The sequence below is a fragment of the Danio aesculapii genome, chromosome 22 (assembly GCF_903798145.1).
Source record: "Danio aesculapii chromosome 22, fDanAes4.1, whole genome shotgun sequence".
Taxonomy (NCBI): Eukaryota; Metazoa; Chordata; class Actinopteri; order Cypriniformes; family Danionidae; genus Danio; species Danio aesculapii.
In genome coordinates this window covers 25,986,134-26,108,029 of record NC_079456.1, presented here as the reverse complement: position 1 = coordinate 26,108,029, position 121,896 = coordinate 25,986,134, and the positions used below count along the sequence as shown (strand labels likewise).

The 121,896-nt window shown below is 36.8% G+C and overlaps 6 protein-coding genes across 7 annotated transcripts in view; 2 read left to right on the top strand and 4 right to left on the bottom strand.

Annotated features, from left to right (window-relative positions):
- Positions 1-356: 356 nt before the first annotated feature.
- On the bottom strand, positions 357-20,250 carry b3galt11 (beta-1,3-galactosyltransferase 11). 2 transcript variants are annotated; one of them, XM_056447853.1, is made up of 3 exons: positions 20,043-20,250; positions 8,691-8,814; positions 357-1,960 (listed from the first exon to the last, which is right to left on the bottom strand). In XM_056447853.1, the coding sequence occupies exons 2-3, from the start codon at positions 8,771-8,773 to the stop codon at positions 922-924; spliced, it is 1,122 nt and encodes a 373-aa protein (XP_056303828.1). In that variant the 5' UTR covers positions 8,774-8,814; positions 20,043-20,250; the 3' UTR covers positions 357-921. The 2 variants fall into 2 exon arrangements, with proteins under 2 accessions (XP_056303828.1, XP_056303829.1); XM_056447854.1 differs by having other exon boundaries at positions 20,102-20,250.
- Positions 20,251-27,971: 7,721 nt separating this feature from the next.
- Positions 27,972-28,901, bottom strand: LOC130215757 (beta-1,3-galactosyltransferase 2). The gene has a single exon (XM_056447605.1). It carries the CDS (start codon positions 28,899-28,901, stop codon positions 27,972-27,974), a length of 930 nt encoding a protein of 309 aa, XP_056303580.1.
- An 8,992-nt stretch (positions 28,902-37,893) lies between these two features.
- On the bottom strand, positions 37,894-43,077 carry b3galt10.1 (beta-1,3-galactosyltransferase 10, tandem duplicate 1). The gene is made up of 2 exons (XM_056448156.1): positions 43,016-43,077; positions 37,894-39,124 (listed from the first exon to the last, which is right to left on the bottom strand). The coding sequence occupies exons 1-2, from the start codon at positions 43,048-43,050 to the stop codon at positions 38,020-38,022; spliced, it is 1,140 nt and encodes a 379-aa protein (XP_056304131.1). The 5' UTR covers positions 43,051-43,077; the 3' UTR covers positions 37,894-38,019.
- Positions 43,078-43,377: 300 nt separating this feature from the next.
- On the bottom strand, positions 43,378-76,664 carry glis2a (GLIS family zinc finger 2a). Its single transcript, XM_056447586.1, has 7 exons — positions 76,237-76,664; positions 63,359-63,511; positions 58,207-58,346; positions 57,618-57,788; positions 50,575-50,708; positions 50,178-50,296; positions 43,378-48,137 (listed from the first exon to the last, which is right to left on the bottom strand). The coding sequence occupies exons 2-7, from the start codon at positions 63,492-63,494 to the stop codon at positions 47,497-47,499; spliced, it is 1,341 nt and encodes a 446-aa protein (XP_056303561.1). The 5' UTR covers positions 63,495-63,511; positions 76,237-76,664; the 3' UTR covers positions 43,378-47,496.
- Positions 76,665-80,575: 3,911 nt separating this feature from the next.
- On the top strand, positions 80,576-108,511 carry LOC130215431 (sarcalumenin-like). The gene is made up of 7 exons (XM_056447234.1): positions 80,576-80,659; positions 97,500-98,714; positions 101,347-101,445; positions 101,899-101,994; positions 102,376-102,492; positions 103,233-103,466; positions 104,730-108,511. Exons 1-7 carry the CDS (start codon positions 80,602-80,604, stop codon positions 105,554-105,556), a joined length of 2,646 nt encoding a protein of 881 aa, XP_056303209.1. The 5' UTR covers positions 80,576-80,601; the 3' UTR covers positions 105,557-108,511.
- Positions 108,512-114,417: 5,906 nt separating this feature from the next.
- The window catches only part of adcy9 (adenylate cyclase 9), a 67,114-nt gene continuing 59,635 nt past the window's right edge, over positions 114,418-121,896 (top strand). The window contains exon 1 of the mRNA XM_056448333.1: positions 114,418-117,888. Coding sequence (XP_056304308.1) covers positions 116,130-117,888 — 1,759 coding nt within the window. The 5' untranslated portion in view covers positions 114,418-116,129. The remainder of the gene's footprint in view (positions 117,889-121,896) is intronic.

Here is a 121,896-nt window from a genome sequence, read left to right as displayed (position 1 = left end):
AATCAGCAGTTTCTGAAATATTCATACCAGCCCGTCTGACATCAACAACCATGCCACATTCAAAGTCACTTAAGTCAAAGTCACCTTCTTCCCCATTCTGATGCTCAGTTTAAACTGCAGCAGATCGTCTTGACCCTGTCTACAGGCCATGTGATTGGCTAATTAGAAATTTGCTTTAACAAGCAGCTGGACAGGTGAACCTAATAAAAGTGACTGGTGAGTGTAGATCTACACCAGCAATCTACCACTACCCTCCTACCTGATTTTTAAGCTCAATCTTTCCCACAAATTGAAATATTGTAGAAATAAAGGCCACCAAACTTGTAGTAAGTACAACTGCAGTACAAACAGTTTTCAATTTATTTTAGGGCTTTACAATAGATCAACATACTACAAATTCAGAGTACAATCCACAAAAAAAACACAAATTTTTATTACAAAGTGACACTTTTAAATAATCTATCGATGTTTAAATTAATATTTGACATTTTTATGTGAATATTTACAATAATACATGGGTCTCAAACTGGATTCCTGGAGGGCCGCAGCTCTGCACAGTTTTGCTCCTACCCTAATCAAACACAGCTGATCCAACTAGTTAAGCAGGTGTGAGTTGGAGCTATGCAGAGCTGCGGTTTATATATTTATTTTAAGTGATATTTAAACAAATATTTAAATGTACATCTTTACTTTTTTACTTCATAAAAATTGACACACTACAAAAAAAAATTGACAAACTTACAATATTTTCTTCATATTTCTCTATCGCAAATGACAAAATACACTTATTTCCTCGTGCAGGGGAACCACAATTAATACTTGTCATGATAAAGCAAACAGTTTCTTTCACATGCACACACAAGCACAAAGACACACAACATCATATTGCATTATAGCCTATTATTTAGTACGATTCCTAGCTTAGCACGGCCTGCTGGTTGAATGAATGTCCGTCCAAAAAGCGGTCATCTGATTTGTGTTGTCAGTCAGTGCTGCTATGAGTCGAGAAAAGTAACAGCGATTGTATTGCGGTGGCTTGACCACAAACTGATCCATGTTTGGTGGTTTGACAGGGGCGATACCTAATTGCTCCAAACACATTCCCAGATACGCATCTTCTATATATAGGGGCTTAATATTCTTCGATTCCAGGAGAAACTTTTGAGGCAGGTCCAAAGAAATGATGTAACACATGCCCAGAGGATATGGAGGATATGCGTATTTAGGGTAAACATCGTGGGGGAGGAAAAACTTGTTGGATGGATCTCGGATGACAGGACTAGCGTACCACACTAACCCGGTCATGTAGTTTCTCTGCCCTGAGTTCAGACTCACAAGCATATTGATTAGGTTGTTCACATTGAGGAGCACATCGGCGTCCACTTTTACTGCGTAAGACGCCTGTTGACAATCCCTGCTGAGCCACTCCATCATCATCATGGTTTTAATGGTCAGGTTCCTGTAGCTGTCCTGGAAGTTGCTCTGCAGAAGGTCTTTATATTGCTTGCTCTCATTACGGAGTTGCTCCTGCAATGCTTCCTCAACATCTGCACTATGTAAGCCCAAAATAAACAGAACAAGCACCTCTTTGCCCTCAACAACTTTTTCTCTGGCCCATGTGTTCCTGATGCCATTGCGTGCATTAAAGTCCTGTGGTGGCACCGGGACAATAATCACCACGTAGGGTTTTCGCTCTTCACATATGCCCGGCTGGTCAATGATGAACTTGTAATTTCGAGGGTAAGCAACATGGTACAACCCAGGATCTTCTTCAGTGTTTGGGGAGTCTGCATGTGGTCTTTTTGCTGTGGGATACCTTTGTGCTTCTCTCTGCATTGAAGCATGATGCCAGGGTTTTGTCATAGGGTTATGACCGAGGTAGATCATTAAAGCAATTCCTGGAACCAGGAAACAAACCAGCAGCCACTTCTTCCAGGACATCTGACAAAACGAGACACTGCTGGAAGGAATTGAAAAGAGCCTAGTTCAATGACTAGTAAGATTCAATGATAGACATCTGAGGGAACTCTTTTTAACACACAGTTAAAACACATGAATGCACTACTGGTATTCACTTTAAAAATCTTTAATGATTAAAAAAGGCCTTGGAGCGAGGTTGGTATAAAGAACAAGTTAATGAATCAAGCATATTAAATCAAGCTTGAAGGGATTAAAAAAAACTGATGAAATTTGAAGGACCATGCAGGAGCCTCATTTACAAAATGATGTGTTTAAACAGTCCTAAAAGTGAACGCAAGTACAATAAATATTCATTTATCAATGATTATGGTACATATAATCATTTAAAGTGGTCTAATACAAAGGTTCCTACAACTTTTCAGTCTGCGACCCCCAAAATAACAATGCCAGTGACTAGTGATGCCCAATATTCCCTGAGGTGGTTATAGATATATAATCCATGCACATTGCAGTGCACACATACCAATAGGCCCAAGTATATTGATCATTTAATTTTGGAGAACGCACTCGGAGACCATCCTCCTTGTTCAGTTGTGGCCTGTATTTAGTTTTAATGTACATGAGTGCCGTAAAGGTGTCAGAAGGTTTAACCTGATGCCATAAAGTCAATGTGCTGCCTCTGACGCTACTGCTGTGTCATTAATATAAGGTATATACGTTTATACGTATAAAAAAAAAATTCAAAAGGCTGATGTTTATTATTATCACGTTAACAATGTTACTATTAACTACCATTTTGTTCTTCAGTAGGTTATGGATAAAATATGGTTATTCTAATAGTTTAATAAAATAAATTAGATTTATGGAAGTTGCCAAGCGACCACCCCCCCATTGTCCCGTGACCCCCACTTTGGGATCCACTGGTCTAATTAAGTTAACATAAGTTAAAGCTAAATATGCTTATTTAGAGTTTACTTACAGCTGTGCACATTGTTCTATTAAGTTTGTTTATTATAGATCGCAACTTTTGCACAGAAAGTAGGGTTGCAAAATGAATAGAGTTTGGTACCTTTCGGTGCTGAAATTTTAAAAACAACCATTTCCCGCTAACATTTCAGCATGTACTTAATGCCATGTAGTCTCAACGGAGCTCAAATGTTAGTGGGAAAGGCGCAAATAGACATCCTGCGACACGAATGATGCGATTTGTGCGAATGAAGCGACGCGAGTTGAGCGTTTTGCGCATTTGACGCTAGAGTTGGAAAATCGGCGGACATTCACACAGTGTTAACCAATCAGGAGCTTTCTCTTGTAGGGGCGTGCTTATGATGTAGTGCCTGTTGTTAGTGTCCTGAGGGAAAATCCTCTTGCCGACACCGCACAACAGTTCATCAAACTGGGCTCGGCTCAGTCTGAAGCACCGCTGAATACTTTCATCATCCAGGAATCCACTTGTTAAGTGTGATGTCACACAATGTGGCTTCCGAGTCCAGACGCTCCTTATACAGTCCATGAAACTGTATAAACCTAATATCAGATGGCCAAAAAGTGATTCATTTTTTATAAATTGTTAAGATTTTGGTATTTGTGATGCAGCAAGCTCAGAGATTAATGTGTACACCATGATTTCCTATAAAATTCACTTTAATGTGTGATATGACTAAAAAGTGGTCATAAGCGAATATTTTCTCAATTCAAATGAGTTGCGGCTTGGACCCGGAAATCATATTCCATACGTCACCGATACGTCACGACTGAACGAGCGAATAGTTTCTGGAGGAATTGATGAACTCGCAGAGCTGGGTGCACCTCTGAATGGATCTAGTGGACTCAGACACGGCACCAAATGAATATATGCCGTTTTTCAGCCTTTCTTAAGCACATTAATGCAGCTAATCTCTTAATAAAATCCATGTTAGCCATTTAGCAACGAAGCTAGAGTCACTGGGCAGACAGAAGCCCTGCCCATGATGCAAATCTGCATCTATTGTGAAGTGAATTTGATACACGAATGAAGCGAGTAAACTCAAAATGTTCACGCATCTATTTCCGCTCGAATAGCGTGATTTATCTGCGGGTGCCGCATCTGTTGTGAGCGCAGCATTAGAATAGGAGTGCACTGAACTTTTTACGAATGGGTATCAGCAACTTTATTAACTTTTTACATTGGCATCAAGTCTCTCCTTAGCGCAGTAATTACCGGAGTAAACTAAAATTAAATAACTACCTCTACTATTAAGAAATGAAGTTCGTCTGCTCACTTTGCCATATATAAGAAAATGCTTAATTCACTTTTTAATTAATGAAGTCTTCTTAAAAGTCATTTCTTCTTGTATTGGCAGATCATTTCCACATATTTTGGGATTGTAATATTATACACACCTATTGGCAAGATTTAACATGGAAGTACTGACATTTTTCTTTAGACAACAATCCTATAAAACTTTCTGCATACTGGGGTAAATGGTTGAGAAGAAATGTATTGTTTTAATTTCATTGTGGTGCTTTTACTTTATATATGTTTGGAGCCTGTTGATCTCTGACATGTAACCCTTAACAAAAATCTATACAGCAACATTTTATCAACGCTAAATACGAATGTAAATAAGCTTGTATTTGGTGACCTTTGACACTTATGTTTCCATGTTCCATTTAAAATGTATGTTCATGTATGTATTTTTTTTTTTTTTTTTAAATCGCTGTTTTGTTCTAAACTGTTTTGAAAAAAAAAATGAAAAAAAAACCCCCGACATTTTAAATGGAACGTGGCAACATAATTCATTTCTGCTTAACTCCTATTTTCTTAATTTCTAACTTGGGACACAAGTTAAAAAATAGCTTATATTATGACAAACTTGGATCATTAGATGTCTGTATTTCAGAAAATACTATGGCTGTCAACAGCCCTTGCCCACCAAAGTTTTAATTCCGTTTCCTGTCATTCCTGTCTAACTAGATGTTTAACTAGTATTTCAGCCTTTCCTGTAAGTAAATTTTCATTTTACAGTAAATGACATTAAATGAACACATCTCACATGCTTTACATTTAAAAGCTCAACAGGAACAGAGCTGCTCCTTTAACAACAGGACAATAAAGTGATACACTTAAATTGCATCTGTAATGAATCATTTTATTTCTAATAAGATGATTAATTTGAGACGATGTTTAGATTTGGACTTAACTTTTCAGAATTTTTTTGTGAAACTGGTCCTAAATTAAAGATTTTTTAAAAGTATGTCAACTGCTCTGAGAAGGGACAATGGTGTTTAATTCACGATCAAGCTAAATTTCATCAGTTAACCTGTTGAATCAGTTCACAAACTGCACTATAAATGGTCAATTAATTTGTGAATTGGACTGACAAGTCAACAATTCACTGATTCTAATGATCTTCTCAAACTTAATCTACAGTAAATGATTAAATGATTCAAATGATCTGTTTAGAGTGAATCTCCAGTAAATGATTCACTAGTTCAATTGAGCTTTTCAGAGTGAATCTTCAGTAAAAAATTCACTGATTTATACAATCTATTCTGAGTGAATCTCAAGTGAATGATTAACTGATTCAAATGATATCTTCATAGTAAATCTCCAGTAAACGATTCACTGATTCAAAGGATATTCTCAAAGTGAATCTGCAGTAAACAATTCACTGATTCAAACGATCAGTTCAGTGTGAATCTCCAGTAAACAATTCACTGATTCATATGATCTGTACAGACTAAATCTCCAGTGATTGATTAATTGATTCAAATGATCTCTTCAGACTGAATCTCTAGTAAATGATTCGCTGAATCAAATTATGTTCAGAGTGAATCTCCAGTAAATGATTTACTTATTAAAATGATCTCTTCACAGTGAATCTCCAGTAAACGGTTCACTAATTCAAATGATCTTTTCAGAGTGAATCTCCTGAAAATGATTCACTGATTGAAATGATCTGTTCAAAGCATGTCTTCAGTAAACAATTCACAGATCAGCGTGTGAATGTGGTTTCACATGTTTTCACATGAATACCATGAGTTTAAATTTCCTGCTAAATAAACATTCATCATAAATCATCATAAATACTTTCACTTTCATTATGCAAGTATACTAAAAAGCAAGTACTTTTGTATTTTGATTAAATGAATAATGAAAAAAGGATTTTATACTTCTACTTGAGTAAGATTTCATTAGAGAAACTGTACTTATACTGAACTGCCTTATTTCTGTACTTTGTCCACCAGTGCGTTTGTGTGTGTGTGTGTGTGTAAACAAAATGGGGGAGATGTTTGATTTCCTGCATTAAAATAGGCACTATGGTGATATAAAATTAAGGAAATAATAATAATGTAATAACTTTTATTTCAACTCAACCTGAAAATGTCAAGGAAAAGAAAAGGAAAAACCTTATGAACTGTGATGAATCTCTATTTTATAATACAATTTAATCATTTAGCCAAATTATATGAATATGTTGATCATTACTTTAATAACTGTCTTTTATCCACCATTAATTAATGAATATACACATATTTGCATTTACACACCAACAAACAATAACAATCGGTTTAATTTCACTCTGCATTACTCCCTTGTAACCATCAGATGTCCCCAGTGTGCTAATACAGCATCTGACCAGTGAATCCAGCTCGTGTAACTAGCACTGCATAACTGAGGTACTTTTATTTTTATACTTCAATTTGCTAGGCTAGCTTGCAAACCTTCCATTATCATCATTTCCCATGGTATTGTTTCCAAGATAGTCATTGGCTAAGTTTCCATCCACCTATTTTTAGCGCATTTTGGATATGCGCATAAAAAAAAACGGTTGATGAAACGCCAAGATGCACATCAATTTTGAAAATGCGCATTAAAAACGTACGCGCATAACGGAGTAAGAAACTTTTTATTCGATAGGAAAAAATGTGCATAAACTGGGATGGAAACACTTTTACTGAACAAATTCCAGTAGGAGCATTAAAAAAGGTCATGTGGTTTTGTTATAAGCGATCATGTGATGATAAAAACGTGTGCAAATAGATAAACCAGCAGGCTGAGCACATTGTAAAACATCTGAAACGTTGTTTTGGTCATTCTAAAACACCTTAATCCTTTCAGCATTAGTGTTATTATATTATTAATTACATCCAGAATCAAGAGCATCTGTGCTCCGCGTCTCACGCCTTCAAACGCCACCATGCGTTCATTGCATGTCAGGATTGCCTTCTGAGATGCAAGTCATTTATTAAATAAAGAAAAGATTCACGCAGCTTCTCCTACTGCAGCAAATTCCGTTTTTACTGTTGATATTTGGCGTCAGTTAATCAGCAAGTGACGATTTTGTTTGCTTTGACTCCCAAATATATTATGAGGTCGCATAGATTAAAGTTCGGGCGCATATGCTACCAAAATGGTCACAATTTCGAGCCCTGGTGTGTTGACGTCGTGGATCTGTTGCCAAGCTACCACACCACCTCATATAATATCGCTCTTACTCTCAACATATAAATAAATCGAAGCAAATATTAGAATAAAGGCCTGCACTTAACACAAATTGAAAAATTATCTAAAAAAATTGTGCTCGAAAATGTAATACCTCGTCAGATGCTGTTTATTACTTTTTAATACCCTTAATTTTGGCTAATTTCATTTACTACCTTTAACAACCCAGCGGTTTATACAGCTGTTGTCTGTACTCTGCTGCTGTTTTACATTCAGAACCATGTTTAGAATGCTGTTTTGTTCTCATTATCTTGATAGTTATCATGCTTGGTGTGAATGGGCCTTTACACGATTACAGATTTATTCACAGATAAACTACCAAGAAAAATCTCCTTTGACCAACATCATCATATCGCTCAGCCCCTATTTGCTCGTTGCCTCTCACTTGTTTTCCGTGAAATACACCATCATCATCATCAGGTGTTGTTTAACAACGTCACCTGGGGTTCAATGCCCATAAGAGTACCACAGTATGAAAAAAGTGGGTGGTCTGCCTTGTTTTTTTCCAGTTATGTTTGAATATCAGTACACTCAGAGTCCTCACCCCCAAATCCAGTCCTGTAAAGAACAATGGGGGAAAATGTGACAGAGCTATAGTAGCAGAATGAAGCTGGTGGAGTAAATGTTTATGAGCGACACCAGTCTCAAGTCCCAGAGAGGAGCTCCACTGGGAGAAAAGCAGGAGAAACAATAGAGGGCATGCAATGATGTTGCTTTCCCACATCAAGAGTGTAAAAACATTCCAGGAAGAGGCTGGATGTAATAGAAGCTACTGCGAAAAATGACTGCCAATTATCAGCTTAAATAAAACTTGAACATCCAACTAGAGTAACCCATAATGATAGTAACTAAAGGTGTAAAAAGGTTGTTAGTTGTTTGTGCATTTATTTGTATGTAACATTTAAACGCAACTGGATGTGAATGTTTGAGGAAAATAAAATGTACATTTATAAAATATAAAACACTTTTCAAAACGAACGAATGAATAATGGCTAAATTAAATACTTTCAAGACTGCAACTTGCTTACGATGCAGTAATTTATGTTTCTGTCTATATTCCCATAATGGCGTGTACTATTGCGCTCCTATAAATTACTGTATTATCAATTCTTAATATTTAGTTGCTTTTCACCCACCCTGTGCGGTTGCAACCGGTTGAAAACGTAGCCCTATTTACATTTCTGGAGATCGCAAATTATATATCCAGAAGTACGTATGGCAGCATTTCATCTTTAAAACAAGCATTACGAGGCGGTATGACGCCGTTCGTTTTTGCGCTTACCAGCTGTCCGCTTGCCTCCGTATGGACTGCTTTCCAGCTGTTATCAGTTTGTCCAGTAGCTCGCCATGTTTGTCGGTGGACATGAGATGCACAGAGGAGTTGACCACGATGACAGGATTCGAGTCTGGTGAAGAACAGTTCCAGAAAGCAGGTAAGAAAAACAGAAGCCAAAAAATAAAATAAACAAGTGAATAACAGGGTGAAAATGTGGTAAAATCTGAAAATGTGGTAAAAATCAGGGGGATTTCTTTTTCTGGATTGCATTTGAAAACACTGTCCGTTGGGTTTAAGGAAGGAGGCGGGCACTTGTCAATCGGTGCTTTAGAAAACACTACTGGTTGGGCTTAGAGAAAGAGGAGGGTGGGTCAGTCAATCAGTCAGTCGACAGCGACTTCTGGTGGATTTACGCAACAAAAAATGCAAAAAATAAAAATACATACCTCCTGGGACGTATTTTGCACCCTCCAGAATTGTATATAGAAGTACGTTTTCAGATGAGCCTAGGTCAGAGCAATTCTAAGCAAATGTCAACTTTGCCATAAAAAATAACGTTTTCACCAAAACAATGAAACCCTTTCCAAGTTGTTTTGTGTAGACTTGTATTTTAAAGTACTGCAAAAATACTCCAAAATGTCTCTGTCAATGGTAAATCAAATATAATTGTTTGAAAACAAAGTCACACAAGTGCCAATATCACACCTGTCACATCCATAACGAAACTTTTCCCTCATAAATGCAAAAACTTAAAATAAAATGAATGATTTTTGTTCTATAGTGAGCCAACTCTTATCCTTTTGGTCGGCATCAGCGGTGGACTGGGACAGCATTTTCACCCGGGAAAAGTTATTATAGCCCAGGCTGCACAAGGTGTGATCGGTAAGTGAATAATTGGGGGTGGGGTTGGATGGCAATCGGTAAGTAAAGAGGGGGAGGATGAGGTTGTGATTGGCAAGTTAAGAGCGGGGAGGTGGTGGACTTAGGCGGCAGGCCAGAGTTACGGTGGCAGGACATATTGACCTTCAGGCCACCGGGAAATGTTCTGGTGCTCCCTACGGCCAGTCCGCCCCTGACGGTTGTGCAGTATAATTCACTGAATTTCAACAAAATATGTTGTACACAGCAAACTTGCATACTTTTCACATCCATAACACGTGTTTATTTTCCTCATTTAAATTATAAAATGTTTACAGATTGATATTTTTCTGATCTCTTAACTTTGTGAAAAATATAAACAGATGTTTCAATATAATGTTAACATATACATTCTCTGTGAATTTATGCTTTAAGTTTTTAATGCAAGTCTCACATAGATAACGCTTGCTCATATCTCATTTTATACAACAGTTCTGTCTGGTTCTTGAATCTGGGTGCGATATTCTGCAAATAACAGCACTTGTAGAGCCTCTTAACCATTCACCCGTGTGTATTACTCTGCCCATATACAGCGACAATCAGAGGACACTCTACAGTTGAAAAATATTGCTGCTGTTGGACAACATAATGTACTTTTAAGAAAGTGACGGTTGACGTTCCGCCACAAGATGGCGACAGAGACAGCATATTAAGTCCTTACGGGAGAAAAACAGCAAACTACAGCTGAACAAATGATCATAAATCAGGTAAGTGACATTCTTTAATCTCTCACTTTTGTATGTTATTAATCTTTCACTTTTAATCTTTCAATTTAATCTCTCACTTTTGTATGTTGTAGTGCTGTGTTTAGACCACAGAAACTGGTAGTGTTTGCTTTGCTTTGGCTTTTTCTGGGTTAATTATTGTGATCTCTCGGTTGCAACAGAGAAATACTGGGAAATCTCTGTAGACTGATGGCATTTCATGCCGTTCAGCCCTATAATCTTAAAAATGTTATCAAAAATCACCTGTTTTGTCATCAATTTAGACATTACGCTAGAGAATCAATTAAATACTAGCTCTAAAGTAACGTTTGTGAAGTAGCAACGGCTTCTGCTGTTCTGATGTCAGCTGCAGATGTAAAGAAATGGCGGAAGAAAGTAGTTCCTCTTAAAATACAATTTTAGATTCTCCGTGTTTGACTATCTTTTTTTTTTATTTACACGATTATGCCGTTGAACTGTTGTATAAACGCAATATCACACTCGTAGAAGTGCATTATGGCTGTATACTGGCACTGGTGGGACACTAAGGCGCGCGGACTGCAGCCTCGAGTCAACGCACGCCTCCCACCAGTGCCGATATACAGCCGATATATTGTGTGATATTGCTCATATATGTAAGCTTCTTTATACAAGGCCCCAGGCATACATGATTATTGCATGCATGTGGTATAAATTTTTATTGAATAAATTTTTTTGCACATCTAGAATATATTTTAGTATGACCATTTTGCTGCATATGAATGTTTAGTCACCCAATGTTTTAACAGCAACATTTTAATAAGTCCTTTTTACAGTTATCAGCGATGTAGACTTTATGATTTAAACAATCTACTTGCCATGTTGTGTCTGTATGAGTGGAATTTTTAAACAGCTTGTCTATCTAATCTATCTATCTATCTATCTATCTATCTATCTATCTATCTATCTATCTATCTATCTATCTATCTATCTATCTATCTATCTATCTATCTATCTATCTATCTATCTATCTATCTATCTATCTATCTACTGTATCTATGTTTTGTGAAGCACTACCGGTGATAAAACGGGTGTAACTTAAGACTATATGTCCCGCATATACTGTATAATGATGAATATTGTTTTACAAAGGTTGACTGACAAAACATCGCAATTACACAGAATATGAGACGCTTGCGTGTATAACAAGGACTAATTCTTGTTGAATCATTTGGTGCAGTCAATCACGCCATATCTCCTCAGATTTCATGCATTAAAAATCAACTATATTTTATATTAGCGCAGTACAATTTGATGATATATATATTGTCTGGACAAATTACTATCATATTGTATCATTTAAAAAGTCTATTGTTTCATACAGTGCTCTGTCGTTAACTTTGTGCTGTCACATAATACAATGCTTGCATACTTTTTCATAATTTATATAAAAGCAATATTATACACCATTATGGGATGCAGACAAACACATAGATAACAGCATCGTGAGTAAGCTGCAATCTTGAAAGTAAACTGTTGACATTTTGCTTGTTTATTTTATTTCATTTTCACATTTTATGTTTATATAGAAATAAGAGTGTTTTATATTTTATTAACTTACTTTATATTTTTACTAAAACATTTGGCCTAAAGTTCTAAATAAAGTGAGAAATATGAGCACATGAGTACATATTGTTTATAGTATAAGTATTCACCTTATTGGATTTACTGAAATGGTGCTATATTGTGATATATGTTATCAGGATATGAAATGACTTATGAAAATGAGAATTTTGTCATATCGCCCAGTCCTATTTTATATCTTATTTGCATATGTTGTTTTAAACAATGTTACTGAGCATAAAATGAAACACAGAGAATAACAAAATAAATGCCACATTATGTCGTAAATGTGAAATGAAAGTGTTTTTGTGTGTGTGTGTGTGTGTGTAACCCAAAGGGTCTTGGGAGTAACATGTTGAGCCCATGAAAGACTGTGTTCATTCGATGCAGCTCAGTGGTCACACAATAACGTCTCAATGCTCAGTTGGATAAACAACATTCAAAAATTCACATGTCCGAGTTAAACAAACTGAACTTTTGCATGTACATAAATGGTCTAAATTAAAGAAAGTCTGATTCCACACCGAATGCTCCAGTCTTTAGTACTATAAAAAAAGAAACAATTTCTCAAACTTCAGGTCATGAGTACTATTACTAACAGCCAAATAAAACTTGACTACTTTACTGGCTCACATATACATTTTATTGCATTGGAAAACTTTAAATCTGCCTAAAGCATCACATTGGCATCAAGATCTGACGGTGAGTCTATACTTGGAAAAAATGCAATATTCAATTAGAGGTTCTAGCAAACTCTTCTATGTTTGGCAACCCTTATTATCATATTTCTCTGCTATAAATGTACCTCCCGGGAAATAATGTGACTTATCTTGTATGTAACTGTAATTTCACTGAAACTTATGCTTTGTCTACGCTAGCCTATCGTTGTAAGATAGCACAGCACTATCCCGTTATTGTAACACCCATTATTGTTGTCTATTTATTTACTATTTTATTTATTTAAAAAAAAAATTCTTGTGTCCTTACTATTTTTATTATTATTACTGTCAATATTTATATTAGGTAGTGTATTTAGGGTTTGTTAAAGTGGGTTTAAAAAAAAAAACTATTTCTGCATAAACAATGACATCTGTATTGATTGACAATATTGATTGACAGGCGCGTCATCATATCCTCAGTTTGTTAATTCACGTCCGCCATTTTCAGCGTGAGTCGAAGCGATATCACTAAAGGAAAACGCTAGCTCTATTTTTAGATGCAAGGCTCATTGGGCTCAACACAAGATCAATATTCTCCACATTATCGCCGTAATCGGAATTATTGGTTGTATCTTTAAGTAGGTTTGCAAACATGTGTACTTCTCATGGAGTCTACCTTATACTTCAGCCGTTTGCATTTCTCGCGATCCCAGAAGCTCCCTGTGATCTTAACTAGCATGCGTTTTAGAATTCTAAACATAGGTTTCTATCAGGGTACACTCAAGTCGACGGCTGGGCACCGCAGACCACTGCAGACTTGAATTGCCGTTGTGTGTACCCTGATAGAAACCTATGTTTAGAATTCAAAAATGCGTGGCGCGACGATTCGGGACACTTCATGTTTCTGCCGTGCCACAGAGAGTGTCTGGTGTGCCGTGTCGCGGCTTTGAGCAGCGCATCCGGTGCCTCAGTCAAGGTTAATTCAGTGTGCGTGTGTGCTTGGTTGTTAGTTTCTGTGTACAAGCTCGGCACTTGAAACTAGCACACAGTTGGCTGTAAAACTGTGCAAAGACACAAATGATTTTGTACTCTCTGCTTGGTCTGTGTCCGAGTCGTATATGTACGACTGAATGCTGATCCTCTCACTTCTGCTCCTTCTCTGTCTGCCTGTCAGACTCTGTTGCAAACGCAGAGTGGGTGAGCTCATGGCCCCGCCCCTTGTTACGTTGGCGGGAAGCCGAAACTAGTCTACATGTGAAGCAACACACCCATAAATCAGCGAACTGTGGACACGCCCCCAACATGACACTTTTTAACACATTATAATAAAAAAAATCTGAATTGTGTTTTAAACTGAACCTAAACTGGCACACTCAGAAGAACCATAATATTAATATTAAATCATAAAAAAAGAGGTAAATTATATGCCCTTTAAATATTTTGTAACAAACATATTTGCTTGCATTTTGCAATAAAGTCGACTTTCAAGAAATAATCTGTTAGTGGGGTAAGTAAAATCATCTTACTTCAAACCCAAAACAGCTTATTCTTTCTGAAAAAAGACAAAAAATTTTATTTATTTAGAAAATATTTCTTGACTTAAGATTCTTTAGATATCTGGACTAGAAACTAAAAAATATGGTTAGTTTTTGCAGTGTTCAGTTGAACGCAAAACAAGATATTGTGAAGAATGTTGGAAAAAGCCTCTGTTTACATCCATAGTAGGAACAAAAGATAGTATGGAGTCAATGTCTGTTTTTTCCCCCACCATATTTCCATATATCTTTCTTTATGTTCAATAGAAGAAAGAAACTCAGGTTTGGAACAGGTTGAAGAGAAGTACATAGACAGAATTTTTATTTTGAGACGAACCATCCCTTAAAAGTACAAATGAAATCAAAACTAACCATATGATTTTTGTTAGCTTGCGTTGCTAGTCTTGTGGTGAACAATTTATCTGTGTCATTAAGAAAAAAAAGTTTGTCCTTGTAATCTAAAATTAAAATCTGAAAATGCCCACCCTGCTTGTTTTCAGTTAAATTCTTAGATTATGCCTGTCTGAGGTATTGGGCGTGGCTAAAATACATATCCACACCCCTCCAGCTGTCAGTTTTGACAACAAACAGAAATGGTGAGGAGGAGGAGGAGGTGTCTGTTAGGTCGTAATAACTCTCCTAAAACCCTTTTCCCATCTTTCTGAATGAAATGCCTACTTTACTACATCCAATCAGCCTGCAGCAGAAAAAACAAGCCACGCCCATGGTTTTCTCATTTAAATTTTCGTTTCTCTAGGAACTGTGTCACAATCCAAAAAAGTTGTAAGAAACGGTCGCAGCTTCCAGTTCATGTGGACTTTAAGGACTCTTTTTACAAAAGGGTATGTGATTGAATTAAAACATCAGTCATTCCAACCATACCATTGTTCCTCCTAAACTCCAACAAACTAAGGCCGGATAACTTGGTGAAACACCAGAGCAACCTGTTCTACCAGAAACATGAGCCGCTATAACACATAATGACAGACTCAAATCCTATAATGTGTATTTGATTAGCAGACGTTTACCCTGAAGGGACAGAATGACATAAAAATCCACTCTCCTGGAGTGGTTCCAGATATATACTGTACAAGTTTTTGTTTTTAAACGTTTTGAGACATTTTGAAAACAAACATTAAACAAAAATACTATGGAAGTCAATGGTTTCCGGTGTCCAACATTCTCTAAAATATCTTCTCTTGTGTTAAACAGAAAAAATAAACAAGTGGAAAGAAAATGAGGAAAGTTTTCACCTAATAAAGTGACTGCTGAGTGTATGTTGCAACGTGAATGCAATTTTACCAGATGACTTAAACAGCTTTAATAGGAAAAAATTCATTGTTTTGGATTGATTGGGGGTGATTTTGTAGGCAAGTGAGTCTCAAATAATATAGAACAAATAAATTACAAGCATAGATAATACAATATAGAAAAGATAAAGTGAATTATAGTTTTTACAGTATTCAGGTACAGATATTGAATAATCAACACTGCATAGTCTTCAATGTATATAATGTAATCTTTATTAAAGTTTTAAACATTATAATTCCTTGTGACAGGTGGACAGGAGTTCGGGTGGTTCAAAAGACCAGAATTAATCCCATACACAAGCTCATTTATCCTATTTTGACTGCTTAGCCATTATAAATAGTGAAAGTAACCCATTATATGCTTTCAGACCAAGCGGAATCTGACATAAGTGAAGTCATCTTTCACTACTGACCTTCTGTATTGTTGTTAAAAAATGGGTTAGCCTTAAATGGGTTAGTTCACTCAAAAATGAAAATGTATTCACTATTTAGTCACCCTTCACTTGTTTCAAATGTTTAGGAGTTATTAAAATATCTTCTTTTTTATGTTGAACACAAAAAGATACTCAAATGTTTGAAACAAGTGAAGGGAGAAACGAAATCAGCGAGTAAAGTTCAATTTTTAGGTGAACTGTGACTTTAAACATGCATGCAGATGATAAACCTTTACTCCATGATGATTAAACTCTGCATTGATTATAATCAACAATATTCCCAACTCAATGCATATTCTGCAGATGCGCACATTGAGAGATTGATCCTGTATTGTGCAGCCCTAAATTCCATAGTATTTGTTTTTCCTAATATCAAAGTCAGTTGTTACAGGTTTTTAGCTTTCTTCGAAATATATTCTTTAGTGTTCAACAGAAGAAACTCAAAGGTTTAGAACCACTAAAGGTGATTAAATGGTGAGCAAACTATCATTTTTGGGTGACTGTCCCTTTAAAAGCATTTGTTTTGTACTTTTAGATTGACACAATTCACCTGAGCTGTTCTCTAAGCAAGCCCTAAGAGATGGCGGTCAATGCAGGATGTGTTCCGTCATGATTAGCTTGGCAGTATGTCAAAAGCAACAATAGGTGCAAAGAAACACCACTATAAAGAACGACTTTCGGGTGTCTGTTACATCTGGTTTAGCTGGTAAAATGCTGACGTTTAACATGAGACTCAGACCCTTGTCATGTTACCGCATTTTCTACGAAACTCAACAGGTTGACACCTGCCTGGTGTCAACCAGAAAATGTACTACTGTATGGAGATTATGGCTGAAAGTGAATGGCTCTTACTAAAAAAAACAAATGTATGATTATTATATGATGTATGATCACAACTTGAGGGATTCCTGATTTTAATTTTAATGCAGATCTAAATATACAGTGTTATTACACTGATTTAGAGTCTTGCCTATTTCCTGGTGCTGACCTATTGTCTGTGTTTTGACTGTGTTTGATCATGCCTGTAGCCAGGGAGAGTTTGGGTGGTTCAAAAGACCAGAATTTGTCTTATAAATGAGATCATTTGTCCTCTTTTGACTGCTTAGCCATTATAAATAGTGAAAATAACCCATTAAACGCTTTAAGACGAAGCATAATCTGACATTAGTGAAGTCATCTTTCACTACTGACCTACTGTTTTGTTGTAAAATAGAGAAAACGATTTACAAGGAACTTTTATTATAAATCTTGGACCTTATTCTTGAAAGAAAATGACCAAATTTTAATAGTTTAGGCTACTGTTGTGATCCATGAATTTTCAAATGTACATTTTACAAGACAGGCTATAAAAATCATTAAGCTCTACATTATTATTAGTATGTTTTGTTCAATATTTAAATGACTGAATTCTGACTGAGGAAAGTTGAATGTGCAGCTCATAAATCACACAATAGGCTATAGTTTTTAATTTAAACCTTGGACAGATTTCAATTTTTTCCCCCAATGATGTAATAAATTTGTATTTAAAAAAAAAAAGTATTACGAAATTTCTTCAAATCTTTAGATGGTCATGATTCGCATTCATTAACTAATAGCTTTGTATAGTTTTATTTTATATTCTTCAGGTGATACAAAACACAGACGTTTCGGCACAATGCCTTCCTCGGTGTGTGACACAATCCTCTCACTCCACCCACAGTCCATCACATTACATCATTAGTTAGACAGCCACTCAATAGTTTAAAACTTCTCATTTTCATGTCAGTATACCATAATTAACCACACAAGACATATTTACCTTCACCTTCAAAAACATTTTTTCACAGAAAAATAGCATTTCAATTACCATCATTCATGTCTACATCAATGCAATGAAATTCCGATAGTCCAAAAAAATTATATAAAATACATTTTTATTACATTATTTGTATCATTATATGATCAAAATCTATGATTCACAATATTCAAATTTCTCATTTAGTACTCTTGGTATGAGTTTATCCTTGTAATTAATGAATCCAGAATGCTTCTCTTTGTAATAATCTTTTAATCAGATAACCTCCTCTATGCGACTCAAATACTTCTTCAATTCCTATGCATTCTAGTACTTTAATGTCATGTCCAGAATCTATAAAATTTCTTGCTACAGCCTAAGTTTTATCTTGTTGTAGTATACTTGATTTATGTTCACTAACTCGGAACTTCAACTGATATGAGGACTTCCCTATGTATATCTTTTAGCACGGACATTTAATATATGGACCACATTGCGAGTAGAGCAGGTGATACAGGTTTTTAGTTTTATCTGTTGCTGGATTCAAAAACTCTTTACACTTCACCAAATTCTGACATGTGGCACAATTTCTGCATGGAAAACAATTTTGTATGTAAGTGGATTTCTTATTTCTTACTATATCGAAGTTAATCATCATCTGTTTAGGAAATATTTTTAGTACATCAAAAAGTGTGGTTATGAGGACCATACGACAAGCTAATCCAGCTAAAAAAAGTGCTTAAAATGTCACTAAATGCAGTATTTAAGCCTCATAATTCAACAGAAAATGAAATGAATAACTGTAAAAAATTCCACTACTTGAGAAAAAAGAACCACCCCTTTCACCATGCTGGTTGTGGGCATGATGATGTATTGTCATGATTAATATCTATGTTAGTAGTACTGCTTTATTTTGAATTACGAAGTTTGCAAATGAGCCACAGGTAACTAACTAAACGAATAATTAATCATGGCAAACAGCTAAAACAACTTGTGTATTTACTTGTATTATAATAGAAGTGTTTCTGCTGACACTATTTTTAGCTGAATTAGCTTGTCGACATCTGTTAAAGTTTTAAATTAAAAACTGAAGCATATTGCCAATTATTAGACAAATAACAAACTGGACAGCACATTAAACGTTCCTCAGTCAGAATTTGGCAATTTGAATAATAAAAATGTAAACATAATAATATTAAAAAGCTTGACGATTTTTCAAGCCACTCTTGTAAAAAAAATAAATAAATAAATACATTTGATTGAAAATTCATGGACAACAGAAATAGCTTAATTACTATTCAAAATCATTTTAATATCGGCCGCTTTTGGTGCTTCTCACTATTTTAAGTTACTTGTAAAATGTTTTCTCTATTTAATAACAATACAGTAGAGAAAGATGACTTCCCTTACATCAGATTGTATGTTTCTTGCACAGCTGGATGTCGGACTCATGAAAAATAATAGCTTTGTGACACCGCCCCCCCCAAAAAATACCTGTAAGTTGCTCTCACAGAATCAAAACAAGACACAAAGTGGTGTGGAATCATGTGAATTAACTTTAGAGGTAGTGTTACATTAAAATAAAAATAAGACCCGTTTAAAATTGGTTTAAAAGCAACTAAAGACACAATAGGGTGCATTTTAGACTTATTTTAAGGCCTAACATTTCAAATGTGAAATTTAAAAAGATAGTTCACCCAAAAATGAAAGCTGTCATGATTTACTCACCATTTACTTGTTTCAAACCTTGTTACTTGTTTGTGTCCTTCCTCAATGCTGAAAGCCTGTAACCATTGACCTCCATAGTATTTGTTTTTCCTATGGAGGTCATTTACATGTGTTCAGTTTTCCTCAAAATATCTTTAGCGTTCAACAGAAGACATAAACTCATACTTAATGTTTGAAACCACTTATGGGTGAGCAAGTAAACATTTTCATCTTTGGGTGAAATAAGATTTTTACTATTTTTAAGATGCTCCTGAACATTAAATTATAACACATAGTTCGCAGTACGCTATCAATCAGAGTAAGGAGTTGTTTGTTGTTCTGATAAAATAGCTGGAAGCAAAACAATTCATTGAATAGCTTAAAACGAATGTTAGCCTATTATATTTCCAAATTACCTAAGGTGAGATCAAATTTACATTTGGCTACATGAGCCTCCTCAAACAGACTAACAGGAACTAGACACTTCCTTTTTTTTTGTGATGTTAAGCTATTTTTTAAAGTAAATTTTCTCAAAAAACCTTTAGTACAATTGTCATTAAATAAATAAGGCGTCATTTTTTATTAAATTAACATTCCCGCGAGTAGCTTAATTGGCGACCCGACAACCTAAAACAAACCGTCGGTTTATTTTTTTCACACATAAATTGTCAAGTAGGGCAAGGTTTTAAGTAAAAAAAAAAAAAATCACACTCACGAAATGAGAAGAGAAAAAACACATCCGATAACACCAGACGGGTTACAGCAGCAGTTCACCTGGCAATCAGCAGTGTGTTTGTGGTCTGAAGTTTGAGTGTGTTTCACGATCCTGCAGTTTCCACAAGCAAGTCCAGCAACACAAACGTTCAAGAAACGTCCAAGAAAGTTCTCCAGTCGATGTTTTAGCAACAAACAGGACCCTCCATCTGTAAAACAACAGGTGTCTCCTCCGCCCTCAGCCACACCCACATATACGCCTGAATAGTACTGTTTATTTTACTATATTGTTTTTAAGCAGGACACATTTAGTTGTACATATGACTGTAATATTTGACATCCTTCTCTTGCTGTCTAAAATCTTTAAGTTAAGAGTAAAACTGAACTCATTTTATTTGTATACTGTGGTAGTTAATTAATAATATCATACACTCTACAACAGAAAGAGTTAATTTAACCCAATTTGGGAAAATACGAAGCAACCCAACGGGTGAGTTTAATTTTTTTTTTTATTCAAATTCAATCCAGTTGTTTAGTTGGTCTGTGTTTTTATAGTGAAAACAATAAAAGCACAGAGATTAGTTTCAGAATAGTCTGGATGTGTTGTCAGACAGAAAACAAACAAAATACAGCCTAATATATATTGACTTGTATCTGTAAATATGTACTTTTGATAAGGTTATCAGCAATGGTCTTTGTTTGTTTAGCAGTGCTTTGCTGCCGTCTAGCGTCTCCAGAGCAGCGACAATCAAGTGTACAGTATTGCATGACTCCAGTTTTTCAAAAAGATTAATCTGGATCAAACTGGTCCAGATTTGGAAATCCCATATTTTGCTATCCAGGGCCCAGTTATTAAAAAGTAATCCAGTGGGATTTTGGCTCACTGATTGAATCAATTTTTGGAAATGTTTTTTGTTGTTGTTGTTGTTGCTGTTGTCAAAAGTGACACAGGGATATTGAAAAATGATCAGACCATGTGATCCAATCTTGCATTTGATTCAGATCAGTCTTGCCCTTTGGGTTATTCAAAACTATGAGCTCAGATTGGGATCTATTTGATCCAAAAAACAGGATTTTCCTGAGCCCATCAGAAGGGTGGATTCAGTTGTGATTTTTCTTAACCAAATAAAATTTAAAAAGTTTTATTTTTTAAGTAAATGATCACAAACTTAATGGTTACTGATTATATAGCCTATAAATTGCTTCATATTTGAAGCATATATGAAGCATGTCATGAGATATGGTAAACAACTACAAAACAATATCAAAGCAGTATTGTATTAGAACAGGTGACGCAGTAGGTATCGCTGTCACCTTACAGCAAGAAGGTCGCTGGCTCGAGCCCCGTCTGGGTCAGTCGGCATTTCTGTGTGGGGTTTGCATGTTCTCCCCATGTTGGCGTGGGTTACTTTCCTCCCCCACAAGTCCAAAGACCAATTTGATCAAGTTATTTTTTTTTAACTGGGCCTAGGATTAACTAATAGTGTAGCCTACTGGTTTAGCAAAGAACAACAGGTAGGCAAAATACCCCAATAGTATCTGGATGCACTTAGCGATGCAATGTCGGACACAATGCACTCAATGGAGTGAGTGACGTCACTGTGAGGGTTAGGGGCGGGGTTAGGTGAGCCCATTCAAAAACATTGCATGCAGCACAGATTGCACTGCACCAGGTCTGCATCCAGACCCCTCTCCAAATACCAGGAGACACAAACCGCCATTGTTTGTTTGAATGGTTATGGACCCTTTTCACAAGCCTGTTATGACGCGTTTAACGGTCATCAGAATCTTAAATCCTTGAAAGTTTTTAATATTTATAATATTTTTCTTAGATGTATGAACATTTCTATGTGTTTATGTATGTATTATATCATCTTTGTGTCAAATTACAAAAAACGAATTACTACTTGTGCAACAGGTTTCTAATGCAGTGTCTATAGGGACAGGACAGTAAATTTGACATTATTCTCTCCTTTGGCTGCCGTTTTCAACTTCTTTCCCTTTTCTGAAGTCTTGATAACACCAGCATGGAGTTTTTCTTTTATTTTAACAAATAAGATTTAAAAAATATATAGATTTGTTGTACTCTCCCATTCACTGTGCTCTAAGTTTTCCTAACTATGACGACTTCTGCAACTGAGAAACCCGAAAGTGTGAAAAGGGTCTATAACCAGAAACACTGAAATCAACAAACATTTGACAGTTTTTAGTTTGTTCTAATACAATACAGCTTTGATATTGTTTTGTTGTTGTTGTTGTTGTTTACCATATCTCATTAGCTGAGACATGCTTCATATAGGCTTCAAATATGAAGGAATTTATAGGCTATTTTATCAGTAACCATTAAGTTTGTGATCACTTAAAAATGAAACTTTTTTTATTTTATTATGAATATTTGGTTCAAAAAATAACAACTGAATCCACCCTTCAAATAGGATCAGGATAATCCTGTTTTTTTGTTTTAGTTTTTTTTGGATCAAATAGATCCCAATTTGAGCTCAATGTTTTGAATAACCTAAAGGCAGTGGTGGAAAGAGTTCTGCAAAAATCATACTTAATTACAAGTACCATTACTTGCCCAAAAATTTAGTGCAAGTAGAGTAAAAGTATCTGTTGTAAATATTACTCAAAGTATGAGTAAAAAGTAGCCCTTTTAAAAGTACTCATGAGTAGTGAGTTAAGCCGACATCTTGACCAATGCCATATTGACGTCAAATTCTGACATTTATTTGTCCGGTATGGCAACCAAAATCCAACGTCTGATAGACGTCATAGTGGTAACGTCCACACAACATCAGGCTGTAACATCATTAGACGTTGATATTTGGTTGATTTTAGGTTGGACATTGACATCGGCCTGACGAGATTTTCATTTCCAAACAAAATGCAACATCCCCACAACTTTGGGTACAACGTCAATCTGATGTCATGTTGACATCTTGTGCCTGCTGGGTGTTTAGGTCAATTTCGTTCATCATACAATAAACATCCTTCATCTTCTCATTAGTGACATGCATCTAAACAGTCTCTGGGTCATTGTGTGTGATGATTTTGAACATCTTCTTGGACACTTTTAATGCTTCCAAACAGTTTGCTGCAGTAAATCGCCCATGTCTTGATGTTGTTCAGTATGATGCGATTTACCTTCTATGTGTGATTTGGTCAGGAATCACAGGACTGATTTTTCTAATCAGTAGACAAGAAAAAAATAAAGTGGTGACTGCAGTTTGAAGGAAACTAGTGGAGTAAAAGTACAGATACAGCACTAAAATGTACTCAAGGGAAAATAAAAGTACACATTTTTAAAGCTACTCAGTAAATTACAATTTCTGAGAAAAACTACTCAATTACAGTAGTTTAAGTATTTGTAATTTGTTACTTTACACCACTGCCCAAAGGGCAGGTTTGCTCTAAATCAAATGTAAGATTGGATTACATGGTCTGATCTTTTTTTCAATACCTCTCTGTCAGTTTTGAAAAACCCATTTCCAAGATTTGATCCAATCCGTGATCCAAAATCCCACTGAATTTTTATTTGAAAAACTGGGCCTCCAGAGGACATGTTTGTCGTGCTAAATATAAAATAATATTTTCACTATGTTTCTGGTCTGTTTATATCAGTGTTATGTCTTTATTTGTTTTGCACCGTCTGTGAATCACGCAGGTGTAGCCACGAGGTTTAATACCTTTACTGAATACAATTGCTGATGAAGTCACACAGTTAATACATAATAGAGAGTCATACATAATACATGACAGTCTCAAACTCAGTTCCTGGAAGCCTGCGACAGCTTCCCACAGTATAGCTCCAACTGTCACCAGCTTGGAAGTGTCTAGTGAACAAAGGTTTTAACCTTGATTAGCTGGATCAAGTGTGTTTAATTAGGGTTGGAGCAGATCTGCATAGATTAGGGGTGCCCAAATGTTTTCTTATGAACCAAACTTGATTGAGGCTAGTGGGCTGAAGGTAAATATAGTTGCCATGGGTCATTTCCTAATTTATTTAAAAATATATAAAAACAAATGACTAAACATTGCTTTATATTAACTAATACAGTATTTTTTTACATTTTATAATGAACTTATTACAGTAAAAATAAAATGATCTAATTGATAACTGAATTACACTAGTTTTTGCCTTGATTTGCTCACAGATAGAGTCTGCATAGTCCTCGATCTGTTGAGTGACAGTATTTACATTTTTAAAATTCAGATTAATATACAACATTTAATTGAAACATTTAATTTCAGTTTGCTTTTTTGTAGCTCAGCAATACACAAACAAAACAGGTTACATCAAATTAGAAATGATGATCTCTTTTAAAGGCATTTGCCCCAACCGTCTCCATCCTTCTCCCACTCTTCGATGGGATGGTGGACCAAATCAAAGATTACAGTGGGCCAACTTTGGCCCGTGGGCCCTATTTTGGGCATCTCTGGCATCGAGGTAATGGTGTATTCTTAGAATATGTAGTCCTAAATATGGCAGGCATTTATTTCTGGCATTTATTTTTTTTATAAATCACAGAGTTTATTCCATTTACATGCAATTATTTTTATATCTGATTCACATTTTTTGGAATCTATCTATTGTCTGTCTACCTATACACATTATTTACAATTCTAACAAGTATCACATTTAGTGTCAAATATAAGGACATTAATCTGGATCTGACAGGATCTGAAAATCAAAGTGTATTGTTTTAATAGTCGATACATAAAATTCTAATTTCCTTCATTCATTCATTTTCCTTCAGCTTGGTCCCTTATTTATCAGGGGTTGTCACAGCAGAATGAACCGCCAACTATTCTGGCACATGTTTTATGCAGTGTATGCCCTTCCAGCCGTAACCCAGTACTTACACACACTCACTACAGCCAATTTACTTCATCCTATTCACTTACACAGCATGTCTTTGGGCTGTGAGGGAAACCGGAGCACCCAGAGGAAACCCACAACAACAAGGGGAGAACATGCAAACGCTACACAGAAACGCCAACTGGTCCGGGTAAAATTCGAATAAGCAACCATCTTGCTGTGAGGTGACATTGATAACCACTGCACCACCGTGCCACCAAATTTCTAATTTCTATAAAAAAAAAATTGAACTTGTACACTGCTTGAGCGTAATAAACCATGTTATTAAATCAATAGCTTTTACTTTTTTAGCATTTTAGTATAAATATAAAAATGTCCACTTAGTAATTTTTCAAAAAAAGTAAACAAATAACATCTCTATTGCTAATAATAATAATGATAATAATAAACACTAAACAATTGTGCTAAACGATTCCTAATCAAATAAATATTTGCATTCGATTTTTTTGACTCTGAATTCAGTTTATTTATTTGAGAAATTTACATTTAAAGCATTGAAACATTTGATAAAGTTTGATATATTTATCTGTCAAACACTTTTATGCAGTTTTAAAAGGCCAGCTTTCATTTACGTAACAGCTGTTAAAGGCACAGTTCACCCAAAAATGAAAATTCTGTCTTAGTTTGCTCATCCTCGACGTGTTCCAAACCCGTTTGAGTTTCTCTCTTTAATAATTCGTTTCTTTTTTCTTCGGCTCAGTCCCTACATCAGTGTGTCGCCACAGTGGAATGAACCGCCAACTATTCCGGCATATGTTTTACATAGCAGTTGCCTCTCCAGCCGCAACCTAGTACTGGGAAACACCCCTACACTTTCACATTCACACTCATACACTACGGCCAATTTAGTTTATTCAATTCACCTATAGCGCATGTTTTTGGACTGCAGGGGAAACCGAGCATCTGGAGGTTATTTTAGATAATTTAATTATTTTAGATAATTTAAGATTTCCAAAATTCTTCAGAATAGGGCTGCACAAAATATTGTTTCAGCATTGATATTGCAATTTGTGTGTCCGCAATAGTCACATCGCAGGATGTGCAATGTTGAGTTGAGGATTATAGTTGATCAACAATTGAGAATACATGAGATTCGTGGAGTCATTGCAAAGTGTAATCATAACAGAATGAAACTTGATAATTTGCATGTGTTTTAGTAAGTGTAGAGTATTTGGGCACAATAACATAAAACATTTGTGACTTTTTAATAAGTAATCATTTTTATTATTATTTATTATTTTTTTAGGGGTTTTCACCTTTATTGACAGGACAGTGGAGAGTAACAGACAGGAGAGTATGGGGAGCAGAGAGAGGGGAAGGATCGGCAAATGACCTCGAGCCGGAAATCGAACTCAGGTCGCTGCAAGCACCTAGGTGCTTTATGTCGACGCACCAACCACTAGGCTATTGGCTCAGACATAATTTTAATTATTAAAACAATGAAGACTATACAGTGTTATTTTATTTGTTATTTCTATATCTGAACACAGTTTGACTCTCGTAAATCATGAAGCACTGTTTATTTTACTTTTTTCTTAGATTTATTGTAAATATTCTTGCTTGCAATTAGTTTTTTTGTTGTTGTTGTTTATATTCATGATTTACACCCTTACAAAATCAACCCAACCTAATTCTAAATTGATGATTTTTTTTCTCCCACAAATAGAGCTATTCAAGCCATCTGGTGAAACTGTGTTCATGTCGCAACATATTCATTCATTCATTTTCCTTTGGCTTAACCTCTATTTCAGAGGTGACCATAGCGGAATGAACCGCCAACTATTCCAGCATGTTTTACGCAGCGGATGCCCTTCCAGCTGCAACTTAGTCCTGGGAAACACCCATACACACTTATTCACACACTCATATGGACAATTTACCTTACCCAATTCACCCATAGCGCATGTCTTTGGACTGTGGGGGAAACAGGAGCACCCGGAGGAAACCCACGCGAACACGGAGAGAACATGTAAACTCCACACAGAGATGCCATCTGACCCAGTCGGGACTCAAACCAGCGTCTTTCTTGCTGTGAGGCGACAGTGCTAGCCACTGAACCACCGTATAATAATGGTGAATATAATAAATAAGGGACTAAGCCGAAGAAAATAAATGAATGTAAAAACAGCCATAGTCATTGACTTCCAACAGTCATTGACTTCCATTGTGGATTTTGTTCCTACTATAGATTTTGAAGCCTGCTGCCCTCCAACGTTCTTCAGAATATCTTGCTTTGTGTTCAACAACAAAAAAGAAACTTATAAAACTTTAGAAGCACTGAGTAAAAGATGAAGACACACACACACACACATAAATATATATATATAGAGAGAGAGCGAGAGAGAGAGAGACAGAGAGAGACAGAGAGTATATTTCATATTTAGACATTTTCACAAATTTTCATACATTAAACTATCAGTTAAATAGAGGGTTATAATGTAAAGGAAGCAATATTTTACACTTCCACTTTATAGAAACAGTGTTGCATTCAGGATGCAAATTTATCAAACAATTATTTTAAACTGTCAGGTAATGCAAATATGTTGTTTTGATATAAGAAATAAAATTCACAGTTCCTGTTCCTACACTGAAGAAATGGTGTATGAACTGAATTTGGGAGTGCATTAAAAAAAGAAACAGCACGTAATACATTCAACTTAACATTTAAACTTAGAATTAGAGAGAAAGCAATAGTATTTTCTTGTTAAACATACAACATTTGCTCCAGTTTCAATTTTGTTGGGGTGTATTTTGGAGGGGTGACACGGTGGCTCAGTGGTTAGCACTGTCACCTCACAGCAGGAAGGCCGCTGGTTCGAGTCCCAGCTGGGCCAGTTGGCATTTCTGTAAGAGCTTGCATGTTTTTCCTGTTCGTGTGGGTTTCCTCCGTGTGCTTCAGAGTATGGGTGTTTTCCAGTACTGGGTTGCAGCCGGAAGGGCATCCACTGCGTAAAACATATGCTGGAATACTTGGCAGTTCATTTAGCTGTGGCAGCCTCTGAAAAAGAGACTAAGCCAAAGGAAAATGAATGAATGAATGTATTTTGTTGTTCAACAGAGTTTGTTGGGTGATTGAACGTCCATCCAATAGGAAATCAGCTGAGTCGGGCTCTGTGTGAGTATTGCTATTAGTCCAGAATAATAAAAGCGATTCAAATGTTCAGGTGGATTGATTAAAAACTGCCCAATATTTAGTTTCTTAGGCCTAATTCCCAAACGCCTCAAGCACATGCCAATATATGCGTCCTCAATAAAAATAGGCCTCACAAACCTCGAGATGTGTAGGATCTTCTCAGGCAAGTCCATAGAAAAGATATAACACATGCCCTGAGGATACGGAGGATATCTGGATCTGGGATACACGTCATGAGGGATGTAAAACTTGCTGGATGGATCTCTCATGACATTGTTTACAGACAATACTAGACCAGTAATGTAGTTATGTTCTAGTGTGTCCAGACTCACAAGCATATACAATAGGTTTTTCACGTTGAGGAGCACATCGGCGTCCACTTTTGCGGCGTATGAAGCCTGTGGACACTTTCTGCTGAGCCACTCCATCATCACCAACGTTTTAACCGTCAGGTTCCTGTAGGTGTCTTGAAAGCTGCTCTGCAGAAGATCTCCATGTTGCTGGCTTTCATTCTGGAGTTGCTCCTGTAAAGTTTCATTGCCACTTCGTGAGCCCAGAAGAAATAAAATCAGCGCGGTTTTATCTCGGACGAGCCCCTCATTTCCCCACGTTGTCCTGATGGCATTGCGTGCCTCGATGTTCTCCGGGGCCACCGGGACCATAATCACCACAAAGGGCTTCTGTTGCTCGCACTTCTCTGGCAAGTCGAGGATAAATTTGTAGTTTTGAGGGAGAACAACATTGAGCTTCAGCCATTTCTGTCTTTCGAGGGTTCTTGCGGTGAAAAACAGCAATAAGATATTAAGCACGATGAAGAGACTAACCAGTAACCAAGTCTTACAGTACATCAGAACGAGGCTGAAATGAGAAAGAAATTGTGTTTCTGTAAATATGATTTATTTTATTATTATTTTATGAAAGAATCAAGTTCATCAAGTTCATCACTGTAAAAAGTGACTAGTTACTTTACTTTAAAAAGTGAGTAAATCTGTTGTAACTTAAAGGGCACCTAGTTTATCTCTTTTTTCCAGATTTACTATAAGTCCTTTGTGTCTCCAGAATGTGTCTGTAAAGTTTCAGCTCAAAACACCCATCAGATTATTTATTATACTTTTTAAAAGATTGTATTTTATAACTCTGAGCACCAGGTGGCGGTTTTTGTGTACTGCGCCTTTAAGGCTAGTCCTCGCCGCCCACCTTTTCTACGTGCCTTTCAGCGTGCCTCACAGTGTTGCCAACTTAGCAAATTTGTTGCTAGATTTAGCAACTTTTCACACTACTCTAGCAACTTTTTTTCAAAAAGCGCCTAGCAACAAATTTAGCAATTTTAAAAATTCTTTTGGCTACTTTTAGCAATTTTTAAAATGTGACTCAAAAGAGCAGTGGCTGCAAGCTTCACTCAGTAGAGTAGATTGCAAGCTCAGATAGTTTTTCATAAATGTTAATTTACTGATATGTGTTAACATGTATAATTGTTGGTAATTTAGGTAGCAATAAACTCCAATAGTGCTATAATTGTTGTCACTTTCACAAATGTGTTGATTTCACAAGTTAAAAAGAGTTAGTACACAAGCTGTGATTGTTTAAAAGAATGTACCTGTTCATTATCAGTGTTATATTTATTCTTATCAAAAAGTGTTTGTATTACTTTTACAAATAGTCAACTATATCTTTCATACAAATCTAAATAGACGTACTGAAATAATGTTTTTGCTGAGATGGCCAGTCAATTTAAGAAAACATTAATTATTTTGTATACTATATGAAGATGTAGTTTTGAGTTGCGATTATGCAATTATGTCATCACGCAAAGTAATATGTCAATAAGAACCTATTTTTTGTGCATCTGGATGTAATGTTTTAATATAATATAATACACAGTGCCTCAGAGAGCAGAGACATGATGGGCTTACGCTTGTCAGATACTACGTAATGACGTTACTGGTATGCAAATTAGTGCGTGACGTCATCTGGCAACATTCATCTACTTTTCGGGCAGATTTTAGTTACTTTTCATTGGAAATAGTGGGCAACACTGGTGACATCATCCTCAGACAACAGACGGACATAAAGGAAGAAGATCTCACGTAACAGGGGCGACGCAGTGGTGCAGTAGGTAGTGCTGTCACCTCACAGCAAGAAGGTCACTGGTTCGAGTCTCGGCTGGGTCAGTTGGCGTTTCTATGTGGAGTTTGCATGTTCTCCCTGTGTTCGTGTGGGTTTCCTCCGGGTGCTCCGGTTTCCCCCACAATCCAAAACATGCAGGACAGGTGAATTGGGTAAGCTAAATTGTCCGTAGTGTATGAGTGTGAGTGAGTGTGTATGGATGTTTCCCAAAGATGGGTTGTGGCTGGAAGGGCATCCGCTGCGTAAAACATGTGCTGGATAAGTTGGTGGTTCATTCCACTGTGGTGACCTCGGATAAATAAAGGGACTAAGCCGAAAAGAAAATGAATAAATGAATGATCTCGTGTATTTGTGATAAATACTACAGTAAGAACTTTAACAATCAGTATTTGATGCATTTGTTGTGGAGTTGCAACGATGAGTCACACACAATGTCGTTACAAAGTTCACGCACACACCGATACACACAGTGCGAACGTTTAGCTTTGCACTCTTTTTGGACGCAAATGTGACAAGATACAGGTTAATCTCAACTGCTGTATGGATATCCGTTATGTTAATGTACAAAATAAACCTGATTTAATGTCTACAAACCGGGATTGAAGCGTCTTCTTTTATAATTGTTTTGACACGCTGCTGTGTTGTTAAATTGAAAAAAAAAAGGACTGGATGTGTTTATATCACCCCAATATGATGGTCTATACACTATACCAACACATATGTCTGTCCAAACAGCTGGAAAAGTAGATTTTTCACCATAGGTGCTCTTTAAATCTGTTAGTTGACTTTAAGGTGTAATATGTAGAACTGAGGTATTGAGAGCTGTAGGCGAGAGCTGTGGGAACAAAGCGAGGCTGGTGCTTGAGTTAAAATGAGAAGCACCTGCTTCACACCGGACTCAAGTCCCACCGAGGAGCTCTAGATTATAAAAGGAGGAGAGGACCAGGCCTGGACAGTTTATGTTTTACTTTTGCTTTTCACTGCGGTTTCTCCTCCTCTTATCATCCAGAGCTTCTCCATGAGACTTGAGACAGGTGACAGGTCGTGGTGTCAGCACTCACGCCACTATACCTCGCACACTCACGGCTCTCAGCCCCATCACACTCGCTATACAGTGCAAACGTAATATATTGGAAAGATTTTTTTCAACCCACGCACCTCCAGGTTGCCAGATTGACGCCACAAACATTAACAAGCATGCTTGACAGTCAACCTTACATTGTAACCTGCTCAACTAATGTTTACATTTGTAATGTTTATTGTTTTGCAAATTAATCTTCGTCTCATTTTGGAGGCTGCTACTGTCCTCTGGAGGTCACATTTTTAGCCACACCTGCATATATTAAGGGGAGCCTTCAAGACTCAAATGAAAGTGGCTTATTTTCATTTTCCTTTGGCTTAGTCCTTCATTTATCAGGGGTCTCCACAGCGGAATGAACCGACAACTATTCCAGCATTTTTACGCAGTGGATGCCCTTTGAGCCGCAACACAGTCCTGAGAAACACCTATACAATCTCCTTTACACACTACAGCCAATTTCATTCATTTTTGGCTTAGTCCCTTTATTAATCAGGGGTCACCACAGTGGAATGAACCACCAACTATTCTGGCATATGTTTTACGCAGTGGATGCACTTCCAGCCGCAACACAGTACTGGGAAACACCCATACACTCTCATTCACACACTACAGACAATTTTATTCATTTATTTTATTTTCAGCTTAGTCCCTTTATTAATCAAGGGTCATCACAGCAGAATGACCCACCAACTACTCCGGCATATGTTTTGCGCAGTGGATGCCCTTCCAGCTGCAACCCAGTACTGGGAAACACCCATACGCTCTCATTCACACACTACAGCCAATTTTAGTACATCCAAATGCCAACTGGTCCAGCCAGGACTGAAACAAGCGACCTTTTTGCTGTGAGGAGACAGTGCTAACTGCTGAGCCACCATGTCCCCTAAGTAAAGTCAACTAATTGCTAATTTACTGTGTATCGATGCCATAGGAAAACAGTTTGTACTTTACATGAACAGCTACTTAAAAAGCTATTTTTGAAAAGGTCAATGACAAATCAGCAAATTTGAGGGTTAAAAAACATGATAGTTTTCTGTTTCGAGAGCTGCTGTGATGAAAAAAAAAATGAAGTAGAATGAACAGACTAACCAGTAGCCAAGTCTCGCCAAGTCTCAAAGTAAAATAAAATAATATTTCTAGCAATGTCATACATATTTTGAAAAGATTGTCACAAAAAAATGTTTGTGTAAATACCTTTCCCTTAATTCTTTAAAATAACATTTTAATGAGCTTAAGTCCTCTTTTCTATTATACAAAACTGAATGAAAGAGTTTCGTGGATGTTAAATGTTCCTTATGGAAGCATCAATGCCAATAAAGAACCTTTTTTATTAGACTTGATGACAGAGTGATATTTTTATTTGTTGAGCAAGAAGTTTCCCTGATTTATCTGAATGTTCATATCATTTGGAGCGGGATTGCAGCAGAAGTTGCTCTGTTTGTTCAAATGTTATTAGGTCAATCTATATTTGTATCTTAGCTCTTTCTTTAAAAATCAGAAGATGGCTTACTTGCACTTTTCAGGTCTAATTATTGGTGTCATTTTATTTTGTTGGTCCGTTTGTTGAATTTAAGTTACATTGCATCTACATGCCAACTAATTCTCATTAGATTATCAGTAGACTGTAAGGTTGGGGTTGGGGTTAGTGTCAGTTGGCATGTACTTGCAAAGTTTCTTATTGTCAGTTAAATGTCTGTTTAGCACCAGTATCAAGATCATGTAATTGCTGGTTTCTTTTTTTTCTATATTACGATGTAAATGAAATTATTTCCTTTCCAATATAAGCTTTTAAAGACTCCCAAACTGTAGATTTACTAACATATGAAGTGTCATTGACAGCATCTATTCTACTATTAATTAAGTCTACAAAGGCTGAATCAGAAAGAATAAAGTTATTAAAGCACCATGTGTTCCCAATTGGTGACTTGGGAAATGCTAGTTTTAGTACAAACTGGGCTATGAGCTGAGATTACAATAGATTCATATTTACAATCAGTAACAGAAGTTACCAGCTTATCAGGGGCTCACAAACTTTTCAGCCCGTGACCCCTCAAAATACACCAGTGACTCGCGACCCCCAATATTTTATATAATATATATAATATAATATATACAAATGCAAAACGGCTCAAACACACCAATAGGCCCAATCTATTCTTTGTTTAATTTTGGAGAACGCCACTCAGATCATCCTCCATGTTCAGTCGTGGCCTGTATTTAATTTTATTGTATGCGAGTGCTGTAAAGGTGTCAGAAAGTTTACGCTGGTGCCATGAAATCAATCTGTTGCATCTGACCCTATTGCTGTGTCTTTAATCTAACGTAATGAGACCCCAGGGGTCGCAATCCAATTGGAAAAAAAAATGTGTTGTTTTATAACTATTATTGTAACAGTACATCTATCAAGAATTAGTCGATTCGGGAGTATGAAAGATGTACGGGAGAGAAAAAGGAGAACTCAGATCAGCATCAGATTTGGATAAGAAACGCCAAGGATCAGTAAATTTAAAGGTCTCCAAAAAAGTATGTCCCCCACAGTGTCATTTTTAAGTGAACTATCTCTTTAAATGTGAAGGTCATTGTCATGCAGCTGATAATGCAAAAGTGCTGTGCTTCTCCCAGGTGAACAAGCAAATGATTTTAACCACTGTGCTCCTCTGCAAAAATCAAATCAAACTTCCCTGATGCAAATAGTTAATCTCTAAAACCTCAAACAGGAGATGTCATTTACTTAGGAATAGTTCACCCAAAAAAAAATTTTACTCAATGGTCACTGATTTTCAACATTCTTCAAAATATCTTCTTTTGAAACTCCAACAGGTTTGTATCCAGTGAAGTCAAAAAATGATGACAGAATTTACATTTTTGGTAAATTAATGTAACTATCCATTTAAATTGATGAAACTTAATTACACAACAGAAAGTGAAAGCTGCTAAATGTTGGCACATACCTTATTCTGTCCTGATATTAGCAGGGATGCCGTGTATGTCTGTCCTCAGACTTGCTGTACCCGCTCAGCTCCTCCTCTTGTCTTTTTTCCTGACCTATCAAATCCTTTAGTTTAAAACCAGCTGACGGGGCAAAACTACGAAATTAGGCAAAATCCTACAATCAATTCGCTACTCAAAAGGATCATGTTACTATTCGTCTCCCAATCCTTCTCTTCAGTTCAGTTGGCTTGTGTCCATTTAGATTCTGTCACCAACCAGCACCGAAAGAAAGACCAAGAAACGTCTTTAATGCCGTACTAAATACCGTGTTTTATTTGTTTACATGTCTCGAAGATTTGGACATTGAAAGAGTTTGGAAACCTCCTCGCCAACATTATTTGCATGACATGCAAATTACAAAATGAAGGAGCCAATGTCACCTTGTTAACATTTAAATAAAGAACTTACAAAAAAAAAACAAAGATCTAATAATAATGGTACAGTGGTGGTTAGCACTGTCGCCTCACAGCAAGAAGTTTGCTGGTTCGAGTCTATTTCTGTGTGGAGTTTGCATGTTTGCATGCGGTTGCTCCGGTTTCCACCACAGTCCAAAGACATGCGCGATAAATTAATTGAATGAGCTAAATTGGCTGTAGTGCAGGCGTGTGTGTGTGTGTGAATGCGAGAGTGTATGGTTAGTTCTCAGTACTGGGTTGCAGTAAAACATATACCGGAATAGTTGGCAGTTCATTCTGCTGTGGCGACCTCTGAAATAGACTTTAAGCTGAAGGAAAATGAAAGAATGAATGAAAATATTAATAATATTCATACATTTTCTTTTCAGCTTAGTACCTTTATTCATAAAAAATCATTAAAACATTAAATGAATAGAGATTCCATTATAAATCAGTCATATATATGAGCTCATAATCATGAGCTGATTTTCAGTCTATAAAATTTAATAAAAATATTTAACAATACTGCAAGAATTACTGCAAAAAAGAGAAACTTTAATAGGGTGCATTAATAAAAAATAAAATTCCAAAATGCTTCTCCTATGACCAGTGAAAGCTTTTCTTTTTAAAGGGTGTTCATGGAACCCTCAATACCAATAAAGAAGTAACAAAAGTAACAATTTGACTTCAACAAAGTAAATTTTCCTATCAAAGAAACAAAACAGTAACAATTTTAAGGCGCGCGTGTCTGTTCCCTGCACGACAAAGAAAAGAAAGTCAAACCAGCATGATGTGCAAATCTGTATTTTCTGACTAAATATTAAACGCCTTAAAGGATTAGTCTCCCTAAAATGAAAACTCTGTAATTACTCCCCCACAGTTCAAAGACATGCGCTATAGGTGGAATTGGATAAACTAATTTGGCCGTAGTGCATGTGTGTGAATTTGAGAGTGTATGAGTGTTTCCAGGTCTAGGTTGCAGCTGGAAGGGCATCTGCTGCGTAAAACACATGCTGGATAAGTTGGCGGTTCATTCCGCTGTGGTGACCCCTAATAAATAAGGGGACTAAGCCGAAGGAAAATGAATGAATCTTTACTTAAAACTTTATAATGATTGTTGATCACCAACAAAATTAAATCTTCAACAAGCACCAGCGACTGTGGATCACTGGAGAACTTCATGCACGTCACATCACGCACTACTTCCAGAATGCCTTGCACTAATCTCCATGGTCCCAGCTGAAGCTCACGAGGACACACACATACGCAGATAAAGCTGCGGTGCATATTCTAATTATTAGGAGGACTATATGTATTAGTTTGTGTTTCCCTCTGGTTGTGGATTGTTACAGTTTTTCTCAGTGGCTTTGGTGCATTTCTCACTACACTATTTACATTTGCACAACAGTTAATGCATTTCTCAAAACAATTAGTCATTTGTGCACACCATAGTAGCAGTTTCTCATTCCTTCCAACAAATTGCGAATGCTTTTAAACATGCATCAATTGCTTTCATACAACTCTCTGCTGTTTTATAACATTATCATTTGCTTATGTCATTCCATATTAAACTAATAGTCCTCATTTTATTACTTGGGTCATTACATACAAACATGTTGAACTAGTTGTCAAAATCTGTCAAGCTAATTTTATACATTTTAAATCTTTTTTTCCTGAAAATGTCTCCTCAATTGAACAATTTCATGAATGATTTACAGACCTGTGTATGTTGTTGGTTCAGTTCCAACATGTACTGCCATATTGTTCACAGTTATGCACAGCTCTACCCAAAGGAAGTGTATGTTTGTTGTAAATAAGGATGTATTTATTCTTTTGCACAATACTGTAAATAAGTTAGAATTGTAAAGAGCAAATGCAGTAAAAATGTGAAACACATATTCAGTGTCTTTTACTCAGATACCTCACTAAATACAGTGATGTTTAACTTTACTGTAGTTTTCAAAGCCTGTGCAAATAGTATCTAGTGCTGTCTTGAGCATTTTCAGGAAGTGTCACCAAAATCTGACTTCTTTGCTTTGGAAAACATGTACAGATTAAACTGTCATAATGAAAACATGACAAATACATTTGAGTATCTTGTTCATAAACAACGGTGTCAGGACTTTTCATCTTGATGACACTGACACTTTCATTGACATCATAACTTGCTTTTGAGGAATGAGCTCTCCATTTTGAGCAAGAGACACGCTTTTGCAGGTTATCAGCTAGGTTTTGCAGTTTGTACTAATTGTTTTGAGAAATGCATTAACTGTTGTGCAAATGTAAATTGTGTTGTGAGAAATGCACCAAAGCCACTGAGAAAAACTTATTTGTTGCTTCTATGATGCTGGTGTGTTTTATGATCTTGTTTAGCTTTGTCTTAGTTTTGTTTTGTTAATCTTTGTTTCATTAAATCTGCGTTCGGATCCGCACTTTGTTTCTTCCTTCACCCTACACACCGAGCCGTAACAGAAACAAAATCGACAATTTTGACTTACGTTGTGTTTTGGGCTATAATAAAGGAAAGTTTATTTATATATTAATTTCGAAAGGATCACGTGCTTATGATTGGTTGCAGCTGGTCCCACATTATTCAATGTATGATTCACCAATGAAACGATTCCTAAGCCACTATAAATACCCTAAGGTCCATATAACAGCCATCTTCATTTTGAAGAATCCCCCCCCCCCCCCTACTTCTCCTCCTTTCCTAGATGGGTGGCCCAGTGGTTAGCACTGTTGCCTCACAGCAAGAACGTCATTGGTTCTAGTCCTTACCAAGCCAGTCGATTTTTCTGTGCGGAGTTTACACGTTCTCCCACGTGGGTTTCCCCCGGGTTCCCCAAAAACATGCAACCTAATTGACTAATCCAAATCGGCACCATAGACATGCTCCTAGTAAGTAGTTAACTCTCAATAGCAATCACAATCTGTTCATTACCTACTACAGCAGGGGAGTTCTCGAGATCTACCTGAGCTCAAACTCTCCCGCCTTGCAAACGGGAGGGAACCCCAGGCTCGAGGATATTCTGAGCTCAGGGCTCTCTCCCGGGACAGCATGCCAAACACGCACAATCATCAGCTAAGTGTGAACTCTTGAAATATATATATATATATATATCAATGTACAGTAACATATAAGACAAATCACAGACAAAACTAGTTAAAATATACATTTATAAATAGTTATAACATTTATTAATTAATAATTTACCATTTCTATACATACAAATAATAAAACTGAGTGAATTTAAAAACAATGTCAGCCATAAAAAATACACATGAAGGAAATATACAACAACAACAACAACAAAAGTGGAGCATAACCATCTTTTTTACATTGCAAATCAACACACAGCCACCTCATAGGCTTTACATAGGCTTGTTTACATCCTTCCAGATGTCTATTAGCTGCTGTGGGGATCCGAGGATTGTCGTAATGGCCCTGAGAAAATTCTCTCGTTTATATTGCCCCATATAGATCCTGAACTGAGAAGGTTCTGGTGGAGATGAGGGCTCAACGGCCAACTGTTTCAAACAAGCTCCAATATATGCATCTTCAATGTTAAACGGCTTTACATACTTGGAAGCTTCGACTATTTTTGATGGCAGATCATTAGAGAAAACATATCCCATTCCCAGAAGATATGTAGGGTATTTTGGTTCAGGGTAAAGCTCCTTTGAGACGTACCATTTTGAGTTTTTGTTCCTGACAACAAATCGGTTACGCATTAACACTCCGGTAATGTAGTTTTCTCTGGGTGTATTGGGAGCTGATAGGAGAGTCACCAGGTTATTCACATTTAAGAACATGTCTGAATCAATCTTCATACTGTAATTAGCTTGAGGGCATCGAGTGGCCAACCAGTCCATGATCACCATGGTCTTTATGGTCAGGTTGAAGTAGGAGTCCACAAAGTTGCTCTGGATTAAGTCTCTGTGTTGTCGGCTCTCTTCTTCCAGCTGCTTTTGAACTTTTTCAGAGTCTGCTCCTTCAATCAAACCCACCAAAAACAGAGTCAACACTGCTTTCCCTTGGACTGTCGTTTCATTCCCCCATGTGCTCCGGATGGCGCTTCGAGCCTTTACCTCATAGGGAGCAACAGGAACCATCAAGACCAGGAATGGATTTTTCTGCTTACATATATCAGGTTGATCCAGCGTGAAATAATAGTTGAGGGGATGAGCCATGTGATGATGCTCTGAAATGTTTTGCGTGGCTCCTTGTTGATTAGCAGTTTGAGTGGGTGCTGAAAACATAGTTTGATTGTCAATGGAAGAAGTGGACTCAGTTACGTAATAGGAGCGTATCTGATTTACCACGGTTTCATACAGGGTGTCAGGAGCAGCAGCGGACTTGAAAGAGGAATCAGAGATGTAAACAATGATGGACAAAAGGAACGTCAACGCTAGCAGCAGAAGGAATCCGGTTTTAATGTGACACCTGTTTGGAACTCGATCCTGAGCCAAGCTGCATCTAAAAGAGAGACCGAAACTATTATTCTGCATATCCTATGGGTAGCACACCTTAAGTCATTGTTCAGATGTTGTATTTCAAGATATTTGTCTGGTTTTGGTCCTCAAAACTGCTACTGCGAGGATACAGGTTACTAGTTTTCTCATTTCTGAATGTTTACCGTTTTAGACCGTTTTTTAACTTTTGTTGTACTTCAAAAATGGTAAAAAAACAAACAAACTGGCAACTGGTTTGATGAAAACCATAATAAAATTGTAAAAATGTATGGTAAACTACCGTATTTTTAAAATTTATAATGTTTTTGAAGTACAAAACTAAAGGAAGTAAAAAAACTTAACCTGCTAACTCGGTTACAGATGTTTACTGTATTTTTACAGTGTTTTACCGTTAAAATCACTACCTTTTTTTTAATAGTGTAGTGATATGTAATGCTGTAATGTGGTCAAAACCTCCCCAGGACTATAGTTTAAATATAGTTTAGTTGTGTGTTTATATGAAGATAATCACACACCATGTTCATCACCCAAACAAAATCAAGCATTTAACAACCCTGTTTATAGCATAAAATGTTATTCATATAATTTATACTTTAATCTGGGGTATATGTTGAGACAATGTGAATAAATTAATCGCATCTGTCTTGGTTAATGTAAACCAAGTATAAAAAACACATGAATTATCATAACTGAGTTTAATCCATCTTTTATTCTATACCTCTCAATACAAAGTAGGTTGTGTCAAAGCAGCTTAACATAAATGAAGAAAAGTGAACAAAAAGCCATAACGATATTTCAAGTCAGGCAAGCAGGAGAGAAGTAGGTGAATTGTTTATGTTAACTGGTATTTCACTATAGATAATCAACTGTAAATGGGGGGAGAGACTAATTTATCATTATTAGATTAAATATTTTCTCAGGGGGACCATCAAACTTATCAGTGCTTCAGATCTCAGTGAAATGACTTGAAACAAGTTAATGTTATAGAACAAGGATGTCCAAACTGGAGTTTAGCTCCAACCCTAATCAAACACACCTGAACCAGCTAATCAAGCTCTCACTAGATACACTCAAAACAAAAATGTTTACTGCTGCTTGTTCAAACTACCTGTTTAAAATGAGCTGAAACAACACAACTCTTGTCATTTCTTTGGCCGATGTCTTTGTTTTATGTTCTGTCCTCTTACATTTGTAAACCATTAAGTTAATTTAAGCGTTTCGTGTTGGGACAACATGAAGGAATTGTGCTGGTCCAACTACCTGGTTGGTGGATTTGTAGTTCCCAGCATGCTTTGCGTGGGATTGAATGAAGAGTGCGAAATGCTGACTATAAAAGTAATCTTAGGTGTTTAAAGTTAACAGAAAGACTAGTTAGAGTTTAATTTCCTCTTCAGTTTGAAGATTAAGAAGATTTTCATGTAACGCTTTCAGTTTTGAGATTACCACCTTGCAGAAGCACTCATGCTTTGGGTGTTGGCAGCTTAATTAGCAAAAATGCTGTTTGATGCTCTGCTCAGTGAACAATAACTGTCCAAAAATAGTTCTGAGATCAGTCTTAATCAACTGTATATGTAACAGATGAAACATGCTCTTAGTTCTTTAAGGATAACTTCAAGAGACTTCGAAATGTATGACATATAATAGATGTATGATATTATTAGACCTTAGAGTTAAATACAAATGCACTGAAGAAAATGATGTCTGCAAAACTGTTGCAAACAATCTATTTGAGTTGAATTTAAACAAACAAATTAATTTTAATAATGTTCAACATAATTTGTTGGTTTAAATTCAACCCAAATAAATTGTTTACAACCCCTTAACGTAAAAAAAAAATTAGTAAATCGAAGGAATCATCTTTGAATAATCTTTTTCAGTGTGTATTTAAACTTTTATTTGATAAAATCATGTTGGACCAACTTAATTGCATTTAATTGTGTAATTATATATTTGTAGTTGGTGCTAAACAAATTTATTGGATGGAAATTAAATGGAGTTCATCCAATGAGTTATTTTTTTTAGTTTATTTTTTTGAGTGTATACTAACTAGAGATTTCCTGGCAAGTGTGTTGAAGCAAGTTTGAGCTAAACACAGCACGACACCGACCCTCCAGGACTGAGTTTGGACACCCCTGTTATAGGATAAGGAACATGACTACAATAAAATATTACCACAACAACAATAAAATAATATTTTAAATAAATGATGATAGAAACAATACACTACTGATTAATTTGAAGACTAAGAAATTGTGATTTTTTAGTTGTAAAATGTATTTTATTTGCATAAACTATATTGTTATGGCTTTGATATCCATGACAAATGATTTAAATCATAAAAATTGCTATTATCTAATAGTCACATACTGTACATATGACTGAGGGAGAGAGAGATTTGATTTTTCAACAACTTAATTTACAAATACCTATCTTACATTAATTTCCAAATAACACATCAATTTATATTAACCAGCCATTTAAAAAAATAAAAATTAAATAAAAATTATTCTTCATCAATTTTACACAGAGCATCATGACTACACCATTTCAACTCAAAAGTAGAAAGATCAATCACAACTTTGTAAAACCTCAAGTCAATTGAAATTCTTGCCTTAAGTAATGCTTTAAAGACAACATTGTCAGGTCTTTCTGCTATATTATGCTTCTCCTACTTAAGTAGATTGCCAATTTTGCCTGTCTAAGTATAAAGTTCAATAGCTGAAATTTAACACGTCTCTTTTGTGTATATTTAAAACCAAAAATAAAAATTTCAGGGTAAAAACACTCAATTAAAATTTTTGGGCCTCATTTTAAGCTGTTACTGAGAAACTTGGTTTTAGATATGTGCGATTGATTTCCCAGTTTATAACTGTAGGCTAAAGGAGGCATTTTCAGATGAAAATATGTTGGAAGATTATATTTTAGGGGTCAGTGTCCCTCACAGTGAAGACCCTTTTGCTTGTTTGATAATTCAACTAAATTTCGAAGAGTGTTCAGGAATCTATTTTAAAAAAGAAAAGTTTTCATGTGTTGATTTTTTATGTGAGAGAGAGAGAGAGAGAGAGAGAGAGAGAGAGAGAGAGAGAGAGAGAGAGAGAGAGAGATGAAACAATTCAGGTGTGCGAATTTGATTATTTCGAAACAATTCAGGTGTGCGAATTTGATTATTTCCTCACCTCACAGTAACTTGGCTTGAATTCTCTGAGGTTTTTTCACACATAGCTGACTATAAACAGTGGATCATTTTTTGCTCGAGCGGGAAAGCTAAATTATTTAGCGAACACGTCAGTCACTACCTTTGGACAGTTTAATGTTTGAAACACCTTTTGTCCACGCTTTCATTCACATTAAATCATCTAATCATTAACGTTAGACTAGACATTAGCAGCACTTTTTTTAAAGGGATAGTTCACCCAAAAATGACAACTGTCATCATTTTTGCCCTCTTTTTACTTGTTTCAGATCTTTATAATTTTCTGTCTTCTGTCGAACACAAAGAAAGATATTTTGAAGAAAGCTTCACACATCTAACCCCTGACTTCCATAGTATTTGTTTTCCTACTATGGAGGTCAATGGTTACAGGTTTTCAGGGTTTCCTCCCAAAACATTTCTTCTTTTGTGTTGAACAGGAGAAAAAAAAACTCCTAAAAGTTTAAAACCAAACCACATGGGTGGATCGTGCCATTAATAGGCTGTAAAATATGTAAAAATAACGTTCAAAATGAAGTATAATATTAAATATACAATGCTTTTGTATTGTTTATACAGTGTACTCAGCATATAGATATTTAGTAGGCTAGTGAACCACATCATTACATTACAATAGAACAATAAGATACACATAATATGTACACGAGTTTATACTTAATAAGAGACAGCTAAGTGTCAGCTCACCTCTTCCAGCCATTTCTGAAGAGTCTCCACTCCATGTCTTGGTGTGTGTGTGTGCATCTGGATTCAGGCCAATAAATGGTCCTTTTAGCTGAACACCTGGGAGTTAAAACTGCCTTGGTGTTACAGTTGTCCCACCTCCTCCCACCTCATACAGGTGTTCACTATGGACGGGGGGCTGGGATGGTGGAGCTTTATTGTGGCTATTTTCAAAAACTCCATAATTTTACAATACATGGTAAATGCAAATCAGTTAGTATTCATATGCAAACTCTGCTTCAGATGATTGATGTGTTTAACCCTCAGGTTAAATTAAACATTAGCTTTAAATTCCCCTTTGGAAACAAAAATAGCACACTTCACAGTTATGTCATTGCACTCTTTATTAGACTGATGCGTCATAGTCTGCTATTTCATAAATTTCATTCCAGTCACATTGACAGACGTCTTGTGTTATGGTAAGAGACATTAGCATTAGCTAAGATTCATGAGACATAAGCCTCAACGTCAAGAAGGTGTACAAAAAAAAGAAGACTGAAGTAAATCTGGTAAAATATACATACATGAACTGACAATATACATCCGAATGTATTTCATACATTGTATTTCGTCAATAATGACATAACAATAGAAGGCACTTATTACTGGTAAAAATATGTTCGATAAAATATTCTGTGCAAATATATTTCATTAAAATACTTGCGCTGGCCCAGACAGGCCGTAGTCTTAGCATTTATCCACTGTGCATGGCAAATTTAAAATCAGAGCTATACATTACATACAGGACCCCCGGTGAAAACCAGGCTCCATTTTTACATTTAACTGAGAAAGCATCCATGCATTAAGGTTAAGGTCACAGAACATAATAATGAATAACAAACAGCGGAGTCCAAGTGGACTCATGTCATCAAATGACACAGTTTTGACACAGTCAATGTCTCGTCTTCAAAAATGTACATGACATAGCAAAGTTGCACCATTAAATGGCTAATAATAAAAGTTCAAGCTGATGATTACTTAAAGCAATCAAGGTGCACGTCTACACAGACAAAAGTATTACTTAAAATGACCCAAATATGTTCATTTTACTTCATTTACTTAACTCTATATTAAAAGATGATGTATCCTTTTCGTATTGCATCCTGTTCTCTTTGTTTGACCACTGTGGGTCAAATTTCCTCGTAAATGCAGCTGTCATTACACACCGGGAGACTAATTTAAACAAACAAAGGCGCAGATTATGAATTACGAAGCTCTGCCCTCTAAGCAGTTCTCATCAGACGTCACATTATGTTCATTGACATCTTTTATGGCATTCTGATTTATACCGTGTACAGATGGTGAATGAATATTAGTGTCAGGAATCAATATTTAAATTCTGCAACACTGCGTAATGTTGCATGTTTAAACACTATGTTTATCTTGCTCTTTGTTTATATCATCTCACATAATTCCCTAAAAGGCAGCACCCCAATGTCTAACATTTACAATTCATCATAAAAACAAATACAATGTGTGTGTGCAGTCACACTAAGACTACTAACTATAAAGATTACCATAATGATAACCATCTTAGTGTGTACACCAGCTGACGTTCTGTTTACTGTCTCTTGAGAATCTTTGAAGTAGCCTGTCAGTGTTTTTTTATTGTTGATCAGCTGGAAAGTGATGCCAGTGATATTGCCCTTGTTTATCATGTAATCCTAATTGTGGTTCAGATACATTTTTGGTGTATCTGACTTAAACCAGTTCAGTTTTTTGTGTGAACAGAAATCTGGATTAACACCACATTCATGAAAACTGAAATCAAATAAGAATAGGAAGATTTGGATCATATTTACAAATAGTTTTTTTAGGGTCATTACATTGTGACAGATTCACTTTGTGAAAACTGACTGTGTGTTCTGAATTGATCTCTAATTTTCTATCTAATATCTAAGATTAAGTGGGTGCAACCTGTTTCAAAAATAGCATGCCTGGTGGAATTATAAAGCAAATCAAAGCGTTTGTGGGGTATTAGACTCTGATCAGTTTCCTTTTAATAGTGTGAACAGAAAACTGGATTCACACCACATTCGAATTAGAATTAGAATAGTTTTTTTATAGTTACATTCAGGATTTCACATAACAGATTAGATTTGTGATAACTCAGTGTGATCTAAATTGATAATCTGAATGAGATTTATGTGGGTGCAACCTGTTTCAAGATTAGCATATCAGGTGGGATTACAAAGCAAATAAAAGCATTTTGTTAATCAGTTTCGTTTTCATAGTGTGAACAGAAAACTGGATTCACACCACATTTGTGAAAACTGAAATCAAATTAGAATTGGAACACCTGGATCATATTAACAAATAGTTTTGTTTTGCCTAATTCGGGAGATGACATAACAGATTTGATTTGTGTGATCTGAATTGATATCTGAATCATATTTACATGGATGCAACTTGTTTTAAGAACACAATGCCTGGTGGGATTTTGAAGCAAATAAAAGCATGTTTGGGATATCTGACCTTGATCGGTTTCATTTTCAGTGTGAACAGAAAACTGGATTCACACCACATTCATGAAAACTGAAATCAAATTAGAATTGAAACATTTGGATCATATTTACAAATAGTTTTTTAGCCTCATTCCAGATTTGATATAACAGATTAGATTTGTGAAAATTGAGTGTGATCTGAATTGATAATCTGAATGAGATTTACGTAGATGCAGCCAGTTTCAAGATTAGCATATCAGGTGGGATTACAAAGCAAATAAAAGCATTTTGGTGTATCTGACCCTAATCAGTTTCGGTTTCACAATGTGAACAGTCAAGGGGATTTAAAACACATTCATGAAAAGTGAATCCAATTAGAATTGGAACATTTGGATCATATTTACAAATAGTTTTTGTTTTGCCTCATTCAGGAACGTGACATAACAGATTTGATTTGTGTGATCTGAATTTATATCTGAATCAGATTTATGTGGGTGCAACTGGTTTCAAGAATAGCATTTCTGGTGGGATTACAAAGCAAACAAAAGCAAGGGGTATCTGACCCTAAACAGTTTTGCATTCACAGAGTGAACCGAAAACTGGATTCACATCACATTCATGAAAACTGAAACCAAATTAGGATTGAAACATTTGGATCATATTTATAAATAGTTTTGCCTTATTCAAGAACATGACATAAGAGATTTGATTTGTATGATCTGAATTGATATCTGAATCATATTTACGTGGATGCAGCCTGTTTCAAGAATAGCATGTCTGGTGGGATTATGAAGCAAATAAAAGCATTTTGGGGATATCTGACCCTGATCAGTTTTGTTTTCACAGTGCGAACAGAACACTGGATTCACAGCACATTCATGAAAACTAAAATCAAATTAGAATTGGAACATTTGGATCATATTTACAAATAGTTTTGCCTTATTCAGGAACGTGACATAACAGATTAGATTTGTGAAAACTGAGTGTGATCTGAATTGATAATCTGAATCATATTTATGTGGGTGCAACCTTTTTCAAGATTGGCATTTCTGCTGGGATTACAAAGCAAATAAATACATTTTGAGGGTATCTGACCCTCAAAAATAATCAGTTTCGCTTTCACAGAGTGAACCGAAAACTGGATTCACACCACATTCATAATAACTGAAATCAAATTAGAATTGGAAGAATTTGATTATATTTACAAATATATTTTTAGCCTTATCTGAATCAGATTTCTGTGGGTGCAGCCTGTTTCAAAATTACAATGCCTGGTGGGATAACGATGCAAATAAAAGCATGTTTGGAATATTTGACCTTGATCAGTTTCGTTTTTACAGTGTGCACAAAAAACTAGATTCACACCACATTTATGAAAACTGAAATCAAATTAGAATTGGAACATTTGGATCATATTTACCAATAGTTTTTTAGCCTCATTCAAGATTTATTATAACAGATTAGATTTGTGTAAATTGAGTGTGATCAGAATTGATAATCTGAATGCAACCTGTTTCAAGATTAGCATGTCAGGTGGGATTACAAAGCAAATAAAAGCATTTTGGGGGTATCTGACACTAATCAGTTTCGCTTTCACAAAGTGAACAGTCAAGTGGATTTAAACCACATTCATGAAAATTGAACATTTGGATCATATTTACAAATAGTTTTTTTTTTGCCTTATTCGGGAACATGATATAACAGATTTGATTTGTATGATCTGAATCAGATTTACGTGGGTGCAACCTGTTTCAAGAAAACCATGCCTGGTAGGATTACGAAGCAAATAAAAGCATTTTTGGGGTATGTGAACCTGATCGGTTTCGTTTTCCCAGTGTGAACAGAAAACTGGATTCACACCACATTCATGAAAACTGAAATCAAATTTGAATCAGAATGTCAGAAACAGTCGAATCAAATTTGAGTTTAATTTGCAAAATTAACAGCGTGATCTGAATTCAAATCCGAGTCAGAGTTACCTCTGGTGTACACAAGGAACATTTACGTGGTTGCAACTTGTTTCAAGAACAGCATACCCGGAGGAATCACTACCCATGAGTGAGGCCCTCGTCGTGCTCCCATCCTGCCTTCATCTTCATCATCAATATCAATTTCATCCTCTTCCTCGATGCCTCGTTCAGCCTGACCCCCACTTAAACCAAATGGCGGCAACAACAAAGGGTGCAAAATAGGCAACTTGCCAAGCCCAAGAGCACTGGAGCTGGGGTACAGCACTGGCCCTGCTCCTAAAAGCGGACTGAGCCTGGAAAGATCCAGAGGGTGACCTCCAAAGGGCCCGGCGAAGGCATGACCTCCAAATAATGTGGTCGTCGCCCCCGGCAGGATGAAATTAGCCGCCGTTAGGTGAGATTGATCCATTCGTCGTCCGTCCACCAATGATGCACCGTCTGATTCCAGCCTGTTGGTTCTCGGAGAAGTGGCGCGATCTTGCACTACGGCATGTCCATGTGCCTTGATGTGTTTACGGAGCGAGCTGGGATCAGTGTAGCGCTTCAGACACCCTACCATTTTGCAGCAGTAGGGTTTGTCCACGTAGTGTGTGCGCGTGTGTTTGAAGCGGTCGCTGGAGTTCGAGTAGCGTTTGTTGCAGCCTTCGTACGGACAGATGTAAGGCTTTTCTCCTGAGAGGGCAAAAGAGCAAGAGATAATAATCACAGGTTGCACTGGAGGAATGCAAAGGTCAGGATGGACCAGGTCAGATAGCAACAATTAGGCCAGGCCTGTAGAGACCTGTCATTTTATGTAGGAAAATGATGTTGTGTGTGAATGTTGGAGGCTTTATTGAGTGTGTGTACACTAGGGATAATAAATTTAATGGTATTTTGGAATTAGGTCGACACTTAGAATAAAACATAAATATTTAACTAATCTAATTCTCAATCTGGCTCGCAGAGCAGTAATTTAAACAAATGGTAGCATAAATGGGAGTTCACCTATAAATGAAAATTAAAATAAGTAAAAGAAGCATTTTTGGCATATCTGAAACAAACACAGTTAAGTTTTTGTTTTGTGAAAATAAAATGAACTAATCAGATTCAAACCACATGACGATGTATTTGATTTTATTGCTTGAAAAATGACAGCATGCTCTCATCTGTAACAGTTATAACAAAAATAAATATAGTATATTAATGTTACATATATATATTATAAACACTCACCGCCCACTATATTAAGTACAGCTGTCCAACTGCTTAATAATGCAAATTTCAGCCAATCACATGGCAGCAACTCAATGCATTTAGGCAGGCATGTAGACAAGGTCAAGACAATCTGCTGCAGTTTAAACTGAGCATCGAGCAGATGGGCTACAACAGCAGAAGACCACACCGGGTGCCACTCCTGTCAGCTAAGAACAGGAAATTGATGCTACAATTCACACAGGATCACCAAAATTGGACAATAGAAGATTGGAAAAACGTTGCCTTGTCTGAAAAGTCTCGATTTCTACACCGATATTCGGATGGTAGTCAGAATTTGGCGTCAACAACATGAATGCATGGATCCATCCTCCCTTGTATCAACGGTTCAGGTTGGTGGTGGTGGTGTAATGGTGTGGGGGTTATTTTCTTGGCACACTTTGGGCCCATTAGTACCAATTGAGCAACGCCACAGCCTACGTGAGCATTGTTGCTGACCATGTCCATCCCTTTAGGATAACGTGTCATGTCATAAAGTGCGAATCATCTCAGACTGGTTTCTTGAACATGGCAACGAGTTCTCTGTACTCAAATGGCCTCCACAGTCACCAGACTCAATCCAATAGAGCACTTTTGGTATGTGGTGTAACTGGAGATTTGCTTCATGGTTGTGCAGCCAACAAATCTGCAGCAACTGCGTGATGCTATCATGTCAATATGGAGCAAAATCTCTGAGGAATATTTCCTGTACCTTGTTGATTCTATGCCATAAAGGATTAAAGCAGTCTGAAGACAAAAGAGGGTCCAACTCGATACTAGGTGTACCTAATAATAGGCCGGTGAGTGTATACAGTAAACACACATATATAAAATATTTGTTTTTAATGTTAATATGTAATAAAATAATTATGTAAATAGTAATAATTTATTTACTTTTTTAATAATAATATATGTTTTTATAAAATAATATCTTTAGTTTTTTGTCTTATATTGAATGCTGAAATATTTCAGTATTATGAAAACTCTGTAGTGCAATTCTTTTTTAAAAACTAGACATTTATTGTTACTTGTAACAGTCATGAAAAAAATTACTTTGACTATAATTACTTGTTTAGATGAAATATGTTGTTTAGACTGCTTAAAATTAATAATTAAATATGTTTGAAAAGTTTTAAAATAAGACAGAAAGCCAGAATCACAGTTATTAGTTGCAAATAATAATAAAAAGAAACAAATAATAATGACTTTGTCCTTTTTTAATACCCTAATAAGACAACATATGATGTTAGATACAACTTATAAAATCCTAAACAAATCAAACATTTCAAAACTTCGTTCGTTTTACTTGGGTCCAGATTATATTACAAATTTACATAAATTTACAGTTGTTTTTTTACTCTTTTCTGTTTAAGGGTTAAACTAATCTACTGTAGTGTTTATGTTTGTTATGTAGCTTTTATGTTTTTTGTACTTTTTTTAACGTAAAAATGCTTCTCCATATTGTAAACGTGGGTGTCTCACCTGTGTGTGAGCGCGTGTGTATTTTCAGGTTCTCCAGACGTGAGAAGCTCTTGTGGCAGGTCGGGCAGTGATGAGGTTTCTCATTGGTATGAGTGCGGATATGAATCAGCATCTTGTACCTGAATTGAACAAATGGATCCTGGATTATAGCTCACATAATGAACGTAAACATCCAGTACTTTATGACACTTCATAATGAGGGAGTGGGTGAAACTTCAGCGTCAAGACAAATGTCATGCTTATTTTACAAAAACTTTTTGTAGAGACAAGGGATAATACTTTTTTAACCTTATAGCAAGTTTAAACTACACTTTATTGTATTCATAATAAAATATAATATAATATAATATAATATAATATAATATAATATAATATAATATAATATCCACAGTCTGACCTGGCATTAAAGCCTCTCCCCTTGCGCGCACAGCCCTCCCAGTGGCAGCAGTATCCTGAAGTTTTTTCTGGTTTCACATGCGAGTCGTTGACATGATCCACCAGATCCTGCAGGCTCTCGAACAGCAGATGGCACTAAAGAGTAAAGAAAGATTTCATTAAAGTCTCTTCTTTTTGCTCAGTGTGCATCTACAGTGTTCCAAGTTGCTGGTTGATAGTTTCTAATTAGCATTTGTATTCATGATATTTTAATCTCTAAAGTTTAAAAATGGGAGTGAATTATCATTGTGTGCGTATGGAAAAGGACTCACAGGTAACTAAACCGTATTTTTTCCCCCTATTATGGAAGTCAGTGGGGACCATCTATGTTTTTGTTACCTAATTTCTTCAAACTCTTCTTCTTTTGTGTTTAGCAGGGGAAACTGATGCAAGTTTGGAACAACATGAGGGTGAATAAATCTTCATTTCTCAAGGAAATTATCCATTATTCCTCGATTCTGAGATTTTCAGAATGTGTTCTGTCTTGAATTGATTCTGATGTTATTTTTTAACAGCAGTTAGCGCTGTATGCTTTACAAACACCACTCAAAACTAAAATAATCAATAATAAAGTCATTAAAGTCAATTTACATGACAGCTGAATGAACAGGTGCTCTTCCATGTAAGCATTTGTGTGTAGATAAAAAAAATAGGCTACTGCAGCATCTGATGATAAAATGTAGCCTAGTGTGCCATATGCTGTTAAAAACTAGCCTAGAGCACTCTCTGCTGTTAACTAGCCTAGTGCGCCATCTGTTGTTAAAATTAGCATAGAGCACAGTCTGCTGTTAAAAACTAGCTTAGAGCGCCGTTTGCTGTTAAAAACTAGCCTGGAATGCCATCTGTTGTTAAAAACAAGCATAGAGTGGCATCTTTTGTAAAAACTAGCCTAGTGTGCCATCTGCTGTTAAAAACTAACCTAGAGCTCTGTCAGCTGTTTACAAAGTAGCATAGAGTGCCATCTGTTGTTAAAAACTAGCCAAGTGCACCATCTGTTGTTAAAAACCAGCCTACAGTGCCATCTGTTGTTAAAAACTAGCCTAGAGCACAATTTGTTGTTAAAAACAAGCATAGAGTGCCAACTTTTGTAAAAATTAACCTAGTGTGCAATCTGCTGTTAAAAACTAACCTAGAGCTCCGTCAGCTGTTTAAAAAGTAGCATAGAGTGCCATCTGTTAAAAACTAGCCTAATGCACCATCTGTTGTTAAAAACTACCCTACAGTGCCATCTGTTGTTAAAAACTAGCCTAGAGCACCGTCTGTTATTTAAAACTAGTCTAGAGCACTGTCTGTTATTTAAAACTAGCCTAGAGCACTGTCTGGTTTTTAAAACTAGCCTAGAGCACTGTCTGTTATTTAAAACTAGCCTAGAGCACTGTCTGCTTTTTAAAACTAGCCTAGAGCACTGTCTGTTATTTAAAACTAGCCTAGAGCACTGTCTGTTATTTACAACTAGCCTAGAGCACTGTCTGCTTTTTAAAACTAGCCTAGAGCACTGTCTGTTATTTAAAACTAGCCTAGAGCACTGTCTGCTTTTTAAAACTAGCCTAGAGCACTGTCTGTTATTTAAAACTAGCCTAGAGCACTGTCTGCTTTTTAAAACTAGCCTAGAGCACTGTCTGTTATTTAAAACTAGCCTAGAGCACTGTCTGTTATTTAAAACTAGCCTAGAGCACTGTCTGTTATTTAAAACTAGCCTAGAGCCCCATCTGCTGTTAAAAACTAGCCTAGAGCACTGTCTGTTATTTAAAACTAGCCTAGAGCACCGTCTGTTATTTAAAACTAGCCTAGAGCACTGTCTGCTTTTTAAAACTAGCCTAGAGCACTGTCTGTTATTTAAAACTAGCCTAGAGCACTGTCTGTTATTTAAAACTAGCCTAGAGCACTGTCTGTTTTTTAAAACTAGCCTAGAGCACTGTCTGTTATTTAAAACTAGCCTAGAGCACCGTCTGTTATTTAAAACTAGTCTAGAGCACTGTCTGTTATTTAAAACTAGCCTAGAGCACTGTCTGCTTTTTAAAACTAGCCTAGGGCACTGTCTGTTATTTAAAACTAGCCTAGAGCACTGTCTGTTATTTAAAACTAGCCTAGAGCACTGTCTGCTTTTTAAAACTAGCCCAGAGCACTGTCTGTTATTTAAAACTAGCCTAGAGCACTGTCAGTTATTTAAAACTAGCCTAGAGCACTGTCTGTTATTTAAAACTAGCCTAGAGCCCCATCTGCTGTTAAAAACTAGCCTAGAGCACTGTCTGTTATTTAAAACTAGCCTAGAGCACCGTCTGTTATTTAAAACTAGCCTAGAGCACTGTCTGCTTTTTAAAACTAGCCTAGAGCACTGTCTGTTATTTAAAACTAGCCTAGAGCACTGTCTGTTTTTTAAAACTAGCCTAGAGCACTGTCTGTTATTTAAAACTAGCCTAGAGCACCGTCTGTTATTTAAAACTAGTCTAGAGCACTGTCTGTTATTTAAAACTAGCCTAGAGCACTGTCTGCTTTTTAAAACTAGCCTAGAGCACTGTCTGTTATTTAAAACTAGCCTAGAGCACTGTCTGTTATTTAAAACTAGCCTAGAGCACTGTCTGCTTTTTAAAACTAGCCCAGAGCACTGTCTGTTATTTAAAACTAGCCTAGAGCACTGTCAGTTATTTAAAACTAGCCTAGAGCACTGTCTGTTATTTAAAACTAGCCTAGAGCCCCATCTGCTGTTAAAAACTAGCCTAGAGCACTGTCTGTTATTTAAAACTAGCCTAGAGCACCGTCTGTTATTTAAAACTAGCCTAGAGCACTGTCTGCTTTTTAAAACTAGCCTAGAGCACTGTCTGTTATTTAAAACTAGCCTAGAGCACTGTCTGTTATTTAAAACTAGCCTAGAGCACCGTCTGTTATTTAAAACTAGTCTAGAGCACTGTCTGTTATTTAAAACTAGCCTAGAGCACTGTCTGCTTTTTAAAACTAGCCTAGAGCACTGTCTGTTATTTAAAACTAGCCTAGAGCACTGTCTGCTTTTTAAAACTAGCCTAGAGCACTGTCTGTTATTTAAAACTAGCCTAGAGCACTGTCTGTTATTTAAAACTAGCCTAGAGCACTGTCTGCTTTTTAAAACTAGCCTAGAGCACTGTCTGTTATTTAAAACTAGCCTAGAGCACTGTCTGCTTTTTAAAACTAGCCTAGAGCACTGTCTGTTATTTAAAACTAGCCTAGAGCACTGTCTGTTATTTAAAACTAGCCTAGAGCACTGTCTGCTTTTTAAAACTAGGCTAGAGCACTGTCTGTTATTTAAAACTAGCCTAGAGCACTGTCTGTTGTTTAAAACTAGCCTAGACCACTGTCTGTTATTTAAAACTAGCCTAGAGCCCCATCTGCTGTTAAAAACTAGCCTAGAGCACTGTCTGTTATTTAAAACTAGCCTAGAGCACCGTCTGTTATTTAAAACTAGCCTAGAGCACTGTCTGCTTTTTAAAACTAGCCTAGAGCACTGTCTGTTATTTAAAACTAGCCTAGAGCACTGTCTGTTATTTAAAACTAGCCTAGAGCACTGTCTGTTATTTAAAACTAGCCTAGAGCACTGTCTGTTATTTAAAACTAGCCTAGAGCACTGTCTGTTATTTAAAACTAGCCTAGAGCACTGTCTGTTATTTAAAACTAGCCTAGAGCCCCATCTGCTGTTAAAAACTAGCCTAGAGCACTGTCTGTTATTTAAAACTGGCCTAGAGCACCGTCTGTTATTTAAAACTAGCCTAGAGCACTGTCTGTTATTTAAAACTAGCCTAGAGCCCCATCTGCTGTTAAAAACTAGCCTAGAGCACTGTCTGTTATTTAAAACTAGCCTAGAGCACTGTCTGCTTTTTAAAACTAGCCTAGAGCACTGTCTGTTATTTAAAACTAGCCTAGAGCACTGTCTGTTATTTAAAACTAGCCTAGAGCACTGTCTGTTATTTAAAACGAGCCTAGAGCACTGTCTGTTATTTAAAACTAGCCTAGAGCCCCATCTGCTGTTAAAAACTAGCCTAGAGCACTGTCTGTTATTTAAAACTAGCCTAGAGCACCGTCTGTTATTTAAAACTAGCCTAGAGCACTGTCTGCTTTTTAAAACTAGCCTAGAGCACTGTCTGTTATTTAAAACTAGCCTAGAGCACTGTCTGTTATTTAAAACTAGCCTAGAGCACCGTCTGTTATTTAAAACTAGTCTAGAGCACTGTCTGTTATTTAAAACTAGCCTAGAGCACTGTCTGTTATTTAAAACTAGCCTAGAGCACTGTCTGTTATTTAAAACTAGCCTAGAGCACTGTCTGTTATTTAAAACGAGCCTAGAGCACTGTCTGTTATTTAAAACTAGCCTAGAGCCCCATCTGCTGTTAAAAACTAGCCTAGAGCACTGTCTGTTATTTAAAACTAGCCTAGAGCACCGTCTGTTATTTAAAACTAGCCTAGAGCACTGTCTGCTTTTTAAAACTAGCCTAGAGCACTGTCTGTTATTTAAAACTAGCCTAGAGCACTGTCTGTTATTTAAAACTAGCCTAGAGCACCGTCTGTTATTTAAAACTAGTCTAGAGCACTGTCTGTTATTTAAAACTAGCCTAGAGCACTGTCTGCTTTTTAAAACTAGCCTAGAGCACTGTCTGTTATTTAAAACTAGCCTAGAGCACTGTCTGCTTTTTAAAACTAGCCTAGAGCACTGTCTGTTATTTAAAACTAGCCTAGAGCCCCATCTGCTGTTAAAAACTAGCCTAGAGCACTGTCTGTTATTTAAAACTAGCCTAGAGCACCGTCTGTTATTTAAAACTAGCCTAGAGCACTGTCTGTTTTTTAAAACTAGCCTAGAGCACTGTCTGTTATTTAAAACTAGCCTAGAGCACTGTCTGTTATTTAAAACTAGCCTAGAGCACTGTCTGTTATTTAAAACTAGCCTAGAGCACTGTCTGTTATTTAAAACTAGCCTAGAGCCCCATCTGCTGTTAAAAACTAGCCTAGAGCACTGTCTGTTATTTAAAACTAGCCTAGAGCACCGTCTGTTATTTAAAACTAGCCTAGAGCACTGTCTGTTATTTAAAACTAGCCTAGAGCACCGTCTGTTATTTAAAACTAGCCCAGAGCACCATCTGTTATTTAAAACTAGCCTAGAGCACCATCTGTTATTTAAAACTAGCCTAGAGCACTGTCTGTTATTTAAAACTAGCCTAGAGCACTGTCTGTTATTTAAAACTAGCCTAGAGCACTGTCTGTTATTTAAAACTAGCCTAGAGCACTGTCTGCTTTTTAAAACTAGCCTAGAGCACTGTCTGTTATTTAAAACTAGCCTAGAGCACTGTCTGTTATTTAAAACTAGCCTAGAGCACTGTCTGTTATTTAAAACTAGCCTAGAGCACTGTCTGTTATTTAAAACTAGCCTAGAGCACTGTCTGTTATTTAAAACTAGTCTAGAGCACTGTCTGTTATTTAAAACTAGCCTAGAGCACTGTCTGCTTTTTAAAACTAGCCTAGAGCACTGTCTGTTATTTAAAACTAGCCTAGAGCACTGTCTGCTTTTTAAAACTAGCCTAGAGCACTGTCTGTTATTTAAAACTAGCCTAGAGCACTGTCTGTTATTTAAAACTAGCCTAGAGCACTGTCTGCTTTTTAAAACTAGCCTAGAGCACTGTCTGTTATTTAAAACTAGCCTAGAGCACTGTCTGCTTTTTAAAACTAGCCTAGAGCACTGTCTGGTATTTAAAACTAGCCTAGAGCACTGTCTGTTATTTAAAACTAGCCTAGAGCACTGTCTGCTTTTTAAAACTAGCCTAGAGCACTGTCTGTTATTTAAAACTAGCCTAGAGCACTGTCTGTTATTTAAAACTAGCCTAGAGCACTGTCTGTTATTTAAAACTAGCCTAGAGCCCCATCTGCTGTTAAAAACTAGCCTAGAGCACTGTCTGTTATTTAAAACTAGCCTAGAGCACCGTCTGTTATTTAAAACTAGCCTAGAGCACTGTCTGCTTTTTAAAACTAGCCTAGAGCACTGTCTGTTATTTAAAACTAGCCTAGAGCACTGTCTGTTATTTAAAACTAGCCTAGAGCACTGTCTGTTATTTAAAACTAGCCTAGAGCACTGTCTGTTATTTAAAACTAGCCTAGAGCCCCATCTGCTGTTAAAAACTAGCCTAGAGCACTGTCTGTTATTTAAAACTAGCCTAGAGCACCGTCTGTTATTTAAAACTAGCCTAGAGCACTGTCTGTTATTTAAAACTAGCCTAGAGCACCGTCTGTTATTTAAAACTAGCCCAGAGCACCATCTGTTATTTAAAACTAGCCTAGAGCACCATCTGTTATTTAAAACTAGCCTAGAGCACCGTCTGTTATTTAAAACTAGCCTAGAGCACTGTCTGTTATTTAAAACTAGCCTAGAGCACTGTCTGTTATTTAAAACTAGCCTAGAGCACCATCTGTTATTTAAAACTAGCCTAGAGCACCGTCTGTTATTTAAAACTAGCCTAGAGCACTGTCTGTTATTTAAAACTAGCCTAGAGCACTGTCTGTTATTTAAAACTAGCCTAGAGCACTGTCTGCTTTTTAAAACTAGCCTAGAGCACTGTCTGTTATTTAAAACTAGCCTAGAGCACTGTCTGCTTTTTAAAACTAGCCTAGAGCACTGTCTGTTATTTAAATCTAGCCTAGAGCACTGTCTGTTATTTAAAACTAGCCTACAGCACCGTCAGCTGTTTAAAAAGTAGCATAGAGTGCCATCTGTTGTTAAAAAATAGAATACAGTGCCATCTGCTGTTAAAACCTAGCCAAGAGTGTCACTTAATGTTAAAAACTGGCATATTGCACCATCAACTATTAAAAAAAACTAGCCTAGAGCGGTATCTGTTGGTAAAAACCAGCTTAACTGCTGTCTGCTGTTCAGTTATACTTTTTAAATAATACATGTACATTTGTCTGATTAATATGTTTTAATATAAAGTACACTAAGCAAGTAAATCTCCACTGTTATAGTTAAAACAACAACAGCCCTACTTTGTCACTCACCTTTAGCCAGCGGCAGGCCAGCTGTTCGTCACCCGAGGGCTCAGGGGAGTGTTGACCAATCAGCATTGAGGAGGGCAGGCGCAGGGGACCCTCTGCACCAATCGGCAGGAAGAACTGGAATCCCGGAGGAGGAGAGGCGCTGTCCTCATGGTATGGAGTGCTCTCAGATTCCTTCAAGTAGAGGAGGTTATGAATGAATGATGCATTTCTGAATCATGCCTGACTCATCCTAGATGAGGAGTAGGAGACCACCTAAAGCCTGAACAAGCCCGGACATGCTCCCAAAGAAAGAGTTCAAATCAGGATACTGTGAGACCGGACTGGCATGAATTAGTGAATTGAATTATGGGACTGGTAGTGAATAAAGTAGTCTTTCTTCATGTCTACACCACAGAGATTTGAATCACTTGAATCTGTTTACCATAAAAACTCAAGTTGAATATTTTAATGCTATTTCGAGACTCCAGTGCCATGGATTGATGATTTAGAGTTGTATAGTGTCATAACTATAATCTATAGTGCATAGTTATTTTGTTTATTATAATAAATTAATGCATTTAACATAGGTGGCTATGGGAGAGTTACTCACAGAGGCCAGCAGAGGCGCTGTGGGGCTCCAGCTGGCACCACTGTCTATTGGAGAGGGTGGTGAAGGAGAGGAGGATGGAGACAGACTCAGATCCACAGCAGTGGATGATGAAGAGTCTGACATGTCCTTATCGGCTGCATCTGGAGAGCAGAAAAGAGGAGAGAAACTCACTACTGACTCACCCTCAAATGATTCCAAACCTTTGTGAGTTTTTTTATTCTGTTGAACACTAATGAAGAGCCATTGAATAAAGCTGAAAACCAGGTTCCCAGCTTTCTTCAAAATACCTACTTTTCTGTTCAACAGATGAAAGAAAGTCAAAGGAGTTTGGGACAAGTAAACGGTAAGTAAATGATGATAGAATGTTCAGTTTTGGGTGAACTTTCCCATTTTTGCATTCAAATTTGCATGCTTTTTCAAAGAGGTCAAGTACTCTCCCTGAATGAAGTTTGGACGTACCACAGTACATTTGAAAAGTTGTCATAATCAGAGATGTATAATGCACTAGAGACCCAGACTTAAGTAAAAGTACAAGTGAAGTGCTCTTTAAGCACCATACTTAAGTGGAAGTACTAAAGTATTGAACTTTTTTTGTACTTAAGTATTGCAAGTAGTTTATTTCAAAATTTTCTACTTAAGTACTGAAAGTAAAAGTACAAGTATTGTTTAATTTAGTAATTAAAGAAAGCAGTCATAAGACATCATATTGTTTTGTTTATTTTAAATATCTTTTTTGGGGACACGTGATTAAGCAGAACGAAAAGAAACATGGCTTACGATACTGTTTTTCTCTCGCGCTTGAACCACAGATCTGACAGATTATAACAGCTTTAACACACACCTTTCAAAGTGGTGTGTCACAAAAACACAAGTTACCGGTTGTAAATGCTGTAAACGGAAATTCTAAACTATGGCGCCCTCCATGCAGCAGCCAAGAAAAAGGTCTGTAATTGTTACGAGTAGGGGTGTGAATCTACAATGGTCTCATGGTTTGATTCGGTTACGATTATCATGCCATTGTTTCGGTTCAATTCGACATCTCGATGCATTGACGATGCTTTCCATACATAATTAGATTTTCTCTTCACAACACAAACTTTTTTTATTTTAACTTTTTTTTAACTTCTATAAATATATTAATATATTACTTGTAATACAATTTTGTTCTTTAATACAGCAGTAAGATATATAATCTGTATCTTTTATTTGTCCTGCTCAAAGAAAACACTCTTTCTGAATGTATCAAACAAAACTCCAATACATGCACAGAAGACAGCATGAGCATTTATAGCAAATAAACTAATGTAAATATTATCCCGCTTGCTTTTTGAGCGCTGACAGGCGAGATCTTACACCCCTATGATTGGTTATTTCTTCACCTGCTCAACAGAAAGGGCTGCAATCGGCTTTAGAAATGAAAGCGCTGTTTACCGATGGCGGTGAACAGCCAGTTACAGTCTATATGCGCATAATACGCGGTTATCACAGGTAATCCATAAAAGACGCAGTGGAGAAAACTCGCACCTCAGGCATGCTCGTGTCAGGATCCACAAGTATCACTTTAACAGCCAAGAGGAGAGAAAAATCTACCTCAAAAACACGCCAGCGGGTCAAATGTCTAAAGTAAGAGAGAGAGGGGTAAAGATGGAGTTTTACAGCATTTCTCCATAGTAGTGAAATAGCGGCTTGTGTGCTGTGCCGCCTTCATTGTAGTAAGAGAGTTATTTACTCGCCCTCGCCTCCTTCGTCATAGTATTCTACTGCGACATCATGCATAGAAGATAAATGACGTCAGTACGTAATAACCGCTTATGATTTATTACTGAACCGATATCAATAATTTTAGGAAAATGAAAAGTCAGTTTTGCACGAAATGGATTGCTTCCATTCAGTTTTGCTCGTCTCAGTTTGCCTATCCACTGCAGTTAGGGGTTGCCAGGTCCAAGAAAATTTGCAGCCCTTTGCAGCATTTTTTTCAATTGCTGGATTCCCACAAAGGGGAAAGTTTATCATATCATCTGTGATATTTTGTGATACACAACCTTGTAATTTTTGAAAAAGAAGCAGCACATTACAAAATTCAAAAGAAAACACAACCCGCAACTTCGCACATGCACTCAGACACTATAAACTTTTAACATCTACACTTACCTAACTCCTAACCCTACCTCTCACAGTGACATCACTTGCTCTATTGAGTGCATGTCAAAGACTGCATGTGTAACTCTGCAGCCAGACACTATTATATTCTTTCCTGCAACTGCATTTTCAGAAGAGCTTAATTGTGTGAGAATACTGTGACCCTGGCAACACTAACTGCAGTCAAAGTCTATAGAATACACAAGACATGTCACTCGTATAGTTTTAAAAAGTGTAACGGTCAATATGGTGAATAAAGCCCCACCTACTAGTACAGGAGCCAATCATCGATCGCTATAGACTGACGTTTCTCCAGACGTGTGCTTTTACGACAGTTTGGTGGTCAACAAACACACATCTCAGCGAATACTTGCTTCACAGACATAAGAAGTATATCCAAATAAATCTTGAAATCTGTTCTTTTAAATGAACCAAATGTACTACAAAACGTTTTTTGGTTTTGTAATCTGTATGAGATGAACGCAAGCTACAGTCTGTCCTGTCAAATGCACATTACATGACATCAATTACTCAAACTAGTAAACAAAGAGTCGCTGTAGTTTCTGGAGGAGATTCACCATCAAGACCAAGTTGTGTCTCAAGGCGTTTCAAAGAAGGTCGCCAAGTGAAATGACTTGCCTTAAAGGGACCTTTCTACCATTTAGTACCACTTAAAGTGGGTGGGATTATCATTATAGCTGCTCAGCTTCTACTGCAGTGACTTCTTGAAAACCTTTTTCACCCTGTGTCTTCCCATCCATCCTTCTCGGCTACCAACAAGAGTAATGTCTTGACCTCTTCTACTGATGCCGATACTAACATTTAAGGTGTCGTTTTCTAACGATAGTATAAAAAGGTTTTATTCATGAAAACCAACAATACAGCAGTGGCAGCAGCTGATTATTTAAATATAGCAGGTTTGATGTCTCGTGTCAAATCCAAGAATGCTGTCAATCTCAGACAAATCAGTGATCATGTTTTGATAATGTTACAGCACTCTTAGGTCCTAACCCAATATAGCACTAAAAAAACAACCCAGGTTCATTCTGAAAACATAGCCCTATATACATTTCTGGAGGTATGTTTTATTTGTGTATGCATTTGAGATCTTAAATTTCTTTTGCGAGTGTCATTCTCACCTGCTGTTTTCGCGCAAGTCCACCAGAGGCCGCTGTCAACTGACATATTTACTGACTGACTCACCGATCCCCCCACCCTCCTCTTACCTTAACCTCCTAGGGCTTGAGTGTCCACATACGTGGACAGCACATTTTAGCTCTTAAGTGGCTATTTAAAATACTTTGAATGTTTTCTATTTTGTTACAGACACACAGTGTCATCCTGCAACTGTTTTGCAGCATATGAAATGTCCCAAACACTATTCTTAACTGTCCAAAATGGGGAAAAAATTTTGTTGTTACTCTCTGATAGTCAAAGCAAGTAAAAGAAAAATCTATGTTATATATGCATAAAAAAAATCATGAAAAATGTTTTATGTAAATTCGGACCACGATTCCACATATATGGACATAAATTTTCTCTAAAAGTACATTGTATCAAAAGATTATACCTAGTTTTTTATTCTAATTAGGTTCTAATAAGCCCAAATAGCAAAGAGAAATTAAAAAATGCATGTAAAAAACACCTTGGGCTTTAAGAGGTTAAACCAACCAATATTGTTTTAAAAAACACAGATTGACCAGCCCACACACTTCCGTAAACCCAATCAACAGTGTTTTGTAAAGCCATCCAGAAAAAGAAACGATTTTTACCACGTTTTCAGATTTTACCACATTCTCACCCTGTTATTTACTTGTTAATTGTTTTTTTTTTGGCTTCTGTTTTTATCTGACCCACTTTCTGGAACTTTTCTTCACCGAACTCATACTCCGTCATTGCGGTCAACTGTTCTCTGCATCTCAAGTCAGCCGAACTAACATGGCGAGCTTACTGGACAAACTGGTAACATCAGGAAAGCCGTCCACACGGAGATAATCGTTCAGCTGGTAAGTGAGAAAAGGAATGGCGTCATACCACCCCATAGTATACATTTTACAGACGGTTACAGATGGACATACAGATGGTTTTACAGACCTCTGGCTACCTCTGACTACATAATTCGTGATCTCCAGAAATGTATATAGGGCTACGTTTTCAGAATAAGCCTATGTTGAAAAAAAAGTACTATGTACAAAATTTATAAAGATTAAGTATTAGATTGAAGTTTTAAAAATGTTGTGATTTTATCATTTCAAGAGTTCACATTTAGCTGATGATTGATTATAAGCTTGATAAGATTATAAGCTAAGATTGAGCTCAGGTAGATCTCAAGAACTCCCCCGCTTATTTGTGGCTAATAACAAATTGCTTTATGAGGCAAAATACAGTTGGCTTGGAACTTGACTATAGTGCCAATTTGGTTTAGTCAGTTTGCTTATGTCGAATGTTTTTGTATAATAGGAGGAAACTGGGAAACCTGGAGGTGAACACGTGAACAAGTGGAGAACATACAAATTCCATACAGAAAAACACCAACCGGCCAGCCAAGGACCAGAAACGTGACGTTCTTCCTGTGAATCAATAGTGCTAACCACTGGGCTGCCGTGCTGCCCAATCTGGGAAAAAAGGGGAGGCATAGGAGTGGACACTGGGATTCTTAAGACGGAGACGACTGTGGTATGAAGACTATGATCATTTATAGCGACTTAGGAATCGTCTGATTGGAGAATCGTGTATTAGCTAATGCGGGTCCAGCCTTGATCAATCTTCTATGAAATAACTAGAAGTAATGTAGTGCTAAATGCAAAATTACTACACATTCAGGTCCTCCAGCTGCCTCCGAAACAAAATTAGGACTTTTATTACAGCATAATAAGGGCTATTTAACCAAAACACAATCAGCATGGCTGTGATTCTATTGATTGCATGCATAGCAGCGCATGTCATAAATGTAGTGGAATGTGATTTATATATAGTGGAGTTATGTAGTGGTTTGTGTGGTCAGCTGACTCACCAGGGCTTGATGACTTATGCAGTGTCCGGGATATTCGGGCACGAGCAAAATGCAGAGGGGCACAGATGGAGGTCCTGATCGTCCTGTCACGACCAGAGGGGATCTTCAAATCCAGGGGCTCGTCCAGTGACAGCATGGCTTTGATCCGCCCGCCTGAGAAAAATCAAACCATATTATTATATGAAAGAAGGCTTTTTTTCCACTACCGACATTTCACAGTGGCACCAAGAATGACAGCTGTGATTTTGCAGCTTACTTTTGAGAAGGAAATACTCCCTCTCTTACACACACGCAGGCAAACTCCTACACACATGCAGGGCTACATTCATTTCTGCAACTGTAAGTCATTTACATTTCTTTCTGCCAGACAGGTCACGCACACTCTTGCGAATGAAAGTGCACACACACAGCAGTTCATCACACCAGCAGCCCCGCTGCAGTCAAAACATGCAGAACACATTACAGAGATATATAGATTCTTAGCTTTGCTTCATTCTTTTCCTCTGTCTCAGTTTCTTTCTGTGATGCATCGGAAAAGTTGATGAAGAGTGGGCCTCTGGGTCTGCATCCATGGGTTATGTCTATGTTTTTACAAAGGGGCCCAGAAGTCTGAGACTTTATGAGTGAGTTATTATATCATTCATTCAACTGATCTTTTTAAAACCACTGAGTGTAATGAAGACCTTTGAGTAAGAATGTTGCAAGTTGTCCCTACTCCCCTGACCTCGAGTGACATCAGTTTGAATCCTGCCCAGAGGGAGGGGCGAGTAAAACTGTAGGGGTGATATTGGTGACGTGACCCTGTGATGCTTAGATTGCAATAGAGGGTGGGTAACAGAATCTCTGCATGTAACCCTTAATTCCTTAGGCACAATAAGCGCACTAGTTCAAAATACAATGTTTTTATTGTCATATTTACATTTCTGTACGATAAAATTCTTACTTGTTTCCATTTGAAATGCTGCAATACAAAATTAGTATATTCTAGTATATTACTATCTATTACTAGCAAGTAATTCCTTAGCATTCTTAGTTGTGCACCTGCCTCCCATTTTTGTAGAAGGGGCAGAACTGTGGAAATGGCATTGGTGCCATTACCCAGTTGGAGTGAGGTTTAGGGTAGAAAGCCTATTGGAGGCTGAATACCCAGGAACTTCATGAGTAGACCTCACTACTCTGGCCCTAAGAGATCCACTAGTGAGTGACTAATGTTAAAATCAGTATCCTTGTTGGTGCACCTCACATGCTGAAGATGCTGATTTGAATCTGGCTTGGTGTGGGCTGAGTAGAACAGGAGGTGTTAAATTGGTGCCATGACCCGGATGGAAGTGAGGTTAAGGTAAGTGAGCAAAGGGAGGCCGGCAAGTAAAAGCATCACTCTCCTTGCCTCAGAAGGTGCATTAGTGACTGATGTTAGAGGCCTTAGCATTCCTGTTAGTGCACCAGCCTCCTCACGTCATGACTTTACCAAGTACTATGCAATCCTGGATTAACATCTATGTTGATCCTGGAACATCACTTTGGAAAATGTAATCCATACCTATTCCCTACCCCTAAACCCAACCATAACTGTAAATTATTCCCAAAATCATAGCAAAAATAATAGTTGGATAACAATCATGTAAAAGTGCATAAACCGTAATCCCAAACTTAATATAAACGGTAAACATGTCCCTGTTTCTGATTGGCTGATTGGAATGTTGTTCCAGCATCAACATAGATTTTAATCCAGGAACATGTTCTACTTGGTGAAATCAGGTTGGCGAATTTCAAATTCTAATCAGAATGGGAAGAGAAGAACCAGAGGAGGTATTTGGTGCTATGACCTGGATGAGAGTGAAGATTAGAGTAACAGAGACTGACATTAGAGGCTGCAGACTTTAGCATCTTTGCTGGCATGCTCAACTCTGTACAGAGATGACTGTTCAAATCACAGTCAGAGTGGATCAAGGACAATTGAAGAAGTTAGGCTGGTGCCAGGACCCATAGAAGTGATAATAATGAAGGCCAGTTAATAGGAGCTGAATGATTAAACCTCATTCACCTAGTCTCAAGGGGGACTGAAATTAGGTCCTGTTTACACCTGGTATGCGTTTTCGTCAATCCGATCACAAGTGGACAACACTAAGTACAGGTTTGACCACATTCAGAGGTGGTCGAAAACACATTAGATCGGTTTGCTCTAATAGTGTAATTGCACATGTAGTTGAATGCGGTCGAGCAGCCTCTAAATACTGCCCTCTGACTAGACACGTCATCAATGTGTGACATGTTGCTGGTCATAAGTAAACTTACAGAGCACAATATTGTTCCATCAGTCTTGACTTCTGGCATATACAGTTCATATAGTTTGGCAGGGTCTTGAGGATATCACTGCAGAAATGAATGTGGCTGCTCTCCTCGTCTTCCGCTGTTGTCTTATTTTCCAATATGTTAGTTGCATGACTATTTGAGCTTATTTCGTCCACATGTTCGAAATAACTGAAAAAGCCAATACATAAACATACACAGTGTGTTGTGCAGCATCTTCAAGCTTAACAACAACACTAACAGCTGGGCTCTGACATAATATTAGTGCGGCCTGCTTGACGAAATCAAGACAGAAGTGGTCAAAATGGACAGACAAGACGCATTTAAATAGCAGGGATGAATGTTAATGTGTTCAACCAATCAAAATCAATCTTAATCCCAGGTGTGAACAGAGCCTTATACTGCATTCACACCGGACATTGTTGAACCGTCAAGCGCAAGTGATTTACATGTTAAATCAATGCAAAGACAAAAATAGACATCCTGCAGCGCGATATGCGTAAATGATGCGATTCACAAGAATGTAGTGGTGCGAGTTGAGCGTTTAGCACGTTTGACCCGCAAATCGCTCGAGTTGGAAAATCTGAACTTCAGCAGACAATTCACCCCGCATTAACCAATCAGGAGCTTTCTCTTGTAGAGGCGTGATTATGACGTAGTGCCTGTTGTTGGTGTCCAGAGGGGAAATCCTCTTGCCTAACCGGACAACAGTTCATCAAACTGGGCTCAGCTCAGTCTAAAGCACCGCTGAAAGCCTCCATCATCACGGTATAGTTACTGGAGGAGTTGACAAACTCACAAAGCTAGGTGCACCTCTGAACGGATTTAAAAGACTAAGACATGGCGCCTTGAAGAATTCCTGCCTCCCATGACAAGGATGTTGGTTGGAATCCTGTTTGGAGCAGAACTGAAAAAGTTACATTGGTGCCGTGACCCGGATTAATGAGCTGAGTTTGATGAAATTCAGCTTGTAATGTATGGGGAATAAGAGAAGTGACAATGGTTGCATTCAACTATTCATATTTTTACCCTCTATAACAGGGCTTTTCAAAGTCTGAACTCCGGTGCAGATCTGGACCGTGAGGGCATTCAATCCGGACCCAACTCCATTTCGTTTTGCAAGACCAAAAGGATTCAAATTCAAAACGAATCACGGACATTTTGATTGGCAGTATCCACAAAATACAGATATAAAGGTCGCAAAACTACAACACCTAAAGTATTCATTACCTTTTGTATTTTTTGCCTTTTTTTCCTGAAAGGGGTCTGGATGCAGATCTGGTGCAGTGGCAATCTGAGCTACATGCAATGCTTTTTAATGCCCACACCTAACCTTACCCCTCACAGTGACATCACTAGCTCCATTGAGTGCATTGTGTGTCTGACATTGCATCTCTGAGATATGCAATCTCAGCATGCATCTTCATGGCTGCATCTAGACACTATTGGCCTACCTTTTATAGCACTTATATTAGTGGTTTTGCCACATTTGTTTTGTATTTAATGTGTTTACAATGCAAATGCAACTTTATTTAAAGAAAGATAAATAGTGTTGACTTGTGATGCATGTTATGGATGTTTATTAAAAACAAGTTGTGGAATATTAATTGTTCCGGGCCTTTAACATTAATAAAAATTCAGATTTGAACATGTTAATGTAGATATTGAGAACCCCTGCTTTATAACAACACAAGCAATTTATATTTAAAAATAGGAGCTTTTTATTCATTAAATATTTAGACCCTGTGGCATTATGTGTTGATGTGCATTATGAAAATCTTCCTATAACCATAAACAGAATGTATTCCCTTTTAAAGGAATGAGGAAATGCAGCACTTTTAATAATCCCCCACTTTAAGCATTGCCCCAATTCCTATTCCTTGCCGAAAACATTCCCTTAACTACTGAAATGTTGATTTTCCCACAAACACTTCTTTCCTTTCATAAACTCCTGCATCTTTAACTCATTCCTCTGATTCTCTTTCTCTCTGAGATATTACACAGTATTGCAAAAGGTTTGAGTGCTCAACACTTCTCCACGTCTCCATCCCACCCTCCCTCCTTCACTCTCAGTGTCTGGCAGAAGGGTTTGTTTTCAATCCAACCTCCTCCTCAAGCTCCACCCTCACTTTCTGAGCTTTATATTCACACTGACACTGAGACATACTGTACAAACACCACAAATACTGCACGCATTTCTGAACGTCGACCTGCTGGTAATAGCCAACAGGTTTAGAAATGGGTTTTGAGTCATTGTATTATGCATCTAAAATGCATATAATATATATTTAAAACTTTTAAATCATTTTAAATTGTAGTTATAGTGTAAATGCCATTAGAAATGTTTATGGTTATATTCTCCACACAGATGCACGCAAGGTTTCCCATTCCTCCACATCTGCGAGTGTCTGTAATTCTGGCCCTTTCCCTCCTTTTGTTGACTCACAGCGAAAAGGCAGTGGGTGATCATTCCTTTCCTATTTCTCCTTTTCACTCCCTCCTTCCCAAACTCAGTGATGCAATCCCATTATTTAGCCTGCAATCTTGGTGTCTGGCATGAGGAAGAGAGACAGAAAAAGAAAGAATTGTGCTAGAGTGTCTTACTTGAAGGTTTTTTTAATAGTCATGGGCCCAAATTCACCTTTAGTGTTCATTATTTGCCATACATTTAAAAAGTTTTGCATGAAGTTAGCAGTTTATTGTATGTAATTAAGTTGACTTATTGCACAATTACATTTATTAAAATGACATATACAATAATATATAACACATGGCTGAAATATGACGTCAGGATCATTATTTGTTATTGCTGCTATTGTTATTATAATAATGATTAACTCTTTCAATTTGATAGTCAGATTTTTTTTTTTCATTTTTCACCAGATTTCATCATGACCTCTGGAATATATTGTTCTATGAATATCTGAACATACAAAACACTAAATAAATGTTAAGCAGCATTTGAGTGCAAGTTTCATTAAAAAAAGAAGAAAAAAAGCTGAAAATCTTTGTCAAACAATGAAAATATGCAGTGCATCTGAAATCATATACTTCCCTTCTATATACACTACCTGACAAAAGTCTTGTCGGCTAATAAGTGGCTCATATGAAAGGAAGCAGAAATAATGTACAGTATAGAATATAAAGTCATGGTGCAGTGGAAAAAGAATGAATATTGTGTACAACTCCTATGAGCTTGGAGGACTGCATCCATACATCTCTGAAATGACTCAAATAACTTATTAATAAAGTCATCTGGAATTGCAAAGAAAGCATTCTTGCAAAACTCTGAGTTTATCAAGATTTTTTGGATTCATCTTTAATGCCTTCTCCATCTTACCCCAGACAAACTCAATAGTGTTCATGTCTGGTGACTGGGCTGGCCAATCCTGGAGCATCTTGACCTTTTTTGCTTTCAGGAGCTTTGATGTGGAGGCTGAAGTATGAGAAGGAGCGCTACCCTGCTGAAGAATTTGCCCTCTCTTGTGGTTTGTAATGTAATGGGTAGCACAAATGTCTTGATACCTCAGGCTGTTGATGTTGCGATCCACTCTGCAGATCTCTCGCATCACCCCATACTGAATGTAACCCCAAACCATGATTTTTCCTTCACCAAACTTAACTGATTTCTGTGAGAATCTTAGGATCCAATAGGTCTTCTGCAGTATCTGTGATGATTGGGATGCAGTTCAACAAATCTACCTTCGGCCACTTTTCAAGTGATCATCTAGAAGTCAAGTTATTATTTGTTGCTCTTACAACTGGGATCGACAACAAGACTTTTGTCAGGTAGTGTAGTATGTGAAAACAATATGTGAGTAAGAAGTCATAAATCATAAGCATTTAAATAAAATGAACTACTAATTACCACTTCCGCTGAGAATCCAATGAACACTTTACTACCCATAAGGCCATGAGAGAGAATTTATGTATATGAGTGAAGGAAAGCAGCGTGGGTCATGTAATACCAATAAACGGCAGATGTAGTATGTCCAAATTTCATTCATAAGTTGTGTCTAAAATGACACACTAAACAATATACCCTGTACACACTCAACCATGTAGTGTACAATTTTAGCTTCCCTAATGGTACACTAACATTTTTAACTAACCAGAAATTCAAACCGTTTTCTAGTTGAAGTTTAACAGTTGCCAAATGAGTGAAACAAATGACCAAACTACCAAATAATACTTCATAAATGCAACCTCATTTACCATCAGGAGATGACAATCACTTATGTAAGTAGATAAGGTAACCCAAACTCAGCGTTCAATAGCTTCTCCACTTCCACTATGTGAACAAATCAGAGACTGTTGAGTGCCTGAAGTGTTCAACATTACACACTTCTTTTTATTGGTTGAATAAGTTCCTCATCCAGGTATTGAAAGTGTATTTATTTTTATTTTAGAACTTTTAGCATGAATGCACTACTTACACTAGTTATACTACAAAATGGCATAGAACAGTCTACAAGTATGCGATTAAGGATGCACCTATGGAGTAGGTCAAATCCATCAACATTCCTAAAGCTTGCAGTCATCTACCTCATTATGGGATCAACTTCCAGTAACTTTGTTTTTTATATTCATTTATTTGCTGTTGATTGTCTGATTATCGTGTCAACTTCCTGTGCGAAAACAATCCTGCTTGCGCCAATTTCTGCATCTTCTTCAATTGTTTTTGGATGTTGGAAATCTCTGCATCCATGCTGTGTAACAGTAATTGAGTCTATCCAAGTTCATCATTCATTAATTCATTTTCCTTTGGCTTAGTCCCTTATTTATCAAGGGTCGCCACAGTGGAATGAACCGCCAACTATTCAAGCATATGTTTTACACAGCAAATGTCCTTCCACCCCTAACCCAGTACTGGGAAACACCCACACACTCTACATTCACACACTATGGCGATTAGTTCATGTGTTTGGACTGTGGGGGAAACCGGTGCACCCAGAGAAAACCCACACCAACATGGGGAGAACATGCAAACTCCACACAGAAATGCCAACTAGTCCAGCTGGGATTCAACCAGCGACCTTCTTGCTGCAACAGTGCCAACCACTAAGCCACCGTGCCACCTACCAAGGAAACTGGTTTCAGAAAAGAAAATAAAGCTGTAGAATGGCCCAGCCAATCACCTGACTTGAATCTGATAGTAAATAATAACTACTATATATATATGAGTATCTTTTTTTCACATGGTTCATCCACAAGTAAATGCAGTATAAGGAAACTTTTAAGTTGGAGTCTTTGGCTTGTCCAGATTGTCATTTATTTTCTTTGTGTGACATCAGATTGTTGTTTACGAAATGCGCATCTGTGCAACGGCGGTTCTCCATGCTCCATCGCGAACCGATAATAACAATTTTTGAGGCATTTGATTGGCCAACATAGCCTTATGGTTTGAAGTAAATCACCACCAGTTGCTTTGGCATGCTCTTGACAGTGCAACATAAGACGTTTTTGTGTTTTCATGTGGATGAAGATTTCTTTTAAACCATGCATGTGGGGAGGATTTTTATTTTAACGAAAGAGAACAAACTTTGTTTGCAAAAATGCCCATGTACTTGTGGACATGGCCTATTAGATACCAATCAATCAACAAAACTTCTGCATTTGCAACCACTACTAATCTAAATGCCTCTGAATTTAAAGTTCAGCATAAATGTGAGTAATTATTAGGTTTAGCATTGCTTAAATCTAAGAGACAAATGCAATGCCACAAATCAACAATCTTACTTTATTTTGTGGTTTCACTTCAATTGCATTAACCATGATAGTTTAGTTTAATTACACATGGTCATTTTTATCCTCTTCTCTTAAAGTGGGCTATTTTTCATCATTTTGTTAGCTTTTTTACCAAAAGCTTGTTAAAATCGGACTACTAACTGCAACTTTTTTTATTTTTACTGCTAATAAGAGTTTTTTCCCTCTCAAACTGTCTAAAGATCGCTGTTTAAAAACACTCTGCCATCCATAACAGGATGAGGGTGGAGAACAAAACACAGCTAAATAATGAATCACTGATGAGGAAGAAACAACAACATCCTACAGAAGGCAATGAGCAGCACTTCGCTCTCTCTCTTTCTTTCTTTCTTCATCCCTCCTTCACTTTCCACCCCCTGCGTCTGGCAACAGGACAAGGTCAACACAACCTCCCCTCCTCTAAAATTCCCATTCCTTCTCTCTCTCCATACAATCTGTCATCCAGACACACACACACACACACATTCCTTTGGCCACAACAGATTCACCCAATTTGTTTCCACTGTGCTTTTAAGTGTACATTAGAAATGCAAAGAGAGAGCCAAGCCTATAAACAATAACAAGAACCAGCTGCGGACCCAACGCCGCTATCGTGTGCCATTTCTTCAGCGACGTGGAGCCCAGAGGAAGTCTGGAAGAACGACGCGGCTGAGAATCAAATGGACGATGTGGATTAAGTGCAATTCGAAATTCTTCAGACATCATTTTCTCCCCTTTCTCTCGCTCTCATATTTCTCTCTTCCCTCTCTCTCGCTCTGATTTTCCATGCCTTTCCTCCTCCCCTTGGATTGCTCATGATTCGCAAAGGCCTCCAGGAACTCCGTCCAAGCTCAAACTCAAGCCAACAGGGGGAGAGATTGAGAAAATAGAATGAGACGCAAGGGTTGATGAAGAGAAAAAAGGGAGGGCGGGAGCTCAGGAATTCTCGGTTTCTCTTGGAAATAGAACAGATGTGTTGCTCAACCGTGTGTGTTTACTGTACTGTATATGCAAAGCCTTCTCCTATAGGTAAATGTCATGAGGAACTACTGCAGACGAAGAATTTCAGAAGCAGCCATTGGTGGTTGGTGTTTCACAAGACAAGAATGTGTGGTTTCATCTCTCCTTTCTGTCTTTCCTCACCCATTCTCTTTCCAGCGAACCCAACGAACTCCAAAGTGAAGACCACATTGTAAGTCGAAACAGAAGAATGACAGACACATCCCTCAAAAATCGCAGCGAACAATGTCTCATGATGCACTGAAACATTAATTCACATACTCCCTCCAGCCACACACATCCAGCCACAATCTGTCTCTCATTCCATTCCTCAGACCCTCTCTGTTAATGTTGCAGTTTGTTGCATCAGGATCGGGCTTGGCGGAGCACCGAGAACCTCCCAAAGTACTGCCATAACCACCATAGACAGAAAGTTGGACATGGAAAACGCCCACATATTCGGATTAGCAGTCATCAATATGCGTTTTTTATTAAGTGATTCTTAAACCTTAATTTGGTAGATCTAAATCTTGAATATTTCTGTAATATATCAAGGGTTTAATGAGCTTTAGCATTGATGAACTTCATAGAAAATTGAATTGCTAATTAAAACGACATTTTTCAAAAGTAACTGGGTACTTTAACAGTGTGTACTGTTCATCTATTTCCCCATCTTCATGTTTTTTTTGCAAAAATATGTCTAATCGTCATATATAAAATTATATTCTTTCTTTATGTTTTAAGTTAACAAGCTGATTGCCTTGCATATAGAATAATGCTTAACTGGTTTGGAAGATGAGCTATGATGGGTATCCTTGCTAAATTATTGGTAACCTCATGAATATGTATTTTAAATTCACATATTACATTCCACATGAGCTACACATGTTATGGTGTGAATGGTTTCCACTACATTCATACTTCCATGGCAGGGCGCCACATCGAAATTCATTCCCACCACGGCTACATCACAGCTTCTTACTCAAAACCTTTACTTGTTGCTGTTTTTTTGTTGTGTGTTAAAATGTAAGTGAATTATAACAGAGCTAACTTTTCTGTAATCGTAGTAGTGCTGTGCGTTATTTGTTTAATCCTTTGAGGTGACGTGCTGACTGACTGACTGAATGACAGAGCTGCGCGATGCATGAGGTTAGCAAACACGGCGTATATTTCAGTTATGATGAACACAGTTTCCATAATTTATTTATAGTTAAAGGTCTACGGTTCAGTTTATGGTTTATTTCACTTTACATGAGAACGCATTAATGCCGTTCTGTAGGTCTATTGGAGACATTCATAAATATTCTTAGCACATCTAATAAATGTTGGAGACATACTCGTTACACAAACGCACTAAATCACACTTTAGCAGTGTTTATTTGAGAGCGTACAAGAAAATCTGTGCTTAAGTAGCGTATATTTGAGGCTGCGCAAGTTTTGTGCACAAACCGAGTAAAATCGCCACGCAAGCAAAGAGATTCGCACACCCGTATTAAATGAATGCGGTCTCGACTTGAAATACAGCCATAGGTAGTTGAAAGATCTGTGTAAAAGGCCTGCCACCACAGCTGAAAAAAAATTCCTAGAGGAAACACTGGGTGTGTCATGACAAATCGAGTCCTTTCTTGAAATAGGGGCTCTTCAATAACAAATTTGTTGATAGTTATGTAAAGGACAAGTTATATAAATGTAAAATGTAGCTTACAATGTGGTTCATAATGCACAATGTGGTAATGTAATTTATTTAACTTAGAGTTGTAATTGATATATTAGAACATTTGACACTTTATTTAATATAATTATTCCTATGTAAAAAAATGAAGGGATGTAGGGAAAGTGTCAATTTGTAGTGTATACAGAAAGATGTAAGGTTACTTGATATCATTAGTAGATAGGCTAACTTGAAGTGTGACTATTGAACATCATAAACCATATTCAATGTCATCAACATGCTTCGAAAATGTGTGATTTTGTAGAAATTGTGATCAGACAAGAAAATATCCATTAAAAGTAATTTGAGCTAATGTGTTTGCTTAGGTCCAACATAGAGACCCAATTTTGAGGTCGAATCTGATTTGTCACCACACTATCTAAAAACGTTACAAATATATTATGTTTTTAGTTAGCAAGATAAAGTATAGGATAGCAGTAATAGATTAATATGGAGACCTAATTTTGAGGTCGAATCTGATTTGTCTCCACACTATATCTAAAAACTGTACAAATATATTATGTTTTCAGTTAGCAAGTTAAAGGTGTACGATAGCACTAATAGGTTTATAAGGAGACCCAATTTTGAAGTTGAATCTGGTTTGTCACCGCACTATATCTAAAAGTCTACAAATATATTATGTTTTCAGTTAGCAAGTTAAAGGTGTAGGATAGCACTAATAGTTTAATGTGAAGACCCAATCTAAAAACTTTACAAATATATTATGCTATCAAGTTAAAAGTGTTGGATAAAACTAATAGATTAATATGGAGACCCAATTTTGAGGTCGAGTATGATTTTGTCACCACACTGTTTAAAAAATTTACGAATAAATTATGCTTTCCATTAGCAAGTTAAAGGTGTACGATAGCACTAATAGGTTAATAATATGGAAAGCCAATTTTGAGGTGGAATCTGATTTGTCACTGCACTATATCTAAAAACTGTACAAATCGTCAACTTAGAATTATAAGTTTCTCTGACATTTTTGTCAAAATTGAGTTATTGACATATTCTTATTAAATGACAACTTATTTACATTATGGGATGTTTTTTAATAAGTTGTTTACATTTTAAGACTTTTTATTTAAAAACAAATGTTAAACACATACTGTTATCTATATGGAATGCATAAACTTTAAAGCTTAATATCTCAAAATCATTCAAAACGCAGATAGAACCTTATAATTCCAAGGTGACAAAATATATGTTTTTAGTTAGCAAGTTAAAAGTGTAGGATAGCACTAGCAGATTAAGAAAAGCACTTCTGATCAACCATCAATACGCTAAATGGTAGCTTAGCTTGCGCTGACACTAAACCTATACATCTGGATCCCAACACCACATAGTGTCAATATACTAAAATGGGTTTATTTCATGATGAACCTCTGGCAATAAATTATCTTACTTTTCACAAACGTACAAAATAAATAAAAGAACATACATAAAAGTAGTACCTGCAAAGACTGCAGAGCAATATGACAATTTTAAAACTAGCAACTGAAACTAAAGCAACTGGCTTTATATTCACACATTCAGACTTTCTCCTTAATAATATAATTTCAGAAAACTATTATTTGCAAATAGGGAAATCCTATTAGCAGCCAATGACTACCAAAGTACAACATTTTTCAGTCAAATAAATAGTTCTAATGTTGTTTTGAAGTCATGTTTACATGTGATTTCAACACGAATATTAAAAGTATCATATGGTAAACACTACGAATATAATACCAAGTTTACCTCAATGAAATGTAACATCTGACCAAACTCAATCAACCATGTTAGAATGGCATGCCAAACATCATAATACAGCATGAATTGCCTTCCATGCACCAACTCACAGGTGTCCTCTTTTCACACCTGTAGCTGCCCTGACATGACAGTCATAAGTTATATAACACCAGCTGGTATCTGTTTGTGACGGCGTCTGTTTACCAAACCCATTCAGTTCTGAGTGGGTTTCAATTTCTGTTTAACGTTAAAACTGGGTCAGACTGTCTGGATTAAACTTGAGGAAAACAACACACATACATAACCTTAAATATTTTCTTAAAAGGTGTGTTGATGCAGATTGTTTTTATCCAAAAAAAAAAGCGCGCGACGGTTTTACCTCAAAACGACGTTCCGTCAGATTCCAAAATACGTGACGTGCTGAGAGGACCTGAAGCGTGCGCTCCGTTTAGCGTTTAGATTAAATAAAACGCCAGATGTCTTCATCAAAAACACTCCTGGTTCCAGCTGAGAATTTCCAACTCACGCACAACACAATACTTAGAATACCAAAAGGGCAAACTCTTCTTGTAGTGTACGATTTAATATATATTTGTCGGCAAAAAGGTTATATAATGCTGTCAAGTTACGATAAATCGTTCCTAAATAAATACATTTCAAAGGAGCATCGCTTGCTTACGACGCCTGTCTACTGTCTCCCGGTTCCTTCCTCAGTCTGAAAAAAGAGTGAGAGGGAGGAGAATAAGACGGAGGGTGGAGGACATGAAGTGATGATTCTTTATTTTCCTCCAGATGTGGTCTTTCTCTCTCTCTTTCTCTCCCTCAGATTACTGTATTATTCCCCCTCCATCCCGCCCTGCTGTGTGACCCCGCCCCCCGTGGAGAGACGTACGTGACGACGTTGTGAAAACTGTCTCGACTTCGGTCAAGATGTGTTGTTGTATCCTCAGTTCAACTCTCCGTTTGCTTCTGTTAAAGAGAGAGAAAAAAATAAGAAAAAAAGGCACAGACTGCTTAATTTAGAGCCATTTATTTGACAGAGTTTGTATCTGTTGCAACTTGTATATTCAGGTGGTTTTCTGCTTCGTCTGCCAAATGTTTTTATTAGGATCATCTTGTAATTACAGATAAAAAGGTTAACTTAAATGGATAGTTTACCCCAAAATGATCACTCACCCTCCAATTCCAATTCTTTCTTCTGTTGAACTCAAAAGAAGATATTTTGAAAAATGTTGGAAAACCTATAACTATTGAATTTCAAAAGAAAAACAAATAATATGGAAGTCTTTTCTTTTTTTTTTCTTTTACATTTTTTTTATGACTGATGCAAATGTTAAAAAAAAATTATAATAAAATGAAATATTTACATTATATCACATTAGCGGCGTCACAGGGACGCAGTGGGTAGCACAATCGCCTCACAGCAAGAAGGTCGCTGGTTCGAGCCTCGGCTGGGTCAGTTGGCATTTGTGTGTGTGTAGTTTGGATGTTCTTTCCGTGTCTGCGTGGGTTTCCTCCGGGTGCTCCGGTTTTCCCCACAAGTCCAAAGACTTGCGCTATAGGTGAATTGGGTAAGCTAAAATTGTCCGTAGTGTATGTGTGTGAATGAGGGTGTATGGATGATTTCCAGTGATGGTTTGCAGCTGGAAGGGTATACGCTGCATAAAACATGTGCTGGATAAGTTCATTCCACTGTGGCAACCCCAGATTAATAAAGGGACTAAGCCGAAAATAAAATGAATGAATGAAAATGTATTATTGCTACTGTACTACAATACACCAAAATAAAGTTTACTGAAGTAAAAAAGTTAAGTATACTACAATATTTATTACAGTTTATCAGTTTTCTAGAGGTAATACTACTTTATGCTGTATAGAACTGCAAACAGTTGTAAATAATATAATAACAAAACACTTTATAGAACGGTTCAAAAATACTAGAGGCATAGTATACTTTCTAAAATTTACTATGGTATTTTCATGTTGGTTCAAGAAAAGCATGTGTAAAAATATACAAATACATGGCAATACACAAACTTTTAGTAGTGTAGCGTATTGTTTGTAGTGTAAACATCCAGCCAGTACATGGTTTGTCTCTTTTACAACATATTCAGCAAGATTTCGGTTTTGTCTAAAAATGTTTATGTTAATGTGTATTTGTGCCAAAGTAGGATAATAATATGGCATGATTATTATAATGTGCCATATTATGCTATATATGGTGCGTTCAGGTACAGGAGTAGCATTTTGTAGCCAGGTCATTGTTAAAAATACAATGTATAAAGCTTGGTAATACTGATAGTTTTATTACTTTTGTAAACATTTAGTCAATAAATCGTCACCTTAGAATTATAAGGTTTTATCTGACATTTTTGTCAAAATTGAGTTATTGACATATTCTTATTAAATGACAACTTATTTACATTATGGGGTGGGTTTTTTTATAAGTTGTTTACATTTTTAAAGTTTTTATTTAAAAAACAAATGTTTCACACATACTGTTTGCTATGGAAGGGAAAAACTTTGAAGCTCAATATCTCAAAATCATTCAGATCGCAGATAGAACCTTATAATTCCAAGGTGACATAATATTTTTCTAAACCTGGCTTTTAAAATTGGATTTTTGTGATGTCTGCCACATTTATATGTGATATTTTTGTAGCCTTGTTGTGGCACTACAAGCGGCAATGTTGAAGCCAAGTATTACTTCAATAATAAAATCAAAATACTGGCACTTATAATGAGTGGTGGAAAAAGTATAAACAAAATCAGCCTCAAGTAAAAGTACCATTACTTGCCTGAAAATGTAGTGCAAGTAAAGCAAAAGTATCTGTTGTAAATATTAATCAAATTAAGAGTAAAATGTAGCCCTTTTAAAAGTGTTCGAGAGTAGTGAGTATTACACTGTAGAAAGCTGATGCATTTACATGTAATTTGTGGATGTGTGTAAACGTAACATTCTGTAGTGCATTTAGTTATTGCCCAGCAGGCACACAACGTCATAAGACGTTAATATTAGGTTAAATGTAGGTCGTAATGTCAGGTGACCAAAATTTAATGTCTAGCCAGTGTACAACATTATTTTGTTGTCCAATAACGACGTCAAATGATGTTGATATTTGGTTGATTTTAGGTTGTGTTAGAAAGCCAAAATCCAACGTTGAGCCAACATCTTAAACCAACGTCATATTGACGTCAAATACTGACATTTATTCGTCAGGTAATATATGGTAACCAAAATCCAACATCTGATGGATATATTGGTAACATCCATACAACGTCAAGCGGTAACATTATTAGACGTTGATATTTGGTTGCTTTTAGGTTGGTCGTTGGACATTGTCTTCAGCCTGACATTGGGTTCTAACGTCAACCCAATTTTCATTTCCAAGCAAGATGCAACATCCCCACAACATTGGGGTACAACATCAATCTGACGTCACGTTGACGTCTTGTGCCTGCTGGGTGTTTTTAGGCCATTTCGGTCATGTTACAGTACACCCTTAATCTTCTCATCAGTGACATGTATCTAAACAGACTCTGGGTCAATGCGTGTAAAGATTTTGGACCTTTTTTTGGACACTTTTAATGTTTCCAAACAGTTTGCTGCATTTATAAAGTGCTCGAGGTTGTTCATTATGATGCGATTTACCTCTTGTATGTGCGATTTGATTGGACAGGAATCACAGGACTAATTTTTCTAATCCACATAGGCAAGTAAAAATAAAGTAGTGACTGCAGGTAGAAGGAAAGTAAGGAGTAAAAGTACAAATACTGCACTAAAAATGTATTCAGTGGAAAGTAAAAGTACACATTTATAAAACTAATTAATAAATTACAATTCCTGAGAGTAGTTTGAGTTTTTGTAATTTGTTACTTTATATACCATTGCTTATAATAATTTATTCTTAGTGTTCATATCTAGTTCTATCTAGTTTGTATTTGTTGTAACATATTCAGCGAGATTTCTTGATAATACCATGGTACAATGATTGCTATACCCATGTACCATCATGTAGAAGATGTACAATCCATTTAGCCGTGTCCTAAAGTAGGCTACATTTTACTATCATGACAAAATTGACAATGGTAATAATACTAATATTTCTTACTTATAATTAATAAATTTTCCATAAACATGGCGTGTATAGTTTGTATTTGTTGCAACGTGCAGGAGGATTTTGTTCACCAAATGTTTGGTACTGTTTCTCCACAAATGAACTTGACCAGAAAAAGTCTACATTTAACAATATACCTTGAATGATCCGGATTCGTGCACCATAGTGTAAAAGAATAGCATTTTTAGCCATGTCAAGCATTTTACCGCCATGACAAACAAACAAACAAACAAACAATATATTCTGTAGATTTCTATCTTACGTGTGATTGTAAATGTGTGGTCAACAAAAGCGTGCCATCTGGTGGTTACTTGAGGTATCGCCTAAGTTTAAAAGTGACCTCTACAAAAATCTTTTATTTTTATTGGTAATGTTTATGACCCGTGCCCACATTTGTCCACTTTGATTAAGCAACTGATTATCCTTTACAGCTCCACAGACCCATACCAAGGAAAGGTTACTAGTAGGCAAAGGTTAAAGGCCATCTGATTGTAGAAAGCAGCTGCTGCCAGTGCTGACGCTTGTGCAAATGCTGCGACGTCCATGCGCGCCTCCCCACCCCCAAAACCCTCTCTGCGCTGGTATATATAGCCAGAGAAGGGAACCAGACAGTCCTGGCAGTCAAAATGAGGCTTCTCCTCCCCGTCTGCTGCCTGCTGGCTCTACTGGCACTCACCACTGCAGGTAAGAAGTTTAAAAGCTGGACTGTGAATGCAGGTGGACTGCTGAATTAACGGCTGCTGGTGACCTCTGCTAATATATTTGTATACAGTTATTGGGTTTCTGTCTTGATGAACTGGGCCTCTGGATAAAGACTGTGGGAAATTCAGATGTCCTTGGTGGAAATAAATGCCTTTTTCTATGCTTGTACACTCTTAAAGGGAGGTCAGCCAAATTTAAATGACCTCATGATTCATTCTCCCTCATAATCCTTGATGTGTTTCTTTTTTTCTGTTAAACACAAAAGAAGATATTTTGAAGAATGCTGGTTGCTGGGGGCCATTGAATTTTGGAATTGCTATGAAAGTCAATAAGTCCCAGCTGCCAGCATTTTTTGAAGTATCTTCTTTTGTGCTCAACAGAAAAAAAGAAACATAAATAGGTTTGGAACAAGTCAAGTGAATAAATGATGACAAAATTAATATTTTTGGTGAACTATCCCTTTGAAATCAAGTTTTTTTTGTTGGCATTAATGGTTCCATGAAGAATAATGGTCCACTCATGGACATGAAAAATATTATTTACTCACCCTCAGGTGGTTCTAAACCTGTTTGAGTTTCTTTCATCTGTTAAACCCAAAAGAAGATATTTTGAAAAACGTTGAAAACCTGTAACCTATTGTCATAGTAAGAAAACCAAATAGGCTAGTATGGAAGTCAATGGTTACAGGTTTTCAGCATTTTCAAAAGTATCTTCTTTTGTGTTTAACAGATGAAAGAAATGGATGTGAATGATGAGGAATAGACAGAATGTTCAGGTTTCTATTTCTTTAAATAAAAAGTAAGCTATGAATTTATATGTTGTGGTATTTGAATTAATCTGTTGTGCTAATTCATTTGCTGTGATATTCATAAAGATAAATACACTCACCGGCCACCTGTCCAATTGCTTGTTGACGCAAATTTCTAATCAACCAATCACATGGCAGTAGCTGAATACATTTAGGCATGTAGACATGATTAAGATGATCTGCTGCACTTCAGACCGAGCATCAGAATGGGGAAGAAAGGTGATTTAAGTGACTTTTAAATGTGTTTCATACAAGTGAGTGGGCTTGACAAAACACCTGTAGAAACACACTTTTCTTTCTGTAAAAAACACTCCTTTATCGGCTGGGCTGATAAACAGGTGCGATTTACAGGGGGGTTTGGGGGGATTGACCCCCTCCCCCAATTAACGCTTGATTCCCTCCTGAAGGACGTCAGAACAAGATGTATGGGGGGGGTCAGTCCTTTAATACTGAGAAATATGTCACTCTGATCTGTATTTTAAATAATAATGTTAATAATTAAAATAATAGATAATATACACACTTGATCACCCCTATAACGGTTCAAACCATTGTGAATGCATATTCCCACATTCAGTCTATTCGAAAAAGTCTGAAATTGTCAGATCTAGAGCACCAATACACATCGTGTTCACAAGACTTTGCTTTCTCGTAAAATAGGTTTTTGTATCTACATTTAGCCTGAAGGTAAAGTCAAATTAGACGCATAGTTTGTAGTTTAACCTACAGTAACATCTGAAATGGCTAATCAGAGAATACTGTAGGTCAGATTACGAACTTAAATATGTTTTATTAATAAACTAGACAGAAAAAAAAAAAAAACATAAATGACTGAAGCATGTATTACACAAACTAACCAAAACAGTTGACCGCCTTGATTGTCAAATTCGCACACTGCCGATAAACGATATTATATCGAATCGCTATCATTTATGTCAGTAACAATGATTAGTTTTGAACATTTTTACTCTATATTGATCTAAGAGCCAATCACACAGCAGAAATGTACAACAATGGGAATCTAAAAGTGTGTCGATATTAGAGATGTACTGAATTTTTGTCCGAAAATTTATCGGCTGAAAATGTTATGTCATTTAATGGACCCTCTATGTTTTGTGGCTTCAATCGTTGTTGTTGGGGTACTCTTTTAAATCTGGAAGCATTACCAACTTACATTGAAATATATACTGTTATAGTTCAATATGGAAAATAATTATCGAGATTTTATTTTTGCCATATCACCCAGCCCTAGCTGAATGACTCCTCAATTGTAAGTTGCTTTGGATGTAACTAAATGTAACTGTAAATGTTATGAAAATTACTATAATACATGTGGTTTCCTTTTAGTTTGATGGTGTGGTTAAGGGATAGTTCACTCCAAAATAAAAATTGTTTACTCACCCTCCACTTGTTCCAAACCTGTTTCAGTTTCTTCTGTTGAAAAAAAAAAAAACATTGATTGACTTAATACTTTAATACTTTAATACATTTCAATACTTTATTGTCAGGCTTGCGTCTGATTCTTTTCTTGCATGATAAATACTCCTAACAAATACTCCACCCCCCGCGCAAAAAAACTAAAAATTTTACACAGGCCTTATTACAGCCTGATGTAGAAGTGATTTTTTTTATTTCACTTGATTAAAACTTTGGACTCTAAATTGACGGTTAGACTTTAATGGTATAAATTCATGATCTTTAATGGTATAAATTCATGATTCAACACATGACTAGGGTTCGAAATTATGTTCCTAGCCAGTTCTTGTTATACAAATGGTCATATAATTTCTCAATAGGCTTTCCTACTATTTTTGAACCGATTTTAATTTGCTTCATCAACTTTTTTTAGTCAGACATTCTCATATACCATACAGAATTATAATACTGCAGAACACTCATAAGTACAGACATAAAAAAATGTTAACAAAAGATATATGATAACATACGTTTTTTGTTCCTTCTAAAGATGCCAATTGCTGCGTTTTCCCAACATTCTTCAGATTGTCTTGTTATATGTTCAACAGAAGAAAGCTATTGAACGTTTAGAACCATTTGAGTCTGAGTTAGAAGAAATGTTTGGGTGAACTATCCTTTTAAAGTCAGTTCAAATCAGTAGTTCAGTTTGTCTGAAGTGTGACTAAGAATAATGAAGTTCAGTAAGTACAATACATTCAGTACGAGTGTGTCCTGAATTCTCACATTCTGGATGGCACGTACTGCATGTGTTGTGCCAAAAAAAGTGTTTCTTGGGAGTCATACACACAAAGCCATGAGAAACAGAATGGCCGCCTTTCTTTTGACTCCTGTGAATTATGTAACTTTAGATAGGCGTGGAAAAGAGCACAACACACACTAGAAACTATCTGAGAGGCATGACAACAGCTGATGGAAAGTGTGAAGAGCTTGTTATTCAATTTACACCACTCATATAAATATGTTGAGTTGATTCAACCCACATTTAGAGACAAAAATGCATATATTAAAAAATAAATGATAAATAAAAACAAATACAGACAAATCCAAACACTGGGTTAAATTGGAAGATGATTTGAAATTTAACCCAGTGGTTAGGTTTAGCTACAGCATTTTACAATCTGAATTAATATTGCCTGATCAAGAAAATGACTGACCTTGAAATACATTCATGAGTCTGGAGGTGTCTTTGATGTAATTTCCTGTCTCATGAGTAGGACCAGACAGAATCTGCGGACGTTTTTTGATATTTCTGCTGAGAATTTTGGTAAAAATCTGCGGATTTCTGCGGAATTATTTTGGGCATATCATAACTAAAACCTTAATATGTGAAATAAAAAAATAATATCTTTTTAACTATTATTTAACACTTAAAATGCAAATCCAGTTAGATTAACTTTATTTGGTAAACAAAGCAAGTCTCTCATATAATATCTCCACCAAAACACAGAAAATATTACTGTACAAACTGCATTGTACATAAATCAGATGAACATTTTCATATTAGTCAATAATATTACTGTAATTAATTTTAAAATGGAATAAATATAGATTAACACACATTTACTCAAGTAAATAAACAGAATTAATGATGGCCTAAAAATCTGCAGTAATCTGCAGAATTTTGCGCGCGCAGATTCCATGTGGGCCTACTCATGGGCCTTTTTTGCATATTGATTGCACAATATGACTTTATTTGACTTTTGTTTTTCAAATATTAGTAAAGAGTGCAGCCATTTTGCTAATATTTTATTTATAAATTAAAAATCACACTAAAAATGTATCATAAAAGTATAAATTAGACTAAATTAAAAATTTGCTCAACACAGAAATGTATTTTTAAGATTTATTTAGGAGATTTTTTTTTAAGGAAGGGAGGGGTTTCGTTTGTGTTGCTGACATTGTGCATTTGTTTCGTTATATATGTAAATTGAATTTTAGTGCATTAATAGACACACTAATAAGTGTGAAAATATGATAAAAAGCATCAAATGAGCTATTAACACAATAACAATTTGTAGTAATACAACTTGAGCTGTGGTCACATCAGTGTGATTTAAGCAATATTTTGCGTGGCCTGTTGATATTTGCAAGTAACACTGAGATATTAAAGTACATCTCATAAAGTAATGTTTGCTAACTATTTTAGCTGACTATTTTTCAGACTATTTTAGCACGTCTGTTTTCAAATAATTACTGTAATTATCACAATATTACAAATTTGGTGGTTCATTAAGCCTATAAAATCTACAATCATAGCCTGGATTGAGTTTAAGGCAAGGCAAGTTTATTTATACTGTTTAGCACATTTCATACACAGTGGCAATTCAAAGTGCTTTACATAAACAGGAATAAAAGAGACAAATACATAACAAATAGTATAAAATAGATAAACACAGATTAAGATGTGTTAAAAACAGGTTATTAAAGAATGAAAAAGAAGAGAAAAACCTAATAGTGTGTTCTGTCGGACGCATCACAGTGCTCCTTCAGTATAGGCACAGCTAAACAGATGTGTTTTAAGAAGACATGCTGGAGTTTGAAAGAGCAGATTTATTTTACTGTATGTAATTTTGCTAGATACAGAAAAGCTGGGAAAAAACAAATATGATAAAGGTGTATTGGAAAAAAGTGATTAGTTTGCTTTATTTTTAAAAAGTGAGTACAATTTGCAAGTCAACTTAACAGTTTCAAGTTACACTGGGTTTACTTACAGTTAAAGTCAAAATTATTAGCCCCCCTTTTCAATAGTCTACAGAACAAACCATCGTTATACAATAACTTGCCTAATTACCCTAACCTGCCTAGTTAACCTAATTAACCTAGTTAAGCCTTTAAATGTCACTATAAGCTGTATAGAAGTGTCTTGAAAAATATCTAGTCAAATATTATTTACTGTCATCATGGCAAAGATCAAATAAATCAGTTATTAGAAATGAGTTATTAAAACTATTATGTTTAGAAATGTGTTGAATTTTTTTCTTTCTTTCTGTTAAACAGAAATTGGGGAAAAATAAACAGGTGGCTAATAATTCAACTTCAACTCTACACTATTTTTTTAAAGTCAACTTGTTGCTTTTAAGGCAATTGGTTTACTCGCTATAAGTAACTAACTTGATTGTTTTATGTTCAATCTACTTAAATTTGTATAAATGAATGAGTAAACTTAATTTCTTCATGTTGATTGTGTGGAATCCAGCATTTTATACAGTGTGGTATGACCAACACTCAAAATATTACTTTTGCTGTTTGTTCAAACTTATTTAAAATGAGTTGAACCCACACTATTTATGTTTGTTTTTTTTGGGACAACTTAATTGTTTTATGTTCAGTCTTCTTCAATTTGTAAAAACAATTAAGTTTACTTAATAGTTTTGTGTTGGGACAACATGAAAGAATTGTATGAACTTTTGCAAAACCAAAAGGTTTTCCCTTATGTAAAACTTGCAATTGTTACAATTCCTATGGAAATAAATGGGTTTTGCCCACCAAGTTCTTCTTTTTTATCATTACAGTTGTAAATATAAATAAATTCATATTTCCTGCACTCTAGAATCTCTATTGATTGTATCGGTGATAATTGAATGAACTCATCAAGTCAGCCTTTTGTCTCCGGTTACCGCTTGAAGCTATAACTTCCTCCGACTCGCGTTTAAGTATTATCCTTGTCTGTCCTTGCATTGCTCTTGTTCTGTCAAGTGCTCCAGCCTAGAGAGCGGCATGAAATCAGACACTCTTTGAGCGCCAGTTGCGTCGTCATGCTTCACGGCTCCACTAACACTCCCCCTGTACTTTCTATCCACATATACTCTTACGGTCCACAGCTGCTGTCACAACGGTACTGTCTCAATCACACTTTATTTCTGTCCTGCAGGCCTTGTAGGGGCAACCATTATGTTAACAGTAGGACCCAAAGAGTCTCTGTTCTGCCATGCTACTGTATGCGGCCTGATTTAGCACATGGGGTTTTCCCTGTTCGCTTCACTCGCGCCAGACAAACATACGCAGATATTAATCGCAAGCCAGAATAAACAATGTTACATAAAATAACACACAGAACACATGTAGTACTAAAGTCAGGAAGTCATCTAATCTACTTTAAATCGAACTTTACAGAAATATACAAACATGAGGAATGCTATGTAACTTTTAAAACTACACTGGAAAAATAGCAGTTTTATTTCAACTCTAACAGAAGTCAAATCAACTCCGAATGAGTGAACATCTTGTCCCAATATTTTCAGAGTTAAATAACTCTTAAGAGAGTTACTTGTACAATACTATAAATTAGTTATATTTATATTGTATCGAGTAAAAAAAAATAACTGGTGTCAGTGTAGCCTTGTGGTTAGTGCGTCGACACATGGCACCTAGGTGTTCATGGCGACCCGAGTTCGATTCCTGGCTCGAGGTCCTTTGCCGATCCTTCCCCATCTCTGCTCCTCATGCTTTCCTGTCTCTAAATCTCCAAAAAGGTGAAAACCCCTAAAAAAATTATAATAAATGGTCTACACTACTGAGAGTCGATTGTTCCCTGACTCTGGTGTAAAGAGGGAAAATTCAACACTTTAACAGAGAGAATTTAACTAAATTTGAAACTTTAGTGTATCTAGTTAAATATCACAATTACAATTATGTAGGTTTTAATAATTTTTTTTAACAAAACATGTTAACACTTGACAGCCAGCACTACAGATTTACACTTTTTAAGACTTTAAAAGATATTAAATATGGCATGACTTTTATATTGCATTTCGATTTTTTTGGTCAAACGAATTTCCGGACGTTGTAAATAACAGCAACAAGTTTTGGTTACCTTTAACTGCTTGATTTTACAGTGGACCACACAGCTTCAAACTCTGACTGTGTTAATTTAGCTAACTCAAAAAAAATCTAACTCAATAATGTCAACACTTTACTCTGAAATGCTTTAACACTGATGAATTTAACACTGATGAATTTAACACTGATGAATTTGCTGTGTAGCTTTTTTGGGGCTTTTGTCTTTTTTATTTTTGTGATTCTGATTCCTCTTAGCAATTCTGGGTCTTGAATGGTTCTATTAAAAGAAGAAAATTGATAGATAAGATTTTGTCAAAAACAAAAAAGCCACACTGTAAAAAATATCTGTATATGTAAAAATATATGTATATGTTTCCCTTATTTTCTGTTAAAGGTTTTTCTCCATATGTATGTATGTATATGTATATATATATATATATATATATATATATATATATATATATATATATATATATATATATATATATATATATATATATATATATATATATATATATATATATATATATATATATATAATGCTTTTGATTTGCATTATGGGGTCTTAATCTATCCTCCAACATGATTCGAGCCTCGGCTGGGTCAGTTGGCATTTCTGTGTAGAGTTTGCATGTTCTCCCTGCGTTTGCGTGGGTTTCCTCCGGGTTTTTCGGTTTCCCCCACAGCCCAAAGACTTGCGCTATAGGTTAATTGGGTAAGCTAAATTGCCCATAGTGTATGTGAGTGTGTGTAGGTCTTTCCCAGTGTTGGGTTGCAGATGGAAGGGCATCCACTGCGTAAAACATATGCTGGATAAGTTGGCGGTTCATTCCGCTGTGGTGACCCCAAATTAATAAAGGGACTAAGTCGAAAATAAAATGAATGAATGAATGAATGAATGAATGAATGAAACCACGTAATAAACTGCCAGTACCTTTTCCGGTATTTTTACACACACTTTTTTTTTAATGTCTACTGAACATACAATATTGACATCCACAGGACTTTCGTATAACGTCTAATTGAAGCCCAAATGTGGTTGTTGTGGACGTCTTTTCTATGTCAAACCTGAACTCATTTCAGACAGCATTTTCTACTGCTTATATGCTCTGTGCATAACTGTAGTCTTATATCAGAAGGTGGCATACAGTTTGAGATGATTTGATAGTCTCAGCAGCAGGATTGAATTGGAAATGTGTTATACCTTTGTTTGCTTTTTCATTTATCGTCTGCTGCTGAGACATGAGTAGTTTACGTTTTTAGTTTACGTTTTAAACTACTAAAATGTCAATGAAAGTTACCTTTTTAAACTGCAATGTTGACCCAGCTGGCACAGGACTCCAACATGAGGTCAGATTGATGTTGTACCCCCACAACATGGGTACGTTGCATTTTGTTTGGAAATGAAAATCGGGTTTACGCCAGAACTCAACAGCAGGCTGACCTCAGTGTTCAACGTCCAACCTAAAATCAACCAAATATCAATGTCTAATGATGTTACAGCTTGACATTGTGTGAAGTTTCCGCTGTAACGTCTATCAGATGTTGGATTTTGCTTGCCGTACCTGACAAGTAAATGTCAGTATTTGAGATCATTATGACGCTGGTTTAAGAAGTTGGCTCGACGTTGGATTTTGGTCACTTTCCTGCACAACCTAAAATCAACCAAATATCAACATAATTTGGCGTTGTTATTGGAAATTGTCCTTAGACGCTGTTTAGACATTAAATATTGGTCATCTAACATCACGACCTAAATCTAACCTAATATTAACTTCTTATGAAATTGTGTGTCTGCTGGGAATTTTCAACACCAAAGGTCAACAGAGTTTCTGTTTATAAAAAAAAAACACCTGTCCCAAAATATGGAAACAGTTCATTAAAACAGTAATATTTTTTACAGCGAGTATTTAAGGTTATGATATTAAATTAATATTTTTAAGTAGAAACTCTGAGTGATGTACACTGCAAAAAACTATATGATCAATCAGTCCTGACAGCATATGATTTTAGTTCATTGTAACTTATTAAACTAAACTAACCATGTTCTAACTTAATTGTATAAGTTACACAAGCTGTTTTACGTGAGTTTGACATAATATAACTTCAATGGACTCATAAGGTTAATTTGATTCGGCTTAAAACTTTTAGGCAACCAGGATTTTTACAGTGTATTTTATTTCTCAGTTGGTTTTTGACGAGTCACCTCTGCAATCTTTGAAACATTACTACTCTGTGTATGTTCATCTGTGTATCGTGAATATAAAAGAGGAAGTCAATGTTAGCAGAATAGAACATATAACTTGTATACACAACCAATAACATTTTTATCAGAGAACAACGGAGAATCTCATCCTCAGCATAGGCTATTTGTGTCAGGGTGAAGACCTGGAGCACCTGTCCATTCCTGTCCTCACCTCAGGACATGCTGTCGAACAGGGGGATGGGGCGGCTCTGCGTCACGTAGAACATACTGGAAGAAATTGCACATCAAACATGACTTTTCAAATTACAGACACAGAGCTGTCAGGATTAGTGCTATTAATTCAGCACAAAATACATGAGACATTGGAATGCTAATCCACACAAACGGATTTCCCAGAAAGCTCACCAGCCATTGATTCAGAACAATACCTGTGGGTACAGACATAGTCCCTGGAGAGTAGAGCTATGTGCTATCATTTCAGAAAGATAATGATTTCAAAAACAGCCAAGGAAACTCATTCAATCATTTTCCTTCGGCTTAGTCTCTATTTTAGAGATTGCCACAGCGGAATGAACCGCCAACTATTTCAACATATGTTTTATGCTGATATATTTTTATTACCCATACACTCTCACATTCACACACACTCATACACTACAGCCAATTCAGTTTCAATTCAATTCACCTACTCTATAGCGCATATCTTTGGACTGTGGGGGAAACCGGAGCATCTGGAGGAAACCCACACAAACACGAGAAGAACATGCAAACTCCCCATAGAAATGCCAACTGGCCCCGCCTGGACTCAAACCAGCAACCTCCTTGATGTGAGGTGACAGTGCTAACCACTGAGCCACCATGATGCCTGCCAAGGAAACTGGTTTCAGAAAAGAAAATAAAGCTGCTAGAATGGCCCATCACCTGACTTGAATCCCATAGAAAATAATAACCAAAGATCAGCGTTCATAGATGACAACCACAAAAAATTTGAGATTTTATACTCTACTCAAGTATGGGGGAAAAAATCATCCTGAGCAATGCATGCGATTCTCCATACAAGAGGCATTTCGAAGCTACCAAATAAGCCTTTTATACAAAGTATTAGAGACATTTCAGTAATTCAGTTCTTTCTCCTAGCTGTCATTAGCACATTTTTCTGAAATTAGTTAGTTTTGTTGTATTGGTGTGTTTGGATAGTTTGGGTTTTTTACCCAAATATGGGTCAATTTCATGTCAACAGCTTCTTTAGACAGTTATTTACCAGGAAAAATCATGACGTGTTTAATACTTAGTTGGAATGCATTACATAATCGAACTTCATTGCTAATCCACACAAACAGATTTCCCAGAAAACACGCCAGCCATTGCCTAGGAACAATACCTGTGGGCGCAGAGATGGTCCCTGTAGAGCAGAGCTGTGTGCTTTTTTATTTCAGAAAGAAAATGATCCCAAAAACAACCAAAGAAAACTAGTTTCAGAAAAGAAAATAAAGCTGCTAGAATGGCCCAGCCAATTACCTGACTTGAATCACCTGACTTGATTGTCCCAGCCAATCCAGACTTGAATTGATTGTTTTGTTGTATTGGTGTGTTTGGATTGTTTGGGTTTTTACCAAAATATGGGTCAATATCAAGTCAACAGCTCCTTTAGACGTTATTTACCAGAAAAAATCATGACTTGTTCAATACCTAATTGGAATGCATTGAATCACTGGACTAGATTGGAATGCTAATCCACACAAACAAATTTCCCAGAAAACACCCCAGCCACTGCCTAAGAACAATACCTGTGGGCACAGAGATGATCCCTAAAGAGCAGAGCTGTGTGCTTTCCTGACACTATAATTGGCTCTAATTTAATTAAACCAATATGGCGGAATATGATGCAGAGCAGAAAATAATACTGTTCTGTCTTTTGCTGCTTATTTGACTACTCATTTAAAATGAGTTGAAACACAATTCTGAAGGGTTTTTTGGACAACTTAATTGTTTTACGTTCAATCCACTTGAACTTGTAAAAGGCTTAAGTTAAATTTATTGATTTGTTTTGGTGTTGAAGGAGTTGTGTGGAACCCAGCATTTTATTTACAGTGTACAAGTACCACACTAGTTCTGTAACACATCAGGACCAGCCGATCTGTCGATTTTTAGTGACATTCACATAAAGACAGCATTTAGTAGTCAAATAAAACAAAGTAGTTAGTAGGGGTGTGTGATAATTATTGTGTTCAATAATATTGTAATTGGGGGCGTCACTGTGGCTGTACAAGTATTTCTCAGTGCTGGGCATTTATGAGTTGATGTACTCTCTGTGTTTGGTTGTGGCGGGAAGGGCATCCGCTGCATAAAACAAATACCATAAGTGACGGTTCATTCCGCTGTGGTAACCCCTAGATAATTCAATGACTAATCTGAAGGATAGTGAGTGAGAATATCGTAATTGTTGTTCTAGTGGTTAGTTATGAATTTTATTCATTCATTTTCCTTCAGCTTAGTCCCATTATTCATCAGGGGTCGCCACTGTGGAATGAACCGCCAACTTATCCAGCATGTTTTACATAGCGAATGCCCTTCCAGCTGCAACCCAGTACTAGGAAACACCCATACACTCTCACATATACTACGACCAATTTAGTTTATTCAATTCACCTATATTGCATGTCTTTGGACTGTGAGGGAAACCGGAGCTACGGAACTCCACAAAGAACTCGACCCAGCTACCTTTTTGCAGTGAGTCAACAGTGCTAACCACTGACCTACCGTGCTGCCCTTAGTTATGAATTCATTTATTCATTTTCAGCTTAGTCCCTTTATTAATCTGGGGTCGCCACAGCGGAATGAACCGCCAACTTATCCAGCATATGTTTTACACAGCGGATGCCCTTCCAGCTTCAACCCATCACTGGGAAACATCCATACACACTCATTTACACACATACACTACGGACAATTTTAGCTTACCTAATTCACCTATACCACATGTTTTTGGATTTATGGGGGAAACTATTAATTTTATTATGTAATTATTTTTATTTATGTCAGCTTTGAGGTGATGTTAAGATGCTAACACACAAAAAAAAAACGCAGTCACTAATTTGGCCTTTCAAACTATTAGCACACACTCATGGTTGTGTAGATGATACTCTAACACTATGCCTTTGGCCAACACACAGCTTGTCTGTGTAAGTGAGTGTGTGTGCATATGTGCACAAAACATATCACACTCTCTAACTAGAGCCATATCAATCAACCAGAGACTTCCAAGGAACACATAAGCCTGTCAGAGAGCATTTTTACAAGCAAGTGGTCAAATGCCAAAGGTAGAAAAGCTTATAAGAAATAACTGTAGACATTCTACTGCCCCCTGCTGTTAGCACACGTTAGAAATGTTGCTTTAGTGCGCATGAGTCAAACTCAGTTTCTGGAGGGCCATAGGTCTGCTCAGTTTAGTTCTGACTCTAATTAAACATACCTGATCAAACTAATTGAGTGCTTTAGGCTTGTTTGATATCTACAGATAGGTGTGTTGAAGCAGGCCTGGAACTAAACTTCTTTAGTGTATGGCTAAGATGCTTAAGAATAAATTAGTGATTTGTATTTTAAGGATAACTGAACAGTAAATCTAATAAGCTCTAATAAATATGCAAGTTTGCACTGTAATATGCTAAAACACTCCAAATATAGCAGAACTGAAAACATTTTATTTTCCAGGCCATTGAAATCACACCAAAAACTGTGTACACCACGTTATGCACCAACATTTACAGCTGGATGAACATTTGCTCAAATGCAGAGCTGTCCTCTCAGTGGAAGCATCTGACATTAAACCAAATGTGGAAATCTGGTAGAAAGCCACCATGCTAGCGCCCTTATCAGAGCCGCCTGCTGCCACGTCGGAGGACAGTATGAAAAATAAACCGTGCTCTGATGATCCGCATGAACAGAAAGACTTGGCGTTCTCTTCTTCTGCCAGCTCTGCTCCCTATTTTAGAATGTGATTCACATGAAAAGCATTTATCTCTCATCCAGAGCATTCGTCGCCGTATGAATCACAGAGATGGGTCATCGCCACAGACTCACACGTTCACTCCAAATCAGCTCTACCACCTAGTCAAAGACTGTTCAAATCAATAAACCATGAATGTTGTGTAGATTACACCATCTCCCACACAGAATGCTATATGCTAATGCTAATGTTACATAGGCCTATCTGTTGTTTGAGATGCCTCTCTTCAGGTGATGTGATGTGATTTGAACTAGTGATATATCAACATTTTGACAGCCAGGAATATCTAGTTGAAATGGCTAAATTAATGATTTGAATGAAATAGTTTTTAAGGCCTAAAATTGTTGACTGAAACCGTTAGCGCTTTTCTGTTTTTGCACTTTTATTGCATCCGTTTCTGTTCAATGCACACAATGTGGACTAGCTGCTTCAGGTAAAAATAAATAGGGACACTCTGGCTTAAGCAGAAATTATTCTTGAATAGCAATCAGTGGGGAAAAATGGTCATTGTGCGCACAGCCTAAAGAAACTTTCAGCAGCGGCTCGAATTAAATCTGCACTCTGCCACTATTGCTCTCAAAAGACCTTTTAATCTACATGGTCTTCATCAGCCAAATCAAGCAATGCAAGAAAACCTGAGCTTTATCCTTTTAATCACAACGCACCTGAAAACAATGGTTATTTTAATTGACCAATCAGAAAAAATCATGTATAAGAAACAATGTATACAGAAAAAGAAAGAAAAACAATATATACAATTAAAACTATACAAAAATGCGTCGAATAGCAATATGTCATATTTGTTCAGATGAAAGCAGCTGTTTTTGCTTGCTAACATCTGACATTCATGAAATTAACAGATTAAATGTTCACCTTATTCTCCGCGTACGAGTGGGCGCAGCCATTTGAATCATTTTGGCTCGAAACTTCCAGTCTCATTCACTTCCATTCATTTTTAAACATTAAAAACGGCTCGTTTTGCTGCTTGGTGTTGCAAACTGATATTTTCTTATTATATTATTTTACTTCGTCTGTATTGTCATGCACTTGTTTGTAGAGTAAGTAGTTTGACTGTTTTTTGCCGTTGATTATTCCTAGTCATTTCTCCCATAGGCAACTGAATCGGAAGTTCTAAAACAATCGCAAAAACGAGCACACTTCCGCATTGAAGAATAAGGTCAATACTGTGGAAATTTTCAAAAGCAGGTGGAGTCCCAGGGCCACACCCACTTTTATGTAACAGCCATTGGACAATAGTTTATTGTTGTTTGCAATTTGATGCAAAATTCTGGTATTCTTTGAAACGGCATCATACCGGTTACTTTTTCAATTCTGTTGTCATATAAAAAATTATTCATTCTTAAAAGAGCAATAGGTTAAACAATTTTAGATATGCTGGTTGAATGTCTCTTCTCATTCTGATAGCAGTTATTAAATTAAGTGGTCCAAATGTGTTTATATGTATTGTAATATGTGTTGACCAAGAAAAGTTCGTCCAATAAAGTTTGATCTGAACATTATGATAGGCTGTCCTACCTGTAAGGATGCAACGATTATAGATTTTGGTTGTATGCTTATAGTCTGAGGAATAATCATGGTTTTCACGATTACTATGCACTTATTAATATCAAAACACTACTAGAAAGAAAATCACATGAACACTCATTTTATTTTAAAGTATTGTTAATTGCTGCTCCGTAACCAATTAATACAGCACAAAATAATCATTAAGAAAATTCACTTCAAGAGAACAAATGTAGGGCAGCACGGTTGTGCAGTGGGTAGCATAGTTGCCTCGCAGCAAGAAGGTCGCTGGTTTGAGCCCCGGCTGGGTCAGTTGGCATTTCTGTGTGGAGTTTGCATGTTCTCCCCTTGTTGGCGTGGGTTTCCTCCGGATGCTCCCCCACAAGTCCAAAGACATGCGCTATAGGTGAATTGGGTAAGCTAAATTTTCTGTAGTGTATGTGTGTGAATGAGAGTGTATGGGTGATTCCCAGTGATGGGTTGCAGCTGGAAGGGCATCCACTGCGTAAATGTTGAATAAGTTGGCAGTTCATTCCACCATGGTGACCTCTTATTAATAAAGGGACTAAGCTGAAAAGAAAATGAATGAATGAGAACAAATGCAGTCAAAGGCTTTTGAAGCTCAGTCTGAAGGCACTTTTGATCAATTATATGAACTTGTTTGATATTTTCCTTTTATATTTTTTATTTTTGGAGTGGAAATGTGTATATTCCATAAAATATATGAAGCTGATCAGTCTAGTTCTTGTCATGTGACTTACGGTGTGCTTGCAGCATTCTTTCAACAAGTTGCGCCTGGAAAGCATAAGAGCATCGCTGCCAATATACGAAGGCTGCTCTCTTCCATTGGAAATAACGTACTTGCGCACACAAAAGACAGGATATATGAACGGCCCTTACTTTATAGCCTCAGCTATAGTTAAAATCAGCGTTTAACCCAGTGCGGGTGTGTATTTGCCTTAGTGTAAAATCTCAGAACTTTAAACTAGCACACAGTTGGCATAACTTTGTTTAGTTGCAGCAGTTTTGTTCTGTCCAGAAACACGGTGCTGAGAAGCCTTAACGATTAATTAACCATGACAAATTAAAGCGCAGTTAATCGTGAAATCGGTTAATCGTTGCATACCTACCTACCTGCCTGTTAAAATATGTAATTGCATACCTCTTCACACACTATTCGCACAGAAAGGATAACATCATCATGGTTTATAGACGTGGTTCAGACAGAGAATGGCAGGCAAACATCAACAACCTACTCTCGTTTTGAAGTTTCGGATTATAACTATTAACTGTACTATACCATTTTCTCTCTGATGAATGTTACATGATGTATTGTAATGATGGCTTGTGCATGTTCATAAATCATGAGATATTGGAAGGCAATTTGCAGGGTGGGATGTAGGTTTTCAGTGCTATCAGAAGTGGTGTTAGTGAGGTCAGCAGGGGACGCTCAACCTGTGGTCTGTCCTAATGCCCCAGTAAAGTGAAGCAGACACTACACTGTCAGTGAGCACTGTCTTTCGGATGGGACGTTAAATCGAGGTCCTGACTCTCTGTGGTCATTAAAAATTTCATGGCACTTCTCGTAAAGAGTAGGGGTGTAACCCCGGTGTCCTAGCCAAAATCCCTTCATCGGCCTTTACTGATCATGGCCTTCCGATCATCCCCATCCACTGAACCCACTCTATCGCTGTCTCTCCACTCCACCTATAGCTGGTGTGTGGTAAGCGCACTGGCGCCGTTGTCCTGTGGCTGTCATTGCATCTTCCAAGTGGATGCTGCACACTGGTGGTGGTGTAGAGAGATCCCCTCATGACTGTAAAGTGCCTTGGGTGTATGGTCATGTACAATAAATGCACTATATAAATACACATTACATTTATATTACATCAAGCTAATGTTAACATTTTCCACAATCTCCAATTGCACCTTTAATTGCTTGTGATTATGCAGATATTTTTTCATCACATTCTGGTAATTTTCATCACATTCCATCATCATATTTTCTCATAATTCGTCACAGATGCAGTGGACTCTGAGACTGAGCAACTTGTGCCACTCAAGTTGAAGTCTGAAGGTCAGCTTTTCAACTGCTGTGACGGCACAGAAGATATAAGCCAAAGCACATCCAATGACACTCCTGCACCACACAGACCTGTCTGCCAGCCCTGTGGCACAGGCGCACAAATTGAAGATGCCAGCTTGGAGGAGGACGAGGTCGTTTCTGAGGAGAAATCTGAAGAGTTTAACCAAGAGGAGGCGGTGTCTGAAGAGATATTAGAGGAGGAGGCAGGAGCTGAGTTAGATGCATCTGATCAAGTGTTGGAGGAGGAAGTTCTTGATGTGAGGGAGGAGGAGATGTCTGATGTGGAGGCACAACTGGATGAAGAATCTCTGGAAGAGGTTGTTGAGGAAGATTCTCAGATCAACTATGAGGCGGTGGTGGAGGAAGTGGAGGAACTTCAGACTGAAGATGAAGCAGGCGAAGAGGAACTTTTTCAGATTGAAAAACGGGTTGTTGAGGAGGAAGAAGTTGAGCAGACTGAAGAAGAGGTAGTGGAGGAAGAGGAGGATATTCAGACTGAAGATGAAGCCTTTCAAACTGAAGACAAGGTAGTTGAGGAAGAGGAAAGTCTGCAAACTGAAGAGGAGGTAATGGAGGAAGAGGAGGTTCTTCAGACCGAAGAAGAGGTAGTTGAGGAAGGGGAAGCTCTTCAGACAGAAGAGGAGGTAGTTGAGGAAGAGGAAGGTCTTCAGACCGAAGTGGAGGTAGTTAAGGAAGAGGAGGTTCTTCAGACTGAAGATGAAGCAGGCCAAGGAGAGGAATATTCCCAGGCTGATGAAGAGGTAGTTGAAGAAGAGGAGGTTCTCCAGATTCAAGATGAGGCCGATGTAGAAGAGGAGGTTTCTCATACTGAAGAAGAGGCAGCAGAGGATTTTCTGATTGATCAGGCATTGGAGCAAGTGGAGGAAGTAACAGAAGAAGAGGACACTTTAACAGAGGAAGAAGGAGCTCCCGAGGTTGTGGAAGAGGAGAAATCTGTAGAAGAACCAGAAGCAGCTGAAGAGTTAGTGGATACTGAAGTAGAGGAGCCAGTCACAGATGTTGTTGAAGAGGTAAATGAGGAACCAACTCCAGAGCAAATTACTGTTCAAGAAGAGGCTCCTGCACCTGCTGAGGAAGCAAAGGTGGAACTAATGTCAGAAGATGTGCCAGCAACCAAAGCATCTGCAAAAGGTATGTGGGTTTCAGTAGCATTTTTACCTATTAAGCTTGATTGTTTTTGATGGAATTTATTTGCTAAATGTGTTTCTATTGTAGTTTATGCATCGTAGTTTAGTTTTTTTATAGGATAAAAAGCTTTTGCAGTTGTGTTGTCTGAGTAAACATTTAAAAATCATAAAGGAAAAATGTTTAAATGCTTTAGTACTTTATTTTTGTCTAATTGACACCACAGACATATCCATTGGAGTGCATGATCACGGTGACAATGCTATACTGTATCTATACTGTGTGTGCTTTTCACACAGCTAAATTGAAAAGATCTAGCATGGCCACCAAATTCCCACTTGCATAGATTCCTGTTGAAATGACTGTATTTCAACTGAAGAAACTTTGTTAGTGCATTGTTGTTTTAGAGTGATATTCAGCTACTTAAATGGAAATCCACACAAGTAGGATATTTGTGTAAGGGGAAAATATTTCCTAAGCATATTTTTTATGTTCTGCTCAGTTTGTTCACACAAATGCCATGGACTAACAAAAACAGCTTCATAATCATCACAGAAAGCCTCTTGGTAAATCAACCAGAGAGAAGGAGCTATGTTGTGTCCTGTCATCAGGGGGCAGGATAGGGCGCTAGTACAAGTTGGTTCCTCATGCTTGTCCACCTGATACTTCTGTCAAAGTGGCACAGGAATAAACCCACCACCACCAAAATAACCTAGCAGAAATAACCCTTGGCACACGTCCACTGCCATTCATAACAATATGTTCTTTGGGCTTCTTGAAGGACAGTTTTGTAATGGGGAAGAAATGTTTCAGATGCTTTTAATAGTATGATGATTGTGTTTAAATGGCTCTAAACGGAGAGCTGATATATGTTGGAGTGGATGGATGGAAAATTGTGTATTTTGTTGTAAACCAACTGAATGAATGAATGAATGAATGAATGAATCAGTATATAAAATGAAGAATAACAGAAATTAAAATAGCACTCATAAAGGTATAGTTTAGAAAAAAAACCCACAATTGGTCTGTTTGTCTGTATGGTATAATACATAACAATAATGATGATGAAAATAACTTAACCATAACTACCATGGTCTAACTGGTATTTTTTGGCATTTAGCAATACACTAAAATCAGCAAACAAAACATTGAGCTGATGCTTTGTTTCCTGTGATTGTGATTCTCGTGTAAATACAGGTGCAGCTTTTCAAGACTTTTCTTGAAGCAAGACAGCTTTTCAAGACTTTTCACAGCAAAACACAAGAACTGAAGCAAATGATAAAATTAGTCCACAAATAACCTTTCAGTGAACCATTTTCATAATCTCAGCAACCCCTTTTCACTGCTAAACATCTTTTATGTAATGAAAACATATATAATGCCTGTTAAAGGTTATTTATATAGGAGGAAATAAGTATTGAACATGTCACAATTTTTCTCAGGAAACATATTTCTATTTTCCCCAGATGTTGGAACAACCAAAGAAATCCATATATACATAGAAAACGAATCTAATTAGTTTACAAATAAGTTATGTGTAATAAAATGAAATGATGTAGGGAAAAAGTATTGAACACATAAAAAAGGGAGATATAGAAAGGTAGTGCAAGCCCAGACAGGAGCTGAAATCTCTCAGTAGTCATTCAGCAACCCGCTGCCCTTTGCCAATGTAAATGAATATTAGCTTCTTCAGTTCATCATCTACATTAGCAGGATGAGGATGAAACCAGCATTTTAGCAAAACAATGATCTAAAACACAGCCAAGGAAACTCTCAAATGCTTTCAGAGAAAGAAAATCAAGCTGTAGAATGGCCCAGCCAATCACCTGACTTAAATCCAATAGAAAATACAAATTAAAGATCAGATTTGATAGACTAGACCCACAGAACCATCAAGATTTGTACACTCTGTTGGAAGTCTGTGAAAAACTCACACCTGAGCAATGCATGTGACTTCATTCTCCATATGAGAGGCGTCTTTAAGCTGCCATCACCAAAATAGCCTTCGATATAAAGTATTAAATACATTTCAGTAGTTCAGTACTTTCGTCTTGCGTCACTCTATTGTCATTACACAGTACTCCTTTTTCAGATTGTTTTGTTATATTTTTATGTTTGTATTGTTTGGGTTTTTACCAAAATCTGGTTCAATTTCTTGTCAACAGCTCCTTTAGGAAAACACATGACATGTTCTATACTTATTTTCCCTGCTGTATATCCCTGAACAAGTGTGGCTAAGAACCTTTATTTTTTAATGTAGATAGATATTTGTAATCTATATATATGTATCTAGAAATAACAGGGGCGTTGCTGGCCGCCACGGGCCCTCTGACAAGTGATCGCTGATGAAATCACTGATCGCTGATGGAGCGTGTTGGGGATCGCGGAATTAAAGTGGAGTAGGGGGGTGGGGGTTGCACAGGCCCTTGACAATGTCTCTGGGGGCCCCCTAAATGTATGGGCCCTTGGAATCATCCTAACTTTCACCCCCCTAGCGGTGCCCCTGAGAAATAAACTGTTTTGAAAATGCAAAACAGTAATGAGCTTGTTTTCTGGGGGTGTCTTGCGTAAAGGAAAAAGTTGTGATGATACAAGATTGATGTTTTATGCCAACTTTGCTATTTTTTTTTTCTGGCAGTGGAGAAAACAGCCCCCTCAGGTCCTGTCACAAGAGATCGTTCTCACATTGAAGAGACGCTGCGTCTGGCAACAGCTGAACCTTCACGGGAATATGTTGGTGAGTCAAATAATCAAAGTGTAAAAAATAAATTGTATTTTAAAAAAGTATCTCTAGCTCAGCTATATGCACAATAACAGGCCAGTTATATCATGTCATCTACATTAAGCAGTCATACTAGCTTGACCAAAACAATTGTGTGTGTGCTCATTGTTTTTGTAAAACCTACAGTATAGGGAGCAAATTTATAAACAATTTTTTTGCACAGAAATAACTTTTACTAATATTACAAGACCTAATAGTGAAGCTAAAAGTAAAAACAAATGATGATAAAAATTTGCATAGTAGTTAACTAACATAATTATTCAAATGTAATTATGTATTTTAGCTTGAAGTAGCAGAATCAGTTAATAAACCATGCAACTACAGATCTAGAATCTATCCAGAAAAAGAAAGTGTATTTTTGTATTTGTTGCATGTACCTTCCTGTTGTAATTTCATCAACTCTTGCAGATGCTTTGAAGAAACTCCAGGAGGTCTACAACACTGCAATCAAACCCTTGGAGAAGGCCTACAAATACAACGAGCTTAGGCAGCACGAAGTGTCAGGTGAACATCTTTTGATAACTAATTTATTTTGTATTCAACATCATTTCTAGACAGAAATAGCATCTCAAAGAGACAGTTCACCCAAAAGTGAAACTTAATTTCATTTATTCTCTCTTGTGGGGATTTTTAACTTTTATGACTTTGTTGAACACACAAGAAAATATTTTGAAAAATGCTGGTTGCTGGCATCAATCGACTTCCATAGTTGGAAAAAAATACCATTAAAGTCAGTGGGTGGCAGCTATCAGCATTTTTCAAAATATCTTCTTTTGAATAAAAAACAATTGAGTAATTGGTGGCAGACTTTTAATTTTTGGGTGAACTTTTCCTTTAACAAACCCCTATCCTGACTGACTATCCTGTTTTCTTCATATTCTTCAGATGCAGAGATCACCTCTAAGCCCATGGTCCTGTTTTTGGGTCCTTGGAGTGTTGGCAAGTCTTCCATGATCAATTACCTTCTGGGTCTTGAAGAAACTTCACAACAGCTTTATACAGGTAATACACAAATTCAATTGCTTGTTAACACATATCAAATCAGCCAATCACATGCCAGAAACTGAGTGCATGTAGACCCGGGGTACCCAAACTCTGTCCAGGAGGGCTGGTGTCCAGCAGATTTTAGCTCTAACTTGCCTCAACACACCTGCACAGATGTTTCTAGAAAACCTAGTAAGAGCTTGGTTAGCTAGCCCAGGTGTGTCTGATTGGTGTTGGAACTAAACTTTCCAGGACATTGACCCTTCAGGGCCGAGTTTGGGCACTACTGATGTGGACGTTGTTAAGAAGAACTGATGAAGTTCAAACTGAGCATCAGAATGACAAAGAAAGGTGATTGAGGTGACTTTGAACATGGCCTGGTTGTTGGTGCCAAAAGGGCTGGTAGGAGTATTTCCGAATATGGGATTTTTTTTACACGCATTCATCTCTAGGATGTACAGAAAATGACCCAAAAAGTGAAAACATCCAGTTCCTTGTTGGTGCCAGAGGTCAGAGGATGAATTCCTGGTTTAGTTGATGGAAAGACAAATTGAGGCATTGTTTAAATACCACATTAGCATGTACTGAACTCTTATTACTCAACTATGACTAGCTTTATGCAGTTTTCATACTATAGCATCTTTAAGGAAGTTCTGAACACAAAAGTGGATACAACCTATTACTAGCAAGGCGAACACAGTAAAGACGGCATACATTTCCTATGTTTAATTATCACACTGCCATGTTCCTTTTTTCAGGAGCTGAACCCACAACCTCTGAGTATACTGTGCTAATGCATGGTAAGAAGCTTCGCACTGTTGAGGGCATTGTCATGGCTGCGGATGGTTCCCGATCTTTCACAGCGCTGGAGAAGTTTGGTCAGGGGTTCCTGGAAAAGCTGGTGGGAATCGAGATGCCGCACAAACTCCTGGAGCGGGTAACTTTTGTGGACACGCCTGGAATCATTGAGAACCGCAAACAACAAGAGAGAGGTGAGAAAAGAAGACATATAATATAAGAAATATAAGCAGATTGATGCACATGTAAAGGCATAGCATACACTTCTGAATATTAATTGAATATTGTTAAACTTGCTTGTTAGAAGTGCATTTTTTTGCTACTTAATAGTTCTTTAGTACATTTCAGGACTAAATACTGCTACAAGTGTGATATTGTGTTTATACAACAGTTCAACAGCGTAATTGTGTATATAAATAAAAAAATCTAACATGGAGAGTTTAAAAATCCTTTTGCATGAAGAACTACTTTCTTCCGCCATTCCTTCACATCTGCAGCTGACATCAGAACAGCAGAAGCTGTTACTAATTCACAAAAATCACATTAGAGCTAGTATTTGAATGATTCTCTAGCATAATGTCTAAAGTGATGACAAAACAGGTTATTTGGCTCACTATTTAGGTTTATAAGGCTAAACGGCACGATATGCCATCAGTCTACAAAGATTTCCCAGTATTTCTTTGTGGCAATCGGGATATCACAATAATTAACCCTGAAAAAGCCAAAGCAAACACTACCAGAAATACTACCAGACTATGGTATAAATACAGCTCTACAACATACAAAAGAGAGAGATTGACTTACCAGTCACTTACCAGTTGAAAAATGATTTGATCAGCTGTAGTTAGAAACTACACTGAGTTTTCTCCTCTAAGGGCTTACTATCCAGCCTCTGTCGCCATCTTGTGGTCAACGTCAACTGTCTTTGGTCCGCTCAGTATGACAGGGTGATGGATGCTGATAGCGCTGTATCTCCAAAGCAATAAATAAATATTTAATATAGGCACTGTCCATATAAAAAAACTGCATAGTTGCAATCTAAACAAGTACATTCCCACCAAAAAAGCCACAAAAGTACATTATGTTGTCCAACAGCAGCAATATTTGTCAAACTGTAATAAGTTTATTGATCTGCTGACACATTATTTGAATATCACATGGCTATCAGCCAATAAGATTCGAGAACCAGACAGAACTGTTGTAGATAGATAGATAGATAGATAGATAGATAGATAGATAGATGGATAGATAACTAGATGGATAGATAGATAGATAGATGGATAGATAACTAGATGGATAGATAGATAGATGGATAGATAGATAGATAGATAGATAGATAGATAGATAGATAGATAGATAGATAGATAGATAGATAGATAGATAGATAGATAGATAGATAGATAGATAGGTGGATTCTGTATTAGTACTTGTCTACAAACTCTGCTGTTGTCTTTCAGGTTACCCCTATGGTGAAGTGTGCCAGTGGTTCATCGACCGTGCTGCCCTCATCTTCCTGGTGTTTGACCCAACTAAACTGGATGTCGGATTAGAACTTGAAATGCTGTTCAGACAGATGAAGGGACGTGAATCACAGATCCGTATCATTCTAAACAAAGCTGACAGTTTGGCAACTCAGGACTTAATGCGCGTGTATGGCGCCCTCTTCTGGAGCATGGCACCTCTGATTAATGTAACCGAACCACCACGCGTCTACGTGAGCTCCTTCTGGCAGCAGGATTATGCTCAAGACACCAACAGAGACCTGTTCCAACGTGAAGAAATCTCACTTCTAGAGGACCTGAATCAGGTCATTGAGAATCAACTAGAAAACAAAATTGCATTCATTCGCCAGCACGGCATCCGTGTGCGCATTCACGCTCTTTTAGTCGACCGCTACCTGCAGACGTACTATGAGAAATTAGGCTGGTTTAGCGACCCACATGAGGTTTTCCAGGATATTGTCAGTGATCCCGACAAGTTCTACATCTTCAAGTCTATCCTGGCCAAGACCAACGTGAGTAAGTTTGATCTGCCAGAACCAGAGGCATACCGGGACTTCTTTGGAGTGAATCCTCCAAGCGGCTTTAAGCTCCTGTCTTCATACTGCAGCTGGTCAGGCGGATGCTTGATGGAGAAGATTGAAAAGGCCATCACTGATGACCTGCCCGCACTGCTCAGCAATTTGGCAGAGAGAAGAGAAGCCAAGACAGAGAAAAAAGAAGCCAAGACAGAGGGAACTGCAGAAACCAAAGAGAAACCCCAAAACCGTTGGCGGAGACAGTAGAAGAAACCACTCAAAGATTTATTTTCTACAATCAGTCAGTTAGAGGACATTAAAGAATAACAGCTTATGAATGAAAAAAGAAAAGTTCCGAGACCTTTACCAGTCTGTATAAAACTAAGAAGAAACACTCCACTTTTTTGTAAATAGGCTCCAACAGTTGAGTTTTACCATTTTTGAATCCATTCAGCCGATCTCCAGGTCTGGCGAGAGCACTTTTATCTTAGCTTAGCTTAGATTAGCATGGATCATTGAATCAGATTAGACCATTAGCATGTTGATCAAAAAGTCTTCTGGAGTTACATCATGTACTAAGACTGACGAGACATGAAAAGTTCCAACATCCCAATTTGGGAAAAGTCATTTCCGGGTGGGACATAGTTGATTTGTGGGAGGTGCGCGACCTATCTAAAAAAAGGGGGAGGGGCATGTGACATATCTGGAGAGCGAGGAGGGATGTGGTGGAGAGGGGTGCGCGACTTATTTAAGGGCTGGGTGGGAGACATGATTTCCGGGAGATTATCATTTGTTTGTGGGCATCCGTCTCTATGCATATGCGGGAGACTCCCTGAACTTCTGGGAGACTTGGGATGCCTGAAACTTGCCATCTTCTAGGCTAATATGGCTAGGAACCATATTCTTATTCTGGTGTAATTATCAAGGAACTTTGCTGTTGTACCATGGCTGCAGAACACACATATTATTACATGGAGCCTGAAAATCAAGTCTTACTCTTAGTACACAATTTAACTATAGAAGAGTCAAGCTTAAATTAAGAAAATTATCGAAACTCTTTGAACATTTTTGAGCCAGATGCTACATGTCTAATCTAAGTCAGTGATCTATTCTAAGCTAAACTAAGCTAAAAGTGCTTCCGCCAGATCTGGAGATCAGCTGAATGGATAAAAACATTTAAAAACTTAACTCTAGAGAAGTTGTAAAAGCCTATTTTCAAAAAAAGTGGAGTTTTCCTTTAAAACAGAGATAATCAGGGTATGTTTACATGACAACAAAGTGCCAAAACTGAAGTTTTTGCTTTGCTTTTTAAAATGTTTCGCATACAGACAACTTGACAAAATTACTGTTTACAGGATCCATAAAATACTAACAATTCTGTAATATGCAAGCGAGGTCAGTAGGTGGCAATGTCACTTTAAAAACACAGTACTTGCATTCATAAACTTGTCCTGGGCATCAGCATCTTCACAAAATCACATTTTTTTTTGTAGTTTAGATGATTATGGTACCATGGTAAGTTTAAGCCATCTCTGAATAAAACAAGTAAAGGACAAGTGGAGAAACACTCCACTGCTTTTGTAAATAGGCTCCAACAGTTTAGTTTTAGCATTTTTGAATCCATTCTACTGATCTCCAGGTCTGGCGGGAGCAATTTTAGCTTAGGTTAGCATAGATCATTGAATCGGATTAGACCATTATGTTGTTCAAAATGAGTTTTGATTAATTCCCTATTAAAAGCTTGACTCTTCTGTAGTTACATCATGTACTAAGACTGATGGCACATGTAAAGATGCTATTTTCTAGGCTAATATGGCTAGGAACTATACTCTTATTGTGGTGTAATAATCAAGGAATGGCTGCAACAGGCACAATGTTATTACACAGAGCCTGAAAATCAAGCAACTTTTAATTTTCCATCTTAAGCTGCGCTCACACTGGACTTTTCTCCCCATAGATTTCCATTCATACGCACGTAAATGCATCAGACGGGAAGTGCAAGCTTATGCGACAAGCATCACACTTCGCTGCGTTGCAAAGTGTAAGCTTGGTGAACTCTACCCTGCAAAATCGCATCACATGACTACATGAGACCAACTGAAGATCAAAATATGACCTTTTGGACAGAAATTTAGAATATGGACCAATCGCTCGCTTTTTAAAATGTCTAATAATCTTGTTTATTCCTGCCCCTTTTTGCAGCGCCGCACCACAGAATTTTGCATGCTCAAACTCTAATGTGACCGTGGCGTAGTACACAATGCAACTACAGAAGAGTCAAGCTTAAATTCAGAAAATTATCGAAATCTTTGGTCATTTTTGAGCCAGACGCTACATGTCTAATCTACTTCAGTGATCTATGCTAAGCTAAGCTAAAAGTGCTCCCGCCAAACCCGGAGATCAGTGATATGGATTCAAAAATGTTAAAACTCAACTGTTTAACTCTAGAGAAGTTGTAAAAGCCTGTTTAAAAAAAGTGGCGTTTTCATTTAAAACTGAGATAATCAGGGTATGTTTACATGTAAGTTTTTGCTTTGCTTTTTGAAATGTTTCGCATACAGACAACTTGACAAAATGATCGTTTACATGGATCCATAAAAATACAAACAATGCAGTAATATGCAAGCGAGGTCAGTAGGTGGTGACGTAACTTTATACAAACACTGTACTTGCATTCACAAATTTGTCCTGGGCAGCAGCGTCTTCACAAAATCACATACGTATGTAGATGAGATGATTATGGTATCATTTTTAAAAGTATAATCCCTCAAAAAGCCATTGTCGTGTAAATTGAGGACTTTTTAATTGCAGTGAGTGACATGTAAACATACCCTTAGTAGCCCACTTGTTTTCTCTCTTCTTTTAATTTAATTAACTTTGCAATATACTTATTTATACAATGTTAAAAATAAACAACACAATGTCATGATCTTATTTATTTATGAATGTCATTTTAAAAGTGTGAATATGTGTTAGAAAGACTTCAGTACTTCAGTTCCACTTGTACATACTGATCACGTTCCTTTGTACAACTTACTGGTATATGAGTTTCAATGGTAAATGAGAATTCCTAGTGTTACTTGTTTGTTTGCCCACATTACTGCATGGTAAAACTGTGGTGACGTTAATATTTCTTCTTTTTTTGTGGCTGCTACTTTACACAATATAGAAATGAAACTTTGAAATGGATATTTAAGTCAATAAAATGTTGGAGTAAGTAGATTTATTGTGAGACAAATTGTATGATTTTGCTTGATTTTACTTCGACATGTTGTAGTAGAACACGAGATGTCCACAAGATGGCGTCGTATATCATTAAACGCACTGCAAATAAACTACTGACCACGGTTCAATGAAGCCACCTTTGGTTTTATATAAAAGTAATGTTATGTAATTTACCTGTTTACCTATATTGATAGCTGCAATACATGCGTTTATCTACATAAAAATGCAATTTCACGCAGAGCAATTTGTGTAAGACATTTTATAGAGATATCCTCACCTCACAAAGTTTTTATGATTCCAAGAACTGAAGTAATCTGCAGTAGCCTGAGTATACATCTGATAAGGGTTTCGTTGAGATTCGCACTGCTAGTTATACCCTTGTTTGTTTTAGTTAATCCGCAGCTGTGTTTTTTGAGTCAGAGACCACAAGCGGCCGCTGAGAATTAAATGCTTTCATGCATAACTACTCCACGGGCTGTTGTTGGCCAAATTCTTAAACACGTTTTTGTGTCATAAAACTTCCCCGTCTGACACAACACGACATGTCTCAGTAGGTGGACACGATGAATGTCTGACACAAGAAGCATGGGATGATTATTATCGCTTGGATGGCACTTATCTGATAGATCAAAGGTCAAGACGCACCCAGAATCTTAAGTATGTTCCTAGGTGATGGAAGATACAAACATAAATGCGCCATTGTGTTTACCTGAATGGGAACATACCAATCATACTGTACTTATGTTGTTATATAATATAGCTAATTATTAATAACTGAATAGCCCTCAGGAAAACATGGTTTGTTCTCATATAATATACTGGATTCACATATTTAAAAATACTGCAAGCATCATGGTAAATTTTATATGTGTACATTTTGTTTTATTCTCTAAACTACTGATGACATTTCTTCCAAATTTAAAATAAATGGTTTGTAATTTACACTTTTCTTGCATAGAATAATAAAACTGTGCAATGTTTGCAGATATGTTTATATTCATTTTAGACAACACAACATGAATGTTTTAACATATAAGAAATCAATGATTTGATATTGAACCCAAAAATATATATACACTTCTGGTCAAAAGTTTGGGGTCAGTACCATTTTTAATATTTTTTAAATAAAACTGTTCACCAAAGCTGCATTTATTTAGTAAAAAATACAGTACAAGTTGTTAAATTGTTAAATGTTATTGCACTATTAAATAACTGTTCAAAAGTAGTTTATCATTTAATTTAATCATTTATTCCAGTGATTTTAATGATGAATTTTCAACTTCATTACTCCAGTCTTCAGAGTCTCATGATCCTTCAGAAATCACTCTAATATAAATTATTATTATTATTATTATTATTATTATTATTATTATTATTATTATTATTATTATTATTATTATTAATGATAACAGTAATAAAAGCAATAATGCCTGGAGTAATCATTTCAGTCACATGATCCTTCAGAAATCACTCTAATATTAATTATTATTATTATTATTGTTATTATTATTATTATTATTATTATTAATGATAACAGTAATAAAAGCAATAATGCCTGGAGTAATCATTTCAGTCACATAATCCTTCAGAAATCACTCTAATATTAATTATTATTATTATTATTATTATTATTATTATTATTATTATTATTATTATTATTAATGATAACAGTAATAAAAGCAATAATGCCTGGAGTAATCATTTCAGTCACATGATCCTTCAGAAATCACTCTAATATTAATTATTATTATTATTATTATTATTATTATTATTAATGATAACAGTAATACAAGCAATAATGCCTGGAGTAATCATTTCAGTCACATGATCCTTCATAAATCACTCTAATATTAATTATTATTATTATTATTATTATTTATTATTATTATTATTATTATTATTAATGATAACAGTAATAAAAGCAATAATGCCTGGAGTAATCATTTCATTTGAAACTACACACATATATTTAAAATTGTAATGAATATTTAACAATTTAACATTTTTTTTACATTTAATAAATGCAGCCTTGATGAAGACAAATTTTCTTTTTAACAAAACATAAAAGAAAAAAAACACTTTAAACACTTTATAATAACTCCACACTGAACCATTTATTAAGCATTAGCAAATAGTGAATTCATTATCTGTTAAGCATTAACTCTACATTAATAAACATTAGTAAGCAGTTTATAACTGCAGCTACAAATGCTGTGTTCTTGACCTACAACCCCTTTTATAATGTGCTTAATAGCTGTACTTTCATACTTTGTCACTGATTTATTTTTCATTATTAAATCAAGTTTCGCATTATTTACAAACCAGTTATTTACGAATATTATTCAGGCATATGGTAATAGTTAATTTGTTTTTTAATAAATGCTTTATTAATTCAACTTCAACCAGTTTTGTGACCTAATCTAAAGTGAGGACTATTTATGCTTTATAAACCCCTTATAATGACAATTAAAGGGTCAGTTAAATTCTGAACAGAAAGAAAAAAACAAAAAACAACATTATTTATTTCTATTTGTTTTAAGATACACAAATGAAACTGTATTAAATGAAAAATAAATCTTTGCAACCTTATCTAAAATAAAATGACTGTACAGTTTAAACACTGCATACTATTATATTGTTAAATCATTATATTGTTTTTGTTTTATCCAATTTGATGTTATATTTTGACACTCCTGTTATTCGGCAATGTTTAAACTTTACAGCAATTTTACTTTTTAAATAAGATTGCAAATATGTATTGTTCACAAAACTGTCCCGGTCACAAAACTGGATGAAAGTTGAGTTAATGAAGCATTTATTAACATACATAGTAACCATTATATAAGATATATAAACATTAATTTCAGCAGTTTATCAATCATTTACTTTCTCATTCTGAATGACCTTACAAACGGTTTGTAAATGATGATTAAATACTTCAATTAGTAAAAAAAAATCAATCAGTCATAAATTATGAAAGTACAATTATTAAGCACATTATAAAAGTGGTTACAAGTCAAGAATACAGCATTTGTAGCTGCAGTTATAAACTGCTTACTAATGTCTGTTAATGTAGAGTAATGTTAATGCTTAACAGATAATGAATTCACTAGATGCTAATGATTAATAAATGATTCGTAGTTTGTAGTTATTATAAAGTGTTACCAAAAAACCTATAACTGTAACTATATATATAACAATATATATAATTGCTCTAAATGACAAAATTTGTATGTGAAATTTTGAAGAAATATCAAACCATTGTGGAATAAAAAAATAACATTTTACTCATATATCTAATCATATTATTAAATCCAGTAAATCAAAAGAAACTGGGTATTTTTATGTGGTCTTTTACTTTTTTCCATGGCTGTATATTTGTTTATTTTTGTAGCTGCTTATTTTTGATGATTTCTGCAAAAATATATAAATAAATAAATAAAAATCTACATTCTGAAAAGAATACAATAAAATTGAATCACATACTTATTAGCGTTTGTGACGCTGGACCACAAAACTAGTGTCATTTTTTTATTGAGATTTTTAAGCAACTTCTATTGGTGTTAGTATAGCACAACGTTTAACTTACAACTAATTCAAAATCTGCAATCAAAATACAATTAAAAAATTTAAATACTAAGAAAATTGTTTTTAAATTTGCCTAAATGAAGTGCTTAGCAATGCACATTTGGGGTATTAATATATTTACAGTAGAAAATCTACAAAACATCTTCATGGAACATGACATTTACTTAATATTTACTCATTACATAATACTTTAATATTCTTTTTGAATGAAATACTTTTAGTATAAAAGAATTACAATAACAACAGATTTACAAGCAGATAGAAGTATAGTACAAACAATATAGATATTATTTTTTTTGCAAAATGTGACAATTTGAAAGAAACATAATAATAATGGTAAAGCAAAAGAAAGACAATGAGGAGGAGAAAGAAGAAACAATAAAAAATAATAAACAAAAATTAATTAAGATAGGGCCTATTAAAAAATAATACAAATTAATGCAGAATATTAAATAAAGCACATGTTTTAGAAGTTGTAACTGATTTCTTGTTATGAGACTCTGTAATGGTTTTCAATTGCAGATCCAGTTATCATTTAAAAACTACAAAATTTGGTTTACTATGAGGCAACGCCGTGGCGCAGTGGGTAGCACAATCGCCTCACAGCAAGAAGGTCGGCTGGGTCAGTTGTGGAGTTTGCATGTTCTCCAATGTTCCTCTGGATGCTCCGGTCCAAAGACATGCTGTTTAGGTGAATTGGGTATGCTAAAATTGACCATAGTGTATGTGTGTGAATAAGTGTGTATGTGTTTCCTTTCCCAGTGATGGGTTGTAGCTGGAAAGGCATCCGCTACGTAAAACATATGCTGGATAAGTTGGCGGTTCATTCCACTGTGACAACCCCAGATTAAGAAAGGGACTAAGTCGAAAAGAAAATGAATGAATGAATGGTTTACGCTGAGTATATTTACACTTATGTATAAAAAAAATTCCATTAAATAATATGAGGTTTATACTCATGTTTTCTTTAATGAAAAAAACCCAAAATAATATGTATATAGCTTAAAGAAAATCACCACAAACCTTTTGGACAATTAGAGTATTCACATCAGACAAGAACGATTTAACAAAGGTTTAAGAACAATTAAACATTCCTGAAACAACTGAGCAACAGACTCAGAAGTCTTACAGAAAGAGCAAGAGACGTCAATGTCATATTTGAGCTTCTGTAAAAATTGTTTATCTGGATAAAATCTGTGAATAATTAAAAAAATATATTTCTTTAATTTTATTTGTTAAATGATATGTCTGGGGGAGTGACTAAACATACAACCCTTTATTCATTCATTCATTTTTTTTTCAGCTTAGTCCCTTTATTAATCCGTGGTTGCCACAGCGGAATGAACCGCCAACTTATCCAGCACTTTTTACGCAGCGGATGCCCTTCCAGCCGCAATCCATCTCTGGGAAACATCCACACACACTCATTCACACTCATACACTACGGACAATTATGGACACTACCTACCCAGTTCACCGGTACCGCATGTCTTTGGACAGTAGGGGAAACCGGAGCACCCGGAGGAATTCCACGCGAACGCAGGGAGAACATGCAAACTCCACACAGAAACGCCAACTGACCCAGCAGAGGCTCGAACCAGCGACCTTCTTGCTGTGAGGCGACAGCGCTACCTACTGCGCCACTGCGTCGCCTACGACCATTTAATATAATCAAAAAGGTTGTTCCAATAAGAAATAGAAGTCGGATTTGAGATGACAACATCTAAAAATAAAGACCTGATTTTGTGATTGGATTTTTTTAGTAGAGAAACAAATGGATCCAACAACAGTAGATTCAGGTCTAGGGGAACATACAGAAATCAATGAATTAGTATTATTTCTAAAAAGCATACAAATCTCACAGGAGATGACCTAACAAACAATGTTAATTTTTTTCCTAGATATGGCCAGAGCATATCTTAAAGTAAAATTAGAGTAAGTAAATAAATTACCATTAGCTACTCACGGGCAGCACTGTGGCACAGTGGGTAGGACAATCGCCTCACAGCAAGAAGGTCCCAGGTTAAAGTCTCGGCAGGGTAAGTTGGCATTTCTGTGTGGAGTTTGTATGTTCTCCCCTATATATATATGCAAATGTTTTTGACTGATTAACTTGTGCGTCACTGAACAACTCAAGGAGCACCTGGAATTCAGTTTGCAGTTAATCTAGACTCAAATAAATACACACGTCAACGTACCTTCTCCTTCTTGTTACATCACACGGGCTCCTTGCCCAAAAGTCGTCAAAATCGAGCCGCTCTCATGCGTGCGCGCCGCCGTTAAAGATCCCTGCGTGCGCGCTCCCCCGCGACTTGCCCCCTCCCCTGTATTTCAACACTGTACAGAACTCAAGTTGTCCACCCGCCGCACACCCACAACCATCTTCCCCGAGTGCGCCCAGAACATGGTGGTGGCGGAGCTCGTGAACGCAGCGCACGGGTAAAAGAGCCAGCCAGCGGGGTTCAACTCCAGCCAGAGCCGCCACACAAGCTCCAGCAGACGGGGAGGAGAACCGAGAGCGGACGGAAGAGGACGGCGGCGGTGTGCTCGCCTGGCATGAGCTTTGCCCACGGAGGGAAAAAAAAGTGTTTCAGAGGAATGCTGAACAGACAAAGTGGAGATTAAAGAGGCGGATAATAATATTGGCGTGGGATTTGAAGCAACGTGAGATGTCAGTCTTGCTCTGAACTCCAGCAATGTTAAACAACTGCCAGCCCGATCAAACGACGTGAGGCCTGGGGAAGAAGAAGAAGAAAACTTTCGTCTTCATTTCCAACACTTTATATGAGATTTCTTCTAAGTGACTGGCTTTAGAAAGGATTGCACAGAAACAAGGGTGTACTTTCCCTCAGCACACTTCAGCTTGTGTGAGCGCCTCGGTGTCATCAGTGTTTAGTTCTTCTTGGAAGTTGAAATCTTGAGTATTATTGGTCTTCTGGAGCTGGCAGATATGCACAGGCGCGCTTCGCCCTCGCGCTGATGTCATCTGGAGGTGTCACGACGTCGACTTGAGCCTGGAAGTGTTTAATGCGCTTTGAAAGCTGGAATATTCACGGTTGACATCCGGAGTGGGTGTTCAGGAAAGGACGGGGCTCCTCCATGGGAATAGGCCATCTTCTGACCCTCGGCTTGGGCAGAAGTGCATAAGTAGCGAGATCTGCCCCGAGTTTTGACGGGAAACACAGGCAACTTCAGCGTCTTACTGTCAGGCGTTCACTTTTGTGAGGACCATTATGGTGCCAGAACCCAAGGGAGTATGTTGTTAGAGATGTTTTGCAACTTTTTGTTATTTTTATTTTTTTGATTCTTTAAAGGGAAACATGGCGCATTTAAAAGAAGTTTTCTCTCAGAAAGTGGATCTCTTCAACAGCTAACACTGTTGATAAACCGCAACCAAAAGCATTTGGTATTTTTTCGACTTAAATTTGGCATTAGACCGAAGTTGATAGTTCAAAAAAATGTGTCAAATCTGGCGTTTTTGAAATATGAAATGTAAATGTATGTTATGTTTGCATATCACTTGGAAAGGGAAATTAAATTCAAATATTGTCGAGCATTGGAGAGGGTGTATGAGGGACAGCGTTGACTTGATTGATTAAAAACTAACTTAAAACTCTCTTTAACACTCTTTGTAAATCATTTTCTAAATTTAAACTTTACGTATTTAGTGTTGTGGTATGAAAAGGGTATTTTAAAACGATGTTGTCGAAAAAGGAGGATCAAGAAAGTGACAGTGCGTCAGTCGCGCGGACGGAGCAAAAGTACACACATGCGCGTTCACGCGCCACTGAGCCACAGAAATATAATGGAATCCGAGTCCTGCTGACGTAATCCCAGCACGGATAAGGAACTGCTCAAGAGTCCAGGACAGTCCATCTTCATAGCGTGAATGCACTTGGAGTTTGGTTCACGCTGGACTTTTTTCAAATACAAACTTTGTTTTTTGTACTCCTTAAAAGCCAAGTGCCACTTCCCCTGAGCTGTCAACAGTTTGTGATATGTGATAATTAATTGTTGTCTCATTGCCATGTCATTGCCAGAGCAACAGCCGCTGCATAAGACCGAGGTTTGGTGCGACAGTGAAGGAGGAGCAGTTACTGTGCGGATAAACGACAGCCATAATCAGCAGGTGCGTCCAAACCAATCTGTTGTCCCTGACATGGGTTCCTCCAAACCCTGCAAATACAGCATCTCCTCAAGCTGTAGCTCAGGGGAGTTGGGTGTTCCTAGAGCAGTGATGACTCACCTGAGCAGTCAGAGGAGGGTGCCCCCACTTTTTGAGAGGTCTGCCGCACAGTGCTGGGACCCCAAATTTGACTCCCCCATCCTGGAGGAGGCATGCAGGGAGCGTTGCTTCCCGCAGATGCAGAGAAGATTCCGCTACATCCTGTTCTACCTGGCCACCGCTGCACTCCTGTGGGGGATATACTTCGGGATCAATAGCACTAGGTGTGAGCCTACAAACTTCCTTGTCCCAACATCAGGGTTTCTTATACTGTGCCTCGTCCTCCTATGGTTTACATTCACAAAGCCTTATACTCGATTCTACAACCACACCTCCTTCCTCCTCACTGTCATCATGTTTGGCATCACCCTGGCACCCCAGACTCAGACTGCTCACTTTGCTCATTATGACGGCCACAGAGCAGACAATCAGTCACCACTACCTGTTTATCAAAATGCTTCTTGCATATCACCCGTTGGGACATTTTCTCTCTGTATGGAGGTGCTGCTCTTGCTGTACAGTGTGTTGCACTTGCCTCTGTATGCCTCAGTGCTTCTAGGCCTGCTGTATTCAGTGCTCTATGAAGCGTTAGGCTGGTTGCACCTTGCTCAGTTGGACGAGAGTTATGTTGGGTCAAGGGAAGGAATTTCGGGCACACTCAGCTGGCTTGGCCCAGGCAAATTCCTGCTGCACTTGTGTGCACATGTCATCGGCATCCATATTTTCATAATGTCTGAAGTGCGCTCTCGGAGTACCTTTCTCAAAGTCGGCCAGGCCATCATGCATGGGAAGGACTTGGAGGTTGAGAAGGCGCTAAAGGAGCGGATGATCCACTCTGTGATGCCCTGCTCGGTGGCGGACGAGCTGCTGAAGCAGGGGGACGAGGAGAGCGAGAGCTCAGGGAAACGATACAGCGCAGGTACGTGCTCCATGGCCGCCGCAGCTGCCGTAACCTCATCCAGCCCCAAAAGCCACAAGCGAAAGAAGAACTCCATCCCTCGTGGACAGATCATTTTCAGGCCCTTCAACATGAAGCGCATGGAGCCAGTGAGCATCCTCTTTGCTGACATTGTGGGATTTACCAAAATGAGTGCCAACAAGTCTGCCCATGCTCTGGTGGGACTCTTAAACGACCTCTTCGGCCGCTTTGACCGTCTCTGTGAGTTGACCAGCTGCGAAAAAATCAGCACTCTAGGAGATTGCTATTATTGTGTGGCGGGCTGTCCCGAACCGCTCACTGATCACGCGTATTGCTGTGTGGAAATGGGGCTTGGGATGATCCAGGCCATCGAGCAGTTCTGCCAGGAGATGTCGGAGACGGTGAACATGCGTGTCGGTGTGCACACGGGCACTGTGCTCTGTGGGATTCTGGGAATGAAGCGCTTCAAGTTTGACGTCTGGTCCAATGATGTCAACTTAGCCAATCTCATGGAGCAGCTGGGCGTAGCAGGAAAGGTGCACTTGTCGGAGGTCACAGCAGGTTTTCTGGACGACCGCTATGAGAGGGAAGATGGACGAGTGATTGAACGTGTCGGGCACAGTGTCACTGATCAGCTGAAAGGTAAGACATACGATTATAGCTATATTTTGTGAATTTTTTGTTTGTTTGTTTATTTAAATGTGTGTAGCTCTGGAACCTAGTAAGAGACCACTTCAAAGTCATTGGTGCTTCTTTAGATTTGTTTTGTATGGGATAGTTCACCTCAACTTAAGTTTACTCCTCGTCAAGTGGTTATAAACTAGGGCTGCATGATATTGTAAAAATATAATATTGCAATATTTAATTTTTCTTTGATAAATATTGTAATGTGAATTCCATTTATTCAAAAGACGAAACTATTTGACAGTTTTACAGGGAGTCTAACAGTATTCAGGTACAGAAATTGAACAACCACAATAGAAAAAAAAATGCTTTTTTACTGTGTTTTTTTCTTTTTACTAGTCCAAATATTAAAAAAAAAATCTGGGAGCAAGTCAAAATATTGTTTTTTTTCATCGTCAGAAGAAATAAGTCACAATTAAGAGATTTTCCTTAAAATAAGCTAAATTATCTGTAAGTGAAATAATCTGGTTTTCACTTTGAAATGTAGATATTTGGACTAGAACTGAAACAAACATTCTAAGTAAGATTTCTTTTTTGCATAAATCATATAAATTCCATATAAATACAGTGATAAAATACAATTCTGTAGCTCCTGCTCAACTATAATGCACACTCAACATTGCATATCTTGCGATGTGACTATTGCGGATGCGCACATTGCGATATCGATGCTAGAATAATATATTGTGCAGCCTTATTCATTCAGTCATTTTCTTTTGGGCTTAGTCTCTTTTTTAATCTGGGGTCGCCACAGGGGAATGAACCACCAACTTATCCAGCATATATTTTTCTGCAGCGGATGCCCTTCCAGCTTGTGCAGCCTTAATGAGTTTATAAACCTTAATGAGTTTCATTATTCGGTTGAACAAAAATAAATATTTTGTGAAGAAAGCTGAACTTGTAACCACCGACTTCCATAATAGGAAAAACACACACTATGGAAGTATCTTTGTGTGTAACGGAAGAAAGTCAAACAGGTTTAGAACAAGTAAGTGTGTGTGTGTATATACATATTTACATGTGTGTGTGTGTGTATATATATATACATACATGCATACATACATACATGTGTGTGTGTGTGTGTACATATATATATATATACACACACACACATGTATACACACACACATGTATATGTCCAATATTGTGCAGCCCTAAAGGAAATGATGGCAGAGTTTTCATTTTGGGTGAACTGTCCCTTTAATAGGTGTGTGTATTGGGTAGAATGTTAACTAGTGTTTGTTTAATTCTGTAAACTACTTCTAATGTGTCTTCAAAAATTCAAATGTAAAATAATAAATAATATTAAATATTAAAATATAACATAAAAAGAATATTATTTATAGCATGCAGACAGTGACTATACTGTAGGTCAATATGAAACATTCCATATATTCAGACCATAAATATTAGGAAAATTAATGTGGAATTTTATTTTGCATATAAACTTATGTTTGCTCAATAAATGAAATAATTTAATTGTTTTATTTTTATTAAATTCAAATATTCTCATTTGAAAATAAGAAGACGTGCTATTTGGTTGTTGTTTTTTTTTACACACTTGCCTATTAATGGGCCATATTTAAGAGAAATGATAACTTTCAAGTGGTAATTTACCTTGTTTTCCCCCAGAGCTGTATATTGGGCTGCAAAAGTCTAAGATCCCTATTGACAATGTAAATTTTCATTCTCCGAAGCTAAATAATTAGCTTAGATATGAGGAAAAAAAATGTTAAAATACATGTTCAGAATGTCTATTTAGTTTGTGCTCTTTAAATACAGAGACAAAACATCTTCATAAGCTTCACCAGAACAGAATGATGCTCATGTTAACATTCGGTACTTCTGCTTGTGTTATGCTGTTAGATTGTTCAGTGTTTTTCTTTTATTGACTGCTGTTAGCTCATTTTTCTGCTATGATGTGGAAGATGGAGAAAGATGATAGTCTTTTATTGTTCACCCTGTAGTGTTGTACCCTCTCAGGACTCTGTACAAAGGGCTGCAACTCTTGTCTACTTTTATTGCTCTCTCATGTAATCTCTTCAGTTACTCGACTGTAGAGAAACAGGAAAAAGATAATGATTTTTGACTTTTTTTTTTCTGCAGTCTGTAGCCTTGACCTCTCAGAACCCTGTATAAAGGGCTCCAAATGTGTCCAAAATTAACATTCGCACAGTGCCAAATGCTAAAAAAAACACAGTGTTTGGTTTGCAATCAAAACCAGTTTGTTGGTAGCTTAATTTTTTAGTAGTTATTATTTGAGTTGATATATTTAGCTTTTTAAAATCACGTCTCATTGTCAGGTCAGGTGTGGCTAAAGATTTTTAAAATGAAACGCATTACATAAGTGTGATTTAAAGGCATTGTTGTTCATTTGTAGCTCTTTCATTGTTGCCTCCCTTTGACACCGTCACGCATCTGCTTTCTCAATAACATCAGTGACTCTGTGAATGTCTGCATCCAGCAGATCTGTTGATTTAAAGCCATTGTGACAGTCGCAAGCAGAGATTGTTTTTTTTTTTTTTTTTTAAGCCCTGTCCTTACAGCTTCTCTCCTTAATCTGAACTCTGGTGTTCTCTGGCTAAGCGTCTTGGGATCTCCTCCCATAGTATTTATTTATTTATTTTTTGTTTCAGAATGCATAGTATTAGACTTATAGAGACTTTGTCCACTTATTGTGTAATAAAATAGGGTTTATGTGTCGGTCTTTGGATTTTATCAGTTTTAAAATGCTTGTATTCTTTGGATCCTATTGATAAAGTCTGGTGTGAATTAGTCAAATTAAATTAGAGATTTGGGGGTCTTGGTTCCTAGAAGTCCTTGAACAATTAGCTTTTCGTGGCTTTAGCTTTCTGTACTAATTTTTGTTTTTGGAAACGTTTTCTTAGTGACCCTCCAAAGCATAGCGTTTAACCTTTCTATCTGCTTTTCATTAAAATATGTTGTTCTTTGTTTTGTTTTTTTGAACTGGGGATTGTGGCACCTGCTCACAGATGAAATGGCAAAATAAAGCATTTGTGAACAAGTTAAATTATTTCACCAGTTCAAGAGAACTAAATGGTTCATTCATGATGGTATCAATTGATACGATCGCACCTAATCTTGAATGAACAACTCAGTGATTCAAGTGATCTGGTCTCCAGGTAATGATTTACTTGTTCAAATGATCTGGTGAGAGTAAGTCTCCAGGTAATTATTCACCGGTTCAAAAATGATCCATCGGAGCGAATCTCCTGTTAAAATGTGCGTTCGACATAAAGCACGGCTGCAGCTGGCAGTCAATGAGATTAGCCGAGCGCAGGCGGTGGCGGAGTTGAAAACAAAGCCGTCAAGCCGGACACTTTGGGGGTTCAAAGTGGCTGCAGTCATGATGACCGGTCACATGGTGTGATTATTTATTTATTTATTGCAATAACAACAAAAGATTTACAGTACATTAAAACAGAATACAGTCTCTACAAAGTATAGTTCATTTTTAAACAATAAGGGAAATTATAAATAAAATATAAGTAGCTTATATAACAAACGAGAAATGAGGGGGAAACGAGAGGGCACAGAAAAAGGAAATAAATATCCACGAATAGGCCTATTGAGCACAAAACAATAAGCACAAATTCTAGGAGTTGATACATCAGTCTTTTGATGTCAACTAGATGTTGAATGGGATGTCGGAACTGTTGCAGTTCTTGTTTGAATATGCTAAAAAGGGGTTTACATTTATTTACATTTGTAGGTATAAAACTTTCCATTATATATTAGTGTAAAACCCAAAACAAGGTGTTTTGATTAAGTCTTAAGCAGTGAATAAGATTATTTTGGATAATAAAAACATTTTCAAAAACACACTTTAATCCAAAGAGATTGAACAAAAGGAGCAAAATAACAGAGCTACACTTAGTAGAAAGTTCCCAGAAAGAGCAGGTACATCAATGTCACTTAACATTTCTGCATAAACTGCTTAACAGG

Coding starts and splice junctions, on each gene's coding strand:
- glis2a (XM_056447586.1), bottom strand. CDS start 63,494: ATGCTGTCACTGGACGAGCCCCTGGATTTGAAGATCCCCTCTGGTCGT. Junction 58,347..63,358: donor GCATAAGTCATCAAGCCCTG/GTGAGTCAGCTG, acceptor TCTGCTCTCCAG/ATGCAGCCGATAAGGACATG. Junction 50,297..50,574: donor GGGAGAGGCTTTAATGCCAG/GTCAGACTGTGG, acceptor TGTTCAATTCAG/GTACAAGATGCTGATTCATA.
- LOC130215431 (XM_056447234.1), top strand. CDS start 80,602: ATGAGGCTTCTCCTCCCCGTCTGCTGCCTGCTGGCTCTACTGGCACTC. Junction 98,715..101,346: donor AACCAAAGCATCTGCAAAAG/GTATGTGGGTTT, acceptor TTTTTCTGGCAG/TGGAGAAAACAGCCCCCTCA. Junction 102,493..103,232: donor TTCACAACAGCTTTATACAG/GTAATACACAAA, acceptor TCCTTTTTTCAG/GAGCTGAACCCACAACCTCT.
- LOC130215757 (XM_056447605.1), bottom strand. CDS start 28,901: ATGTACTGTAAGACTTGGTTACTGGTTAGTCTCTTCATCGTGCTTAAT.
- b3galt11 (XM_056447853.1), bottom strand. CDS start 8,773: ATGTCCACCGACAAACATGGCGAGCTACTGGACAAACTGATAACAGCT. Junction 1,961..8,690: donor CGGAGGCAAGCGGACAGCTG/GTAAGCGCAAAA, acceptor AATTCCTTCCAG/CAGTGTCTCGTTTTGTCAGA.
- b3galt10.1 (XM_056448156.1), bottom strand. CDS start 43,050: ATGGAGTGGAGACTCTTCAGAAATGGCTGGAAGAG. Junction 39,125..43,015: donor TTCAGAAATGGCTGGAAGAG/GTGAGCTGACAC, acceptor TCTCTCTTTTAG/ATGCAGCTTGGCTCAGGATC.